This window comes from Chelmon rostratus, chromosome 3 (assembly GCF_017976325.1).
Source record: "Chelmon rostratus isolate fCheRos1 chromosome 3, fCheRos1.pri, whole genome shotgun sequence".
NCBI lineage: Eukaryota > Metazoa > Chordata > Actinopteri > Chaetodontiformes > Chaetodontidae > Chelmon > Chelmon rostratus.
Genome location: NC_055660.1, coordinates 8764358 through 8882936, shown reverse-complemented (window position 1 = coordinate 8882936; position 118579 = coordinate 8764358). Strand labels below are relative to the sequence as shown.

Below are 118579 nucleotides of genomic sequence, written 5' to 3'. Positions count from 1 at the left end.
GAACAAATGGTTTATCTTTTTTATTAATATTATTTCTGTACAGGTTAATCAAAGTGCACTATTAAATGTATTAAAATAAAAATAAAAAGCTGTGTCTTGAGAGTTATGTAATAGTGAGCATACAGGGAGACTTTTCGGGCCTGAAATTTGTGGCTTTTGCTCTTTAAATCCGTCATAATCTCCCCAGTCACTTGTTTACACTACAGTTTATTTCACCTCCTCAGATCCAGAATCACCTCACCGCCGCCTCTCTGCCGTGCCTTTATTCCACACCAATAAATCCAGGATTGGGCAAGAGAGGCGTGAGCTCCGCGCAGAGGGGCATCAACTGGCTTGGTAGATGGTGATCTCACTCGCTGTCTTGTTTCTTACGCAACAGTTTCATAAAGAAAACAATGGGGTCCGTTGTAGCACAGCTGGCCTGGTCTAGACCCGGCAGACTCGACAAGGAGGGGGCAGTCACGCGGCAAAGAAAGGGGGGTCCGAGGGTCAGAGTGGGGTCTAATGTACTCCTTTGTGTTTTTAATCACTTGACAAAAAAGTCTGCAGGAGGGAAAACATCTCTCCTTGTGCATGCGCTGTACATGTTCACGTTTCGCTCTTATGCAAACACTGGAATTATTATGATCTATAAACTGTATTTACATAGCTCGAGGACAGGTACTTTCCACCCCTGTACCCTGTGACAAGTGTTGACTTGACTGCGAAAGCCCACCGCCAAGACAATGCATACTTATTTCCCGGTGGACCGTGAACACTTCATGTCCTCTCCTCTTGACTGCAACGCAGGAACTAGAGATTAGCCAGAGACTCACACACGTAACCGCAGATGGAATCATGTTCTGGCCTTTGAATCTGTCATGTACGTGCAACAGATTTCTCTTCCCTGTTTGTTTCAATCGTATAAACCTCTACAGGCAAATTCTGTGTCTGCCTCTCAGCTTCTTTTCATTTCTTCTCTCCTCTGTGTGTTTGTGTGTGTGGACGTGAATTACTCCCAGCTGTGAGGACATAAATCTGTTTACACAGTCACATTTTGGGACTCAGCTTCTTCATGGGGACAAAACGCAAATCCACATAACATGAAGTTAAGATCAGGTTTGGGTTAAGGTTAGGGTTTGGCAAGCAGTGGTTCTGGTTAGAGTAAGTCTCCAGGAAATTAATGTAAGGCTATATAATGTCCCCAGAAGTGGTGGAAACACAACTGTGTGTGTGTGTGTGTGTGTGTGTGTGTGTGTGTGTGTGTGTGTGTGTTGGTGCACTCTAAATGCTGCCATGCTTTTGTGTGTACATGTGTGAGTATTTTTGCTGGGAACCCAAACACCTCTGGGAGATTAAGCAGGGCCAGATAAGGCTGACCGAGAGCCGTTCCTGCAGTCGTTCCTGCACGGCTGTTTGAGAATCCGGCGCAGATGGTTTCCCACATTGATAAATGACCACAAACGTGCGAGTGCATGCAAACTTATTGCTGGATCCATATGGGTGAGGAGTTTGAGTTCTTCTTCCATATTTTATTTCCATATGTGGGGGGTCCCCCATTCTGTTTCCTCCTGTACCAGAGAATATCAGCACCACTTATCTGTTTTTTTGTTTGTTTTTAATGAATAATGGAAAGGAGGCAGGAAGACTTAAAGATGATTACAGGTTTCAACCAACTGCAAGGCCAGAGGATGATAAACTCATGACATCATGCAGACAGTCCCATTTTTCTAAAATGACTTGCACATGTTCACTGATCCTCACTGCACATTTGAAAAGCCTGGCGTTGCATGAAACAGCTGACACCACCAGGCCTGACCTGCTTCTTGCACGTCGTTTTATTTCTTGCCTCATACCACGTAGGTGAAGCACAGTCTGTCCTGGCATCTGCATCGACAAGAGCCCTAAGTCGTCATGTTTGGTCACAAATCCCACAGGATGCGCACACACTCCGGGCCACGTATCTCTGTGTGGACTGGAATGCTCTGATGGATTACTTGTGGTATTGCTGTGGCAACAGAAATGGTATGACATCCTGATAACGCCATGTTTTAAGAGTCAACATAGAAGAGAACAACAGTGTAGTCACACAGCTGACCTCACGTCTTTCCTCATCGTATCTTGATATTCCAGAAATTACAAAGAGTGGAAGTTTTGAGGCCGGGAAAAACATATCTGTCTGTCCAAGAAATTTGATTGATGTATCCTCATGTACGAACGGAATGTGTCTGCTAAATACACCTCCACACACTCTTTCTCTCTCTCTCTCTCTCTCTCTCACACACACACACTCACACACAGTCTAGTTGTTTTAATGACCTAATCACTGGTGTGCCAGATGAGGCAAATCCAAATCCCACAGACATGAAGTGGCAGCGTGTGAATATGTTTGAATGCACACATCAGTCAGTATGAACCATTTCAACCAGGTAACCTTCTCTGCAAAGGAGCTCAAGATGTTGATCTGCGTTCCTTCAACTATTGTATTGTTTAACCTGTCGGCACACAAGAAACTAAAGGTGTGGAGCAGATCCAGCTGGTGCCTTTATGCAATGTGCCAGACTAAACACAAGAGGTCACTGAAGTGGACTGTAAGTCACAACTTATGTCTGTTTTACAGTTCAACACTGCCCTCTAGTGGATGTTTGAAATAAGACTAGCAAGCTCACCCACAGCACAGACTTCTCCGCACTCCCCTGGTGTGAGCGCTCCCTTAAACACAGAAAATCAATATGAGGCGCTAAAGCACCAAAAACATATCTATCTGAAGTCTGCATGTTATTTTATTTTATTTTTTTTATTATTATTGGTTTACTTCCTCGATTGCTCCCCTCTCAGCCCAGTGGGAGCCTAAAGCAGCTCCTTCAGCAACACACTGCTGCATCCAGTTTCCCATCACAACATCACAAACCTACTGTTTGCACTACTGTTACTTAGGCTAACGTACTTTCACATCCATTACATCTTGTGCAATATAGCATTTTTTTTTTTTACTGTGTTGCATATTGTTTTACTGTGCAACAGCACAAACGCAGTATAACACTGAATTATAAGAACATACACGTGACACAAACACAGGAAACATGTTGACATTTTATCCCACATCTGGGTATCCTCTCACAGAAGATTGTTTATTTTTCGTTTTGTTTCTCCTCTTTCATTAAATGTAAATTCTTCAGCACGGCTTTAAACGCATTTTGCAAATTGTTACAATTTCCAATAGTAGTTCTCCATTGGAGTAATGTACCAATTTAACCACTAGAGGGCAGCGTCCCTCCGCAGTATATCATATATCATAGCTGCTGCTACAATATGCAGCGTCTTTCCAAGGTCCTACAAACCATCATAGCAAGACACGCATGATTAAATTAGCATCAACAGCGGCACCAACACTGATCATTCTTCACTGTGACTTCAGAGGACAGGTTTATGTACAGTCTGCATGGCTGAAGGTCACAAAGCAAACAGACTCTACCCCTACAGGGTCAAACATGCTTGAAGGCTAAGCCATTTGACATATCTGATCAAGGTTTGCTGAAGAAGTTTTAATGCTGGATAAAATTATTCTGTTGTTTTTGTTGTTTCACCATTTGATTTGTTTTTCTGCTCTTGGATATTTGGTTTACCAGGATGTCATGACAGCACTGCTTTGATTTTGCTGCAGTTAGATAACACTTTTCATGCTTTTCCTCCCGCTGATGATTATCTCAAACTTCTCAGCAGGTCATGTGTTTCCTTCAGACCAAAGCTGTTTTTGTGACGAGAGCAGGCTGTATCCTGTTGTATACTGCCATTATTACTGTTCACATATAAAACTTGACATTTTACAATCCTGATTCCAAAAAAGTTGGGACGCTGCATAAAACATAAACACAAAGCCAGAATTTGCTTATCTCTTTTGACATATTCTCAGTAAAATACAGTACAAAGACGACATATTCACCATTTTACCTCATTAACTTTTGTAAATATCTGCTTATTCTGAATTTGATGCAGCAACACGTTTCAAACAAGTCGGGACAGGAGCAACAAAAGACTGGGAAAGTTGTGGAACGCTCCAAAAACACCTGTTTGGAACATTCCACAGGTAAACAGGTTGATTGGCAACAGGTGATAGTATCATGATTGGGTATGAAAGGAGCATCCTGGAAAGGCTCAGTCGTTCACAAGCCAGGCTGGAGCGAGGTTCACAACTTGAACACATGATTGTATAAAGGATATTCCTGCATGGGCTGGGGAACACTTTGTAAAACTGCTGTCAGTAAACACAGTTCGTTTGCAAATGACTGCATTCTGTTTTCATTCACCTTTTACACAGCGTCCCACATCTTTAGGAATGGGGTTGTACTAACTTTAGCTTCTGTGCTGTGGAAAAACAGTGCAGATGCGGCCCAGATTACACAAGATGACAGGTGATGATGGGGGGGGAGTGCAACTTGCTGTGACAGCAGGTCGGCAGTTAGCCTCTCTTGTGTCTATATTATTGCGTCCAAGGACCAATAATCAATGATTGTTGACCTTTACATCATGCATATTTTTACATAGTCAGTGAAGATATATAGAATAGGATACAACTTTGTTTTTTATCCGAAGATGAAAGGTGAAATGGCTTTCAGTGCCAGTGGCCTGTGGCTTTGGGAAATACACTTTAGTTTCTGTGTGTACTGCAGGGTTTGGGACCAAATTCTAGATTTAATAGTTTCATGCACTGCGCTTTTATTTGACAAATATTTAGCAAGTACCATTGACTCTAGGTCAGTGAGTATTACATTGCATTGATTTTCTTTTCTGTGCAAAATGTGCTTCCACAAACAAGAGGCACACATATTTTATGAGGGCAGCAAAGAAAAATATGAAGGTTACTGACAGACATGTGATATAAAGTGGCAATAAAATGGGTTAGACTCAGCTAGGAAGGATAAAGTAAATTACATAAAATTGAAACTAAAGGTGTTACAAAATCTTGTTACACAACCAGTTGGGGGGGGCTCTGGGTAAGTTTTCTGACAGCTTTCAGACACTGCAACTTTCTGATAACTACATGAACAAGGAGTGTTTTAGCTAGAATGTATTGTTTCGTGTCACAGTCGCAGCCTGCGGGTGTTCGGAGTGGGTCGGGTTCAGACGGGAGCGCTGTGATCTGGCACAGTCTCTGAACTTCACTGCGTCTCTTCCGTAGTTATGAAACTTTCGAGCGCACGTTTTGTAACCCAGGCGTCCTGACCAATCACGGCACGAGTTCGCCGCTCACGTGATGCCGTTTTTTATGTAACGAACGAGCTGTCTGTGAAAGTCCGTCGACTCCGCTGCTCAGGACCGCGGCAGCTGTAGGAATGCATAGGCACGATAACACGAGAAGGCCTGCATCGACGTAACATTTTCTTTTCTTTAGTTTTGACGCTGCGATGTCGCTCCAGCAGCAAGTGGAGGACGCGACGGAGGAGAAAGGCGGCTTCTTCATCGGCGCCGACTCGGACGCCTCAGAAGAAGAGGAGGGCCACCATGAACTTATACTACACAAAGCTAACGCTCTGGCATCGGAAAACTGCCTCAGAGAAGCCATTGACTGGTTTTCAGTGGCGATGCGTTATGGCCCCGTGCGACCCGAACAATTAAGCACTTTCGTGGACTGTATCCTCCGCAACTTCAAGAGGAAAGCGGCTGGGCCAGACGCACTCCCGGGCGAGAGTCGGGACGCCGGGGACAGTTCTTTGGACGATATGTTTGACTGTCCCAACTGTCATGACTTTTTAGGCGAACCTGTTACCATAGCTTGTGGACATTCGTATTGTAAAAGGTGTTTACAACGACGGCTGCTCTCCAAATGCAAGCTGTGCAGCGAAACCGTAACGGGCGAGGAGAAAGCGAATGTGATTATGTGCGGACTCTTAGACAAGTGGTTCCCGGACGAGCTGAAAAAGTCAAAAACACTATGTGAAGTGGACGAGCTGTGTAGAAGTAAACGTTACAAAGAGGCTGTGTCGCTAGCAACCGAAGTCATTCATCGTGGTAAGTGTTGTTAAGTTCACCTTACATCCATGTTTTCATGAGGGGATGCATGGCAGTGCGCATGCCCAGCGGAGATGACAAGAACATCATGTGTTCTTGAGACGTTATTTAATTAGCAAAGATTTGGTACTTTAATGTGATACTGTACTCGTTTTTGCTTGTCAGAGGATCCACAGGGGCTTAGTGGAGTGAGCTCTACTGACCAACATTTTGAAAACCGTTACAATCACCCTCATGTGTTTTGCTGCTTCCGCCCTCCTCCCATTGGCTGTAAGGTAACCATGTGCGTTCTGCTTACGAAATTCCATAAGCTGAGCATGCGCACTCGGTTGAAGTTGCATAAGGCAGGTCATGACACATATTGGGGTAGGTTTTGTAACTTATAAAGGGGGGAGGGCATTTATATTTTGTAATTGTTATGGGTGTTGCGAGCCACGGTTTCTTAGCTGTTTTAAATGGGACATGAAAGGGCTGTTCTTGGGTCAGTTCAGGAGGCAAGGCTAGTGGTGCAGACTAGACACTCAGACAGTGGGTTAGATTTGATAACAGATCCTAAAGTTATGCAATGTAGGGAGATGGCAGATGATTGGCAGTTAACATGCCTGTGTTCATGGAGGTTTGTGGTTGCAGGTGCAATTCTTAGTAATGGTTGTTTAAGTTGCATAAGTGAAGGGAATGAGAAGTTTTACTTTCACCAGTAACAGAAGTGGTCTGACGTGCCCTTGAGCAAGGAAAGAAATGCCCAACTGTACTTTTGGAGAAAACCTTAAGTTGGAAATTGTCTGCATGTTGACTGTGCAGCTCCTGGATAAAGAAATTAGTTAAGTGTTAGGGTTTTCATGGCCTGCCTTCCAGTGGAACTAGTAAGCAAAAGTACAAACTTAAATGACATGATGCATTGTGGGTATGACACTGAAATAGTCTAAACAACCTCTAAATCCCAAGTAACCTCAAACCATGCACTGGAAAAACCATGGTGACTCTCCTTTGATTTGGTTATTTTAGGCTATTGTAGTTTGGGGGTAATAAGCCTCTAATGACATTTTCATGTATTTATTTATTGTCATGATGTGGTTATTGGGAGTTTAGATTAGCAGCAGTTTGGATTCACGTCTGACCTCCCACACCCTGACTTGTGGCTTGTGGTCTGGAGGTCTGACAGTCTGGCTGGAAAAGAACCTGTTTGTGGGAGCTTACAGAGATGTCCATGGAATTTGGGTCAAATGATATAACACATGTAACCTTGCCGTGTTCCTGCTGCCCTCTGCTATTCAAACTTTATCAACAAGATATCTAGTGCCAGAACTAACCTAAACTGCTGCATTAGAAGAACCTGACTAATCCTTACACCAGTGGAATGCCTCGCCACAGAGTTAACAGTTAAACTGGAATTACGTGTCTCAACATTCATATCGTATGATTTTGTTTTCTTTTTCTACTTGTACATTCACTGAATGACAGGGCAACGTAAGACTGTAAAGATATAACGTCTCTTTGCAAAATGTGGATGCACAACCTGATGTGTCCCTACATTGTGTAACTCAGGTCGACCACAAATTCAATGAAACAAATCCCACTAGTAACCAGTTGGTTACAGTGCATGCTACATAAATGCATGCACATAAGTACTTTGGTTCTGGCTGGAGACCTTTGTTGCATGTCATGCCACTCTCTCTCCTCTTCTTTCCTATATGCTTCTTCACTGTAGACTTTCCATTAAAGGTGAAAATTGCAAAAATAACCTGAATAGAGAAAAAGGCAGTAATCCATGAGATTTAAGGTTTAATCGAGGATGACTGGTGGGGCATCTTCTGACAAAACTGTCACTTGACGTGGGGTCATATGGCACTTATTTAGTAATGTAGACAGACCCCCTTGCTTGTGACAGTGCTGGCCCTCAGTACTGCAGACAAGCTGAAAGGAAGGACTCAAACTTCCAAATATTCAGATGGTATCACGTCAAGACAAACCTACCTGTGGTCCTGTTCACATTAGCATCTGCCAAACATCAGTAAAATGAACTGAATCTCATGTGTCTCAATGAGAGGCAATGAATTGCTTGGATTGGTAGCGTGCCATGTGCTGAAAAATTGCGACTCAGTGAAGAAAATTAAATTGAACTTTTGACGGACTGCAGGTAAACGTAATCCACTAATAGAATCAATTTGCTGGTAATTTCTGCAGGATAGAGGCTTCAAAAGCATGAGACTTGCCCACAGTTGAGTAATGAAATTAATGCCAAATGCCTGATTTTTAACACAACCCAAATCTACCGCAATGAAATGGGCAGGTTTACACTTGATTATTAGCCCAATATATTCAGTCATTCAGAAATATTAAATCCACTAATCACATGCAGTTATGTCAGGCTTATGCAACTTTTTCTTTTGCATTGTTAGCAGAGAATTCAGCGACACAGTTAATACGTAATTTGTGTTTGCCATGCGTTGTGTAACGTATGACCTGCAGAATTTTAAAGCTTTCTGTCGAGGTAACTGCTACCTACCCCTGCATGTAGGAAAGGCTCCAAGTTTGCCCATTGTATTATCAACTATTAGTCAGTATGATAATGATAGTGTTACTTGTGCTGTGCTTCATGACATTAAGTTAACCCAAAATGTATTGATACCTGTTTAAATTTAAATGCTGTGCTTTCCAATAGTGAAGGAAAAGCTTTCAAAGATAAAACATTCCTTACAGTGAGTAAAGAATTTTCTCCCCCCTCTCCATCTCCTGCAGATCCAGGGACAACAGCGGCGGCGCGACTGTCTCGAGCGGAGGCCTACATGGCTCTCAAACAGTATCGTCTGGCTCTGGAGGACACAGAATTTTGTCCCGGGTCCAGTTCTTCCGCTGAAGTAGGTCACTGACACTGCAGTAATTTGTCATGCCATGCTACAGAACTTAAAGTTTGCATTAAAACTCTCTTCAATTTAGGCGTGTGGTCACCATTAGCATGACTTCTGATAAAAGGATAATCACTGTCACATGTGATCACACTAACTTCAATGCCAGGCATTCTGTTGGTGGTGTAAGGATGGTGGTATTGCCAGCTCTCACACCTGCCTTTACTTACTAGAGTCTGTGTGTGAGCATGTGTTCAATCTGGTATATCGGTCAACCGGCCATTACTAAGAAGAGGTGTATTTTAAGACTGCCAAAACCACAGACAGGGAACACCTCATTTGTTGTGTAATTGGATTATTACAGACACCAGATATACATAATATTTTTTATTCTTTCATTTGCTTTGTTATAGAGTGAAATTGTATTAGAATTAAGTTTTGGATGCATGTCTCGACAGCGGAATTGACTGAATCACAGCCACCCGAGTACTTTCTCTGTGGTGACCCTGTTTGTGTGTTTACAAGGCGTGTTTTTAGTGACCTGCTTTTTTAAGTATTGTATAAAGGCCTTTTCTGAGGTTAAATAAGTTACAAAAGACTATCATGACTGAAGAACGTTTTCTAGACCACAACTGAGAATGCAATGATTAAGGTCAAAGCCGTTATAAATATTACATCAGTAACAGGAGACTAAATGTCTGGGTTGAAGCTGAGGATATTTTCTGTTTGTGGTACAAAGAACACCATGCAAGCCCTTGTATAATTGGTCATAATACGTCGACTTATTCAATAGCATAGAAATACTGCATTTAGAAAGAGCGGCATCTCTCGCCTGTGTTTAAGAAGTTGATTATGTGTTCCATCTGTCTGTCTTGAAACAGTTCAGCATGATTTTGAATCCAGTGGTTTCTTAAGGTGCATGCATACATACATGAATGCTGTTGCAGAAGTGTGAATTCTGTCTTTCTGTCCTTCCTTCTCTGCTCTTTCAGGCTGTGTTTAGGAAAGCTATGGTGCTGCATGAGATGGGCCAAGTGGACGAGTCTCTCCAAGTATTCCTCCACTGCCTGTCTGTGGACGAAGACTTCCCCTGTGCTAAAAGACAAGTGGAAAAGGTGAGAGAACTTTGGAGAAAGAAGTTGTGATTTGTCTGCTGGCAGTGTGGGAAGAGAAAAAGTTTTCATCCTGAAGTCTGGCAGTGAGCTGCGTTCAGGTCAGTCATTGCTTATGCAAGTAGGGCTGGAGGAGCTAGCTAACTTGTACCATTGCTTCAAGGAATCTAGGTACACGAGTGTGTCCACTCCTTGACTCGAGAACACTGTGATCTTTCTGGCATTAAGCCATTTGTTCTGTTTTTGTAGTAAGCATCTGCTATTTACTGCATTGAGTTAATGGAACCTGCCTGTTTTCATGGCATGGATCTAAAAAACCCACCTAAACCTTACAGCTCAATAAACATTTTAACTGGAAACAAGGAGAAGCTGGTTTTATGGGTATCCTGATGACAGTACCCCCTGTATTGCTGTGTTTTTAATAGAGTTCACATTGTGCATTGTCTTCTATGTGGAGCACATGTGCTCTGAATGTGCAGACAGGGATAACTTCCAATGGTCATGTTATTCTGTTCATCTGTATGGATCTTAGTCAGTCGATACATATTTTTGGCATATTGTTTCACAGACAAAGGATCTGACAATGATATATAATCACATATTGTGATAACATACAGTTGAGAGTTAATAGGAAAACGAACATAATATAGAAATAGATCAAAATGTATACTGCCACTTTGTCAGCCATGACGGTTCTCCACTCTCTCTGTTAGGATAATCTGCTATGGAATTGCATAAGTTGTTAGTGGGTCAAGTCTTGTGACTCTGTAATGTCATTAGTACCACTACATAGACAGAACATAGAGTTGTAGTTACATAAGTGACACACAGTTAACTCACGTATGCAGTACTATATGCATTTTCAGAAAAACATAAAGGTTTATTGCCATTCTGTGATTAAACTTATTTCTATAGTTAATGCTGCTGAAGTTTTGTGTAATCATCTCTGAGTCATCATTGTATAAGGACGCATACGTCATCACATTACTCATCTTTAGTTTTCCCTTGGTATAAAGCATGTGAAATGATTGCAGCTGGTGAAGGTTGTTCGTTGTATTGACATCAAGACTGAATTCCTTCTCTCTGCTTTTAAAAGCGGCACGGCTCAGGCTCGACATCAATCTGCCACATTGTGGTAGACAGACTACGTGCATCAATTGATTGTCAAATCAAGTTTGTGTAAACCGTAATCACACTTAGAGTCTCAAAGGCCTTCCCAGTACCCTTATGAATGCAATTGAAAATGACAGCCTTCGTCCTTGTGGTAGTGCTAACTATACGTATGTTTAAAATGATCTGTAGAGCAGAGCCCAAAGTTCAGGCCCACAAGCTTGAACCTAACTGTGAATGTTTGATGGCTCTTTGATGGCTGCTGGGTCATATGCAGTTCAAAATGAGGTCATGCTAAAAGCTATTCTAGACAAGGCAGCTCTCTGAACAAAGTTTGCTTTCTCTTTTCGCCTCACATCGACCATGGACATTATCACGGCCAAGTTTTTTTGGATTTACACTATTGTGTAGTTAAATCTTTTGTCAATAACCCCTTTGTGCAGAGAGGACAAAAAGTCTATATTTCCCTCACGCACTGTGTAAAAATGTATTGTGTAAATCCAATTTTAGAGCACAATAAGGATTTTTTTCTCTGATGTCAAAACTTGTAAAAACCTATGTACAAAAAAAGTGCACTCAATGAATGAACAACTCATCTTCATGAAATCAGCGACTCAGATGTTTTTCTCATCTTGTGTTAGTCAAAATTTACTTTATGCCATGTACTACTTACGCCAACATCTGGTGCTTATATTATATTAGAATATTATAGGACACCAGCAACAAGACCAGACTTGACCCTCTTAATTATTTATGTAAAAAATGACAAATATGGACCCCATGATCAATGCTTGCATCAATTGACAGCCCTCATATTCATCTTACACGTGTAGATATCTGATTTCTCAGTCATAACTGTGTTAATTGCCTTTGGTGGTATTGACTTCAAATGATAATCCAAGTGGTTTTTGCAGATCCTGTGTGATATGCTGTCCCCGGCCGATGAGAACGTCAAGGTCGGCCTGAGGGAAACGACACAGAACGCGTCGCCTCACTTGCGCAGTAAAACCCTTGTGGCTGATGCACAAGCTCAACCACAGAGCCCGGTCCAAAGACAGCACCAGACCCGCGCCGCCTCGGCACACCACCATCTGGACAACCAGGAGGTACTAGCACACAGAATAATGATATCATCTAGTGCATAAGTGGATACACTGTTACCACATATGTTGAAAGAACCATCATCGTCTTCTCACCCCGCTGCCGTCTGTCATGATTCAGAAACGCTGGGAAAGCCTGGAGCGGCCCAGTCTGAGCCGAGCCCATTCGCTACGAATGCATGGCTCTAGTTGCGGTGAGGAGGGGCTGAAGAGAGTTTGCTCTGCTCCTCAGCTGGGGGACCAGGAGAAGGGGAGCCTGCTGAAGAGGAAATTGTCAGTGTCAGACACAGAACCATGTGTTGTTGACAGCGGAAGTAGCAAGTATAAAAAACAAGGTCAGCACCCAATCCAACCATTTTATTGCTTTCTGTTCCTCCACATTAAATCTCGTTTGCTTCTGTTGCATAAAATTGAGCTTAATTGGAGAATTCAATACAGACTTTTTACCAGAATAATATGCTGCTGTCTTCCTCTGTGTATGTCCTACCCTATCATTAATCCAAATTATTAGTAAGCACATTTTATGTCAACATACATAATGACCCACTTAGACTATATTTATGTCAGAGATGTTTAGAAGATTAATTGCTGAATGCTTTCTTCCATCTGGTTGACTTCAGGTGTGGCGAAAAGCTCCAAACAACAGGCTGCCAAAGAAAAAACCAGCAGACATATTCCCGAGGACCTGCTGGACCACAATGACTTCGAGTGCTCTCTCTGTCTGAGGTAAGGTCGCACACAAGTGGGCCACACGCACGTATTTACCATGAAGTTCACACGTCGGCTCATATTGTACACCTTTAAATGAGCAAACACTCAGAATAAAATTTACACCTCTATCAATACAGGTTGTTCTATGAGCCTGTGACTACACCATGTGGCCACACCTTCTGTAAAAACTGTGTGGAACGCTGCCTGGACCATACGCCCCAGTGTCCCCTCTGTAAAGAGAGCCTGAAAGAGGTAAGCAACCAGCTTGACATGTACTGAATCATCTTACTTGGCTAGCATCACGCAAATGGAAACGTGTTCCTTGCTTCCTGTTTCAATCATTCAACTCATATCCTGCTCTCTCCAGTATCTAGCACGCAGGAAGTACATGGTGACGACCGTCTTGGACACCCTGATCAAACAGCATCTCCGTGAAGAGCATGCAGAAAGAACGAAAACTCATTTGGAGGAGACCAGAGAGCTTTCCGAGTATGTATTTCTGCGTCTGGCCTGGTTGACTCAAATGTCGATCAGATGTTTCTGTATGCAGAGGGTTCAAAGAGGCTCAAGGAGTCTAATTTTTTTCTCTCCTTCTGTGCAGTCTGACGAAGAATGTGCCTATCTTTGTGTGTACCATGGCTTACCCCACCGTGCCTTGCCCCCTGCATGTCTTCGAGCCACGTTACCGCCTCATGATTCGCCGCTGCATGGACACAGGCACGCGCCAGTTTGGGATGTGCATTAATGATCCCCAGACAGGGTAAGCACGCAGCCACCAACACGTCAGTGAAATCCACGCTGATCTCAGAGGGATCACTGGATGTAGTACTGGCAAAGCTCAGTTGTATAAAAATAACCCATTCTGACCATCCCTGCAGGTTTGTAGATTATGGCTGCATGCTGACCATCAGGAGTGTCCACTTCCTCCCTGACGGACGATCAGTCGTGGACACCGTCGGTGGAAAACGCTTCCGGGTCCTGTCCCGAGGAATGAAGGATGGTTACAGTACTGCTGACATTGAGCATTTGGAGGACACCAGGGTAAGAGCCACAGTGACCGACATTTGACAGTGTTTTGTGTTTTTTTAATTATACTCAACCAAAATCTGATGTTTAAAATGTGAGGCCACCTTTCAAATCTACAGGCGTTGATTTTCATCTAAGTAGATCTGCATTGTTTTTTATGTTTTTTTAACATCTGCCAATTCTTTTCCAAGCAATGTATTTTTAAGTTTTAACAAAGACTTCTTTATTTACTCTTTTCTATTAGGTGGAGGACAGAGATGAGCTAGCGAGACTACAAGAGCTGCATGATGCCGTTTACGAGCAGGCCCGCGTCTGGTTCCAGAACCTTAAGATCCGCTTCCACAACCAGATCCTGCAGCACTTCGGACCAATGCCAGAACGAGAAGCTGACATCCAGGTAAACACCCAGCACGATTTAGTGATGTGCCAATTCCTGCCCATACGGGTTTATGTAACTATATGGACAACAGACTTTTGAGGAGCATGATCTTTAATCACACATCAGATATCTGACATTGCTGTACAGCAACTGTGCACTGATTTGCACTGATCTTTGAAATGTAGTTTGCCTTGAGTTTTTCCCTTTATTTCACATTACACACAAAAATATACAATTTGCTGATGTATTGGAGGGTTAAAATGAATGACTGGCTTTGACCTTGTTTGTAATACTGCATACAGTTACCAATGTGCAAGACTACAATGCAGAGCTTACAATTAGTGAACTGGAAAACGATACCCCGGCTCAATCAAACTTCTCTTGCGGGTCCCCAGAGTAGGAGCTAATATGAAAAACAGCATTTATGGTATCAGTAATTTAGAAGTGGTGTTATTTTTATATTGTTTGTCTAGCAGATCAGTTTGAAAATATATTCTACAGCAGTGAGTTGGCAGGGTCTGTTGAGAAAAAGAAGTCATTTGTTTAACTGCCTACATCCAGTACATGTGGTCGTCTCAACATCATCATCATCATCATTATTATTATTATTATTGTCAGACCCTGTATCAGCTGAGCTCTGCAAAAGCAGTCATTTTCTTCCACTTACTGCAGGGTCTGTAAAGCTGCAAGACACTCCAAATTGTTAGTCTAAAATTGGATCATCTCATGACACACTTGCCTTTTGGGGAAACCTGCATTACCATGGATCCACCTGCCTGAGAGGCCTTAATACCGGAACACAGTTGTTGTGTGTGCTCAGCTTTGGCTCCGGCTTGTAGCCCGCAGCGCTGACAGGGATTTAAAGCTCTGCTCTTAGGACAACCACAGGGCGGGGTCTATTGACAATATAGGCTAAAGAGCTTTATGGGTACTTCATGCCTAATCCTACCTGCCCTGTTGCGTCAGAAGAGTGTCATGAAGAGAATCCCCAACTCTACCACGTGCACACACACTGACAGCAAAGCACTGACCGTGATTTTTGATGCTGTTATCTAATTTCTGACACAGTAATTCTTGGGTTAATGTAATCTAAAAGGTAAAATGTAGTACAGAAAGAGTAAACCTCATTCACGTCAGACGTCACGACGTGTAAGGCACATTTTGGCTCAGGCTGGCTCAGGCTCTTTAACTCAAAGAAACCAGGATTTATCTCAGCTTATTAACTCGATGACGCAGACATGCATTCCTCCGGCAGGCTACCTTAAAAGTTTATTTATGTTTTAACTCACTACAATGCAAGTGGAGATGCTTGAGTAAGGAGCACATAGCTGAAGGCTTAGACTCTGAAGCAGAAATGTTGGTTAAATCTGTGATTCTAGTTTTTGTCCACTGGTTAGGTTGAGTGATTGAACAGTGAATGGATTTCATAACAGCTCTGACAAATCATTTCAAACAGGGCAGATAGGATAACAGTGAGGCTTTTGTCTGGTAAATGAATTTTATGAACAAGAATGTAGCAGCACAGAACTCTGAATGAGAGCTATGTAGGTATTGATCGTTGCCTGGGTCTTGTTTTCTTTCACTTGACTTTGATGCCCAGTCTCAGCTGTCTGATATTAGATACACATGATAGGAAAGATCAGGAGGTTTGGAGAATGTGGAAAAACTGATTCTCAAAACCAGAATTTTTCAAACAAACATTTCCCGTTCAGAAACCTTCTAGACGACGAACCGGCCCTCAGACGTCCTTAATGTGGCTCAAATAATCACTGAAATGATATTAGGGGTCTTGAGTATTATTTTTGGTTGTGAAAGCAAATGACTTATACTATTCCTCCTCTCTCCTAGGCTACTCCTAATGGTCCAGCGTGCTGCTGGTGGCTCCTGGCTGTTCTGCCAATCGACCCACGCTACCAGCTGTCTGTCCTCTCCATGACCAGCCTCAAAGAACGCCTGGTGAAGATCCAGCACATCCTCACATATCTGCAGAGCATCCCTAACAACTAGAGCTTCCTCTTATCCTCACCACAAACATTCAAGCAACCTTGAATCAACATCTCGACAATTTTTTTTTCTGTTCCCATCCAAATCCCTCAACTGTACATTTTGCAGTTCTTTGCATTAAGCCTACACAAGACCAGAGCAAAGCTGAAACATCCTTGAACTGTGGAACACTGAAACCGGAGATGTGGCCAAACCACCTCAGGGACTCTTCCAACGACGCACATCTGTGTGTGTCTATCAAAAATGATTAAAAGTATAACAAATGTCACAGCAACTGTTCTCATCGGCTCTCGTTCTTAATGCAGTTCATTTTCGTAGGAACTTCCCCGAATGAGCGTTTCTAAGATTTATGTTAATATGGAGGAGGGTGAGGTGTGTCTGGCAAAATAAATCCTAAATGCTGAAAGTCCAAAAAGTGATCGCAAGACGTGGTTTGGAGGAACCACTGACAAGAGATTTGTGCAAAACCAAGTGCAACTAGAGGCTGGTGTATGTGTACCAGACACTGACAGAAGTATCATCTCTTCTGAGCATCGCATTTTCTTTTTCTCTCTCCCCCACATTCTTACCATGAACAACTTCCGTCGCTGCCTCTATGTTGTGGCAAAGGACCTACCTGTTGAAAGAATGAGACGATCTGTGTTTCTTCCCATCGTTTTCCACTCTGAGTTTCTTCCAAATTATCACGCAGAGATGGGCCATTTTATCTCTCTTAACAGTGGGCCAGATGGCCTGAAATCTCATCTTGATTCTATGCTTTTCAAACGCTTTTTCCTCCTGTCACAGTTAAACTTAAGTTGTATGCGCTCTTCCAACGTCTTTGTTTGTCATGGACCTTTGGAGATCCTGCTGGAGTGAGGAAGAAGTAGTTCTTGTATTAGTTGTCTCTCCTCTAAACCAAAAGATTCAGCTACCCAGTGAATTAACTTAAAACTGAATTAATTTATAAGAAAGAGTTTGTAAAATGTGTACATTCTGAACGTGTGTGTGTGTGTATGAGAAATTCTAAGGGGGTCTTGCAGTATTCTGACAAATCAAGACAAGACAAAAAACGCATGTTTACAGCCAATGGGTTAGCATTATTCTTCATTCAAAGCTGCTCTGTGTCTGCTTGGAGGAGAGAGGACTGTACTGCAGTGCTTCAGTCGGGACTGCATTTGCCTTACACCATTTTGCATTGTGATTTGAATAACACGATGTGTTGGTTTGGTTACCATTCCTTTTTGCCATTCTACGAAGTATGTTTTCATTGTGTTCTTTCCCCATCTCAGTTAGTGTATAATGTGTATAAAAAAAAAGAAAACTCAAGTCAAGGCTGTCATATGTAAACCATCTGTAAAAAGGCTTTTTGGACAGATCTTGCTTTTTGCTCAGATGTTTTAAGTTATCAATTTGAATAATAAATGCACTTCTTTTTTCAACTGAAGTGTCCACTATTTTACCAGTTAATGGAAGATTTTGAGCAATCTGTGGCAGCATCCTGGGGCTTTTACCTCACAGCAGGGACCTCACTTAAAAGCCCCATGAGCATTGGCTCCAAATCAGATAACCAAGTATTTCTTGACAGTGTTGAATATTCATGAGTAATTAAAGCAATCGCCTCACAGTTGTATGCCTCTGCTAACCAGTCAAGCTGCAGTTAACATCCATGTCTGCCCAGACTCGTATGTTTTGTGAGGTCACACAGGATTGTATGGGTGTAATTTTATCAGATTTGGTTGACAGTTACCAAACATACCACAAACAGACAGTCTGATTGGTGATTTATGTGTAAAATAAATGTATATTTACTGCAGTTCACCATGAACCAGAAGTTAAAATGCAAGGGTCTGAGAAATCAGTGGGCAAAGAGAATCAATCTTGCCTCGTTATGGAGCCCTGAGGAGTCAAAACACTTCTCAACCACAAGGGGGCGACAGTGCAGCATTATTGTTACATCTAGTTTAGTGTTTCATAACTCACCCTTTACCCTCTGCACTTACTCAACTTTTATTAGGAAAATATAAACAGATCTCTTTGTCTCTATTATGTTTTTACAATCTGGCATTTCGAATACGTAATGATGCAGAAAAAGCAGGAAGAAGAAGACGCGTTCACAAGTTGGTGTACAGTTCCTGAATCCAGTGTTGTCCGCTCCGTCTTCTTCCATCAGAGGTCATCTTGCAGAAAGCATCATAACAAACTCTGCAGAGCGAGACAGAGACAGCAGCAGATCCAGCGATAAGGACTTATGACACTCTAATATCATAAATGGAAGGCATGGGATACAGCCACATCATTATCAGCCCACATGAAACTGCACTGGAAAGTAACACAGCTCACGGTGTGATATAATGACAAAATGTTTCCATTATCACCAAGTTAATGAAAAATTGAGGCGTTTCTGAGGTGAAATGTCAAAGAAAAAAAGGAGAGTGGATACAGGATCATTATAGTTAAAAATTTAAACATGACAGTTTTATTTTTTCCTGTTGTTGAGTGAGATAGAGTACAGGGCTGGTCTTCTGGACAGGTATTAGCCCCTGTCTTAGATTTAAAAAGGTTAACTGCTCCAATATGTCGACTGCCAGTTACCAGGCTCTGTTCATCTCTCCTCATAATTGGTAATCACTTTGATTACCACTTGTTTTCAGCTCAGTGTATCCATTATTGTAGATTCACTTGTCAATCAACGCAGCTATTGACATGTGCTGTCAATGAAACCTGGCACAAGATGGCTTGAGGCAGGTTTCGCTAAATCCATCAATCACATCCCATTGACTTCCTCAAGTGCTTTGCTCTGAAAGACGTCTCATTGTAGATGAGAATCTATTGATTGACTGAGTACTAAAGCTTAATTCCAGATTAACCCACTAACATTGTCTCTTGGGGTACTCCTCTAACCATTTTCTATTGTAAACCGAGTGGAACAGCAGCTCAATCCTAGCACCTGAGTTTGACGTGCCACCTGGATGTTCAGAATGATCTTCTCGCTTCTGCCACAGATGCTTGTTTTCTGCCCACGTGGTTAAGATGGACAGATCTAGCGCGGCCACGGGGGCTAATTGATGATAATGAGGAGCACCTGCTTATTGATCCCCTCCGAGACTGACACGACTATTCATATGTTCCCAATAATTGTAATTGATTGGATTGCTGAGAAAAGACAAACAGGATCACACCTCTAAGCCCTTTGTCAGCTGCAGCCTATGAGCTCACTAGCATGCATGTCGTGTTGATGGCACCTGCACATGTGCACATGGATGTGTGTGTTTGTGCATGTGCATTTCATTGTGTGCCTCTGTATTGTTTATTTTCTTTCACGGAAACACATGGTAATGACATTTCTGCAGTGTCCTTGAGCCGTCCAACAGCGTATGTTCTTTGTGAAACATGTGACAGCTGTCCAGGCATGTCTATTGATTGGCTTAATGCACTACTGATTAGATTGGATTGGCCCCTCCAGCCAACCCACCTTGACTTAACCATCCTTCTTTTCCCACCTCACCCTTTTCCCACCTCATGTCTTACACATTTCCCCCTTCTGTCCCCTTCATCCTCAGCCCATTCCAACCGAATTCAATGACCCGTCTGCTTTGTCCTCTCTAGTTCGCTCTTCCCTCCTGTACATCAGCGGACCCCGACCTTTTTAAGTCTGATCAGCTCAAGTAGCCCCTTCATTGAGGCCACGTCTGTCATGGTCCAGTGGTTCTGAAGAAAGGATAATAAACTGCAAAATGCTAGCTGTTGCAACTGGATTAGCAGAAAGATGTTACATTTTTTTAACCTAATTGCTGTTAGCTAACTAGTTCACCAGTTTCTGTGTTACTTTTAGCTTAGAGCTAACTACTTCAGCTGTTTATTACATTTAGTTGACCATTTCAACTATCTTTTCATTACTTTTAGCCAATTCAACTGTTTTCCCATTACTTTTACCTTATTATTTCAACTACTTCAAACTAGCTATTTAACTATAGGCCCACATAATTTTTAGCCAACTATTTGAACTGTTTAGCTTCCAGTTTCAACTTTATCCATTACCTTTAGCTAACAGCTAGCTATGTAACTGGACAATACTATTAGTGATAAGCTTTATCAATACTTCTAGATTACCAATTCAACTCTTTATCCAATACTTTTAGCTAACTATGCACTATTTCAACTTTTTTACTGGCACCTTTAGCTGACTGTTTCAACTGTTTATCCTTACTTTTAGCTAACAATTATCTATTTCAACTGTTTTTCTTTTACCTTTGGCTAACTATTGCAACTGTTTTCCCATTACTTTTAGTTATCTATTAACTATTTCAACTGTTTTCCTGTTACCTTTAGCAGACTATTTTAACTGTTTGTCTATTACTTTTAGCCTTTTCAATTGTTTTCCCATTACCTTTGGCCAACGATGAATTATTTCAACTGTTTTCCTGTTACCTTTAGCTGATTAGTTAACTGTTTTCCAATGCTTTTAGTTAGCTACTTAACTATAAATTACTTTTAACTCGTTAAACTCTTTAACAATACATTTACCTTACTATTTCAACTGTTTATACAGTAACTTTTTCAATAGTTGATCCATTAGCTAACTATTTCAACTGCTCCACAACATGAATTATTTCATCCTTGACTTTGAGTTAACTATCTCAACTTCTCTGCTTGCTCGCTAATTCACACAGTGCAACTGACTCAGGATGAGCTGCTTGCTGGTTATTTGGAATTTAATAAAGATCAACATCACACTCATTTGTAATCCTATTTAGCTGTTAACTTTCCTCCACCAAATATGTAGATTTATTTTAATCAAATCAGATTTAATTCATTTAGTTGAATTTGGTGGGGAATTAGTTGGTCTTTCCATGCATCACCATACTGGTGAAGGCTACAGGTGCCTGTGGTTGGGACACGCTACTGTATGCCACCCACCTTCCTGTCTAATTGTTTAATCTGTGCATTTTATTAATTGCTTTAATGCCCTCTCACGGCAGTGAGTCCCCACCCGCTCACCGTCAAAGTCGATGTTGCCGTCTTTGTTGAGGTCAATGTCGGCGAGGATCTCTTCCAGCTCTCCTTTCTTCAGCTTCTCCCCCAGGAGGGTCTTCATGCCCTCCTTCAGCTCATCAAGCGTGATCTTTCCATCGCCGTCGCAGTCAAACTTCGCCGTGTACGGTCAGTGGAGATAAAGGAGGCGGGCACGTGAACGTGCAGTGAGTGAGGAGAGACAAATAAGGAGATCACAGGTGAAGAGGATAAGATCATTTAAACGTGATTACATTTACAGTATTCGTTCCAACATGGTTGCATGAGGTCCCTGGAAGTCTGAAAACAGCTTGCGTCTACAGATGGGGCAATGCTGACTCATGAGGTGTGAAGTGAAGTGAGAAAGACTTCTGAAGTGACTATGAGCTGTATGAGCTGAAAATTTATTCGTGTTTGTTCAGACTTTGCTGCAAAGTTGCAGAAGTTTCTGTTCAGAAGCAGCAGAGTTGCGAGCTAATTCATTATTCTTGACAAATGGATTGAAATGTCAGCGCATGTGAATTTCTTGCTGTGACGGCATCAGGACTTTGACGATGACTCACTAGCGATGAAGAAACTCCAGATCGCAGCAATGGAGGATGCGACTTCAATATGTCTGACTTTTCATCAGAGCAGCATACACTTTTAAAACCTTTCATGCAGGGGAATGATGCTTTTGGTGGCTTGCCTCCTGGCTTTGATAAAATCTTGATCTGTAAAGTGGCCACACTGGTTCAGGAAGAGATTGTTTGAGATAGAAATGTTGGTACACAGCTCGCTGTAACACCAGAGCAGATCAGCATCAGTCAAGGGTGGGTTATTTAACTGACGCTGCTGTGACAGCTGAATTCCTCCCATGCTTTTCATAGGAGCCAAAAGTAGTCAAACTAAATGCATGAGGCTAAATTTTAAATATCGATACATTAATCCCAGTAGCATACGGTGCACTCCAATATGTTGTCAGCTATAATCATGAAGAGCGCATTATCAGCGCATCTGTTTTGCAGTGACCGTTAAAAACCATCACGCTGTGATGTACTAAATGGATGAACCCAGGTGTGTGAAGCTGTGCTTGTAAATAACTTGATCAGCTCATTTGTTTTGCTTGGTCAGGCTACGTCACACCAGGGCTTGGCTTTGGTGGGCGATCAATGCAGCACTTGTGCAGCTGACTCTGTATTGACATCGAAGAGAGCGATGCAATAGATATTTCCTCCAAACCAATGAGGCACCACAAAATGTCAAATAAAATAGGCATGTCTAATGAGCACAAATCAACAAGTGAGACAATATACAGCAGAAAACGTGGCTCTTTGGACGGCGGGGACTGGGCTTCACTAAAACATCATCAATATGAATATTTTCCCTTTGCCATAAACATTTCTTCTGCATTCAGAGCCAGCTCCCTTTCTTCCCCTGGACTTGTTTACAAGTAAGAGTCATGCACTCTCGGCTCTCTCTGGGGAAAGGTCCTGTTGCACACTTCAAACTACTGTCATAGCACCAGGCCCCTTTCACTCGCTTGAAGTCAGACTTTTTTCAGAGTTTCTAGCCGGGGGACTTACTTACCTGTTTGAAGGCACAGCGGAGCTCCTTCAACCCGACCATATGAGCCGTCTCAGCCAGCATCCTCGGCCCCATTAGCTCACAGAAATCGTCAAAGTCTACATGGCCGCCCCCTGCAGAAAGACAGAAGGACACACACATCAGGTAGATGCAGACACACGCATGTACAGGTTGACTAGTACCAAGCAATAACCTCCATGCCTACCTGGAGTGTCCATGCTTGACATGTGGATTCATGCATTAAGCACAAGGATGTCAGAGGATAGTGGAACATACATTAGGTCTATAGTGGAAGAAGTATTCAAATCTTACACTAAAACCTGTATTCATCATTTTTGGGGGGGTTCAACAAGCTTTGCAAAGTCATTTTGGTAAACATGCTTCTTTTTTTGCCCATGCAGGAGACACAAGACAACAGAAGCATTAATTTGGAGTGTTTCTGGTAGCACGATCTGATATCGCCATGTTGGTGTTGTTCCTACATCATAATTATGTTGCTCCAGGACCATCATTGCACTGACCGATCACACTGCTGTGATGTCAAAACTTTGCGACTTGGGCGAAAGAGACTGGAAAAATACGCACATGGGAGAAGTTAGCCTTTCTAACACGAGGCTAACATTGTGAAAACGTCTTTTTTAACCCAAACCGTGATCTTTTAACTGTTAACTAAGTCTTAATAGAACAAGTCGACAATATAAGATTAAGTTCCACGAACCCCACAATACCAACGCGGTGATGTCAGATAAACTGTTTCATACAACAAATATTCACTGTCCTTTTAGCTCTGTTTTTGGTCTCCACAGATTACAGAGAGAAATATCTGTATCTTTAGCTGCTTAATGACGCTCTGTGTCCATCAGCTAATTGCAAACTTTGTCTCTTTTCAGAACAGACTGAACAGGTCAGGTTAGTTGGGTTTTCAAGTAAACCAAGCCAGTGAAGTTGCAAGTCATAAAAACCAAACATAGTTGAAAGATGTTAAGTTTCTGCGGGTTCATCACTGAGTTATCCCTTTGACATTGGGCTACATGTAGTAATACAAGTTTATAGGAAAATATTGATTGGAAAATTTTGGGTTAAAGTAGCAATACCACAACTCAGCCACAAAGCTTTTAATTAAGCATTAACTTGTGAGCAGCAAACTACTGTAGTAGTACCACTAAATACTTTTAGGTTCATGTATGAGGGCATCAACATACACCAAAAGGAATACTCCTTGGGTGGTTGAAGAGTCTGGAAATCCTCTAACGACATCAATTCAAGGTCAGAACAGGGGGGCTTCGCCCAGCAATTTAAATGTGACAATCCAACAGTCATGCCCACGTCACACAGTGATTGGCCGTGTGTGAGGAGCTGAGAAAGTAAAGGGTTTGAGTATAGCCTTGCATTAAGAAGGTAACATAACCTTTGCACACTGTCTGCACTAATTTTATATATAAAAAAATAATGTTCATTTTTTGTTCATTCATTTTTTCAGGAATTCTTCAAGTAGGTAGTGCATGGTCTGAGCTGCTGACAATAACTTATCTTTAACATGTAAACGCACTGCCAGTGAGGTAGCTATTGCTGCAAATAAACGGAGTGGAAAAAATCTGCAATATTTTCCTCTAAATTGTAGCACCTAATGGAAATATTCAAAGTATAAACATCAGTACAAGCACTGAACCTCAGTATTGTACTTAAATACAGTACTTAAGCAAAGGTAGTAGTATTGCACCTGGTCTTAATCCCAAGAGGTCTGTGAAAAGTTTATGAATGCCCTCATGCATGGAGACAGTCAGCTATGTGCTCATTATGCTTCTTCCAAACATCTTAGAAGCAGCTTTGTTTTGTTCGATCCCCATGGTAATTATCAAAGCAGAAGGACACAATGGGAAGGCTCATGTTATTAGTTGAACAAAAGACCGGCTTATTTGATAGTGTAGACCAATAAGCCTGGCCTGTTTTCATTATCTGAGCCTTGGTCGATGTAAAGACTACTTCAATAAAGCCATGTGGTCATTTAGTGGTTCAGAAAATCTAATCAGTGCACAGAGCATCAGGACTGTTGAGGATGAAAACCAAAGTACGGGAAAAACTCTGCCTGCGTGGAAAGCACTTTTAATGGTGCTGAATCATGAAACTCTTGAACTGTCACGTACTGATTACAACAGCAGCTGAAGGGTCCTGAAATAAAAGACCATTAATCTATGATTTTTGAGTTAGCAAAAGATTTTCATACTTGCCTCAAGGTGCAGTATATTTTTTGGCTGACTGGCTTTACCCTTGTGGAGCAGCAGTCTGTGGGGGTTTCCTGACACCGCCTTGAAGAATTTCTGTGCCTTAACTGGGTCAGTCTGTAATCATGGAGTAGAAAAATTCTCCCAAAAGTCTTAGGAGATTATTATTATTTTTTTAATTGATAATGCAACGCTAGTTATATAAAAAAGAGTGAATTTCATGGTATTAATGGCTCTATAGGGATTACGCTACAGAGATTAAGTGTCTGAAGCTCATTCTACCTTATGGGTCAAATTAAGGCGTCACTGAACACATGAATAATTCATATTATACAGTATGAAACATAAAGTATGAAATGTTGTATCTCTTACCACATCCCTGATGTTCTGAATTGTTCTCTTATAGTTTGGCTTTGAGGTGGTGTTTTTCTGCACAGTTTGAAGCTTCACACATTGTTTATCTGCCTGTTCCGGCTTCACACTGAACTTCTCGTGCGTAAATTTTATACTTCAGACGCCATTTTTATGCCATGACATTGCACCAAGTGGTAAAGTCGCAAAGAAATGTGAATCATTTCAAAACTATTTCCCCTATAATTCAGCATGATGTGTTTTTTAGGGCTCAGCACTTAACCTTAAACAATTTTTTACAATGGTGCACATCAGTTGGGGACATTTAGAAGATGTTTATGCAAGGCTAATGCAGCAATGGCTCTCTCGATCCTGGTGCTCACGATCCTAGCTGTTGTTGTATTCTAACCATCTAATCAGGAAATTATTTACACCTGGGAGCCCAGGTGAGTCTAATTAAGCTGCTGGTTGCACAGAAGCAACCTGCACTCCAGTCCCAGAGGATCAGAGCTGAGAAACATCACTGCACTGTGTCCAATGTGATGTTTTGTGGCCAAACATTTACACTGTGGATTGTGGAAGTCCAATATTTTTCCCATTACTAGTGTTATTGTTCTGGGGCTCAACACGATGTTAAGTGTGTGTTAACTGAGCCTGAGTTTAGCTTATTTCTTAAAGCAGGCATTATATAATACACAATAAATATAAAAGCCCTTGTTATCAACAACAGTGTACATTACACACCTGGTTAAAGGGTTGGTTCGGCCACATACAAGATATACAAATTAAAGAATAGAATCATTGATCTCTAATGGTGTCTTGCCAGGTTTGGTTTCATTCGCCTACATTTTGAGTTATCTGTGTCTTTTTGCCTCCACACCAATACAATAGAGGTGATTTATTTTGTTTTTGTGGTGCATACAGCATAAAACAATGACAAGATGTTCAGCAGCAGCGCCCAAAAACAATGTCCTCAATACTCTGGATTATCCACAGAGCATTTTGCCAAAAGTTAACAGAAAGACTATTCCATAAGCAGAAAACTGTCTGCAAAGATAGATTATCATTAGGAAAATGTAAAACAATGTTTGGTGACATGATGGTTTCAAAAGTAAAAAGTCCATCTCCATCACATTTAGTCATCTCGTTACAGGAAAACTAAATAATTATATGTATTTTGAATGTGTTGTAAATCATTTTTATTACTGAAAGGAAGAAAGGGTGTTTGGGGAAATATCAGAAACACTCCTTTTTCTCTTTGTGGGCTGGAAGGGCGTCAGTGTCTGATTGACAGCAGCTGGCAAGCTGAGCTCTGGGTCTGAACACCAGCAGGGTAACTAAACAAAAGTTGCCCAGTAGCCTTCAAGTCACGGCCAGAGAATTCTTTTTAAAGAAGCGGTTTTGAAAATTAAGGACTAAACCAACATCTAAATGGACCAAAGAGGCATTTGCAGGTAGGTTCACATTTTGTTCAATGTGCTGCAGCTGAGCAGCTCTTTAGGTAACGAGCCTGCAAACTGGCATTAGCAGAGCACTTCTCCCGGTGAATGAAACAAGCTAAAGTGCAGGATGTTGCTGCTTTGAGTGGCTGCACAGAAACAAGCTCTCATCCACACAGACAGATATGATATTCTGATTTGTTGTTGTAAGAACTGTAGTTGAACTGAGAAAAGTTGCGACTTAATGCATAAGAATTCAAATTTTAATTTGTTAGGAAGTCAGTGTGCTGTTTCTACTTTGAAAGGAAATATCACGTTGCTCAAATGGCACACACAAACATCCAAAAATGCTTCTGCATAATGCATGTGTCTCAGCCCTGTGTGTCCATTCAAAGTTTATGTAAAATCTTGGCATACGCTCATAGGTTTGTTCAGATTTACTGGCCTTGCTCTGACACTAAGTAGGCGTTACATGGACCGGTTCTCCAGGCTGATGCCATGAATCAATGCGATGATGATTCACCTTAAACTTTGAATACTTACCACACACAGATTCATACCTGATCATTCAGAGAAAACAGCGAACACATCATCGTTAAGAGGAGAGAGAGGAGAGTTCAATCTCAGCTAAACATACATTCTTCATGCAGACTCACTCTCACACACCTGCGCACCTGCCGTGTGAGATGTGAGCCATTAATCAGTCTGCTAAAACGTCATGAATGTCCCCAACTTCAAAGACAAACACCAGTTCCTCGCGGGCTCATGGGGAAGAACGTGCACGTACCGTATACGAGCCCACGTGTTCGTGCGGCGCAGGCAGGTGCATTACTCACACACTCACGCCTGCTCACTTCGAAAAGACCCATCAATCATGCACACATGCTTTAACCACTGAGGAAGAAATGAGAGCCGCACACACACACACACACATAACCAGACAGATGAATACACACATTTCATCTTGATTTGCTGGATGATCTCGATGAGCTCCATCTCTGTAGGCATGTAGCCCATGGTCCTCATGCAGTCTGCGATGTCTTTGTAATGGATGAAGCCATCTGCATCGTAGTCAAATTCCTTAAAGGCCTCCTGCAGCTCTGACAGACAGACAGACAAATTACAGCGCTGGCAACAAACCGTAAAGTAGGGTAGAATATTTTTTCCCAAGAGTCAAACACACACACACAGAGTGCACAGACACTAATAGTTACACTTCGAACAAAGTTGTAACTTATCTGTAAGTTGTTCACTTCAGCAGACAGAACTACAGCTAGCTCTTAAGAGCAGCAGCTTATGTTATTTTAATTGATTTTGTGGCTCTGAGTCACTGAAAAACATGTCCAGGCGGTCTGAGCCTTCAGGCATTTCCATGAATCATGAAGACGAGCAAGTGAAACAGGAGAACATATCAATGCAACTGATGAAGCTGTGCAATTGGCGTGCAATTTATCATGTGTTTGCATCTTAATTGCACCAACAGCATCTTACCATCCAACTCCTCTGGCATCAGCTCTCTCTCCTGTGAAGCAGAGAAGGGAAAAAAAACAACAAACAAACAGTAGAAATAATTACAAGACAGCATCGCAGAACGGGATGTAAAATCAGGGTTGCTTTAAAACAGCAAAGTCTCCTGAGAAATACCCCAGTGATAATCTGTTTTTGACTACCAAATTAGAATAACATGCATATCATGTCAACAGTGCTGCATGCTGACAGCGAACTCTAATGGGATTTCACCCAGCGACATGTCTTTCTAATTTGCAAAATGACACAATAGCGCACACTCACTGCATGCACGCACGCGCACATGCACGCACGTACACTCTGCATCTGTAGCATCCTGAGGGAGACGCAGCATAAGCTCAGTCCGTGTGCATACAAATACACACCCACGCACGAGCATGTGTCAGTGAGCTGCACAGTGTCGTGAAGAAACAAAGATACACGTGAAGACGGACACGGATACACACACACACGTACACTCTTGCCTACACAGACACAAGACATATGATTTGCATATAGCCTTGTGTGTGAAACATTCAGTATTCTCTGCCTTGTTTTGACATTTGCTCGGGGTGATCTCTCCCTCTCTTTCTCCCTCTTTCTCTTGCCTTTTCATGTGCTTTCAGAAAAGTTGAGCCACAGCAAGAAGAAAACCTCCACATACATAGACAGTCATTAGAAATAATGGATCTCACTGAAATGTATGTGTGCGGTATGTTAATATATTCCAATGGTTGCAGACAATTTTGATAAAAGCACATTATAATTTGGCCATCAGTTGCAAAACCGTACAAATGTGTGCCCTCAGGCAAGAAATACACTTGAAATCTTCAGTTTGCTGGCCATAAATGTGCTCATGTTGGAGCAAAAAACACCACATTCATCAATCCTTGAAACAATGTTCTAATTAGCATATTTGAAAACGTGTATGGACTCGAATCTACATATGTAAAGCCAAAGACCACAAAATGAAATTAATCATCCTTAAAAACCAATGAGACATTGTGTCTTTTGCCAGATGCCTTTTTTAAAAACCATGTTTGTGCCAGCATCATCTTGACTCTAGGGCTTGCCAACAATGTGCATCTCAACACAGAAACTTCAGCACGTCCACAGGGGAAGCAGGAAACATGCAAACGCAGTCATCTTCGTATACAACAGCTGAGGCTGACATATGGAGATACTGCTTAGCACAAAGACGACACAAGCCCGAGGATGCCTATAAGTTCAAAGACACAAGACTGACACACCATCTTACAAAAGCTCTCATTATTGTGAGCGCAAAAGCGCGCAGATTTGCTGTGGGCTTGTTTTTCCTCACTTTCATGCAGCAAGGAAAAATACTGAGGCTCAATAGAATTCAAAAACTGAGATAAAGTAGAGGTGGAAGAAACAAATTGTATCTGTCCATGTAGAGAACTGGTATTTTCCTCTGATATTTCTTTTACGTCAGACTGTTATTCCACTGTATTTCAGAGGGAAATGTTGCCCTTTTTACCTCATCACATCTGATTGCTTCAGCTACAACTTTTCTGAAGTTTTATGTGGAAAACTTAGAATAAAGCCCCCAAAATACGTTGCATTGCTCGCATATCATTTGGAGGAACAGTGAATGTTAAGATACTTTGAATGCATCAGCTTCACGTTCTAAAGAATAAGTGTTTTACCTTTGATCCCTAAGTCTATTTAATGCTAATGCTCAGCGTCTATGCTTTTACATCTTTATGTAGGACCTTTGCTTTTAATCAGGTGTGTGCATTTCTGTTTTTTTTATTTCTACTTTTATTAAGGGAAAGGATTTTTCAACCTTCAGTTGATCTTTTTACTGCTGGAGAAGAGAGAGATAAAAAGGCAAAATCAGAGCAGCAGTGGAACTCAAATGCAAAGAGAAGTGTAATATTTTTGTCCTAATACATGTTGGCACTCAGGGCGGCTAATACATAAATCATACAAGGTCATCCTGCTCAAGTGCACAATAGCTTCAGGAAAAGGAGAGGCTCCCATGGTTTATTTGGAAGCTGCTCCGCATGGCAGCCGTTCAAATGATTATTCACTGTATAATATTGCCAACAGAGTTGAAACATAACTGCAATGCCAGGACGCAACTGCATCAAGAGTTATCTCTCTATACGTGTACTCTGCCTCAGATACTAAAACACTTATGATTTATATAAACCTCTTGCGTTTTAATATGGTTTTTGATGCTGCAGCATAAAAACAAACAAACAAACACACAAACAAACAAACAAAAAACTGTTGCCCAGAGTCCAGAATCGCTGTTTACCCTGCACAGGATCCTCCAGCCTACAAGGGCATATTTAGATAGCAAGGTCAACACATTAATTGGATTTTTTTTCATCCAGAAAGGATTAGACAGCATGCCCCAGACTCTCAATTCATCCATCAGAATGAGCCCATTAACAGTTAATTTCATTCTGTCTGCCTTCAAATGGCCCATTGAGCAGCCTACTGATTTGTAAGCATGGACGCATATGAGAGGTATGTGGATACGTCAGACAAACACATAAGGTCCTCACAAAGACAAGACACTCACAAATACAGCTACAGTATGCACATATATTGCTCATTGTTGAGCACAGTCCATTTTGCTGCACTTGTCTTCCGCTGTGGCTCTGACATGTAAATGCATCAATTGTTTTTCTTTAGCTATTTGTCTCTGCTGGCCCCTTCTTCAGTTGGATCTAATGAGGGCTGACAGTGAACCTTGCTAAGGGGGTTATTAATACTTGTGTTGAGGCAGGGATTAGGACTGCTGCTGGATGGATGGTCTCCCAGCCTCAGTGTCAGAGCAGCGACCAAAAGAGTGTGTCCTCTATCCTGTGCAGACCTCTCTACCTGGCTACTAGTAAATTCAACCCGGGGACTGTCACAGTAAAACAAGGCAGATCAGTCATGGCAGGTGAGGTAGTAACTCAGGGACGGATGTGGAAGTGGAGTCCACGGCAGCCCAAGGTCACTGTGAAGCGGTTTTCAATACCCGTGAAATGCTTTAAAACACTGAAAGGGGCCCGTTAGTTATTTAGAAATGTTGTTATGAAACATCATTAAAGCGTTCAGGCACTCAGCTCCCCTTGGCGGAGATTTCTCTGTTATCTTTTACAGCAAATCCCTTTCCTGTGATGAAGGCATTTAAGGAAAAGCCTTTGGCTCTGCTTTGTAACAAGGTCCAACCAGGGTCCTATTTGGTTCCACAATTAAAGGATCTTTTATCAGTTTCAGCAGATAAAATAATAACAACAATACTACTACTGCTACTACTAGTAGTACTAATAATACCTAATACCTACATATTAGGAACCACAACATAATAAAAGAGGAATAAAAGTGACTGAACAAAAGACCCGATATGATTAATGAGCCTCTATAGTGACTATTAAAAGTAATTTTGTTGAGTGGGGCACAAATAAAGTTACATGCAAAACACATTTTTTAAAATATATTATTTTTCATGGAATAAGGGCGAAAAGCAATGATTTGTACATATATTCAACATGATTAAACATACAGAATATATTACAGTCCTAATCATCCAACTGCACCCCAAAACTGAATTGACTGATTTGACTGGCCATAATGGACAACAATGTGAAATTACTTTCATTAACAACTAATTTGAAACAGCACATATGTTTTGAAGGAAATGTAACACAGACCATTATTCAGCTTTTTTACGATCATGTTTCAGTGCTTGCAACACTTGGTTAAGGTTAGAATCTTGGTTTAATACAGATAAATTGTACATATTTTAATGGTACATAAATGTAGTGCTTCATTTACTCAGGAAACTTTTCCTCTGAACATAATCCAGCCAGTGATTTCACTTCAGCGTAACTGGGGAACATTTTATCACTGTATAAATGTAATTTCTAAGAGACAGTCTTGTAATGGTTCATAGTGATCAGAGAGAGCACTGAAGTTTACCCCCATGCATGCCCATCATTAATCAGCTGTTTGTAACGTCCACTCATGTTCAAGCAGGTGCACAGCATGATAGATATCCTGAATTTCCTCAGCTGGGGATTAGTAAAGTCTATTTTATCTTATCTTATCTTATATGACCTGACATGCCATCTCCCTCCAGCACCCGAGCCTCCTCCTTATATTTTAGGTATTCTTCATTAAAGATTTAATGTTTCAATTTTAGCAGAACATAGAACAAGTCCTTGCAATTACTTTCCGTTTCCCACCAATTATTTCAGTGGGTATTTGCCATTTGGGGTTCCGTCCTTGACAGAACAGAGTTTTCATCCTCATTATCATCCTGGATCTGATGCACGTCCATTTTCTCCATGCAAAAGACACAACCATGCAGCCAAAGTCCTCCTCTCTTAAAAATACCCCCTTCTCTAGTTTCTTTGAAGACTAGAAGACCGATCCTCTTGATTCCTGGGCTGAACATATCGTACGCCCTCAAACAAATCATTATATCTTACACTGCTAAACACACAGTGTAAACGACTTCCTCTATATAAATCAAGTAATGCTTTTAACTGAAATGGTTAAGGTGCCATTGAGCTGGAACATTTGTTGGCTCATTTCCACCTGAGAGTTGCCAAAATATTCAGTGATGCCCTACAGCAGTCTGGGATCAGGTACCAGGCGTGAACAGTGACAAAGTTTAACTGGGACCAATCAGGGCCCAGCGTCCAGGCAGTATATCGAAGTAGAATTATTGGAGCAATTTTTTTATTTTATTTTATTTTATTTTTTTTTTTGGGGGGGGGGGTAACACAATCCTGTTCAGATGGTTTCACGTTTGAATGAATAGAGGCGGGTAACCATATTGACTTTCCACAGTCATTCCACCGATTCTACATCAGCAACAATGGTTTGCAAACAGGGTGTTCATCTCGAGACAGTCATCGCTCAATGCAAGCAGCTACAACCGGCGTTTGCATTTTCAATCGATGGTCACCACTTACAATCAGCTGAACAAATGGATCGATTTTGCAACTGCATTCTGTGGAACTTTAAAGTCAATGTTGTGTTATTTCTCTCAGCGAGGGCTCAGGCTATAAACCTCCGCTTTATCCACCTTTCTTTGCCACTTCGCTTCCAAGCACCTCTCTAACGTCCTTGTGGCTGACGGAGATCCACATGTACACAATTAAGTAAATTATTACGTATAAATACAAACAAAACCTATGATTTAGTCATAACGTTGTGAAATTTAATTCCAGCAGTTTTTGTTGTGGCTGTTTCTATTACTGGCTTTTGTCTGAATGAATGGACGCCAGGCACAAAGCTGGCTTGGCCCTGCTCGGCTCGGTCGTGGTCCTGCCAGCTGGGTTTGTTGTATTCTGGGTTTTTGTCGTTCTTTGCACTGTGTTTGCCTCCTGTTTCCCCTCCACACTTTCTCCACACGCCTGCCCTTCACCTGCCCTGTTCCCAGTGTTTTCCCCAGCCAATCAGCACCTTTCCTGTTCCCCTGTTTCATTCACCTCATTCCTCCCTCCCCACTTCTCCGCCCATCTCTCCACCTGCAACTCATCCCCTCATCAGTTTTCTTTGCTTTGTAGTCCAGTTTTCAGTTCACTTTTGGGCGAGTCTTCTGCTCTGTTTGCCTGCTCCTCTGTCTCAGTTTTTGATCAACAGACAAAGTTGCTGTGATTAAAAGTGACGTTACAAAATACAATAGCTATCGTGGTTGTGGGTGAAAGAAATCACTGCTGACTGGTGGTAGGAGAAGTCCTTCATGTTACAGTCAGACAAGAGTCATAATAACTACAGCTACTTGTGGGCTTTGTCACTTGCAGGGACACTTTGAACCTGTCTCTGGGATGTTTTTGATGCATAAGGTGGCATTCGAGTCGCATTTTAATAACCTTAATTGGCTTATATAAGGAGAAGTCAAGCTTGGGACTGTTAATTAGTCTGATATGGCTGAGTTGTTCTGCTTTAGCAAATGCTAGCCATCACAATTTGGATATACACGTTAATGTTAGGTGCTAATGTGATTTCCATGGAGTCTCAGCTCATGCGTATGTTGTTACTGACGTTAGGCCACTGGAATGGTACTGATATTACCACTTTGCAGATGATTACAACACAAGATAATCTCCTCGGCCAAATTTAATGTTAACATTTTCCCCTAACGGTTCCATTTTCTTTATGCTAAGCTAACATTAGCAGGGCTGATACTGTCATAACCACAACATAATTAAATAATTTGCTTTTGGATTTGTTTTGGAACATGACACTTATTCGCTCTCTTTCTCTCTCACCCTCTACTAAATTATAACATTGTTTGCAGTTGTTGTGCATATTGTGTCTTTGCTTGTTTCGTCTTTATTGTTGAGTGGATGCAAAGCAAGTTCATACAGTTTTGGACCATTTTGCTCTCTTGACTGTTTTTTGCCAAGTGCCCTGAACTGACGTCTCCCATCACTTGTTTTTGCAGCAGTAATTGTAGGGTGACTTTTCCCCTGCATCCTCATTCTGTAAGGGGTTTGCATCTTTGTCACCTTCTTTTTCCCACTTCTGATGAGTCTGGATGCCTGCGCTTCAACATACGTCAGTTTGTGACACTTGCAAGAACGACCGATGCAGTCTCTCAGGAGCAGGCGGATGAGTCAGGAAGTGATGCTGAGAGCTTTGGGTGTTGACGTGTATTGATCCCACAAGCAGTTTAGGCCTGTGACATCATCATCTTAATTGGCGCATCAGCTGGCACACCTGCTATTCATTTGATGCTGTTCCCTGACACCAGCTCCGGATGATGGTTTTTTTTTGAGAACAGGAAGCTTGAAATGACAACTATGTATTTTTGGGGCAACCTAGAAACCAACAAGTGTGTCAAGGCTGTGGCAGCATGCATGTGAGTATGAGTGGCGCTGTGCGGCACTGACCTGTCCAAAGAGCTTATTGAGGTAGGCGATGTAGGCAGCAGCCACCGCCGAGCTGTTGCTGAGGCTCCTTTTACCGTGCCGGCGACCGTCCTCCTCACCGGAGCCCTTCCCCTGGGCCGAGGGCGACTTTGAGCTGTGAAGTGTGCATTTGTGTGCCAAGTGTTGAGAGCTGTCATCATCAAAGCCAGCCAACTATACTCCCCTCCCCCTCCCAACTTACTTAAATAAACACACTTTTGGGTGATTACTCCATCTAGCCTCCCTTGAAATAATTGCGAGAGGAATGATTGGAAATCAATGTTGATGAGAAACAGACAATGGTAATAACCAGAATTTCTTGGAGAGGCTGAGCTGAAGGGCCTTGCTTTTGAATTTCCTCGTAGCTGGCGTTCTGCCGGCTGCTGCACCCCTCCCTCCTCGTGGAGACATGCTAGGAGACAAAGAAGCCTTAATAAATTCGAAATGCACTTAACATCTCAGAATTAATAACAATACTTTTTGTTTTAATGTAGGAATAAACAACAACAACACTGAACTTTGTGGCTTGTCACAAAGATGGACCCTCCTGTTGAGGAAGTTACAGTGGATCCAGACTGCTGATAGACGTCAGCAGTAATGGGAGACAATTGTTTGAATTTTTGGTTTCACGGACTGTATTACCCAGAAACTCTGGGCAAAATGTAAAAATCTTTCCAAAGCACTCGTCACTGCATAAAAAGTACATGTGGGGATGCAGCATCTCACCAAGTGCAGGTTCAAAACTCACAACCTCACCTCTTCGTGTAGTTTTTAATTCAATTTTAATGTGACTGGTTATTTATCCATCAGTTTTAGTTAGATCCCACTGACCTGGCAGCAGAGGATGGTCTGCTTTCTGGTCCTCCCTTTGCACTTTTCAGAGACATCCTGCGTGGAAGAAAAAGATGAATGTGGAAAAGGATGAGAGCGTGGGGAAAATACAAGAAATATCCTCAAAAAACAGTGAAGTTCCAAAAAGGCTATATGTCCATTTTGAACTAAAAACATATGAAGGCTGACTTAATAACACATAAAGTTAGCATACAGTAGCAAATGTGTTAGCAAACATTTTCACATTTCCCATTAGACAACAAGCATCATTAGCATTCATCTGCTGTCGTGTTTCTAGCAACCGGTCCTGTATTCACTCTCATTTTAGCTAAGGTTTATGCTTGAAATATGTGGCTCAAAGCATTTTAGAACACAATCACCCATTCACACCGATGACACAGCCGCAGGGGCAATTTAAGGTATACGTGGAGATACGAGCAAAGTGCCGTCTGATTGGTGGACGTCCTGCTCCAGCTCCTGAGCCACAGCCACCCTCTTGTCTCAGGGATCATGTAGCCCTCTGAATACTGAAGTATTTGTCTCTATATTCCTGTGTGTGTGTCAGGGTGTGGTAGAGATTGGGTGCTTGGAGTGTGTGCATCTGTTTGTGTGTCTGTGTGTGTATAAGGGAGTCTTGCATATTGTATAGGCCTATTTGTATTCATGTCTCTTTTTATGACTGTTGGTGTACTTCTGCACCTTGACCACATGAATTTACTTTGTTTATCTGCCATTCGGTGCTGGGCAGGTCGTGTGCTGTGGGTTTATCTGAGCTTTTTCACTAAAAGCAGCTGCCTGCTGCGGTGGGAGCTGAGAGCGATGAATCAAACCCGTAAATGCGTGGGCTGTGAAACCAAAACAATTAACTTAAAGATGCTAAAACACTCCGTAGAGCTGAGGGGAACAGCAAAATCTGGTGATGATCAATATGAGTGACCCCTTTCACAAAACACATTTTTGCAGTTTGTAGAGAACACGAGACATGGACACATCTTGAGGGAGAGGGAGGACGAATCACTCCAACACATCATTGAATTTGGACATGAGGACACACACCCAAACAATAAAAACACAGCAGAAATGAATGGATCAAAGGAGCAGAGAAGAATGATGGCATGAAAAAGTGCAAAGATGTGAGTGTGACATGAAGGAAGATGGAGAGGAGAAGAATGATGAGGGAGTGACAATACCACGTGTTGGACTTGCAGAGGAGAAGATTAAGCAGATTAATGTTCTGTCATGGACCTCTGTCGTTCTGGCTATCAACGCCTGATGATGAACAGCCGCACTTGGCTCTGGTGCACTATAAACATAACGCCTCACTCCGCCATCTCACATGCCACGAAGATGGTGCGAAGACAGATACCCGAGATCTGCTCCAGCGGTTGCTACTGAGAGCCGCGTGGACCACGAGGATCGTAATGAGAAGAGACATGAAGACCAGCCAGTCCTCTAAATTACACTCGACCGTTTAATGTGCCTCCGCCAAACGAGCCGCATTCCCAACTCCCGCTGGGTTGAACAAAACGTGCCACGACTGAGGAGTGATTGCCTGTTTGTCACACGTTCACACAATCAGTGTCCATGTGATACATGCTGATTGCAACACGCTTGGAGCATGTTAAGCTGGACGGGCGGAGAAGGGAGGGATTTTCATTTTATTACATGATTACGATCGGGGAATTGCTTGAAAATGATTTTTAGTATCTGTATATCTGTATGATACTACATTTGTACTTTATGCCTACAGTACAGCAATGGTTTATTTATGGCGATACACTCTCAGCAGATGATATTTTCTGCTTTGCATTAAAGTTCAGAATGTTTACAAAATCTTCATGGACACACAAACTCTCTCTCTCTCTCACACACACGGTCATACACACAGTCTGGTTTCCATCATCTTTGGGGACATCACATAGACTCACATTCATTTCCTCGAGACTTACCCTAACCATAACTGTAACCACTACTCGGCTAAACCTAATCCCTACCCTAACCTTAACCCAAGTCTTCATCCTAAAATTGAATGATTTACATTATGGGGATGTGCATTTTGTCCCCATTAGGAAGGCAAGTCCGGACAATGTGACTGTGTAAACAGATTTATGTCCCCACAATATCCACATCCTAGGCCCACATCCTTGTTTCCATCACTTTGAGGACAATACATACATTTACATTCATTTCCTGGAGACCACAACCACAACTTGCCAAATGTTAAACCGAACCTTAACCCAAGTCTCCACCCTAAAAGTACAGGATTTACATTGTGGGGCCCAGCATTTTGGTCCCCACAATGTCATCGGACCCCAAATTGTCAGTGGGGTCCAGGTTTTGGGGCCCCATAAATGTATTAAAACAAGCCCACACACATACAGTTGTGTTTTCATCACATTACATTCTCTCACTCGAACCATGATCATCATTTGCCTAACCCTTACCTTAACCTAAACTTAACACAAGTCTTCACCCCAAAAACTTAATGTTATGTTATGGGGACTTATGGGGTTGTGAGCTGTGTCCGCATAAGGAAGGCGAGTCTCCACAATGTGAGTAATACACACACACACACACACACACACACACACACACACACACAAACAGAGTCAAATAAGATAAGATAAGATAAGATAGGATAAGATACACTTTATTAATGCCCAGCAGGGGAAATTCGGTTGTTACAAGCAGCAGGTAATGGCAGTTGGGGAAAAAAATAGCAATAGAAATAGAGAAATACAAGATACAAAATAAAAGCGGACTATATATATATATATATATATGTACAATTATACAAAGTGTAATGTCAGTGTAAAAAATATAAATCTAAAAAATATATAATGCTGCAAAGAACTGTAAGAAAAATTGCCATAAAAATATCCATCCATCGATCCATTCTCTTCTGCTTATCCGGGGCCGGGTCGCGGGGGCAGCAGTCTAAGCAGGGAGGCCCAGACTTCCCTCTCCCCAGACACTTCCTCCAGCTCTTCCGGGGGGACCCCGAGGCGTTCCCAGGCCAGCCGAGTGACATAGTCCCTCCAGCGTGTCCTGGGTCTTCCCCGGGGCCTCTTCCCGGTGGGGCATGCCCGGAACACCCTCCCAGGAAGGCGTCCAGGAGGCATCCGTTGAAGATGCCCGAGCCACCTCAGCTGGCTCCTCTCGACGTGGAGGAGCAGCGGCTCTACTCTGAGCTCCTCCCGAGTGACAGAGCTCCTCACCCTATCTCTAAGGGAGCGCCCCGCCACCCTGCGGAGGAAACTCATTTCAGCCGCTTGTATCCGAGATCTCGTTCTTTCGGTCATGACCCAAAGTTCATGACCATAGGTGAGGGTAGGAACGTAGATTGACCGGTAAATCGAGAGCTTTGCCTTTCGGCTCAGCTCCTTCTTCACCACGACGGACCGGTAGAACGACCGCATTACTGCTGCCGCCGCACCGATCCGCCTGTCAATCTCACGCTCCATCCTTCCCTCACTCGTGAACAAGACCCCAAGATACTTGAACTCCTCCACTTGAGGCAGGAGCTCTCTTCCAACCCAGAGGGGACAAGCCACCCTTTTCCGGTCGAGAACCATGGCCTCGGACTTGGAGGTGCTGATTCTCATCCCAGCCGCTTCACACTCGGCTGCAAACTGCCCCAACACATGCTGGAGGTCCTGGTTCGAAGAAGCCAACAGGACAACATCATCCGCAAAAAGCAGAGATGAGATCCTGTGGTCCCCAAACCAGATTCCCTCCGGCCCTTGGCTGCACCTAGAAATTCTATCCATAAAAATAATGAACAGAACCGGTGACAAAGGGCAGCCCTGCCGGAGTCCAACATGCACTGGGAACAAGTCTGACTTACTGCCGGCAATGCGAACCAAGCTCCTGCTCCGGTCATACAGAGACCGGACGGCCCGTAGCAAAGGGCCCCGGACTCCATACTCCCGAAGCACCTCCCACAGAATGCCACGAGGGACACGGTCGAATGCCTTCTCCAAGTCCACAAAACACATGTGGACTGGTTGGGCAAACTCCCATGAACCCTCGAGCACCCTGCGGAGGGTGTAGAGCTGGTCCAGTGTTCCACGGCCAGGACGAAAACCGCATTGTTCCTCCTGAATCCGAGGTTCGACTATCGGCTGAATTCTCCTCTCCAGTACCCTGGAATAGACTTTACCAGGGAGGCTGAGGAGTGTGATTCCCCCTGTAGTTGGAGCACACCCTCCGGTCCCCCTTTTTGAATAGAGGGACCACCACCCCGGTCTGCCAGTCCAGAAGCACTGTCCCCAACTGCCACGCGATGTTGCAAAGGCGTGTCAACCAAGACAGCCCGACAACATCCAGAGACTTGAGGTACTCAGGGCGGATCTCATCCACCCCCGGGGCCTTGCCACCGAGGAGCTTCCGAACTACCTCGGTGACCTCAGCCTGAGTGATGGATGAGCCAGCCTCTGGGTCCCCAGCCCCTGCTTCCTCTACGGAAGGCGTGGCAATGGGATTGAGGAGATCCTCAAAGTACTCTTTCCACCGCCCGACAATATCCCCAGTCGAGGTCAACAGCTCCCCACCTCCACTGTAAACAGTGTTGGCAGGGTACTGCTTCCCCCTTCTGAGGTGCCGGACGGTTTGCCAGAATATCTTTGTGGCCGACCGATAATCCTCCTCCATGGCCTCCCCGAACTTTTCCCATACCCGAGTTTTTGCTTCAACAACTGCCCGTGCCGCAGCACGCTTGGCCTGCCGGTACCTGTCAGCTGCCTCAGGAGTCCCACAAACCAACCAGGCTCGATAGGACTCCTTCTTCAGCTTGACGGCATCCCTTACTTCTGGTGTCCACCACCGGGTTCGGGGATTGCCGCCACGGCAGGCACCAGAGACCTTACGGCCACAGCTCAGAACAGCTGCGTCATCAATGGAGGTGGAGAACATGGTCCATTCGGACTCAATGTCTCCAACCTCCCTCGGGATTTGGTCAAAGCTCTCCCGGAGGTGCGAGTTGAAAACTCCTCTGACAGAGGGTGCCGCCAGACGTTCCCAACAGACCCTCACTACCCGTTTGGGCCTGCCAAGTCTGTCCAGCTTTCTCCTCTGCCAGCGGATCCAGCTCAACACCAGGTGGTGATCAGTTGACAGCTCAGCCCCTCTCTTCACCCGAGTGTCCAAGACATACGGCCGAAGGTCAGATGACACGACCACAAAGTCGATCATTGACCTTCGGCCTAGAGTGTCCTGGTGCCATGTGCACTGATGGACACTCTTATGCTTGAACATGGTGTTCGTTATGGACAAACTGTGACTAGCACAGAAGTCCAATAACAGAACACCGCTCGGGTTCAGATCGGGGAGGCCGTTCCTCCCAATCACTCCCCTCCAGGTTACACTGTCGCTGCCCACGTGAGCGTTGAAGTCCCCCAGTAGAACGACAGAGTCCCCAGTCGGAGCACTTTCCAGCACCCCTCCCACAGACTCCAAGAAGGGTGGGTACTCTACACTGTTGTTCGGCCCGTAGGCCGAAACAACAGTGAGGCACCTGTCCCCAACCCGAAGTCGTAGGGCAGCAACCCTCTCATTCACCGGGGAAAACTCCAACACATGGCGGCTAAGGTGGGGAGCTATAAGCAAGCCCACACCGGCCCGCCGCCTCTCACCGCGGGCAACTCCAGAGTAGAAGAGAGTCCAGCCTCTCTCAAGGAGTTGGGTTCCAGAACCCAGGCTGTGCGTGGAGGTGAGCCCGACTATCTCTAGCCGGTACCGCTCAACCTCCCGCACTAGCTCGGGCTCCTTCCCCCCCAGCGAGGTGACATTCCATGTCCCCATTGCCAGATTCTGAGTCCAGGGATTGGGCCGCCAGGGCCCCCGCCCACGACTGCTACCCAATTCCCACCGCATCGGCCCCTTCTGATCCCTCCTGCGGGTGATGGGCCTACTGGAGGGCGGGCCCACGTCGCTCCTTCGGGCTTTGCCCGGCCGGGCCCCGTGAGCAAAGGCCCGGCCACCAGGCGCTCGCCTGCGAGCCCCAACCCCAGGCCTGGCTCCAGGGTGGGGCCCCGGTAACGCCAATCCGGGCGACGTAATGGTCCTTGATTTATTTGTTTTCATAGGGGCTATGGAACCGCTCTTCGTCTGACCCATCACCTAGGACCTGTTTGCCTTGGGAGACCCTACCAGGGGCAATAAGCCCCAGACAACATAGCTCCTAGGATCATCTGAGTACTCAAACCCCTCCACCACAATAAGGTGGCGGTTCAAGAATATATATAAGAAAATATACTGCCAAGAATTCTGCTGAATTTCACAGACTATATGCAGATTGCACATGGAATGGATAAAGTGACTACAGCATTAATGATATTGCACAGAAATAAATATGTATATGTTATAGTAGAAACTATTATCTATTGATATGTACAGTGCTCAATGAGAGTGGAAAAGAGCAGTGTTTCAAGGTATTCCAGGTATGATAGATCATACATCACTGCAAAAAACAGTCAGCGTGTGGAAAACAGTGCAAAGGTAAGCAACGCTGGAGTTGAACACTTTGACAGCTGTTGGAATGAAGGACCTGCGGTTCACGTTCCCATCACTTTTGGGGACATTACTTAGTCTAACCCTAACCTTAACTTTAACTTTAACCTGAAACTAACTCTAACCTTACTGTAACCTTAACCAAAGTCTTCACCCTAAAATTTAATGAATTATGTTATGGGGACATTTTGTCCCCATAAGGAAGGTGAGTCCCCACAATGTGACTGCATAAACAGATATAAGTCCCCACAACATGAGTAATACATGTCCACACACAGACCTGTTTCTTACACTCCCCCGAACATTCACATTGCACATACAAGAGGAAGCAAGATATCTGGATTTTCTAAAGTGTTGGTCTCACATTGTTTGCCTGAAGAATTGCTTTCATCTTCAGTGAGCACAAACTCCCATCAGGGTAAACAAACACACCCACACGCACACACATGCACCTTTCACTACACAAGCCACTGAGCAGCGCTGCTTGTGTGTCTGCAGCTCTCCTCCCTAAGTGGCCAATTGCTGTCAATCACCGAGCCGACACAAGCAATTTTAGATCCTAATCACGCTAATTGAAGTAATGAAATGGAGGGCCAGGTGGACTGGGCTAAAACAAACACAGCTAACACAGCTGATGATGAAGAGCGTGCTGTACCGGAGAGCTGCAATGTAGTGGTAGGACCTGAATGGGCCTGGCTGGAGCATTAGGGGTTAAGCACTGAATGGATATTCTAAATATATTTCACAAGAGCCACTGGAGTGACGGACACTGAGATTCTTTGTATGTGCCATTCAAACAAGACCCACATTCAATGCTAACGGACACAAAACAGACAGAAAATAGAAAGCACTCAGAGACGCCATTATGCTACCAAGGCTGCACGATCCTTTAAATCTGTTATTTTCAGAAGATAAAATGTTTTCTGAGTCTGGATCTTCACAACACACACACGATAGACGTCATGATGTTTGGATGAGACCAAAATCCTGTTTTGAAGCATTAGGGCTTTGTTCAAGGATGAATTGTGCAAAATTTCAAGTGGGTCGCACTCATCAACACTGTTGACCTGTCATACTGATCAAGTTTCCATAGCGTCATATATAGTTTAAATATTTGCACATTTTCCTGCATCACTCAGAGTTTATATGTGGAAGTTTGGTTGCAACGGCACTTTTTAATAGGGTGATACTACAAAAAATAAATTCTAGTGTCAACAAAATGCTTTCTTTTTTCATTTCTTTCCAAAATGACACATATAAGTATTTTCTGATCTGACAAAACTGTCATCAGGACTACAGTCTACAACTGTGCTCCTGTGCTGTTCTGCCACCTTTGCGGTTGAGATTTGCTACGGTTTGGCAATAATTATCACAGCCACCAGAAGTCCTCGTCAGGAAAACAGGAACATTATTATTATCATTATTACTGACATTTTGAAGACAGCTGCAACTAGCTACAAAAGCTGTTTTCCTTGTAAGAACAAATGCATGGCCGGAGGATATTCGTAGGAGGAGAATAAAAAAGCATTATAGATCATTAAAGAGTGTCCACCGTATACCAAGATGGCGGCGGGTTAAGACACAGCAGCTCGTAGCCGCCTGCTGCCAAGGAGATGGAGGAGGCACTGTAAACACAAAAGGGGCAAGAGAGACGGCTTGCGTGCTAGGCTACAAGCTAACCCTCATAGACCGGCTCTCCCCAGTCTCTTCCTCACTAACGCCCGGTCTCTCGCCAACAAAATCGACGAGGTCCGTCTAAGGATAGTCTCTCGCCGGATGGACAGCTGTGTTGCCGTTGTCACAGAGACCTGACTGGACGACAACATCCCAGACGCAGCAGTGGAGATAGCGGATCGCTCTCTGTTCGGACAGACGGACAGGTCTGCAGCTCCAGGTAAGAGCAGAGGCGTAGGCTTTGCGCTGTATGTACACAATGCCTGGTGTAGAGCCACACACACCGTCAGCACATTCTGCTCTCCTGATTTGGAATACCTGGCGGTGAATTGCCGACCGTTCAAGATGGTTAGAGAACTCTCGGCCATTGTTATTGTGGCCGCTTACATCCCACCGTGGGCTAATGCTAAATTAGCATTAGAGGAGCTGTACTGCCTAATCTGTGGGCAGATCAACGACAACCCGGAGGCGGCTGTGATTGTGGCGGGGGACTTTAATCACGTTGAACTGAAGGCGGTGTTTCCCAAATTTCTAAAGTACATAAACTTTCCTACCATGGACATTTTTGGTTTACTGCAACATCCCTGTTGCTTACAAGGCTGCAGCAGCTCCACACCTGGGCATGTCAGACCACATCTCAGTGGAACTTATTCCTGCCTACAAGCCTTTGGCCTGCAGAACAAAGCCAACCACAAGGACAGTACAGATATGGACTGAGGAGGCCTCCTCTGCACTTCAGGACTGCTTTGAGTATACAGACTGGACTGTGTTCAGTGAAGAGGCAGACCTGGAGGAGTATACATCATCTGTCGTGAAGTTTGTGGACGACACTACAGTAGTGGGTCTCATCTCAGATAACAACAAGACCCACTACGGAGAGGAGATACGCCAGCTCACCCAGTGGTGTTCAGCCAACCACCTGGTGCTGAAACTGAAATGGGCTGGACTCTCCTCTCGGTTGCTCGTAAACTTTTACAGGGCCACAATTGAAAGTATTCACAGTGTGGTATGGCAGCTGCACAGCACAGGAGAGGAAACAACTGGCACGGGTGGTTAAAACTGCAAAGGGCATCGTGGGCTGCCCCCCTTCCTGAGGAGAGCAAGATCCATCGCCACGGACCCCAGCCGTCTGGGCCACAAACTGTTTGTACCGCTTCTATCAGGAAAGCGGTACAGGAACATCCGCACCACCATCAACAGACTGAGGAACAGCTTCTTCCCCAGGGCTGTCAGAGCTATTACCCCCCAGCAGCCCCCCACTGGAGTGAGAGACTGTGAGGACTACGAGCCACTGCACACTGTCCATGCTCAATGACAATAAAGGCAATGTTGAATCTTTGAATATAATGACCTATAATCTGTAATGCAATAGCAGTTGCACTGTTTTTACATTGACAGACTTGCGATGAACAGTTGAAAGACAAAATCGATCAAAATCGATGCAGGAGAACCAGAGAGAGTCATTTTTATTCCATGCGTTCATCTTTCCTGTCAATATCTGGTGCCTACTTTGCCCACAATGCAATTTGGGTGTGTAGTCCACTTACAATAATAGCAATTCTAGTAGTGGCTAATGTCGCCTAAGGCAGCTAGCCTGAAGCATAAATGAGTAGCAGGCTGCAGAGGTTTGGTACACTCTATTTCTATTACTATTGTAACTCCACTCAGCCCCAACTGCCGCTGACTCAAGTGACATCCCTTATTTTCACATATGCAGTTGTACTCTCCGAGACCTGTAAACAGAGTTTGATGTGTAAAATTGGTGGATTCCCATCAAAACCTTTTTCTGTTTTTCCGTATATCTTTTCGCAGAAAATTGTCAAAATGGAAAAACTAATTCCTTGGCACATGGCCTAAATTTACACTGAAAGTCACTGAAATCTGTTGAATGGCTTTTTGAGACATTCTTCCAATTAACAGACAAGCAAAATGAAAAAATAAATGAACCTCCCTGTCAGCCATAAAAAACCAACGACAACATGCAAAGCCACAGACAGAAACACACACACAGCTCCACCCGGCCTGGCTGCGAGTTCAGGTAATGCTTCACCCATCTTTGCACTCCCCCTCTGTTTTCTCTTTGTTTTCGTATTATCTTTCCACTCGCCTTCTGTCCAGTCAGAAGACAATCAATCCCAGAGGGCCAAACCAGCCTGTGTCTGATCCATAAACAACCGATAGTAATGCAGTCTGGTCTGGCACTCCATCTTATCTTCACCTATCTTAACACCTCTCCACCACTTCCTCCACCTCACACACACACACACACACCCCTCCTCCACCACCACCACCCCCCCAGCACTGATTTCATGTCACGGCTCTGAAATGAGACTGTCGCCTTCGGTATTGGTGCAGATAGGAGGGAACAGAGGGCGAGAATGAGATATTTTTCTCATTCACAGACATCTTTTCCTGTCTCTTCATTTGGGAAAATCTCCTTATTACTGCCTTGTATAAATCTTGTCTAATTACAGCCTCTTCCTCCTTGCCTAGCCTGATAATCTCACATCGGAGCTGGATAGATAAGTCTGTTGATGTGACTGTAGCGAGCAACAGGGGCACAAATATTGAACCAAAACACACAGAAACAGTGGGCTGGCCATCTGTCGGCTTGTACAGCAAAACATAGTGAGTTCCAGATAATAAAATATTATCAAGAAGAGACGAGACGTCTGTCAGTCTCGAGAGTGAGTGGCTATCTCAATGATCTGCACGAGGCCCGCCTACTACAACTGAAGCATAGCTGATTCCAGTTGTTTTGAATTCTTGAACACTGCAGACATGTCACTACAAATCATCACAGCAGCAAAATACACTTTTACACAAGCTTACCTTCTTCAGACACCAAAAGAAAGGAAAGAAATAGAAGATTTGATTCTATGTTTGTGCTATTTCATCTGCTTCTCCTCCTTGTTTGTGTTGGCTGATGATGATGCTGCCAATGATGAGTATCTCTATTGTATGAAGCCTTAGCTAACCTGAGGATTATATAATGAAGGGTGATTATCCAGCTAAATATGTCAGGATTAGAGATGTAGCTGTCTGCCTCTGTCCTCAAGAACAAAAAGGGCAATGATATTATCTTACTGCAGATATGTTGTGGAGGCAAATGAGCCATTCTATGAGTCCGGATGAATTTATATTTCATTTCAGTCTATTTTGGTTCGGCTTTAGATTCAAGATGCATAATCATTATACCTTTTTAACCCTGACTGACACAATCTGCGGGTCTATCATTATCATTACATTTCAAATTCTAGGCTATATTATTACAATACGTTTAAAAAAATGTGAGCAACTAAATGTCCATAAAAACAAAAAACACTTTAATTTGATGAGCAGGGGAAAAATATGGAGTGAAAGTTGAATAATATGACTTATGTGGGGAAAATGTACAAACAAGAGTTTTGCTGATGCTTTTGTGCTGTATGTTATTTCACTAAAATTCAACTTGCATCATTTTTTATTTAGTTGCTTCCCCTGTCATCGTTAATGATTGATAAAAAAAAAAAATTGGGGATGGGGGCCTGAACTGTTTTCAGCCTCTGGAGGGGGGCATGCCAGAAAAAGTACAGTCATACTGTAGGTGAGTCAGTTCCTAGACTTTCTGTTGCTGGAGGAATGCCAAGTGAGGACACGGCTAACAAACAGAGGGAAGATCTCAAAAATAAAGTCGATATAATATATTTTTTAAAAAAAGGTGTGAGCCTGTGCACCTAACAGACTTTTCCACTAAGTTAGGAAAGATCTCATGTAGAGTTTGGTGGATGCAGAAGTAACCTAGAAAACCTAATGTACTGCTGCAGCTTTTAAGCCATGGCGTCTTTGGAGGTTCATTGGACCATCAGGCCAAAGTCCTCATGTCATGTAATTGAAGAGTCAGAGCAAGCCGATGACGAATATATACAGTACTGTATATGAGGCAGTAAGCGTTAAAAAAGGGCCCACAGAAGGGTGGGAATTTAAAGTTCAAGAAGTTAATTAACTAACAGCTGAAGTTAAGCCTGAAGTGACAAACACACATCCTGATGCGTGGGATGTGAAATGTCGCCAGTATAATGACAGCGGATTCACTCTTTTAGGTTTAAGCTAAAGTTGCTTGGTAAAGCTGGCAAGTAGGTGTGTGTGTGTGTGTACTGTACATAAACACATAACACTTTGTTCTGTCCATCCTTTCATCACAGAGCGTTTATGTCCCTGATTGACTGCTGATTGTTCGTTAAGTCAGGCAAAGCACGTAGAGGGATTTCATGTCCCAAGGGCCATTTTCTATTCAGCGCCACATTGTTCATTGACTGACAACTTGTCCCTAACATGCACGTATCTTCAGTGCGTGCACGTTAGGGGCGTGGTGTAACTGTCCATACAAACTCTGCTGTTTTTCTCCTTGGCATTTTGCTTTGCTCTGCAGTGGTCAGCGTCTGAACTTTGTCTCACTTCACTGGACACAACCCGCTGCATGACCTACGACTCTTGCAAATGTCACACCTCGCTTTCCGATGCGCAAAAATGCAAAATCTGTGAAATCTTCTCTGCCTTGTCATTTCGGAGAAAAGTTATGCTGTGACTTCACAGATGCACGAGTCATGGCGTCTACTGAAGCAGGTAGACGATAGTCCAGTAAGTAGAGCAAAAAACTTTCTTGTGCTCATGAGAAAACGAAAACTGCAGGTAAGGCATAATCTAATTTTTATGCTTTCTCCCACTGCTTCTGTTTCTCTCACTTTGTCTTCCTCCCTCTTTTTGCCTCCCTCCTTGCCCAGCGAGGCAGGGCTGCGGTGGGAATCTGTTGAGGAACCTATTCCCCTGTGCGATCAGACCCTCGCCACGCTCAAATATGCTTAGTGCATCCATCCAAAGCCCTTATTTAGCGCTTTGCTTTTTTCGAAGAAGTGGAAACTTATTTCACCCTTTACCTTCACAGAAAAAGACAACCGAGTGCAATAATGTTGTCGAATTTCATGCACCAGTCAGCTCCCAATGGAGTGCAGACCTCTGAATTGTTTACTTAAGTGGAAATCAACTTTTGTATTTGGCTTGGCCTGGATTGGCTGCAGGCAGTGGTGCAGTTTTGAGCATCATGTAGCCAAATCTTGGAAATGCTGATTATAAGGTCACCTGCTCAGCAAATGCATCAATATAAGGGGCAGTTTTTTCAACTCTGACACAGAGAAATTATATTAATTTAATACTGCTTTGCTTTTGATGGAAGCGCACCTGTACAAAGTGTAGGACTTTGACACTTAAGGCTGAAGTCCTTGGCGTACTTAGCTTTAAGCCGCAAACACACCATGATTATACTTACCTGTAAATAAAGCTAACATAAACTAAACATAAAAATGTAATCACGCTTTAGTCTGTACAAGCAGTTATTATAGAGAAAGTGTTGATTCTGACATGAAAATATCCTCAATATTGGATGACCCTGATTATAAGACGTCAAGGTCAAACATGAAGTACTTCCATTAAAGCGGAAGGTAAATCCCACATTTTGTGTAGCTTGTCTATGACTCACATAAGCACCAGTTCTCCTGTCAGGCTCTTGGAGGCAGTCACATAGATTTTCTCAGACAGACACTGTCTTCTTTGTCTTTTTGAGCTCCTCATCATCTGTGACACCGGCAGTTCTTTGCAGCCGGGCAGAGGATTCGGTCCACGGTGTGTTTCTGCAGCTGACGTTGGGAGATGCTTTCAACTCAGCTTCACTCCTCATGAATTTATTTCCTCCATGGCAGTAAAACACGTTGCACGAGCCGTGAGAAGCTCCTGCAGGCTCAACCCGGGCTAACGAGACACTTTTGGGGCTGACTAACTCTAACAGACACACCACAAACTGACTTGAGGACACTCAGCCTGGCAACTGTAGAGCCACAGCCAAGCCAAAATGCAGCCGTTTGTGCAGGACGACACTCTGTATTCAACAAGATGCCCTCAAAAGTAAGATGACCCCACTTTTTACACACAGAACTTTCAGAAAAAAATCTCAACTTATTTGGAATAATATGGTGTTTTAACAACGTTGTCTGAGCAATGTGTTCACCACATTTGTGTCTGATTAGAAGCCAATTAATCTATGACCTGTGCCCATACCACGCTCACATTGAATATTTTGGTTAATTTTTCCTGGTTATGAATTCAGTTTCCACAGTTTTTAACGATATTTGAGCCCCGTGCATGTTTCAGAGAAGAAAATAAAAGGAAACTCATTAAAAATAATTGGGCTCTGTGCTTAGGAACACATGCATGTGCTGTTTGTATGTGAGCAAGAGTCAGAAGATGAGGGTCTGTTGGAGGGGTCTCATGGTTAGTGATGTGTTCACTTATTGGTGACTGATAATGTCATATCAGGGACTAATTGCACTGTTGCCTCATTAAGCATGGCATGGCGTCCTGCCACGGGGCACTGGCTGCACACCTCGCTACAACCACTGCTATTTCAATACGCCCCCGTTTCCCTCCATCACATCCCACTCCGCCGCGCATTCTCCTGCCATGTGCTGCATTTACGGCCCCTTTTATGGTGCGACTGTGGGGGCCATTTTTCTCCTAATTCTGAAATGACTTAGGGATCTGCAGGTTGAGTTCGTGGATTTCATTTCCTGCTGTGGAAATTGCTCTGACATCCTCGTACAATCCACCTCTTTATTCATCAGACCTGTCAGTTCCTCCCTGTTTGTATGGCATTTTTATTTCATGTCTCTTCCTGCTCTTATCTCTCTATCTTATCTCTTTTTTTTGCATATTCTCTCCATCTGTTTGTCTATTTTCTGCTCTTCTCTCTTTTATTTCATCTCTTTCTCTCTCTGTCTTATTCTCTGCAGTAACCTTCAGACTCCTAATCTGGAGCAGTTGGCCCGTCTCTCCCCTTCCCTCTCCATCCATTCACCCCACCATTTCGCACATGCCCACTGCCCTGCCTCTAGGCCACACTTCCCTCCACCCCTCTCCGCTCCGTCTCCACCTCTCCCCCTCTTTTATTTATGGGAATATGCTGATGGGGCAAACCCAGGTAAAGATAGAACATTCAGAGATACACAGGGTTGAGAAGCAGAAATTGAAATAGAAAACGAGGTGAGAAAGCGAAAGAGCGAAAGTGCACACACAATTAATCAAGGAGCTGTCGTTTATCCTAAAAAGCAAAGCCATTCATCAAAAGGAGCAGAGGAAAAATAAAGGAAAGGCGGGTAGAGGAGGGAGAAAAAATGTATCACAGTATGCATGCAGGATATAATTAGGTCAAGTGGCACATAATGTTGCTGTGCTTTGCTTCAGAGCAGGCTGGCTGGCGATCAGCGTCAGCGGGTGAGTGATTCAACCTAAAACAAGAAATAAGACAACCTCAAACCTCAGGAGTAAGCTGACTCGCTACGCTTCAAATCCAATTGCTTGTTTCTAGCCAAACCACGGAGTAAGTTGCTATGCGCAAACATGGAAGTGAGATCAAAACAACATCGCCTAAATGTTAAAGGCACGGGTGCATTTTCTCCAGGAGCACACACGAATGGAAACATGGCAAGAGGGAGAAGTATGAAATAAGCAAAGAATTTTACCCGAGGGAATATCGTGCTGTCAGTCTGTCATTTGATTTGATCGGGGTCATTCTTTGTTTTGGCTGGGCCTGTCACAAAACGTTAGAAAAATGAAAACTTGTTCAGTGACATTGTGTATGAATTTAGATTAAAAAAAAAAACCCAAAACACACACATCTGTTCTTTTCGTGTGCGCCCCTGCTTGTCAGACTTAAGGACGAGTCACAATAGGGTTAATGAGATCTGTCTGTGTTAGAACAGCCCTCGAGAGAGAGAGAGAGAGAGAGAGAGAGGAGAGGAAGACTGATAAAATGAGGGAGAGGTGAAAGTGGAAAGTGATGCCGGTGGTAGATGATAGCAGCGCTGGGAGGAGTTGTGCGAGAAAGACAGAGGGAGACGCCTCTTGTGTGAGGCCAGAAGCCATGCGGGGCTGAAGTTGGGGACACGGCGCGTGGTGAGAAGAATAATGCACCTTGACAGAACAGCACTCTCTGCCAACACGACCAATGATTCCCCCCGAAGCAGAGTGATGTGGAGCGCGAGCAGCACCTGTGACACCAACTGCCACCCCGGGGGAACATCAACAACTAGCCACCTGTTAAAAAATGCACTCGCCAACATCACACTGCCTAATAAATAAATGCAGTTTCCTGTGATTGACGTCACTTTGAGAGTGCGATGACCGCCTCTTAACGATCTTAATGTCATTCGAACAATTAGTCAGATACTCAAGGAAAAGTAGCGAGGAATGCTCCCGTGGCTGCTGCTCGTCTAGATGCATATGTTTTACTTAAAGGGACTATATGTAACTTTGGAAAATAGGACACACATTCTTCCTCCCGTAAATGACATCACAATCATCATCATGATAATCTTAATTTACTACATTCAGGACTTTTGTTGCGACAATCTTACTTGTTCTGGTCTTAGCATTAGCTTATGATGTGGCTAATGTTATCTTCAGTGCATGGACATTTAGGGAATGTCCAACTCCACTTTTGCTAGTTAAATAGTCAATATGAACATGAATTAAACCAATCAGAGTGTCACCTCCAATTCCCTTTAAAAGAAAGGTGTGCTTGCTATTGCTATTTAAATGTTGGAGAAGTGAATGGTTTTCTGCTAAGGATCTGCTCATGTGCAAAGTGCGAGTGTGTGAGCAGATCATCTACGGGAGCAGCAGGACTTAAGACATAAGGATCTTACTAGCCGTATAATGCGCCCTTTAAATAGCAGGAAAATACTGTGCCATTGACTTAAAACCAGGTTTTTGTTGGCCGGTGGCGCAATCACTTCCTGCTGTCTCAAGATAGCAATGCACCAACAATACTCCTGACTACACCTTATATTAAGACCAACTACGGATGCAAGTGCATTTGCTACGTGGTGCTGGGCATGAAAATGACAGCTACAACAGCCAGGAACTAGCAACGACACTTGGGCTGCCCAGTGTGCCACTTGCAGCGGGTGTAAGATAAGGTCTCATATCTCTTGTCTACCTGTGCTACGGTGACGCTGTAGTTTAGCCTGTCACAGATAAATATTTCATTGGTTTTATCACAGGACGCAAACACTGACTGCCATTGCTAGGAGACATGCTGAGTGGGGCTCGTCATACTGTGTTTTCCATCAATACAAGATGTTTTTCGCCTTTTTCAACAAGCACACATGGCGTTGCTCATATATTGTTTGTGTTTTAAGTTTGTCCTTTTACGATATTGAAAATTCGGGAAGACCCGTCTTATAAGTTTGTATTCAAGTAGAAGCTAGTTAGCCTGGCTTGTTAGTGTTAGCACTGATTCCCACACTACCAATTGGGGCAGCCTAGCTTGTCCGTGTTAGCACTGATTCTTACACTATTCGTCCATGTCATTTCAACAACTTATAACACCTGATGAACTTAGTCTTAAGTTCAGGTCCATGTTTCTTTCCAAATGTATCGCAAATTTTAACAAAACTTCCAGAAAGCCTGCAAAAAACAAACAAACAAAAAAAAAACAAGCTAATTTACATGTTTCCATTCACTACTGTTGCATCAGAATTTGGTTGAGATAAACAGTTGGTGGCATTGATTTTCCTGTCAGCAGAAATTAAAACATTGCAGAGGAAGAAAGGGCAGCAAGGTGATGTAATTTAAAGAGTGCCAGGTTAATTTCAATCTGTGGAAAACATGGTGGAAATATGGTATTTATGTTTGAGACAGCTCTGGCTCTGCTGTGTTCGGATGGTGTCTGGCTAGCATTAGCTATCTTTCTTTCCTTTCCTGTTGTGGTGATGGCAAGAGACACATTTTTTTGTTTTTGATAAATATAATTTGGACCAAACAAGCACACAAGCCAAAACAAACATGCTCATGCTGCAGGCTATATACTGATTTCTTGTCCAGAATGAATTTTCATTTCAGCTGGACTTTTAGCATACGGGCTCCTGCAGCACACATTCTGCACTGCTTTATGTGAGAGAAATAACTCAGGGATTCAAGATATGTCTGCACATAACTTTCAAGGACAAGTGTAGGATAGGACCAGCAGTTCCTTTGATCTTTATCGGGAGATTTATGCAATTTCCCATCTTGTCCAGTGCCAAATGTTGAAAAATTCATCATGCAGTAGTGCTACAGTATGTAAATAGAGGTTTACTTAATCTCAGAGCTAATGGCTGGCTGAGAGGCTGGGAGGCTGTAGTTGTACACTTAATGGAAAACCTGCGCTGCTTTGTGCTGTGGTAATGGGAGGAGATTATCTTGCCATGCAGAAGGACGGGATGAATGCTCCTCCACAAATTGGTGTTCCCTTCTCCCTCTTTCCCACCAATCTCTCTCACTCTCTCATTCTGGATGTTTATTATTTATATTATGCTCATGAGCGCTGTGAATGCTTTAATCATGCTGACATGGAGGCTGAGGGATGTATGGCCCCTGGATGGATCTTTGTTCTGGTCACAGAGTTTATTTTTCGTTTACACTTTCTGTTATCTGCTGCCGAAGTGGGTTTTATGATTTTTTCTTGCAAATAATGCAGGCTTACTAAATAATATTTATCTGTCTCCATCAGTCTCGCTTTATCATCAGACTTCACTCTTCTGGTTTGAATCTCACATCCTTTTCTGTCTCTGGATGCTGCTGACTATTATTTACTCTTGTCAGCTCATGGGCAATGCCACTGTGTTAAATATCCATCTGACAGGCTACCTAATGTTTACCCCTGAGAAAGATCAATACCACAGCACCATTGTCCAGACTTCATTCTTCAAGCGCAATTGATTGCGTTTCTTCCTCAGAACTGTCCTGGACACGGTAAACCAGACAAATCCATGTGGTTTGGTGTCACTGTGGATGGAAAACGGTGTCAATTAAACCTGCGCCTGTGGAATGTACTTATTACTTCACTCACCATGTTGTCAATGTGCGGTTATGATGTTATCTCCTTTCCTTTCATAACACTGTGTGTGTGTGTGTGTGTGTGTGTCAGTCATTTGAAGTCACTTCTGAGTCACTAGTGAGTGTCTTTCCAACCTCACTGAGAAATAAATCGCTAAGGGGTTTTGGATGGAGGAAGGCGGAGACTGTACCAGCTAGAATTCATGTGTAAATGGGAATCACTCTGTGTTTGCACACTGGGCTCTCCGTTTGCATCGGTTTTCCCATGTGCTGTGCTTAATTTTACAGACCGTTTTTGCTCAACTGCCCATGTTCAGTAAGTAATTAAAAAGGGTAGGTTTGACCAAATAACCAAAAAACAAACAAAAAAAATACACAGTTGTACTGTACTGTATGCATTTTTTGGTGTAATCTAGGATTGTTTCTTTGGTAGAAAGCAGTTCCAATGAAAACTGTTTAAAGCGAGGTCTGTGTGTTATCCAGTAATCCAGACACTGTTTCTGGGTAGACCATGGCCACTGTAGACACAGGGCCGTAGAAATACACCAAAAGTCACAATTATTTGGATTTTTCATATTTTTTTATTGAGGTAGCTGTTATTTAATTTTTTTTTCTCAAGAAAACTTCTCTACGAAATATATAAATCTACTACCAGCCTGTGGCTAAAATAAGTCTCAGAACTTTGCCTCTATTTTCCAAATTGTTTTTTTCCCAGTTTATTTCCTAACAAAAAGGTCCAAATTCTGTTTGAAAGCCTCCACCGCACTGCCGAGTCTAAAAGTACTTGCGTCTAAACAATACCCACCTTATCTGCAGAATGTAAACTCCTCCAACCCTGACAGGCTACCACTAAAGGTGACTGAGAATTTTATGTTATTTTTATTTCAGCAAACGCACAAGAAATCTGAAATTCTGTTCAGGTCACCCATGACCTAAACTTGTTGAGACTGCAGTAAGAGCCCTCTTGGTGTACCACAGAGTGTTCCTTGGGTGGCCAGCCACATGGAGAGCGTGTGAGAGTTTCGACGGTCAGCAGGTCAGCTGTGAGAGCTCTGCAGCTGTCTGATAGCTGCTGCTGCTGCTGTGGGCGGAGTAAACTCTCACCTATCCACATTTGTTGTTTACCAAAGGGATGAGCAGCTCTGCAGAAACCAACACCACAAGGACCATGAGAGGGCTCATCTTCTGCCAAAAACAGAGGTACTAGTGCTTCAGCAGCACTTCTGCATTCATTTCCAGCCACTTAAAGCATGTAGCCCATGTCTAAAGCACCTATTTATAGTTTAGAGTTCGGCATCGGTAGACTGAGCATTCATTTATCTCATTCAACTCATTTAGCCCTCATGTTCTTTTTGCAAATTAATGAATATACAGTGTAATGGTCTGTTAGCACAATATTGATGAGGTGACTCTGTTAGTAATGAGATGCTCAAAGTAAATCAAAGTGTTTACAACTGGATGAGCACATGCATCCACATGTATTTACCTCGAATCTTCCTCCAGATGACCATTATATTCAATTGACCAGGGTTGTTGTTGTTCATCTGCTGCTTCTCAGCCGTGGAAAATTACATAGTAATCAGTCAGTGCTCTGATGGTTTTTTCAACCAGGAACACGTCATTGAAATGTGCTCCAATCGCAGCAGCTCTCCTCTTGTACTTGACAAAGGGGAAGTGCCTTTTAGCTCACTTTCTCCATGAGTCTTTTCATTTATTATGTCCATTTCTAATCCTTTGAAGTTTTTTTCAGCTTTCTTCCCCACATTTTCCGTCTCCCTTTCCACACCTGAGTGTGTTTTACAGCCTTGTTCCCTCATTGTCTGAGATCCCGCAGATGCCACTTTTACTCATGTGTAATAATCAGGCAGATTTTTCTTTCCCCTGACCTTATTAAATCCCATATGTAGGAAAGTATTTACCTGGTAACCCTCCCCTTTCCCTTTGCTGACAAACTACAACATTGCTATTACATCAAATAAGGAGGTATTTCATGTGTTATACAGTATTCATGGACAATGGCTACCTGTATATCCATTTTTTTGCCAAGAAGACAAAGAACTCTGTTATGAACTATGTTATCCTAAATAGTGATGTTACTTATCTTTCAGATCAATTAGACCCTTGTGGGTTTACCTTCCTATTAAAACTCTTGTGAACAAACTGTTACAAAACTTAATCAGCTGAAATCCAAACTTATTTGGGAGGGTCGTGCTGTGTAAAAATTAGTACCGACACCCATCACTGATATACAAAACAGTCAAATTCATTGTGTTTAGCCACATAGCGTCCGCACAAACAGAACATAAGGGATAAGCACTCTATATTTGTCTTTTAAACTCTCACCAACGTGCATCCATTCCTTATCCTTCTGCTCCATTCACTCTTGTGGTCCAGCAGTAAGTTACTACAGTGTCGCCCTACACAGGTCCACCGTTATTGATGTTTTGTTGTCTGTGGCTTATTTCATTTCAGCCGATGCTATGAGGGCTGCCACAGTTGGATGCATACTGACAAAAGCGCACACCGACACACATACTCTTGGCTGATATTGGCGAGAGTCATAGCCGACGCAAAGTAATCTGGCAGCGTGATTGTATGGCTGGCAGAGTATTTTGTTCAGCTCAGTCAACACGTTGAATTTAATTTCCTTTCTCTGTCCTTCGGCTCGTGGATTTTTTTCCCCCTCATCTCAAGGCAATATTTCCTCTTGTGTGCGTCTGATGTTTTCAAACCCATTTTCTTCTCCATCCACTGTACCCATCTGCCTCTCTGTGTGTTTGTTTTCGCTGGTGTCTGCTTGTGTTTGTCTGCGTGCCTGTGCGACGTCGGTTTGTCTCGTCATGTGTCTCTCTGTCTTGCTCTGCTTGTCTGTGACTTTCTCTATCTTTGCACCCCCTCCCATACACACCTCACCCACCACCAACACCAGGAAGACACACACACACGCACCCACGCACGCACACACACACACACACGTCTGTCTTTCCCTGGGTTTCCTTAAATCTCCCCAATGCTGAAGAAATGAGTGACAGCACTATATGCACAGTCTGCAAAGGACTGACAGGGATTTTAACCAGATACGTCACAACTCCAGGGGAAGAGAAAGAGGGAGGGACGGAGGAGAGGAGAGCAAACAGAGACAGGGAGGGAAAGAGAGAGAGAGAGAGAGTACAGAGGGATATATTGACTCAAAGCTGGTCTGCATGCTCCTCAGTGTGTGAGAAACAGGACGTGAGAGCAGGCAAGATGGAGTGCTGGCAGAGATGAAGACTGTCCCTGGGTACGTATTTGTGGCTATATTTGTGCATGTGTGTGTGTGTGTGTGCACATGTGCTTGCATGTGCGTCTCTCTGCACTGTATGCAAGACGGGTGAGAGCGATCCACTTTGTGAGCAACATGCTGCAAGTGATCATTCGTATGTGGGTACCGAAGCGGCGAATTTGGTGTTGTTATATAAGAACAGTGTGAATGACTGAATGAGTGTACATTGAAGATGGGACCAGGCAATTTGGGGTCTTTATCGGGTCTTAACTCACGTGTGTGTGTGTGTGTGAGAGAGAGAGAGACAGAGAGAGAGAAAGAGAGAGAGAGAGAGAGTCTGTTTAAGTGCTGTAACTTAGTACAGTGGGGAAGGAGGGATGTGCTCTCGGAAATGCAAGTTTACAACAGAGTTAAGTCTGGTTCTGTTGGGGTATAAATGGCGTACATGTATGACAAATGTATGTCCGTGTGTGTTAGATGAGAGTGTCAATATGTTTCATGATGCATACGAGGTGAGTTATAGCTGTACTGATGAAAACAAAGTCAAACAAAATCTTCACAATTTTCACCTGCAGAGAGGAATCTCCTCAGTGTCTGTTTTGTTCTATTTCGGATTTTTTGTGTCTCCTCAGCTGAGACACACATAGTGTAAAGTCAGAGTCGTGTCCATTAGCTACATGTATTCTGTAGATGGCAACTCGCAGGAGGAAATGCAAGATCAGTTAAACAAAAACTTCAACTCTGAAGGCAAATCAAACTGGTTTGGCAGCGTGTGTCAGTTATGAAACAGGGGTGGAAGGTAAGCAGAGCTGAAACAGTTCATTAGCTGAACGACAGAAAACTCATCTGCAACAATTTAGATGAGCGACTGATCGTTTAGGTCTTTTTTCAAGCAAAATGCCAATCATCCTCTGCTTCCAGCCTCTCAAATGTGAGGAACTGGCTGCATTTCCCTGTCTTATAATTAGAAATGGAATGTCTTTGGGGCTTTTAGTCAGACAAAAAGAGCATTTTAAAGACGTCGGCTTGGGCTCTGGAAACTTGAGCCAGGCATCCTTCACGATATTCTGACGTTTTCTAGCCGTCAGAACAATTTTTAAAAAGGATAGATCAACCGATTATGAAAAAAATGATCATTAGTTGTAGCACCAGTGTCAGCACCTTGACTTGTGAGTTATCGGAGCAACACACGACAAAGAACAGCGCTCCAAACAGGCTGCTTTCACATAACAGCAGAAACTAAAAGATTTGAATTATTTAATCCGGGGGGGAAAGAATAGACTTGAAAATCATGATGTCATGATAAAACATAATGCAAAATGCAAGGACACAGAGCAAAGGTCACAAGCTGACACTAAACAGCAGCAACATGATGGACATATGCAACCTAGAGGTGATGACAAAGTGACGTTCACACTCAAATGCACAGTATCAGCGTTCACAGTGGTGATTCACTTGTGTCGTACAGCGAAGGCACTTGTTCATGAAATGGATCTGCAGTTGCACCTACTGGCTGCATGTTTTAGTTCATCATCTACTTCTTTTTGTCTTTCACAGTTTAAAGATTTTAATCTGGGACAGCACCGGCTAACAAAGGAAACTTCGCCACGTCGCGGCTTGAAGTTCTACCCTGTGATCACCGGAATCAAACTAGCTCTTGAAATAATAACGACACGGTGGCACTGTGGGAGTGCAGACAAGAAAACATGTCTCGAGTCTCTCTTAATCATTTTGAGGAAAATAGGAAATGATAGCATTTGGCTTGGAGTTTACGAACAGTTATTACGCTTCATTTAGTGACAAATACGCTAAGGACTGAGGAAGGCTTCAAATAGTATTATGTAAATATTGCCCAGGGGACTTGCAGATGAGAGAGAGGAGTGAAAGAGGGAGATAAGGGAGGGATTAGAGTGAAGTGCAGATACACGAGTGACATCACTTGTTCATACTTCACACCACTACATTTGAATATTAATTCGAGCTCTGACTTGGTGCGCTGACACAATGTGTGAGTCACACTTGAAGTGCCAAAGGTTCTGGCAAGTTCTATTTTGGCTGTTGAGAAGTCAGGTTTGCACCAGCTGACGAGGAACAGCTGAACAGGCGCGTATTCCGGTTTCCTCCAGGATGTTTCAGATGTGCTGTGAATTTCAACATACTGCCAACGTTGACTTGCCGTGAATAGAAGTGACCCCCGCTGCTGCTGCAGCTGTACAAGCTCGCAGAAATGGGAAAGTTTGAAGCTCAGGCGAGACGGAGGACATGACTGTTGTTTTGTCTTTCTCTTCTAGTTCTCAGCCTCTTGTTCCTCCCCTCTGCTATGATCCCAGCTGTCGCCGTCCTTCCTCAATCATTTCTTTTTCTCTCCGTCTCACTCCCTCATTGTCGTCCCGCAGTCCAGTTCGACAGTCCACATGAGCGTCTCCAAACCCCCGCCGCCCCCCTCCACCTCCCACCTGGCCATCCCCCCTTCCTCCACCTCCACCCCTTCCTCGTCCGCCTCCTCCCCCGCGGTGACGCCCCACTCCACCTCTCTGCCCCCTCCCTCGCCGGTCAAGATCTCTATGCAGGAGCACTTTGCCATCAATGTGTGCCCGGGCCCCATCCTCCCCATCCCACAGATCTCAGACTTCTTCCCACGTTTCCACGACTACCCCTGCACGCCTCCGCCTCCAAGGGAGAAGAAGATCCTAAAAGAGGAGACTTTCAACGGGGACATGGGTGGGGGATACAAGGATGGGGAGAGGAGGGAGAGCAACGATGGAGACAGGGAGGAGGCGCTGGACTCTGATGACGATGACAGTGAGTTCTGAGGAGGGTGAAAAAAGTTTTGTGGTGGAAAAGTGTGTGTGTGCTTGTTTATTCAAATTACAAGGCTATACTGCAGAAAAACAACACTTCCAATTCCAAAACTTTGCAGAGGAGAGTCATCTATTTTATTTATTTTTTTACTCAAAATGAGTTTCTTTTTCCTCAGAAACACAACATATGCTTGTGGAGTCAAACATTTCTCCAACAGTGTTTGTCACTCTCACTTTGTGTGTGACACAGAGCTGCCGATGATTTATTAGACAGTGTTGCAACGGCAGGACTCAGCCGGCAAGTTTCGGCTCATTCCCAAACAGTAATCAAACAAGACAGATCAATTCATATTAGGCAGCGCCGTGTTTTTAAGAGGCCATCTGCTTCAAATATGACTCAGAGCTTTTGAGTGTGTGTGTGTGTGTGTGTGTGTGTGTGTGTGTGTGTCTGTCCCTTTACTAGCGGTAATTGCCTTGGTTTGTGTTGCTTTCAGCCTACCTGGGAACGCTGGAGTTCAGCCTGCTCTTTGATCAGGAGAACAACTGTCTTCATTGTACAATTCACAAGGCAAAGGTACGCACAATTTTTAACATGTTCTTCATATAAACAGATCTCTGTCTATCCGTCTGTGTGTGTGTGTGTGTGTGTGTGTGTGTGTGTGGCTGCTTGCATAATCTCCTTTGAAAGCCGAATGAAACAGTTCTCCTGTAATGCTTTTATATTTGCACAAGACAAGTTAGATTGCTTTCTCGCAACCTTTTCAAAGTAACGTGTTGGCCACACACCCTCAGCAGCTTGTCAATTCAAGACAAAATCATGCGGCCATCGTACAAGGACACATTACATATTGTGTAATGCTAATTATGTAAATCTCGCTGAACGGTTCCCGTGAGGACAACACAAAGGAGTCTAGGAGGGTAGAAAATAATGGTATGGAAGAAACACCCAGAGGCGCTCCTGCAATGTAACTACAGTAGAAGAGGTCTGTCATATTCACTGTCTTTTTTTGACCCTGTCAGTTGTGTGAAGTGTTTGAGGGCATGATGACGTCACCTTTGACACTACGGTATGTGTGTGTGTGTCTGTGTGCGTCTGCTTGCGCCCACAGGGACTGAAAGCCATGGACTCCAATGGGCTGGCCGATCCATACGTCAAGCTTCATCTTCTCCCCGGGGCTAGCAAGGTCACAGTTCCAACCTCACCTCAGTGGCAATTAACGTAACATGCTAACACACTGGCCGTCCCCACACACTGACACGCCCCCAGGAAAGTCCCACATCACACAGAAAACGCAGGCAAAAGAAGATAATTTATTGAAAAGACTGAAAAATAGCAAACAATTCATACATTATTCAACTAAAGATAAGAAAAATAATTATGTACTTATTGTGAATAATACCCTCCCTTGTTGATTCTTGTTTATCAGGGCAAAACGCTCTTGCAAAAAATGTAAAAACATGGCAGTGGGCTAATTTAGTGTGCCGTTTTGAGCCGCTGAGCAGGGCACATTTTGGTTGGTCACTACTTAATGTGGCTCGTCCAATGCTCTGCTTTATCGAGCACAAACACGTCGGGGTCTGCTGCACAGTCGGCTCAAGCAGCAGGGAAGATAAGGCTCGCCACATCAGCAACCCCCAGCTCCGGCAGAATGCAACCTGTTGTCGGCCATTTTGGCTCAAGGTTGACACGAAATGAGGTTATGATAAGCGCAGGGAGCACGCCGAGCCAAGATAGGTTGAATGAGGCAAGTGTCTGAGGTCTAAGGTGCTAACAATAACAACGTCTGGGTTTTTTTTTGTCCTCCAGCCTTCCTCTGTCTGTCTTCTCTCCCATTGTTATCACTCTCCTTTCCCCACTTTCCACCCCTATCTCTGTCTCTATCTCACTATCTGGCTGTGACCCTCTTTGACCTTGAAATACCAACAGTGTGCGGAGAGAAGGGAGACAACTGAGAGGGAGGAAAGGGGGGAGAGAGAGAGAGAGAAGGAGAGAGAGTGGAGAAAGAGAGGGAGGGGGAGACAGATGAGGGGAGGACAGCAGCAGGTGGTTGTCATGGAAACAGGGTGGATTGTTACACGGCTCACGTCAACAGGCGAGTGTTGATGGGGGGAGAGGGGTGGTAGAGGTGGTGGTGGTGGTGGTGGTGGAGGGGGGATGGTGGTGCAGAGAAAGCGTCAATGAGTAGGTAAGTACCCATGAACTGCCGTTTGTTAAAAGCCCACCAAACGAGGGACACGTCACTCGAAAAGTGGGAACGTGCACGTGTTGAAGTGAGGATGACGGAAACACGCGCTCACACACCTACTCCTGACAGCATTCAATGAGTAATCCAGAACACAAAAGGTTTCAGTGTCTGCAAAGAACTGAGTTTTCGTAATGCTGAGAGCAGAGGCACACGACGAGGTCCCACTCATCTGCCCCCTTTCTCAGTCTCATGTCCTCCAGCACACACTCTGTAGCCAGTACACAGTCAAGCACGCTGCCTTGTCAAACACACACTGTAGCGCATGCGGCGCATGACCTTGCATATGGGCAGACACATGCTAAGGCTTTAGTCACAGTCACACAGAGATGCTCCCTTCACCCGTCCCTCCTTCTCTACGACTCCGTCTCTCATTCTCACACACAAACATGCATGGACACATTAGTTGCTGGTGCCTCTGTCATGGCCATTGGTATTTTCATCTGTCCAGCCCGAACAGAGGTGCATGGAAAATGTGCTCACAGCCAGACCCCTTACCCACAGCTCTGGGCAGTAGGGATTGAGAGAGAGGGACTGTGAAATATGTAAAAAGATCTGTGCAGACAGACTGAGAAAACTGAGGGAGAGTGTGATGGACAGATGAGAGCTAGAGATAAAACATTTAGAAACAGATGCAAAAGCACCAGTGTAGAGGGAAAATGGAGGCAGGCAGTAACAGAGGGCAGGAAGAGGAATCTAGTGTTTGTAGATGTAGCATGTGTTCGGGTATGTGTTTACAAAATCAGCCCAATTCCGTCAAAAGGGAGTGATGATCATTTGAGAAGTAGTAGTGCTATTGAGTGATGCTGGCACACATACAGCAGTGAAACGCCACTGTGAGTCGTGACTCTGCCTGTGCATGGCTCCTTCTGCACATTAATGAATCAAACAAACGACATGAATCGAAAAACACTTGTTCCCTTCATGGAGCAAGCTCTGGAGGGCTGACTCTTGTAGATAAGCCAAAAGTTCCCAGCAGAAAATGAGGAATAAAAAGGGGACAGTGAAGGGAAGAAAGAGAGGAAGAGGGGAGGCGGCACAGGCAGAACAATAGGATGACAAAAACAGACCAAGAGAAAGACGAATGAAGGGAGGGTTCAGCATCTGGCCCTCAGGCGTTAGCAAGAAGCTGGCTGTGGCAGAAAGGAAGAGGAAAAGACAGATAGAGATGAGGTGGTTATCTGCGAAGCTTCAGACACGAGCAGGAGTATTGAAGAGAATAGCCTACACGCTTGCCTTGCCAGTTAGACATTCAGTGAGTGTCTATCTATCTATCTATCTATCTATCTATCTATCTATCTATCTATCTATCTATCTATCTATCTATCTATCTATCCATCCATCCATCCATCCATCCATCCATCCATCCATCTGGATAGATGGATAGACTGTTGGAAAATTGTCAACAAATCCCACAAAAAGAGCAAAATCAACCATGTGTTTGATCTCTGAATACTTTCAGACGTCTCCAGACCAATCTGTGGCATTCAGCCCTGAGCCAAATTATTTCTGCTGAAGATATAAATCTTTAAAAATAGGTCAAAAAGACGTACTTTCCTTTAAAAGATAAATAAGTCCCTAAAATGTGGGCACTGTAGTTTTAATCAAATGTTTCCCAAACAGGAGTAAATATTGCATTTGTTTGGGACTATTTTCAGTGGTGGATATGTTCGTATTTGGTGGTCTAATGGGTAATTATGGTGTCAGGACAGTCCATATGGGATTTCCTTGAAATAAACTACAGGTGCATGTCACCCAGCAGCGTTGCTCATTGATGTATTTTTAAAAAGGCAGTTAACAGATGTTACACATTAAACTCAGTTTAGTCATCATGAGCAGCTGTGTAATGCCGTCTATGGCTCTGAATGCTGCTCCCTAAAACCTAAAAAATAACTCGGATGATGTTTACGCGGGCTTCGGGCTTACATTTGAGCCTGCGTTACAGCATGGTGCAGTATGTAAGATGCAGGCATTTACTAGGCAAAGGGGTGTCTACCAAAAAACAGCATTGAGTTGCATAATGGGAAATGTGAGATCAAGTATTTTTAAAGCTTGACCCATAGTAGGGTCTAAATGTTGAAAGTCAAAAGTCATCTCCAGGAGCAAAGGAGGGAGTGAGTCCTAGCCACCAGGCCCCGACACGCACCATCCACATGTATCCCAACACACAGCCTAGCCACACTGACCTTTGGTACCAGCAACAGATGCCCTGAACAACACCAATGCAACTTGGCTGGACACGGCTCTACTCGGAGGAATGACCTCATACCACCTCAAGGAGGCACTTGTACTGTCACTGGGAATTTTATCTCCTCCTGCATGGTAAAAGCCAGGGCTCACCAGTTATCTGGTGCATAAATTGGTTATGCTTAATGCTAAGTGAATTCAGACTAGACCCATATGGATTCAGTGTTTGCCGACTCTGCTGCCAATGCAAACTTTATGGACACCATACTCACAACTCAGCTGAGCGTTGGTGGGGAGCCCCTAACCAAACTCATGGAAGCAAGCACCCTCGGTGGACACCTGTTCTTCTTAGTGAGTCACAGGACTGTCCCCATCCACCCGGCATGCTGGCTAAACGCCACGAAACACCTAACAGATGCAACTTCCAGTCATTCCAGGCTTTCCATGGCTCATCACATAATCCACACTTTGAGTCATCCTGTGAAGTTATTCTGGAATCTACCTCGTCTGCTTCTTCCAGTGATTCCTCTGCATCTGTGTATCCAGAACTCTTGTTAGTTCCTTGTGAAGCCAGAGTAAATTACTTGCTGCAGGACATGCTGAGCAAGTTCGTTTTTGTATATTTGGATGACAAGATGAAGCAGGAACTCATGCAATGTGTGCAGTGTGTAGACTGCAAGAGAACCAGCAGTGAGTTCAAGGTGTGAGTTGCATTTCGCCAGGATGCCTTACTTGTGGTTTATTGTTACTGCAGACAGCATATAAATGGCGGCGCCAAGGTCAAGACAGTCATGCAGTGTCCCTTCCTCCCACATGCAGTTGCAATGCTTACTGGGGTTCGGGTATTTCTGCTGGTGGTTCATCTGGAACTAAAGTTTTGTGGCAACCCCCTTCAAAGCCTTGAGTTCCCAGATTACTTCCATTGTGTGGTTCCAGTCTGCTGTGGAGGCCCTCATGGAGCTAATGCCTCATTTCACCACAGCTCCCATCCTCATCCTTCTGGATCCCTCATACTAGTTTGCGTTGTCCAGAGTTGGTCCCAGCAAACCCTGCAACATTGGCCATCCTGAGCTGTCAACTCTGGAAGAATGCGGACATTGGTTGAAGGGGTGGAGCAGCCACTTGTGGTGTGCACTGACCACTACAACCTGTAATACATCCACACAGCTAAGCATCTGTGTCCCTGCCAGATCACCAGATCACCTGGGCTCTGCTGTTCAAATGAATATCACACTTTCCTCCAACCGAGACTCCTTGAATTTGAAGCCAGATGCTCTGTCCCACCAGTTCCAGTCCGAGGATATTTCTGTATAGCATTCTATTGAGAGATTAAACGCAAGCCACACCAATCATACACTGACCATCCTGTCCTGCTAATTGCCTTTTTGTCCCAGGTCACAAGTTTTCCCGCTCCTCTGGTCTGCCTGTGATCCTGGGGTTGGACGCAGACTCCTACATCAACATTTCTGGTGGTCCATGTAACAGGGCACATGGGAGTTTACTGAAACCTACCCAGGCTACTTAGCACAAAAACTTCCACCAGGCTCCAGCCAGTCTCCTCCAACTGCTGCCTGTTCCTCATCGTCTCTTGTCCCTTGTCTCCATGGTCTTTGTCATCAGTCTTCCTCTCTCTGATGTTACCAGTTATTCTTATGGCAGACACAAAGTCTGCCATAGCATTTAACTTGAGTGAAAAATTGGTGCAAATCGCAGGACTGAGTGTTGTTTGGGAAGGACCAGGCAAAGTGGAGGGACAGAGTAATAAAAACCTGGAGCCACACCGGATTCTGACTTGATCCGGAACTGTTTACCAGCAGGGGGAAAGGGCAGAGTTTTTTTTTTTTTGAGAGTAAAAAGTGGATTTCTCAACGTGTCTGCAGCAACAGACTGACTGTAATTAGTCGCATTGTCCATATTAACTACTAGTGGGACAGGAAATGCCTCTATTTGTTTGCAGCCTTAGAGCCTGCAAGGGAATAACAGAAAGAACCGGAGTCTCTGGTCAGTGCCAATTTCAGTCAGAGGCTGAACTCACTACAAACGCGCAGACATACACACACCCTTGCCTGCCTGCTGTTGCTCGCTAGCTTACGGCTATCTACAGCCAAAGAGCTAGCCGAACTTTCTACAGCACACTTTTTGCCTGCATGGTCTCCCCAGAGAAGAGTTTTGCAGTCGCATAAATGCCACTGTCAACCTTCCCCTGGGTTCCACTTGCAGTCCAATAGGCAGATGGAGCATTTGAACCAGGAGATGGAAACAGCTCTGTGGCGCATCTCCTCCCATAACCCTGCTCGCTGGGCCAAACATCTGCTGATGCCAGAGTACACACACGCAACCCTTCCCAGCTCTGCCACTAGCCTATCTCCATTCCAGTGCACCCACAGTACTTACCTCTGAGGGTGGAGTTCAGGAAATTGGCTCCTAGATTTGTGGGTTCTGCAAAGTGAGAGTACTGGAGTAAGCAACCTCCTAGCTCATTGTTGACTATTCTTCACTCTAAAGCACCTCCTGCAGTTCTGTCTTTGATGGAGGGATCTTGACTACCTAGTATTTGGAAGTCCTGACAAGCGCCCCTGGGTTCTGGCCCAGGGCATTTCGGACAAGGCCTTGATTGAAGAGTTTCTCTGCAGTTACTCGGACCAGCCTGTAGGGACATCTAGAGTTGTCCCTCGAGAGGGGGTACACTCACAGTTTTAACCAATTCCATCTTTTTTCCTCTGCCATGTCTTAAGTCTCCTGCTGATTCAGATATTCCCCACCAGATTGTCTATTGTGCTTTTGTTTTAAATATTGTCTCTGCAAGCCTAAGGTTTGCCTGTTATGACCCCCCTGCTTGACACCTGGCTGCAAGCCCAAATCTACTGGATAAATTTGCCTCTTCTGAATTTGACCTTGAGTAAACTTGATTTTTTTTTGTTTTACAGGCCTGGTCTTATAGTAGTGCTTCTTGGTTCAAACCTGGAAGGATTATACTTGCTAGTTTGATCAATTTATTGTTGTTTTTTTGTCTTTTAGTCACGTACTCACAGTACGTAAACATTTTCCACCACTGATGACCACTCTTGCAGCTCATATCAGCCATTAGTTCTGCCTTTGGCTCTACAAGGTCTTATTTTCCTATATTTTATATGAATGTATCTAGAACTTCATCATTTGAGCCAGACACTTGGCTTTGCAAGAATTGTGTGCAGTAATGTGTGTATCAAGGGAGTTAGTAAAAATGTATTTTATTGAGATGCAATTTCTAGAAGGATTTTATAAACATTAAAATACATATAATGTGATATTACATAAAGAACATAAAGATGATGAACACATCCAAAAGACAACTGTGGGAAAGAGACTGCAAGTGGCTGCAAACTTTATTTATGGATGGTGATGCTATTAAGGGCTCATGGGCATTTCCTCTCCTGGAAAGCTTTTAATTTTTCATGCTGACTGTGTTGTGCAGTTTAATTGGCTGCTGTGTTGTGTTTGTGACACAGTGCTTGTTTTGGAGGTCTGGCTGGTGCTAATGCACTGTCTTATCATGTTGGGGAGGAGACAGACGGACAGGTGAAGCGAGGGAAGCCTCGCGTCCTCTCACTCTCCTCTACAAAGTAGGCAGCAGATGTCTGCTATTTCCTGAGGGACAGAGATAAATGATGTTTCCCCACACTTTTTCTCTCTCTCCTACTTTCTTGATCTTTTGGTGTCACTCATTTTGCATCCTTTTCATGATCTTTTGTTCTCTCCCTCTTATTCTGATCTGACGAGTTTGCTCCCTCGCCCTTAAAATATTCCTCTTTTCTTCTTTTGATCATTCCCTCTCTGTGAATTTCTTTTCATATTTTTTCTCTATTTTTTTCTTTATCTCCTCAGGCAAACAAGCTACGCACAAAAACCCTGAAGAATACACTGAACCCAGTATGGAACGAAACGCTGGTGTATCATGGCATCACAGCAGCCGACATGACCACCAAAACGCTCAGGTAGGTGCTCAGCTCTGAATTTGACTGCGGCCAGCAATTAGCACTATTCTACAGACAGCCAAATGACCAGTTTATTATACGGAGGATGAGGATCCATGCGTCCAATCCTCCAGTGAACTGGCAACAGCCGTCTATGCTTCCCAGTGGGCTTTTCCAGGTAATTCATTATTGCAGCCAGGCGACGCCAGCCAACTGTTCCACTTGCTGTTGCTGCGGTAACTGCTCAGGTGCTGGCTGTGTGGAAAGGCTCCGCCCCCTCCTTCCCACAGTGCTCTCCATATGGATTGATTGAGGTCAAGCGTAGCCATCTTGGCCCAAAAACTCTGACGCACTCGTGTCATCCTGTATGTGTAAGTTGATTCAGAGACAGAGTTTCGCGTGTGTTTTGTTTGTGAACGTGTGTGCTGCACACAATCAGTGTCAGTTTGCTCAGCGGATTCATAATAGGGTTGGATGGCATTGTTTATCCTGAGGAAACACGAGCACAGACGTGCTCAGACGCTCGTGCACACACACGCGTACCCTTTGAAGTGCGTATACACACACACATGAATCTCATCTGCGCCGCACACACAAATACAGACAGTCAGGTGTGTGTTTATCCTCTTGTGTGTATGTCAAGGGCAATCACTGGCAGGAAAGAACATGCATGGCCTCACACACATACACACGCGTAAAAACACACGTCCTTGAGCTTTTACAAACACACAGTTGAAAATAACATTTACTCGCCCTCTCCAAACACCCCCACGTGTACACACAAACAGCAGCTTGAGGAGAGACCCTTCAAACTAGAGGAAACCCACCTGACCTCTGTTCAAGGACACAGCCCACAGACACAAGCCAGCATGGGGGCTTTGGGAAGCCAAAACGAGGGGGAGGAGTGTGACCAGTGTCAAGCAAGAGCTGAAGAGAGAGAGAAAGAGGGAGGTGACTGCCAAGATCAACAAAGAGAGCAGGAGGAAAAGCGTGAATGATGTCAAGTGACAGATAAGGCAGTGTGGAAGAGGAAACTAGGGAGGCCAAGACTGAGGAAGATAACAGGACAGAGGGATGGAGAGAATCCAAGGGACAGTTGAAAGAGAGAGACTGGCTCACAGAGGGAGTAGTGAAATGGATAAAGTGATGAATGAGGAAATTCTCTTAGCTGAGAAAAAAGGCTGAGTGATCGGGAGGAGTTTACTCAAAGGGGAGCCAAAAAACAAAAGAATGAGGACACTGAGAATAAGACAGCAAACAAACGGGAGTGAATGAAACACTGCCTGACAGCGAGGAAAGGGGGGAAAGCGGGCGACAGACAGACGGAGATAGAGAGAGGAAGAAAATCTGCTCAAACTCTCTCTCTGGATGCGTTCAGGCGCCAGCGCCATACCTCAGCCAATAGATAGGCTTTGTTCTCATTACTCCACAGAAAGCAGCGAACAGTCAGAGAATGGAGAAACAGAGCGGGATCCCCGGAGAGATGTTTACTCACTTGGTTGTGCCCTGCTGCATCCTGCTCCGCCGGCCCCAGCAGGGCGCAGAGGAGGGGGATGCTGCACTCTTTGATTCCCGTGCTCTATGCACTGCTGAGCATGAGGACTCTGTCCAGACTCAGCCTCTCTGTAGACCTGCCTGAAGGCCTGGACAGTGCAAAGTTTATAGTCAAGCTGGGCCATACTGCAGCCAGAGCAAACCCATTCTAGTTGAGATGGATGTGTTATCAAGTGAGAACAAGGATTACTTCTAATCAGCCTTTTGAATCCTTTTTTAAGCACAAATTAAAGTTGCAATCCTTTAGATTTCACTCCTGGTTGATATTTTTTATCCTCGTAATGAGGCTTAATACTACAGCAAACACTTTTTCAGCAGCTACTTTGTCAGAAATACAACAGAAGAGCAACTGGCGTGTCTATTCATAGCGCAGCCTAACAAACAGGGTTTTAATAAAGAAGTCAGTCAAAGTAAATTACAACCGCTATCTGATTTCATGCTGCACATGGTAAGAGTAGTTCCCCAGAGCAGCACGCAGTAAAGTTGCTGTTACATTGCTGAGTTAAAGGTCTTTAGCATGTCGCCTGCAGCCCTTCATCCAACAGCTAACTGTGGCTGCGCTGTATTGTTCCATCACTTCCTTGCAAAAATTAAAAAATATTAATTTACGAAAAAAATGCAGAAAATGTGTTGTTTTGTAGTAGTGTAGTTTTGTTGAGAGACTGTGATCAGACAGATCGGTTTTGCACTAGTAATAACAATACAGCTCTGACATGATGTGGAGAGTGAACAGTAACCAGCTGTTATCACTTGAGAATCCCTCATGCTTAGGCCGGCAATTTAGTGCAGGAATGATGGACTCCACTACCAATAAAAACTACTATAATTACTCAGTGTTACAAAGGAGTAACAAAGGAGTTGAGGATGATCTGTGCTCCATTATGCGAGAGAGGATTTAACTCAAGTAAGCAAAGTCAAGTACTGAATGTAAATGCAATGACTGGCTACTGCAGAAAACTGCGAACCATAAATGATATCAAAAATGGGGTTAGATGTCGTCTTTAACTGAAAATCTTTTTTCCCATTGTTTGGTATTTAAGCCCATATCAGAGCGAGAGAGAGATAAAAGCTGGAGCGCAGCCAAAAACTTTTGAATAATTAAAAATTTCTTTTGTGTCAAGTCCATTCCACTCTGCACTCTTTGTACTGGAGGATAAATGCTGTAAAAAGAGTACTGCAGTGTGTAAAGTGGAGGGACAGGACTGGTTTTGTGCATTTCTTTATTTATTTCGGCCATTCATTCACTCATTTGCAGTTACAATGATTATATAAAGCCATTATGCCGACGCAAAATGCACTTAAATTGAGAGGGACAGCTAAATAGAAAGTGGTTATGAAATGGCTTGGAGAAAAAAAAATCTCTCAAAGTTGCAACCACATTATTTTTTTTAATATTCTGTATTCAACCACACATATTCCTCAGTGTGCAGACTTTATCTCTCCGGGCCACTGGAGGTCCTTTCTGAATGAACCAGCTGAGTAAACTAATAACTAATGTCCTCAATCAAGAGTTCACGGTTGGCCTCATACGGGCTTATCCTTTAACTGGTGCAGCACGACTGCCTGAGGTGCTCAGATCTTGAGTGAAAAATCAACTGAACTGGAATACGCTGCAAAAATCTCCATCTTGACAAATTATTTCGTCTGTTAACGAGTCTTAAAATCATAATTGAATCGTTTGAAAGCTTTTAGCCATCTCCAGTGAAAGTCTGCTGGTTTCAAGGTTGATTTTGTAAGCTATCACTAATTTCTAGAAAATACCTGAAACATGGGAAACTGCACTGGGAACAAGTAGATATATCAGTCTCCTTTGATGGCTGAATACGAGACAGATTGAGTTGCTCTGAAGATTGTTTTATTGCAGTGAGGCCGACGTGATTTTTTAGATTATGTCCAAATTTCTCTATCACTAGCTGCAGTCTGTCTCTGCCTTTGGGCAAATTTCAAATGGTTTACAGAGCTGTGACAATGATAATGTGGCACCTCTATCCTTCCCCTGATTTAAATGGCATAACACTGTTTGGTGCATTCTAATGCATTAATAACATGAGGGGAACTGCACATTTATGACCGGGGAGAGTCTCATCTTGTGGAGGTGTTGTGATGAGAGGTGGGTGTCAAGCGATCCAGTGTGTGTGTGTGTTTGTGTACGTGTGTGTTTGTTAAAGGACTACCAACATGATGTCAGTGCCAGGTCTGGTCTGTCTCTCAATTCCTTTCCTCTATCTCTCTGCCCCTCTGTCAGGCTTCATAATAGACTCGCACTGTCCTCGGATGTGGGGAGATAGGGACAAATGTGGGACTTGATTTGGTATTGGATAGAGAACTAGTGGGTGCCTCAGGTCAGATGTATGCTCGGGTATTGATGTGGTCCGGGTGAAAAAAATCTTTGATTAGGTGTTAGATGTCAGGGTGAAAATGATATTTTGGGGTGGGGTTGTTTGATTTTTTTTTTCTGTGCTTGCAGCATGGCTCTGTGGATGGCAATGCTGGTTGGTTTACTATATTTCCAGACTGAAATATCTCAACAACTGTTGGATGAATTGCTATGAAATTTTGTACAGACTTTCATGGTCACTAGATGATGAATCCTAATGACTTTCGTGATCTTTCCGTGATTTGCCATGATCCCCTTGAGATGATCATCTAGTTCTGTCATCTGGTCAAATTTTCATGTGTCTTTCACAAGCGGAAACGTCCAGGGCTAAAAAATGAATGCGGTAGTTCCAAAAATTGCCCCCCGAATGGCCACTAGAGGCTTCAAAAGTGAGTCTATCCCTTTAGGTCTCCATGTCAAAATGCCCAACAGAAATAAACATGTATACAGCCTTGTACAAAAAACTGTTCTGCTCTCTATAGCTTATTTCTCCATTCATGACAAAACTCTTTACAAAACTCTGGCTGCTTTGATTGACAGCTTGCTGCTTGATTTCATCAACCAGGCTTCATTTGGATCAGCCAGGTGTTTGGTCAGTCCGACACAGAGCCACTGTCACTGTCACTAACATTTAGGAACATGAAGCAATGCCCAAATGTAGAAAACAGAGTTAAGCCCTTAATCACACAAATCCTCATAAAATGGAAATGAATGCAATATGGTGTTTTTTTTTTTCGAGTTTAAAATACCAAGGAGCTGTATATTACATGGCAATGATCCTTTTAAGAAACCTTAAAAATACCACAGCTAGGTCATTATTGTCATCAAAGTCAGCTTTTTTGTTGAAACTTGTGTTTGAGACCATTAAATAGAGAGAGAGTTTCACAAGTACAGGGACCAAGCAGGAGGGCTAGCACCCTGGTTATCTGATGTAATTCAAGAGGTGGATTTTGTCAGTGAATAAACACAAAATTTGGCATCTCGGGTTGAACAGATTCCACGACATCTGTTTGGTTTTCAGAGGAATTCTAAAGCCGGAAAATTGTGGGAGTGGGTGCGAGGAAACGGATGGAGCATTTGCACAAAAGAAGCCAAAATCCAGGGAGGAACTGGTGTCACATTTCACGGCAACCCTCGTCTCATCACAGACGCCCTACATGTATGACAGAGCAAAGGCACATAAATCATCTGACAGCCGCGGTCATGAGTCAGAGTTATTCTGAAGCTTCTGCTCGAGATACTCGTCAGTTATAACTAAAAGGCTGGAAGCAGCATGTCAGACGTCCAGATGTCAGAGGGACAGGAAGAGAGCAGGAGGAAGGGGGAGGTGTGTGTGTTTGTGTGTGTGTAGAGAGCATGAGAGGGAAAGGTTGTGACTAGAGAGTGAAGAGCGAGGAAGAAATCAAGAGCAGCATCGGCCCATCTGGGAATATTTGAGCACAGAGGGAATATTGTAGCAGGCTGTAAAGACTGTATCGTAGGTGATGGAATATTCACCCTCCATCAAACATCACCGTCAGTTTCAGTAAGTGCACCCTTTGGAAAAATTTGTTTCACATCACTGTAGCAATACCGTGCAAATCTGAAGCGCAACCAAAGAAAGAGACACAAAATAGAGAAGAGAGTTCAGATTGACTAATCTAGGTTGTAGATGGAAGTAAACAAGTTGTCTTTACTGTGCTGACATCCTGCTCACATTGTATGTACAGTACGCAAACTATTCAACTTCTCAACATGACCAAGAAATCCTGTAGAACTTGTTACATGCTGAAAATGTCACCAAAAGGCCAATAAAGGTTATAACATTTAAAAAAAAAACAAAAAAACAACACAACTTTTCTACATAAGGTAGTCCAGTCTTGGACGGCTGATGTAGATCTTTTCACAGCAAATCACCAAAACCACAAACTTGGCTCTGCTGTGCGAATTTCAACAAAAAACTGTTTGTGTTATTTCTTCCCAAAGTCTGTGTCATAACCAATTTCAAATCACACTGAACAAAATCCTACTGGCTGTGGTGATCCACTGACTTCTACACCACAGCCATCAGGAGGTTAGTCAATGTCGACAACAGTTGAACGGATTGCAGTGAAGTTTGGTGCAGATGTCCATGGAGCTCTGAGGGTGAATCTTAACCAATTTGTTCATCCCCTGACTTTTCATTTCGGTCTAGCATCAGGTCCAAACTTAACTTAACAGAAACCACGCCGATAAGATGCAGATTTATAATGATTTAATGCGTATTATGGATAGAGGAGAGCATGGGTGATGAAGGATAAAATGTTAAGATGAGGGTCAAGGGATGAAGGGATGAGGGTCAAGGGATGAGGGAAGGATGAAGAGAAGGAGGGATGAAGGTAGAAGGATGACGGAGTAGGGGAGGAAGGGTGAGGGATAAGAGGATGAAGAGGGAAATCTGGGTTGTGGATGAAGGGATGGAGTGCAATGATGGACCAGTACAAGCTGCCGGCCTGGAGACAGGATGGAGCTGGGGGAGTTGAGGCTCAGAGTGGGGGAACCGCCTCCTCCTGTATTCTAACAAGAGACAAGGGAGAGAGGAAAAGAGAAAAGGGTGAAGGGGGTGAGGGGTGCTAAGATCAAGTCGCAGGAGAAATGAATGAATCCTCCAATCTTAAATACTTGTTCTTGTGTTCGGGCTGTGGTCTTTGTTCCCAAACTTAGTTCTAAAACTTCATTTTGTCCCATACTTTGGTTTAGGACTAAATACCTGCTAAACCAGTGACGTTCCCATCAGCCTCAGCTGTATTATGTGTTCCGTCCTAATTAGCAGATGTTAGCATGCTAACATGCAAAACTAACATGGTGAACGTGACAAGCATTATGCCTGCTAAATGCTAACAAACTGATGCTGATCATGCATTTAGCTGAAAGGGCTGCTATGCTCAAGCACAGCCTCACAGAGCCACTGTGAATCTCCAAACTCAGAAAAGCACCTTGAAAGCACAAAAGTCAAAAGGTATGTATGAAGCACACAATGTACACAAATGAACTGACAGCAGTTTTAGTGGTTGATAGTGCTTTTAGATATAATCACTGTCCTTTCAATTCAGGGCAATGCAGACAGAAAATTGATTACCTGCTTTCAACTTTAAATCTCTGTCCTCTAACATGCTGCTATTACAACAAATTAGTGTCTGATGGAGAATCAGCCAAGAGGGATATTCGTTGAAATCCTTTGGAAAGCCTCTCTCTCTACAGCAGCCACACAACTCATCATCATTCACGAGGCTGCTCATGTGAAACCACCAAGAACTCGTCTTGTGTTGCAGACGCAGGAGCTGATTGATTGTTCAGATTCACTTTGGATATATTTGGCATATTTGGTCTTTGCTAGCATCGCAATAATGACTGGAGCAGAGCAGCAGCAGGGTTCACACGTAACTTTCCTCTGACTCACCCGCTTCTCTCCCCCATCTGTGCATCTTTACGCGCTGTCCACGGATGAAGGCTGTGCGTGTGCGACATGGACCGACTCGGACGAAATGAATTCATCGGAGAGGTGAGAGTGGCTCTGAAGAAACTGAAAGAGGGCGAGAGCAAACGTTACAATATGGGCCTGGAGAGAATTGCACAGGTATGTATGTTATGTGTGTGTGTGTGTTGTTGTGTGTGAGACCCTGTACAGGCTGTTCACATAAATATGAAATGGGTTTCTGGGAACATATATATCAAGATGTGTCCTTTTTCCATTGTGCATGTTTGCCTGGGGGCTATCAGACATCAATTTCAAATGCTGCATTATAAACAGTAATAGATATTCACCTGGAGGCTCTCTAGGATATAATCATGATGTCTATCTCTCACTCACTCTCTCTCTTTCTCATTTCAGAATAAAGAAACTAACAATCAAACAGTGGAGCAGGGGGCAGTGGTGGGAGAGGAGGAGGTAAAACCATCATCAGCTTTATCGGCACCAATCTTATTATTTCCATTTTTAACCAAAAACATGGCTCACCCATTTCCTATTACTCTCCGATATCTAATACATTTCCTTATCTTTTCAGCAATTGTAATCTATCCTGCATTTTCGCCGTCTCTCAAGAAAAAGAACGTTTAATTAATTTCATTCATAATTTTAATGTTTTTAACCAGTATATGTGTCCGAGGCATGAAGCAGCACTACTCACATGACTCCTCATAGCAACATGTTGTTCTTGCAGGGCTGCTGGTCCAGCATTTTCTCTCCTCTGGTGGTCTTTATCAAATTTCTGTTCATGATTTTAGAGACAGAGGCTAACAGCTTTTAGTCTCTGATTAGACTGATTAGACTTATGGTTCAGTCTGGAGATTAAAAGGAGAAGGGAGCAGTATCATTTTGCAAGGCTCTGATAAGACCTTTAATTACAAGCTTTAATTTGAACACTCCTTTTGCCAATACAAACACACCTACATATGATACATATCGGAAATGTTGTAACAAAACACAGCTAATCTACCGTGTTGCATTATTTCAGTTACGTTCACAATTTTCTTGTTCGTTTGAGTGGAAAAGTGCTGTGGAGAAACTTTGCTGACCCCGGTCGAGGATTCCCCACTGTGTTTTCACTGAGGAGGGAAATGTCAGGCTGAAAACAGGTGCTGCGTCTGACACTGTTGTTTTCCGTGTCCCCAGCGTGGCCGCATCCTGGTGTCACTGTGCTATAACACAGAGAAGAGCTGCCTGCTGGTTGGGATCATACGCTGCGCCCATCTGGCAGCCATGGACTCCAACGGCTACTCTGACCCCTTCGTCAAAATGTAAGTCAAGTCGGAAATTCATGAACAAGCCTGGTATGCTACAAATTATGCAGCTGCCCTGCATCAGCAATTCACATTCAACAGCGATGTCCTGCCATTGCAGGAAGTTGCTTGATGTCGTTCATAGTACAGTGAATAGTCAGGGTATAGGTGGGTTAAACAATGGCTATAAAATAAAAACTGTAATTTTTACATTAATCATTTCAAACGCTTGTCTCTGAGTATGACCAAAAGTTAACACAGACAGTAGCTTCCTTGTGAGACCTTGTGAAATGAACGGTTGGCAAGTGCAAAGTAAGCATGACCAGTAGAGTCACAGTAGCCACATGAGAGTCGTCATTGTTGATTTTCTTTATATTTTACCACATGAGTCAGGTGTGACTCTTTGCATTCAATATGTGTGAATTTACCTTTTGGTCTTAATATTAGCCCCTTGTTCTGCTGACTCACCCTTTTTACACAGATGTCGATTCGGCTCTATTACCACCTCCGCTGAGGTAAATGTGGAACAACAATGCCACCCCGTTCCATATTGGTGTTGATAATGAAAGCTTTGTCAGCTGTTGCATAAAGCCATGAGGCGCTTATATAATTCCAGCTTTATTTTGGAAATTATTCAGCGTATTCTGGGTTGTGGTATACAGCAAAATAATATGTGTAATGCAGAGATTGTAGAGCTAGACTCCACTTCCAGCAGTTAGCTAGATACATCCTGAAGAAGGTTCCTGAACCCTCAGAAACTACATTCCTCTTAGCGTAGCGAGCTTTGCATGTCCACTCACTGCATTAGAACAGCATGCTGTACTTGTTTGGCCAATCAGTATCAACTGAATGACCATACTCAATACAGACTATATTGTTGTGAATCCCAAACCCTGTTCATTGTCACTGAGTCAAGACGCAACAGAGGCACAATTCTACACCACATACAATTTAAGTGCAGGATGCACTATTCTAATTATCATTGTATAGTGTGAGCAGCCCATCCATTTCCTTTGTGCATTGCATCATGGGACAATATTGTACATGTACAACAGCACAATCAAAATCAAGCTTTTTTTGTCTCCATACTGATTTTTTGTCACTTGTCCACTGTGAATTCACCATGTACTCAAAATCTGCCTAGAATTGGTGTGTTGTTATGGACACAGCTAAGGTCAGAGGGCTCCAAGACTGCTCACAGAACCCCGAGTTACAGCGTGTAACCTTTTATATTTCACACATGCTGCGCCCTTTGACCATCTTGACAGGACTGAGGGGGCGAAGCCAGATGCCCTGCTCTGACACCATCATGGCACAACACCCACAAACACGCCAGTGTTGGCGAACAAATGTAAAGCCACTTCCATATCAAACTGAATAAGTTTCGATTTATGACTGTTGGTGAGACAAAACAAGCAATTTGAATGGAAATTTGTGCCAATTAAAACAATTCTTTGCTGTGACCCTGTACTTGTTTTGCGAATCATACTGTCCTTTCATCAGTAAGACTGAGCACTTCTCTCCAGTGCAGGTCTTTTCAAAGTGTGAAGCATACAGCCGAGGAGAGGCAAACTGTCCGACACTGCACACCTGAGCCAGTCTGCCTGCAAGGCATGGGTGGTGACAGAAAAAAACCCACACAGCTCAATCTCTGATGCCTGGTGTACTTAAATACCAGTAGTGCAAGGAGTGAGAGAGCTCCCACACAGGACAACCAATCCTGTAACCAATGCCACCTCCAGTCGTGGGAGGCTTCGAGGTACATTAGAAGGAGCATCAGGTTGCTGAAATTACCTCTAAAGGAAGTTGGAAAGCAGCTTTTAGTTTCCTCAGTTTCCTTGTGAGACCAGCTTTACATCTAGAACTGGCTGGCCTTAATGCACAGGGAATGGAGAAAAATTTGATTTGTTTACCATGACGTGACAAAGCCAAAAAAAACTCGAAGGAGGAAGCAGTGTTACTGTGTTGTAGAGCCACAAAGTCTGCAGCAGGTGGGACAAAAAAAACGTCTGACTAAAACATAAGAGACCGCTGTTCATTTCCTGTTTCCTATTGACAGTCAACGTTGGTTTCTTAAAACCATGACCATGATCATTAACCATGTGGTTGTTATTGGAACCATGATGAAAAGAAGGCCATTTTAACCCAAACCATGATGTTTCCCTAACCTTAACTAAGTAGTTAAGGTGGCTCAGGAGGTAGAGGTTGTCGATCCCCTGTTCCTCCTGTTCACATGTTGAACAAGACCCTGAGCTCCACATTGCTCTTGATAGCATGGTATTGTGCTGCCACTGGTGCGTGAGCGTGTGAAAGGATGAATGAGGAGCAAATTGTAAAGCAATTTGCATAAAAGTGCCTTATAAATGCAGACAGTAACCCTCTAAACCTGAGTTGTTTTTGTGCATACACACACACACACAAAAAAAAAGCTTTAACCATAGAGGCATCAAACAGAAAACATGTGTCGCTCTGGAGAGGCAAATGACGTGTTTTGCAGGTTATTCAGAGGAAGCTGGGAAGAAGAGCTTGTTTTTTTTTTTTCAATACTAGGAAGTTTTGTCTGAATGAGAGGGGCAGCTACAATTACTGCATTTTATCTGACGGTGTTTTCAGTTGGTTGGGTAAGTGGGAACTATTCGCCCACAGTTTGGGGGATTTGAGGGTCTTCTGTACTGCAGAGAGATGAGAGAAACAAAAAAATAACAGAGAGGAAGCTCCCATCTTGTCAAAAAGAAAACTCTTTCTCTCGCCGAGACACACACACGTGGATATTTTTCTTCTTTCTCCCCAAGGTATTGATTTGTTCCTTTACTTGAAATGTGGCGCGTTGCGCTTTATCGGCCTGTTTTGATGCACAGTGTTTTTGACTCCACCAGAAAAGTACATATGCACCTGTGCTGTCTTGCTCTTCCTCTTCTTTCTGTCAGCTCCTTTTTCCTCACCTACTATGTTGCATTTCATTCCCTTTTATTGTGTCCTCCTCGTGTTGTTCTTTCCCCTGGCTGTTTCTTTTTGTACAGGCTCGTTGACATGATTTTTGTTTTAAGACACTGCTCTGATTCTTATTTCTGGCACTTAAATTGTTTGGATTGTTCATTTGTCTTCCTGCCAGAGTCTCTTTTTGTTCTCTTTTGTACCAGGATCGATCACAAACGCTTTACCTCAGCTCAGTGGTTGATCTGCAGAGTGTACGCTCCTCTTCTTATGCATCCTTTTGTGATTTCCAACATAATTAACGCTGTGAAGCTTTAGTGACATTGACTTTGAACTCTCTGGCAAATAAAACTGTATTTAAGAAGTCCTTCATCCCAAGTGCCACCAATAATCTGAACTCTACAGAGTGACTCATGAGATTAAGCCACAGAGCTTGTCTGTGTTTCTGTCTTTTGGTGAAGTCAAAGACAAATTTCCACCCTGGTAGACAATAAAGATATATTCTATTCTACTCTGAATCAGAGAAGAAAGATGGAGGTGAATGTATTGCTGGCAGAGGTAAATTACGTCTCTAGAGTATACTGGGCAATTAAGTCGACACAGGGGTAAGGAATTAATTTGCTTAGCTAGCTTTCTGACTTACTTCACTGTCAGAGCGGTGATGTCCTGCAGCTGCAACACTATAGCAATCCTCTTGAGGAATCTGTAACTAAAGCTGATCTTGATGCCGGTCTCTCTTTATTCATGCTGCGTGTGCATGTGTGTGCATCCGTGCATTTGCCTAGAGGGCTTTTCCAATTGGTCGTTTCTCTCTGTGACTCTCAATCAGCCTTTAGAAGCCATTCAAGTGACACAAGGTCAGAATTATCTCAGAGCTAATTTGTCTTCCATTTAAAAGGACAAATTAGCATTTAAAGACTAAATGAGTTTACATCCTTCAGAAGGACCCACATTCCTCTCCCCTGCTCCTCACATGGAATATTTAAAAAATAAATTATTCCATCAGAGAAAAGACATGTGAGGGCAGAAAAGGTGCAAAACACGTCAGATTTCCATGCTGACCAAGCATACTGCCATACTTTACAGTTTTGTTCTCTCTTTTTCACTCTGAACACTCGTCTGAAGTGTAAATCACGACTCCCTCTTTGCAGCAGGCATATATTTAGCTCCTCTCTCCAATTGTCACTCATTTTTTTTATCACTCTTTTTGCTGTTTTCGCATCTGTGTCATAACTTTAGTTTCTGTTTTTAACATCGGCTCCCCCTCCCTCATCTCGCCCTGTCACTTCTGTGTTTTTGTTGTTTCTCTCTACTGTTTCTTTCATTCACGGGGACGCTCTTCCATTTGTCTCTCCATAACCTAAACTCGCTGTCAGGATGGTTTTAGGCACCAAATCCTCATAACCCTGGTAGTTAGAGAGCTGTCAATTTGTCATGTGACTGAGTCATGAGAGTTCAATTACATAAAAGGCAATGACAGACAAGAGATGAAAAAATGTCATTCGGTACTCACCGAACCTGATGTATAATTTTTAATATTTCAGCTTGTCCTCTGTCCTGTTACAGGGCCTGATTTGATTTGATTTGCACATAAAAGGCATCAAAGAAAATGCAGTGACTTCAATTTAAACCCCAATTCATGCAAGTGTATCGTGGTCAACAGGGTCCATATGACAAACTAGGATGCATGCTAATGCGATGACTGGCAGTGGGTTTTTGTGGGTTTTTTATGCTTGATCACATATGATCGCCATGAACAAGTGCTTTTAAACATTTTCCTATTGATCTGCAGCGATATAACTTTTAATGATCCCTGTGTTGTGGACTTTGATGAAATTAACGGGGTCACACTTCATTCTCCGAGTACACGGCGTGTGAGAAACTTGCAATGGAATGCGTATAAAGTAATTGAATCACCTGCCTAATGCTAGATAAAGCCAGTTGTTACAATTAGAAGGAACTACAACAAAACTCTACTGGAGTCAAGAGAAGGAAGTGGGGGAAAAGAGGAGGCGTCAGACTGCAGCTAAGCAAACAGCAGCTCACCTGTATTCATCTGCCCTCCCTTGTTAAAGATAATGCCCAGTCCTTGCAGAATAAACTAAATGAACTAGAGAGATATTTGCATAATGGGATCCATGACATGATGCACTTCACCCATGCATGGCACTTTAAGCTTTTGTGTGAGTGGGAGAGTAGAAGCACTTCGACCTTTTTAGGAGTTTTTATACTTGGATACTATTTTTACACTTAGACACCAAGAAAGAAACCTTGAACCCTCAAACTTTTATGTGAATTTCAGCATCTGTCTATGTCCACAGAGGATCTTGTGGACCCCTGTGCATTGCATTCTTTATAGTAGCTGCGTTTGTCCCCTGCCTGTGTGCCCGTCCGCAGCTGAAGTGTGAATAAACCAGACATGGACGACAAAATCCACAGTGCTCGACCTGCAGTCCGAGTGAACCAAATCAAGCTGGTATCCTCCAAAGTTACAGATGTTTTAGCATGAAATTCAGAAAGGAAACTCTGCTGCAATGCAGGAAATCGTACCAAAGTTAAACAGAAATGTTATATTGGAAGATTGAAAGAGACCTGCTTGATCTTATAAACTGAGAGTGCTACAGCCCCGAGGACATGAGTTGTCCTTTTTGTCCATATTGCTCCACATGAGAAAAACAAAAATAGTTTTATCGAACAGTATTTAAACATCATCATCGTCATCATTGTAGAGAACAACGGCTGTCAATCCCTGTTCACCTTATCAGTCAGCGGAGGTTTGTGATAAGTGGCTAAATTAGTAAATGGGTACAGCACAGAAATGTATGATTAGTTAGTTTACTGTATTTTGCAGGGAACAACCTACTTTTTATAGAAACAGCAAACAAAAACTGAAGGGATAATCCTTCCTATCTCTGTGGACCAGCCTTCCATGGTATGAATTATTCTTCACATTGAATTTTCAACGGTAATTTGAGCATAGTTTGGTTGCTGCTGTACGGAATATTTTTTATTTATGCTATCATTATTGTGAATGTTGCTGTCAAATGATGTTTTGTTATTTGGGAAATTGGAAGCCCCCATCTGAACTGCTTTGGAGCCGTATGTAAAATGTGATTTGGCACAGCTCAGACTGAGATGTCCCCCAGGCTTTCACCTCACCCTCTCGCATGCTGCTGGTCAAACAGAGGCTTTGTTTGGCTGCCTCTCTCAATTGATTCCTTTCTTTCTTCCTGTTTCCTTTCTTCCGAAGGCAGTCAGAGTATAAGCACTGGGTATTTTTGGGGATAAATGCTAATGAGCTCATGTAGAAAATGACCTTTTAAAATACAATAAACACCGAACAGAGGCTGTGACTAGTGACACAAAGTTGTTTGCTAACGTCATCAACTGAATGGTTTTAACTGGAAAAGCGTCATACACAGTAGGTTTATCACGAGTATGGACCAAAGAAGAACTTATCTACTGTATTTGCCCGTCCAGAGGGCATTTTACCAGAGCAACTGTTCTGAATAATCTCTAAAGCGAAGCTTTCCCACAGATTTAGTTTGTGTTTTATTGACCCAAATAGTCCTTTACCAGTGACACAGAGGTTAGCTGTAAGCTAGCTAGCACCGACTGAAGCTGAAATGTTTTCAGCTCCTCGTGCAGACGTGTTTCCTCGAGCCACCGTGGGTGAGTTTGTGTCTTTCCATTGTAAAGAAACTGTTTGACAAAAGAACAATGGTTTGTAGAAGCAGTTTGCAGTTATGAGGGACAATTACTTAACTTATTGTCCCTTTAGCGACTGAGCTAAGCTAACGAGTTAGGAGAGCTTTATTCCCTTTTCATTAACTTTTTTCTAGCAAATGTCACCTTGTGGTGTGGCTGCTGCATAGCAATATTCAGAGCCTTTTCACAGAACTTTTTAAGCCAAGACTTTTGAATGTGATCTCAACCGCTTTCTCGAATTCAGCGGTTCTCAGCCCGGGAAAACTGAGGCGTCACCAAATACTGTTAAAGTTTTGCTTTCCTTCACGTTTAAACAATCTAAGACAATAAATCTCTCACTGGTTGAAAAGTTGACATTTCATCTATTCATGTATTTACAGTAAATTTTAACTATTTATGGTAAGTAGCCTGGAACATTTGTAGCTCATTAGAAACATGTGTTTACACCTTTGAGTGGACTGAAGTCGCAGCTGTCTCTGATAACTACAACTTTAGCCCAGTCATTTCATATCATGAAAAATAACATTTTCAGCACTGACAACATGCAATGGCTCAAGTTTTTATGCCACCACCTTGCTTTCTGTCAGTTCCTCCTCCTCCGCCTCCTGTTCCTTCCCCTCCTCCATCCCTCCATCCTTCATTCACTCTGATTCCGACTCTGCAGTGACAACCTCAAGCCCATCTCATGCATCAGCTGTCAGGCCAGGATTCGTCACTGGCGGGGGCTGGAAGAGTGAGATATCTCGCCGCCTGAACATCTTGACTTGGAATTTATGCTGATGATGACTCCCATTGCCCTCTAGCGATCCGTCTGTTGCCTCTTTGCTGGAGCGTATAGTCCTCCAACATTGGCGTGATTATGATCTTGCTGTGGTCTACTGTCTCTCTCTCTCATCCTCTTTCTGTTTCACTCTCCCCCTGTCCCTGCCTTTGTTCAAAGCTGACTTCTGGGTCACAATTATCTCTGAAACAGATTTTGCAAACTTTCAGTCTCCCTTTGTTTCCGCCATTCAGCAAACTTTATTGTCAGGGCAAAAGATTAAAAGTAGAATGAAGAGATTAATTACTTTGATCTCAGAAATGATGGCCTCGTTTGAAAGTAAAATGCATTTGAGGATCTCTATTGTACCATACACATATTTACAGTTACTTCATTCATCCTGCATTGCTCATCGCTCCCATTTCTCAGAGGAATATGGGTGACAAGTTGAACCACAGTTGAACCAAAGTTTAACCTTTCTTACTGAAAGTTAGATGAGAAGATTGATACCACTCTCATATCTGAATCACTGGAAAAAGAGGGAAACAGCTAGCCTCGGACTGTACAAGGATAATAAAATCCTCCAACCAACACCTCTGAATCTCCGTATTTGTTAATCCCTACAAAACTAAAAGGCTGGCTGTTTCTCCATGTTTCCAGTCTTAATGCTAAGCTAACTGGCCCTAGACTTTGTTTAGTTTTTAACAGATTTTGATTATCGATCTTTTCTCCTAATGACCGAAAGTAAATAAGCATATGTCTGTGAAGATTCTCGTTCATCCAGATCACATACTTCTAAGTGCTTTGAAAGGCAACTAGACTTTTCTGGACATTTTGCCCCTCATCCAAGAGGCTTCCACCCCTTCCAGTGCAGTCCTGAGATCCCTCCACAGGCAGCTTAACACCCATTCAGACCATGACTCATGTGACCCTAACGACTCACATGATGGCCAGGTGGGTCAACCACTCACATAACACCCATTCACACCATTACTTGTGACCCAAATTTGGGACTTGCTCCAGTCAGTAAGATCTGAAGAGGCCTCTTGGATTAGAGGCGAAATCTGCTCTAGAACCACAAGCAAGTCCCGACTGCCTTTAAGCACTTAGAAAAAAATGAACATACTTTTCCTAAAATGTCAATGTGTGTCAATGTGTTGTCCTGAGTTTGGAACAACCTGAAGAGCATGCAACGTCCTGATAAATTCACATCCTCTTTAGTGTTTGCTCTCTTTTTTCTCTCTTTCTCAGCATCTTGCAGCCAGACATGGGGAAAAAGTCCAAATACAAGACCTCAGTGAAGAAAAAGACTCTAAACCCTGAATTCAATGAGGTACAACATGTCTCCTGCTTTACAAGTCATCACAATACACCTGGCAACTTCTTTGATTTCTTTACTGAGCTCAGAATTATGTTGTGTAATGTATCTGACATTTGAATGAGCTTGGCAATTAAGCATACCTTTTTGAAATGACTTCAAATCTGACATTTCCCTCTCTGCATCAATCTGCATGCTTGTACTGAAAATATACTAAATTACGCATTCGGTTCCTTTCAACTCTCGTGTTTATGAATCATTGATATAAATATGCTCTTGTGTGCACCACCTGCACAGGAGTTTTCATATGAAGTACCCCTGGACCAGCTGGCAAAGAAAACCCTGGAGATCTCTGTGTGGGACTACGACTTGGGAATGAGCAACGACTTCATAGGTAGGCTGAGAGAAAGTGAGATGTGGAGGGGAGGAGTGGAGACGAAAGCAGCAGCGGCAAAGAGAGATGACTGTACGAGTGTGTTTGAATGAAAGTGGTGCAATTGCAGAAAACATAAAAACCAGGCCGAGCGTGGGTGGAGAAGGGAGTAAAAAAAAAATTGTGGAGACATGAGGGGTAATTATGAGGCTTGAGGAGAACGATTGAGCGAGCAAAGGAGAGTTTGAGTGGAAAAGGAAATGGAGAGGCTTTAGAAATCAAAAAGGAAGACGTTTGCTCTGGATCCCCGTCCTTCGTGGACTTGGCACATCAGATCGCTGCTCCTTCATCAGGCTGCTAAACAGCTTTGGCGTGGCCTGATGTGTATATCACGGCAATGGAGCACATGAGAGCTTAGGAAGTGATGGGGAAGTAGTGAGGAGGCACAGTGAAAATGGATTACCACCCTGTGAGCTTGAAGGCCTACAGATCAAAGCATTTTCCTCTGTCTAATGTGTGCGTGTGTGTGCGCACGTGTGTGTGAGGCAGTGGGTGGGTGGGATGCACTCTGTGTTTAGATAAGCCCAGTGAGTTATTAGCCCTGCTGTGAGAAAAGGCCATCGGTCTAATGTACAGCCCCAGATAACAGCCATTCCTCTGACCATTATCATTACAGGTTTAGCTACAGCAGCCTGCCAGTTATGTTAATGGGCGCTGGGAGAAATATGACACCGAGACAAAGAAGAATGGAGGAAACGAGTTGATAAAGAGGCTGGGCGAACACAATCCCGGTGCACTATTTTAAGAGTGGGAGCAGTAACAAGTGGGCTAATGGGCTTAGCAGAAGATATAGAGGGTGTCACATGATAAAAGGTGAGATTTCGAGGATTCGTGGAGGAGAAAATTTGACAGCAAGAGAAAAAATGTGAGGGCAAAAGTACACAAGTAAACACCTGCAATATATCAAGTCGAAAGATCGATACACAAGGAGTGATGAGAAATTTAATCGTTGCCGTGAAGCAAATCCAAACCACTGACTTTGAGCTGTGAAAGTTGGGTGTTGAGTCGTACATTTACAACGTATACGTCACTACGCATAAAAGCTGTAAAACTTTACAGGAAACATAATACAGCTACCAAAGAGACACTATAGATACCAAAACTGTCTTCTGGCGCAAGTCAAGGCTCAAGTAGCGGTGAGCCGATGTGATACTCAAGACCAGTGGTGCCAGCACTAATAAGCAGATCACGTATTGCTCTGATTGATCAGTATTAAATACAGTCTCTTCAACAATGATGAAGTGACAGGGATTCAGTTAGAAATTATGTACATGCATTCAATCACATTGAGCCATTCACTCAGTTTTTGTGTCATAGAAATCCCCGGCCTCATGCTGCCTTCCATCAAAATGTTTCCATCTAGTTTGGATTGGTACTCAGAAGAAGAAGAAGCTGAATCGGATTTAGTATCAGACGAGGAAAAGCTTGATCCGTGCATTGTTGCTCTCAAGTCAAGTTTGAGTTTTTATAGTCTTTACAGTTGCAGAAATGGTCAAAAAATGTGCAGGACAGGTTTTCAGACGCTGTTTGATGGTCTGCCAATCACTTTGTTTAAACAGATTGATGCCTTCAGGTCTACAGCTCTGCCAGATACTTGATGCAGTACACGTACTTGAGTATCTGCTGGTTGGGTTGAATGAGACAGATGTTCAGCACAGGAAAATGTTGTGAGGGGTAAAAATAAGCAGACAGAGAACGGGGTTAAACCTGCGTGAGTGCTGGTGCACACCTGCTCACCGGCCCGCGTGTCAGCCTCGCCCTCGTCTGTGTCATCTCCTCCGGCTCTGGCTCCTCATCCTTCTTCTCCGTCTGTCCCCCTACGCATGTCAGGATGGCTGACCATTTGTCACGAGTAACCCGTAGGCCCAGGAACACTCCATCGATCGTTAGGGGGGCGTTGTGCGTGATTATCCTATCGAGGCTCCGTCAGCGGGTTCTGACCTGCTCTCCGAGTCGTGTGTGTCTATGGGAAAGTTAAAGAGGATGCAGGGTAGGAAATGCTTAAAGGCTGCTCCTCTCCTCCCAGAAGCATCAACAGTCGAGCCTTGTTCGCTCGCGGCTGTCATTTTCCAAGGCGCTGTTAGAAGGCAGCATTGCCAAAATACCATGTATAAAACTCAACGCTCCATTAACCGTGCAATCACAGCCAAGGGAATGGCTTTGTAATAACCTCGGTGTGACAACTGCCTGCATCTCTCTGTCTTACAGTCTGCCTCTCCACCAACGCCCCCATCACCTCAGCTCACTTCCACCTGAGTCATTTCCTGCTTCTCTGCATATTTACCCCCCCACCTCCTCTTTCAATAAATCTTTTGTTATCTAAATCTCTTTTTCTTGTAATTCCCCAGCTGCCTGTCGATTTCTCTTCCTCTCTGCCTGGAGGAATATGTCTTGAATGTCTGTTTGCTTCCTACTCTGCTCCTGTGTCTGCCTGCCAGTCACATAATAAGAATCTGTACTGTCATAAATGTTGATGTACATTATAGCCGAAGCTCAATTACATATTAATTAATAATATTAATTAAATTAATTCGATTTTAACAAGAAAACAAAATGTCTGTCAGTCTATCCCCTTTTTACTTTCTGATGTCACTAGTGGCGAAAGGTAACTCATTAGATTTACTCAAATACTGCACTTCAGTACAATTTTGAGGTAGTTTTACTTCATTACATACATTTTATGCCACTTTGTACGTCTACTCGACGACATTTCTGAGAGAAATATTGTACTTTATACTCCACCATGTTTATCTGACAGCTGAAGTTACTAATTACTACAAGATTTTGCTGAAATACACGAGGTTAAATAAAATGTAGAATAAAATCACCTTTATATGTATGCACTGTACATATCCTTTTTGAGTCCGAAAAAGGCCAAATTATTCACTGGTTTAACAAAAAAAAGCAAAGACTACAGATAAAGAGCAAAGTCGTCCAAAAAAGAAGAAAACTTGCCTCAGAACTTGTTTTGCTGTTCTTTCCTCTCCCATTAATCATCTCACGACCCCATAGATTTATCTAGTGACCCACTGGAGAGGCCTGACCCTTATGTTGGGAACCTCTTGGCTAAACTACTGAGCTGTGTATAAAGATGTTTAATCGAGCTCCCCCTCGACCAGCTACGACAGTAAAATGGTAAATGTGCATTGATGTGTTATTGTTAGCAATTAAATTATGTGATATATGATAATATAAGAGTCACAGGGGCCACTTTTCTGTAGGAGTTTTACTACTAATGGAGCATTTTTACATTGTTGCTGTATAAGTACTTTTACAACAGTGTGCACCCTCCACCACTAGTCTTTCTTTCTTTCATTCCTCCCAGTTTCTGTCTCCTGTCGTGACCCACCAACAATGTCCCATCACCTCCTGATTCTTCTTCTCTGCCTCTGCCTCTCTGTTTGCAGGTGGAGTGGAGCTGGGCATCAATGCAAGCGGACAGAGACTCAAACACTGGTTCGACTGTCTCAAAAACAAAGGGAAGAAAGTGGAGTACTGGCATACGCTCACCCAGCAAGGAGCCCCGAGCAGTGACAAACCGGACTAGATTACACAAGACATTGATACACACACACACACACACACACACACATTTGTCTCACTGAAAGATAACTGATAACAGAGACCAAACAAAGCCGTAACAGGAGCAAAGGATAAAACATGCAATAATAATAATGTTGAAAATGAAATCCGTCATATAACACCGATAATTACAGCACCAAGTATTAGTATATGATATTCATACTAATATTAGTGATGGTAATAATGTGTATCTGAATACATTTTTAAAAATGTATTTTTTTCTAAAGGTGAACCAAATTGTGACGATGTCCTCATTAAAGTGTTGCCGTAACAAAACAATACTCACAAAATTGTGCTTTAGACCTTACTGTATTGTGGAAGTCGCTCATACTCTATCATTCAAATTTACACCTAATGAGATTTGAGATTAATGTACTCAAAATTCATTCAGTGAAATGGGCCAAACGTGTGCGCGCCCCAGTGACTCATAATGTGGTATATAGTGACACGAGAGGAGATGTTGTAAGAGGGTGATTCTGTTCTGAGGAGACTCTATTTTAGTGATTGTTGATCTGATGCAAAACAACACACCGTATTATAAAGCACAAAATGATCCATTTGGTGGATTTGTACCTTTACCGTTTCAGTGTTCTTACCGTATGTCTTTCATTGTCTTTCAGTGACAGTGGCTTTCTATACACCTTCATATCAGACATTGACATGTCAGTGTATGTGTGTGTGTGTGTGTGTGTGTGTGTGTGCGTGCATGAGGGCTATGAGAATATGAGTGCCTACATTTTCTGTCTGTGCAGTGTGCGTCTGTCTGCATTCGCGCCATTGCCCCATTCAAGACGTTTCCATCCAATTTCAGAAGCACAGAGGTGTGAAGGAATAATGATAAAGGACAAGAAAGACACATACAAGAGAGAGAAATCCTCTGCCACCACCGCGAGCCTCAGTGGTGTGAGTGTTCCTGGCTGGAGGACACTGACAAGCTGTCAATCATGTGTGCCAGACCTTTGCCATCTGCCTCTCTCGTTGCCAGACAGCCACAGAGCAACTTTAAGAACACATCTTGATGCATACCCTTCCGACAGTTCTTTTGGACTTTCCTGATGAAAGGCTGTAGTCGTGTTTGCGACGGGCAGGGCGGATATTGCTTTTGGAGGTCCCGTTTGTGCTTTCACATCGCTGCAGCATCATGAACTACATTTCAACAGGATCCAAGCAGGTTTACCTCAGCGGCTCCAATTCTGCACCAACAGACTTCACAGATGATGCATTTGATGATGCAACATTTCTTTTCCCTGCAGGGCAATATCACAGCACTTATATATTTATTTGATAATTCCGGCATTTGATCGGTCCTGTTATCTGATTTATGGGAACAGGGCTGGCCAGAGCTTTAAAATCTGCCTTTATCCACTTCTGTACACCCTCAGCCACAGAGATGATCTAAAAAAAATATGTAAGAAATTGGGCTGAAATAAAACCATCAAAGGGAGTCACTGCTGTGATCAATGTTGCATTCATCCCGTGACCTATTAAATATCAGGTCTATGGTGGCATACATTTCATTTTTATGGACAGAAGGCAAGACTGCTGGGACGACTGTGTCTATGTCTGTGGCACAGAATTGCCTGCTGAAATAAACTGTGCAGTTTTAGAAGAAATGCACACATGAACACATAGTCTACTTACATTACAGGAGATTTACCCTAATAATAACCATGACAACAACTTGCCTAACCCTAACCTTGACCTCAATCTTAACCTAAGCCTAACCTTTACCCAAGTCTTTGACCTAAAATTAATGATTTACATTATGGGGATTTTCATTTTATCCCCATTAGGAAGACAAGTCCCCACAATGAGACTGTGCAAACAGAATTATGTCCCCACAACATGAGCAAAACATGTCGTCACACACACACAATTAACCTCAGGAGGTAAAATGGGATTACACACTGCATGGAAACACATTTGGCAGCAGGAGACAGTGGATAATCACAGGCCAGGATCCAAGACACTGGAAAACTACGCTAAATAGAACACTTAACCTACATGTGTGTTATGTGTCTCTGCGCACATCTCTGCATATTGATGGTGTTTATGGCCTAGACTATCACTGAATTATCTAAATGCCTGCCAGGATATCAAATGTACTCCCCCGGGTTCATCTATCACTATTGCTCTGGCCATACACCGGTTCACAAAAGCACACCCACAGTCGGTCAGTGGCCTCCGGGAGTTTTCTAACTGTTGAATCGATCCGGCTGCTCATATTCTTGGTGTCCTTCAACAACCTTGTGTCTCATCGTTGACTGCAAAAAAATGGATCCTTCGGTGGTGAATTAGGTTTCAAATAAAAAGGGCTTAGGCATTATCAAAGCTGGGAACTAAACTATGTGTTACAGCACAAAGCTTAAACACATTTTCAGTCAGACCGTAAATGACTTTCACAAGAGGGTTGGGCAAGGATGGTGGGTTTTATTCTGTACTTTTTCTATGCACATCAAAACACCCAGCACGTCAGCAGTGAGATAATCAAACCAAAACAACAATATTATCATGTTATCCAGGCATCAAAGATGCATTTCTGGTAATACTCAGTACTTTGATTGGGGATGGGCTGGGTGACAGTGATCTAATATAGTTCACATTTCTGGCTGGATGGTGGTTTATTCCTGTCTCTGGATCTGTTGGTTTTGTTTACAGTCACCAAATTTTCTGACTCTTGTCTATTGACCCCGCTTTGCTTATGTAATCATTTTATCTGCAATACAGCTGCATGTTTAGCAATCACTGTCAGCTTGATTAATAGAATGCAAGCTTAGCTGATCATTCTGAATGCTGATGTGTTTACAGTCTATGCCATCCATTCAGTCTCTTACCATCAGTGTGTATTTGTTGGTTTGTGAATACAATGATTCAGGGTATTTTTTTGCTCAGACGCTGTGCTTTTATCAAGCAAGCTGTTAATTAAAAAAAAAACAAACCTTTACTGTCACAGAGACTCTCGTCTTCCTTAAATTGATATCAGTGGCAATGATGGAGGGCAGGGGCGAACGAAACAGGAATTCACTACTGCAGTCCCTGTGCATTCACGGTCAATGTCAATCACACAGTTTGGCTGCCATCCTGTGGTGGGTTTGTGTAACTACTTCGCAAAATAAAATGAAGTTGTTTGAGTGGTTGCGTGTCTTCTCTTGAATGATCATGAGACAGGCAGCATGTGTGTTGTGTTAATATGTTTATTCAGCATATCTTTGAAAACAAACCACATACAGGCCTGTATGTTTCTGTGAGGTTGCTGCAAAAACTGATCATGATTCTTTATTGTGTTGCTGAGTTTTCAGAAAAAGCATAGTGAGATGTGATGTTTCACTTCCATCGGAAAGCTTTCTTTACCATATCTTTGTATCTTTCCTGCCCATTTGCCTCTGCTACATCTCTACTCTCTCATTTCTGCATCTATATGCCCCCCAACTTTCTCTCACGGGTCAGTCACTCTGCCGATGAAGAGTGGCACATTGGCCTGGTCACTCCACAGCAGCATAATGAAAGGCCGCAGGGCGGAGAAGGAGGGGAAGGAGCGAGAGAATGAAATAGTGGTGACGGCTCCAGCCTCGACTCCTTGTTCGGTCAGCGCGAGGAAGGCTCTGTGCCTGGCATCGTCCAGAACCAGCCTCTCTTTGGTGTAGAGGCCACACAGGTCGGCGCCCTCGAAGAGTGATGACAGTCCTGGTTGAGGGAGAAAGGGAGAGAAAAGTGAGGAAAGTGGATGGTAGGGAAAAATGGGCAGATATATTTCACAAATGGGACTTATTGGCTGTATACTGGCTTGTAGATAGGGTAATACACAAGCTGAAAGCATGGGTGGCATCATTTTGAGGCATGAGGAAGTTGAGTCTGACAGACGGACAGAAAAGAACATGAAAGATGAACAAACCTAATTTCTTGATAAGTATGTTCATGTCTGGCTGGACATCCAGCTTGATTTGGGGCAGCGTGACCTCGATACTCTGAGGAGGAGTTGTTTTCATTTGTTCTATCATTTCACGCACAGCTGTGTCCGTCATCTTCTCCTCCACCTGCTGCAGGTCAGCCACTGTGTTGGAGCGAGGCAGCAGGATGTAAAGACTGCTGTCGCCCGTGAGAGCAAACCTGGCCACCTGTTGAAACACATAAATACGTAAGAAATACAGCAGGGGTTTTCAAAGTCTAACACAGTGGGCTGTCCTCAGACCAAGTTTTGGAACTACAGTTCCTATAGTTCTTTAGGAAATGTAAACTGGAAGTACAATGTTGCCATGGTGTCGGTTTGCTAGCTCGCTGTGGGCTGCAACAACAACCCCACATTTCCTATATTTGTTTATATCTTGGCAAATTGACAGCATTGAAAGTACACCGAATTAGCTATTAGCAGTTACTGTTTGCAGTGTACCCATGGATGTCCACACAGCTGTCACTGGCTAACTTAAATACTCAAGAAAACTTAAAAACGTTATAATTCTCAGGCAAGATCTGGAGCTATAAAGAGCGTTTTTTTTCTGTGATTACCGGGCAAATTTATGGACGTTTATTAGCGATGGACAGCATCCTCAGAAACCGTAGGTCACACTGAATATAAAAATGTGTGTTTCATGTCTGTGTAGTCAGATTAAACTAACTTCTGAAATTTTGGTCTGATTTTTCTCTTCCTCTACACCCTTTTTCAACTCTCCTCAGCTCAGCTCCTCAGTGTGATATAGTACATAAAAGTTTGGGTTAAAATGGGTGGTGGCTGTTACCTGTGCCTTTAGCTCAACAACGTAGGCCATAGCTGCCAAGTATTTGTGGTGATAGAGGACTGGCACCTTTACCATATCACCATCTAGTTTTGTGAAAAGTCCTTTCTTGGGCTTCTGGTCAAACTTGACCTTCCACTGGCCTGATGCACACACACACACACACACACACACACACACAAAGGTTATTAGTTTCCACCTTTTCACATTTACACACACTTGTGCACACACGTTTCACTGACCACTAAAGGAGACAGCGTTGAGCAGCATCAACTGCGTGCTGGGTGATACAGAGTCCACCAAATTTTGGATTTTATTATTGGTCTTGTTTGCCACCCAGCTGTTGATCATCTGTGTGCTTTCCTCGCTGGTCTCCAGCAGCCTGATGGGCTCGGCTTCGTAGAACTGGATGGACTGGTTAGTGAAGGACTCACTCAGATCCATTTCTGAGGAAGGGAACAGAGAAACCACGATAAGCTACAGGGACACAGATCCTTTTTGCAATTTATGCACTCAGACTTTCTGCATCTGTATGACTGGATTTCTTTGATTTTGTGAGCTTCACACAGTGATTAATACGTGGGTTATAGAAGATCTGAGAAGCCATCTGCAAGGAGCTGGACAGCTTCTCTCTGAGCTTCATCATCTGGAAGTGGACACAGTGGAAGTCATGAGGCACACAGACGGCCCTCTCAATGGCTCGGCGGGTGTCACTCCTCGCACCTAAAGGTAACAGGATGAAGAAAAGGCTTAATGTAGAAATACTGTAATTGAGAGTGATACAGAAAGCTGCGAGGCATGTCTGACATTTAATTTAAGTATACCTGTGAATATTTAAGTATAGGAAGGCTCCTGTGACATTTCAGAGATTGTTTTTTATGTAACTTCCAAGTCATGTAAAAGTTTATCTTGTCTACATGTGCACAGGCAACAAACGGATTACCCTGCGTGTTGTACTAAATAATCTTAAAGGATATGGTTGGCGTTAGTCTTTATTTTTCTTACTTCCAACAAATCTCATGAAAAGACCAAAACCAGCAATGCATCAGTTTGTCGCTCAGTACTTCCTAACTTCCCCTGCCCGTCTGTGGTGCCCAGCAAGAGTTTTTAGCAAACGTTTGTCAAACAGGAGAAAATTGTGCTTTTGTTGTGGAACTATTTTCAACAATTGATGTAATGTCCTAGCAAATATTTCTGGCAGCAAGATGGCATAAGCTCAAAGTAAAGACAGTGCCAACATTTATCATAATGAGGAAACATGTCACATCACAGCTGTGTGGCTTGTTGATGAGTTTTTTTTTTTTTTTAGCAACAATGGAGATCTGTGCCACAGAGGAATAAAATACATCAGATTTTTGACCCGCAAGCAACACTTTATCTCATTTTGGTCTTTTTATGCAATATGTTGACATGACCAGACTTTAAAGATATGTAAGAATAATCAGTAATCATTAAATTGATTTTGGTAATGAGGCACTTGCTTCATACCTAACAACAAATGGGACAGTACCCCGCTGATACTGATAGGAGAGAAGAGCAAATTGCTCGAGGCCTGTGATTGCCTGAGGTAAGAATACAGCTTCATGGAAAACTCAGCGATGGATTCCTGTAGCATGGGCTCTCCCGTGCGACTGTTCTCGTCCTGGCAGGGCTCCCATGCTGTGGTGATGCCACATGAGTAAGGAGCAAGGGTCGGACGAACTGAAAGAAAGTTGAACACGCGGTTAAAAACGTATGTAAATGTTGTGCCCACTTTTTATAGCAATGCCTCAGCATGGTTTGGAAATGAGATCTTTATTTTGTTTACTGGTAACTTTGGCCTGCAAAACTGCTTAAATTACTTTTAAAAAGCAAATTTGGAGCTTGTTGGTTTGCCAGTTACTGTAATAAATAATGGTTCCAAATTGCACAGACTGTACATCAGTAAAATATGGAAAAGATTGCCAAACCTGCCTTCAACAACTATGTCTACAGTGCTCAGCTTCTGCCTGTTAGCAGATTCACAGGTGTAAGTCCCAGCGTCCTCCATGACAATTTGTCTGAGTATGATCGTCTGATCATGGTCAAGTGGGTAAAGCTGTTCCACTTTCTCACTGTCGCCTGTTGAATCGTCTCCAGTATTCAGCCGCATCCTCCTACCAACACCTGTCTCTTTGAACCAAAGTGCATTGGCCTCGACTTGGCTGGAAAGTGGGAAATAGCACGGGAGGTGAATGTTGGAGCCTTCGGTTACCTTAAAGATATAGCGAACTGATGCTGTAGAGAGAGACACGAACACTTCAGATTCAATGTGTCTGTAAGAGTTTTGTCAAGTCTTATGTACATATTTTAAATCTACCCGAATTCATATGCTCCCCTGAATTAAACAAAATTGGAAAAAATGCATGAAAGTATGAAAGAAGAGAATCGATGTTCCTCACCATCAACTGTTATCTGGTAAGTCCTTATCATCTCCATATCGGTGTCCTTTACCAAACACATATACTCGCCCTCGTGGGCAGCAGTTACAGGGGAGATGGTGAGATACAAGCCATCCTTTTTAACTTTAGTCGAGTCAGGAGACTGAGCAGTTATATCTTTACCTGAGTGCAAACAAAAGATCAAGCTGAAAAAATGCTTAACTGCGTACTTTTGCAAGGCAGTCAGAACAGTAGTTAGGGAAATATAATGAGACCGTTGAATTTCCAAGTGATGGCCGCTTCAGTGAACTCAGTCTGAATTGAGTGACAGGGCAGCTCCACAGTGGACCCAAGTATGACACTGAGATTTGTGCATGATGAAAGCTGCACAGAAACACAGCGTTAAACAAGCTGCCATATTCAAGAGTCAACTATCACTTTTGTCAGCTAGTTAATGGTTGTGAAAGATGATGTTAAACAATCCATTCTACAATTTTCAGGCAGGTTTACCTCAAAAATGAGCAGCAGCAAGAGGCAAAGCATGGCCTGTAGTCTCATCTAAAGCAGAGCAAAGGGAGTAAAATGAGATTAGCAAGCTGATGAAGTTTTGCAAGCGAGGGTTTCAAAATGAATATGGCACCAAGCCGGAAAAAAGATCAATATGTGGCGCAATCTGGGAAACATAGTGATGTCCCCCACTATTAAAACATTTCAAACTGTGAGCGTTTATAACTCCGGCTTCCATTAAGTAGACAGTTGTCAGAGATTAATCTAATGAAATACGATGTAAGATATAGTAGTTTATCACAGCAATACATGATACGCTGTGAATAATGCTGCATCAGTTCAGCGATGAAGTCAGAAAAACATTAAATAACTCACATCTCTCCAATTTGCAAATGTCTCCAAATTCAGTCACCAGCTTGTTTGCTTTTTGCCAGTAATGTTTCTGCCACATCCGACCACTGTTCACTCCATCCACCACCTCTGACTGTCTGCTGCCCTGAACTGCAGCCCACAATGACTAACCTGTGATTGTTGGTTTAGAGATGTTTGTTTGCTTAATGTAGGCCTTCTGACTTACTGGAAATCACATGATATCACATGTTGGCAACAGACACCCAGTGGGATGAATTATATATTCCTGTTTTCATTTTGCCTTCATTGCCTTTGTTTTTGCAGTGCAAATGTCTAATGTTTTAGTGCTTTTAATATCAGTGCTAAAGCACATCATCATTAAATCTTGACAAGTGGAACATGAGTATTGGGGGGAGGGTAAGCAATTTCACTTTGGCTAATTTCTAATTTCCTGAATAATATTTTTTTTGCCTGAAGTGTTTTACATAATTTGAATTTGCCAAAGGTGGCTTGGGGTTCCACACACAGACAAGGACGCCGTGGAGGCCAAACACAAGCAGAGTTTGTGCTAAATTGCAGCTTAATTGGCAGAAAAAACAGTGTTTCCATGTTAGTGGACATCAACCATGTCATCATTAATGTATAAATTAAAGGATGACTTCTGTATTATTTTACAGTGGTTTTACCTTTTAAGACTCCTTAAATCAAGCAAAATCAAGTTGAATGGGACACTTGTTGGTAAAGTGGAACACTGCTTTAACATTAAAACTTAAAATGTAGGTGAGCAAAGAGTGCAAAAATATTATTTTTTATTTTATTTTTTATTTTAAAAATATTATTTATTCAGACATAGCTCAACATTTGAGCTTTTAATAAAGTGAATTAAAAGCTCAAATGTTGTTTGATTAAAAACAAAAAGGTCGTAAATGACTTCAAGATTAATCTGTCTGGCCTCAATAACACATCTTTGGACTGAGGATTTAGGCGTGTTGCCCTTTTCCCATTTATTCTTGAACTCTTCCAGCTCCTGTTAAAAGTCATTCATCTTTAGATTATTATCTTTCTTGCCTCTACTCTGCATTCATTGTATTTTTTTATTTAATTTCTCTTCTTTACCACTCTCTCCTTTCCAGCACAAATGCCATTCCATAGGAAGAATTTGGACAACCACTGCAAATTCACTCGCTGTCCCACTCAACTTGAGATCTCTTGTCCCCTCTTTCAACACTGTCAGGAAGACGTCATGAGGATGTGAGTAAGTAGACATTTCACTAATTAAGAATCAGTTGTTGTGATTGGTTAAATGGAAAATTTTGCATGAGCTGCTGAATTTTTACATTCATTCTTCATTATAAGTAGCCCCTCTTCGGCTTTTGACCCTTAGTACATTTTCTGCTAATATTCCTGTAGTTTTATCAAAGTTTTAAAATAACAATTTTCCGGTGTTATATTATTAGAAATAGCATGTTTGAAGGGTACCGACAACTGTACAAGTATTTCATCTTATCCACGGGTCAAATATAACCAAATATGTTTTTGTTTATGTTTATGCTTTTGTTCTTTTCATGCTGCTTTATACTTGTATTACACTACAATCTGGAGGTAAATATTGTACTTTTTTTAACCCACTACATTTATCTGACAGCTTTAGTTACTAGTTACATTACATAGCAAGATGTTTGCATAGAAAACATATAAAGACCTTATAAAATATGTTTTTATGTAGATTAAACTACTTTGCCTACCTAGTATACAAGTAGAGCTACAACTATTAGTGGATTCATTGATTAGCCATTAGTCAAAAAAATCACAGCTACAGCAACTATTTGAAATTTTTAATCAATCAAATTGATTAATTGAGAAACTAATAAGGATATTAATCCATAAGGAAAGAAATTAGTTGCACTACTGTAGATAAAAAATAAGCTCCACCATAACTTACAAGAGTTAAATGTTGTAATAATAATGTTGATATACAGGGGCCATTTTTCGGCACTGAATACTTCTAGCCTATACTTTTAACGTTTAAGGTACATTTCCTTGATTATACTTAAGTAATATTTTCGATGTGAGGACTTTTTCTTGTAATGGAGTAGTTTTACAGTGTGGTACTTGCATTTAGGGAAAGGATCATTCTTTAATTTCTCCGCCCCTGGTCTTATTTAAATTAGTGCGCTTTCACACATGCAGTTCAATTCTTTCAGACCAAAGACGAGTCGATAGCGAGTCGATCGACAAACCCGCATTCGATTAAGTGGGCTGACTCCCGAAGAGATCTTTGGGCGTAATCAGTCGTGTGCAATCGAGTGCCGGGTGTTAAAAAAAAAAAAAAGTACGGGGCTAAAAAGTATCAGAAAAGCTTTCTTTGCACTCGTAAACAAAATAAAGTTTGGTAGGCAGACTTTCTACAGAATTGCCACACATTGTACAAGTATGTGACCCTTCTCTGAACAACGTGAAGTCGAGTTCGGCCTCCCTGGAGAAGAGATTTACTTAAGACAGTAAGTTTTTATCCTGGTCATCTGATCGACTAGCGGAAAGAGCACAAACAATGGCAGAGACCAACAACACAGCCAGTTAGCTGCTGGCTTGTTTGACTTCACTCTGCCGCCGTTCGCTTAAATATGTTGGCCAAGTCAAGGCACAGTTGCTGCTATTTTTTGTCTTTCTTGCGATGTAGCTTTCTAGGTTTTACTCAAACCGGTATAGTTTGTTACATAACGCCGTGATAAGTAGCTCCTGACTATTTGTGCGTAAAAGCAGCATGTGTGTGCGTACTTAAGATGCTTAAAGAGAAATACCCAGAGTGAAAGGGGAAAGTATTACATAAAGTTAAATTTTTAGCTCCATAACTGGTGCACAATTGGCCTGCCATACATATATAATCATTGTAGACAATTGATGTTACCACTAGATATATGATAAAATGTGTTGCATAGCTGTGAATACGTGTACACTGATTTTTACTCTGAAACCACAGTGAGCATCAAGCCACAGGACCTCAGGGTGTAAGAGGCGATCACCATGGCAACGCAGTTTAGTATCGATGATGCCTTTGTATTGGAGGGAGACGATGAGGGAGCTGTGTCCGACGGAGAGCCAGAAGGATGGAAGAGCAGAGACAAGGACAGAGAAGGAGCGGAGATGACATTTGGTCCTCTAACTTTCTCCAAACCTCAGACTCATCCCTCGCCTGCTGCTGCTGCTGGCTCACTTGAACACAGCAACCTGAAGTATCAGGTACATATACATCTACTGTGTGTGCAAATATAGTAAGTTGTTTACTTGAAGCTGTAACTCTTCTATCATCTTGCTCTTCTTAAGAATCTGGAAAATGAAGACGCCTTGGGCAGCAACGGCAATTCCTCTTTCAATAACTTCTTCAAAATCAGGTGGGTCCCGCATGATTTGTTGATGTGATGCTGCTTCTCCGCCTTTATCTGCACGTTGTTTGAATGCGAGTCTGTTTCTGCTCTCTCCACAGCGACCCTGCGACTCTGTCTTACTGCAGCTCCCAGTGGTCCTTCAGCACCTTGAGTTCTGTCACACAGCTTTCTGCACACTGCTGCGGGTACGTTCAAAGTCAAACACACGCACACTCACATGCTCGCACAGAAACTACAACAACAACAAACGCAGTTACTTAAAAAAAAGAAATGTGTCGCTCAGGTGGGTGTCCCATCCGCTGGTGAAGAAAAACAAAAGAGTTGTTCTTGCTTCATTCCTTCTCCTCATCACTGGAGTTGGTAAGTCTGGCAGTTGTTTATTACTCATTGAATATAAAATATCCAACCACAGTTTCTTGCTCTGATATGTTCTTACCTCAAAGAGAAATGCATTTATTTTTACTTCTGTCTTAGGCTCTCAAATGTACAATAGATGGTTCAGGACCCAAAATAGTGTACCGTAATTTTGGGTAAAGTAGATAAGATGACATTGAAATGACTAAAATGCAAACTGAATATTTAAACAGCTTTTCACTTATTTTTTCACTTTAACACATTGCTAGTTTTGCAGGTTTACACCAGATAGTTTGTTTAGTGTTGTGTCACTCAGTGACATGCTTGGGCATTGAACTTTGTCCCGTTGTTGATCCTATAACAGCTTTTTGCCAGAATTACCTAAGTTAATAGAAAAAGTAGTTTTAAAATACTTAATATACTGTGTTGTCTCCCCACTTCACTGATGTACTTTTGTATTGTTTCTTTTTAGCTCTTATTTTCACAGGTGTTGTAATACAGCTGAATCCAAATGCAGGTAAGGACAAGAAACCGCACTGGTAAAATTTCTGATTTCTGTGTCCAGAAATGACACTATGTGCCCAGATTGTTATTATCAGCAACAATACAAACATTATTAATAAGCTCATAGTGCTAAATCTGTGCAGTGGATGTTTCAAAAGAAAATTATTGCTTAAATCATCACAAAAGTAAGGAAAAACACTGTGGATTGTTGAATGAGCTGAAACAGAAGCTGAAAAACAGGCAAACATGTCATGTAACAAATTACCAACAAATCGATATTTTACCATAAAATATGAACTCACAAGCACAAAACACATGAATAAACTGGAAAAGAAACTACCAATTACAACACAAACAAAAAAAGCATGGAGGCTCTGTGCAACCGTGTCTATATATTGTCCCTGTGATGCCATCACATGGACACTCTGCTGGGTTGATGGTGGAGAAGTAGCACTCTGTCAAGGCCAAAGTCCTTTTCAGTTTATACAGCAGTGTTTCTCAACCCAGCGATTAAGGCCTATCAGTCCTGCTTGCCTTCTAGCTATAGTTTTACAGCTGTTGTAAAGGAATAGAGCTGGGAAAACAAACACGTGTGGGACAGTTGGGTCAAAAATGTATGGGTTATAGAAGAGGACCTTTATTTTTGATTATCCAAAAGATGGAAAATTTTGAAAATGAAATGGTCTCATTCTAAAATAAAAAATAAAATAGAAAGAGAGAAATAAAGAAAAGGAATGGTTTGATATTTTTTAAAATACTCTCATGTGTGTTTGTGTACACTTATGTGGTTTATAGGACGCAGTAACTTCCTGGAGTCTGCTCTTGCTCTCTGGCAATGTCACAGCGACAAACTCCGGGAAGTTTCTCCGTCTGGTCCAAAAGTATTCCCGCACATGACTCCCCTGTAAAACAATAAATAATAAAAAAAATAATCGCATTAACACTCAGATCTTGTAGTGATTAAGCAAACAAGATATAACATGTTTATTTAGTGAGCTTTAGATGTATTTTATTACCTTTGGATTGAGCTGTATGATAGCTGTTTCCTCCTGTTTCCAGTTTTTGTGCTAAGATATGCTGACAGTCTCCTGGCTGTAACTTCATAGTTATCATAAAGACATTTAAGTGGTATTGATCATCTCATTTAACTGCCAGCACAAACACAAATAAGCAAATTTTCTGAAATGTTGAACTGTGCCTTAAATGTGTGGTTACATTCATTAGTGTTGGTGACTGTTTGCTTTTGTGTCTTTACAGGTGTTTCAAGTGCTATCTTCTTTGTACCTGGATTTCTTCTCTTCATCCCTGGAGGTAAACTGATCATCTGGTTCCTTGAACTTTTGTTGACTTGACCCCAGGCTTGTACCAGAAAATGCTGTGTTCTGTTGACATTAACAATGTAATTCCCTGTATTTCCTCCAGTGTACCATGTGATATACATCTGCTGTGCTGTCCGTGGGAGAAGAGGCTTCAAATTGTTCTACCTACCTTATTTTGAAAAATGACATTTTGTGAGACACTATGATTTCACTACATTTTTTGTTTGTTGTTTTAAAATGATTTGTATTCTGTCACTTGTAACAGAAAATGTATTGTCACATGGTTGTTTTTTCTTGTCATTGTAATGACCACTACTAATTCAACCACTCAGTGCCTTGACTGTGTTTCCACTACATGAACTGAAATTGCTGTATGTGTACACGAAAAAGAAGGAGCTTGGTCTTGCCTGTGTTTTCAATGTCGTGTGAATAATGACTGTGAAATTACAATAAAACTTTTGTATGTCTTAATTTGACACATTTGACACCATTTTCCTATCAGGGAAAATGTGAGAGCTGTTCAAAATATGCCCTGAGACTAAAGACAGTGGTCTATAATCTGTCTTGGGGTCAAACCTGCAGCTGAGCCTGTTAGGCAGCTCAAGTAAGGAATGATCTCTGGTGAGGTTTGTTTTTAAGAAGTGAAAAGTTAAACCAAGGTAAAGTTAAGAAACAGTAAATCACAGGATGACATCTGGTCTGCAGATTTAGGTTTACAATAAAAAAAAAACATACATATAGCACACTTACATACAGCGTGTAATATCTTATATTGCTTGTGATATGGTACTGTGGTGTGGTGTGGTGGTGTGATCCACAGTGGTGAAAGAATTATGCAGACACATGAGCAAAAGTACCAATACAAGCCCCACACACAAAGTTTGATTCATTATGTAAAATCTCATGAATTGGTATGCAAAATATATGCAAAATATGAATATTTTATATTTTGTCTCTTTTATTGTGGTAATGAAACCATAATAATGACACTTCCGCAGTCTACGTATAGAGGGCGCTCAGAGGCCTCACGAAACGACAGGCTTCGGCAGACATCGTCATTTGTCGTGAAAAAGACTCGATCAAGGATGGAGGAAGAGGCACGCAAGCTTCTCGAAGAAGGAATACGAAAGAAATTGGTCAGTCCTGGTAAAGGAGAGCTATCGACCTTTCCCAATGGAACCAAGGTAAGACTTCCGTGTCCGCTGTTGGACGAGTTGAGTCCTGTCTTCTGAATTCGTTTAGGAAATGCGACGAAAAGTGTTAGCTAATGCTATCACCAGCTATATCTTTGCTAACACATGATACTCTGACAGATTAATGTTACACCAAACGCATTGCGCCTGGATACGGACACCACTGGCAAGCTTTTGAGATTTGCTGCCTTTGAGATGATACAACTTTAGGTTTGATAAGAGCTGTGTTTTAGCTGGGTTAAGTTTTTCCTCTATGTTTTTTTTATATCTGATGGGAAGACAGTGGGCGGAACAGAATGGCACGTGTTTATGAATGCTGATTGGTCGACATTTCGTGTCAATCAATTTTCCATTGCTGTGATTGGTTAGAGGATGATAGAGTGTAAATGCTCTCCAGGCCTGTCAGATGTGCTCTTTTGTTCAGTCGTGAACAACTAATCGGCTCCATCGATCCCGTGTCCTTGAAATGCTGATATTTTATTAGTTACTTTAACCGGATGTTCTGTTGAGCAGTGTTTAATGTTGTAAGTGCTCATCTCTGTTTTACTAGGTGGTCTTCCACTACCGCACCAGCCTGTGTGATGGCACAGTGTTGGATGACTCCAGGACCATGGGGGGCCGTAGCAAACCCATGGAACTCATCTTGGGCAAGAAGTTTAAACTTGCTGTGTGGGAGACAGTGATCATCACCATGAGACAAGGCGAAATATCAGAATTTACTTGTGACGCTAAGGTTAGTGAACTGGCCATTTGGGATGCAATAGGATAGCAGTCTTGTTCTGTATATGTATTCACCATCTCTGTTCACCCCTCAGCACACAGCACTGTACCCGCTAGTGTCCCAGTCCCTAAGAAACATCAGTGCTGGCAAGGACCCCCTGGAAGGCCAGAGGCACTGCTGCGGCATAGCCCAGATCCACTCGCACCACTCTTTAGGGCACAAGGACCTGGATGAGCTTCAGGCCAAGCCACAGCCTCTTGTCTTCACCATTGAGCTGCTGGAGGTGAGCTGACAGGGGAGGTGGTATGGTGGTATTTTACTTGGTTGCATTCAGAGAATGGAGTGTTGTTTGTTTTCTATTCTAGCGTAAACACAACACCAGAGTTTTGGTACCAATACCTTTTCGTTTCTTCAAAACCATTTTTTCTTTAACATTGCAAAAGCAAAAGGAGCTGCACAAGAAGAAGAATAAAATGGTTAAAACCTACATGAAATCTAGATCTAAATCATGAAGTATCAATAGAAGTTATGTACTGTAGATACTTAATAAGTTAACAAGAATGCATATCTCACCCAAACATTTAATGCAGGCTTTCAGTACTTGACAGTTGTCGATACTTAGATACACAAGGTTGAAAAAAATTTAAACACCTTTCACTATAATGAGTCCAATATGACAACACAACTATGGTCTCAAGTTTTGTAGTTTGAGCAAAAACTGAAGTTAATAAGCCTCCCACTAAGATGGGATTCATTGCAGAGATATTAGGATGAATTGCATGAGATTGTAGTGGTGTACCTAATAATCATTTACAGTTGCTGTGTGCTGCTATGAACAACTACAGTTTTACCCTCCTACAGTGCAAGTCCCAGCTTCAATCTCTTTCTCCTCTAGGTTCTGCGTCCAGGATCATTCCAGCTTGATGTGTGGGCTATGACTGATAACGAGAAACTCGAGCTTGTGCCTCAGATCCACGAGGAGGGCAACATGCTGTTCAAACAAGGCCAAATTAAGGAAGCCACAGAGAAGTACTACAATGGCATTGCCTGCCTCAAAAATCTACAGATGAAGGTGAGGGCACAGTTGAATACAAGGGAATAAACATCAGGTCCAGTTTTTTAGTATTCATTTTCTATAGTGTAAACACTTGAATTTGCATTCTCTAACTCCTCTCTGTGACTTTTGTCACGCCTCTTAGGAGCATCCTGGAGATGAAGCATGGATAAAGCTGGACCATATGATCACACCACTGCTCCTCAACTACTGCCAGTGCAAGCTGCTCCAGGGCCAGTACTATGAAGTCATCGAACACTGCACATCTGTGCTCTTCAAATATGAGGGTGAGGCTTTGTTTCTGGTGCTGTGCAAGAACCAGCAAAGATGGAAGATTTCTGTTGCTTCTAAAGATTGTTATTGTTTGTGATTTTAAAGAGGGAGCCGACTATTTGTTACCCCAAATAGTCGGCTGGATGGAAAGGAAATTAATTGCCATAATCGATTAATAATTTCAGTCATTCAGTCAAACATTTGATGGTTCCAGCCTCTTGTATGTAAGGATGTGCTGCTTGTCTTTGTCACTTATGATAGTAAATGAGGATTGTCTGGGTTTTGGACTGTTGGTTGGACAAAAGAAGCGATGTGGAGATGTCACTTTGGGCTCTGGGAAAGTGTGATTAGCATCACATTTTTTTGACATTTTATAGATTAAACAATCATCCAATAACTGTGAAAATATTTGTCAGATTAGTAGATAATGAAAATAATTTTTGTAACACTACTTTGGGATTGGTGTAGATTTCAAAAATACTGTAAAATTGTGTTTGGGATGAGCTCAAAAAAAGCTGACATGTGAAAGAACATCGCTGCTTCACTTGACTGCTCCCTCCACCAAAACACCAACAACAAATCCGCAAAACACCAAATGAAAGAAACAGTTAGCTACTAGCTACTATTTCAGGTGTAATTTGGGATTTTAGTCCATATTTTTGGTCTGATTGCTGTGATGACATTACCAGATCTGAAACTCTGGCATACTGTATCTGTATTTGAAAAACTAGTGTTTTGAAACAGATGATTAATTTACAACTCTAAATTTATACCCCTGTGGTTTGTTGATGCAGTATTATATAGCTATTGGTGTCACTGTCTTTGTACTGTTTTTAATTGTGTACGTGACAACAAAAAAAAATGTAAATTGGGTTGTAAGTTCTTCATAACTGTGTCCTTGATCTTGTTGACAATTTGCATTTATGTGATTGTGACAAGCTTTTATTCATTCTCTTTGTCCCCTCCCTAACAGACAATTTGAAGGCCTTTTACAAGCGGGCTAAGGCCCATGCTGCAGTGTGGAATGAGAAAGAAGCACGGGCAGACTTCGCTAAGGTGTTGGAGCTGGACCCCTCTCTGGAACAGTCTGTTGCCAAGGAGCTGAGGATCATGGAGGAGAGGATCCGCACCAAAGAAAAGGAGGAAAAGGGTCGCTACAAAGGCCTTTTCAGCACACCACCTGCCACTGCCACTACAGTCAGTCTGCTTTGAGTGTTTTTTTTTCAGCTAACTCCTATATGACCCCCAGTTCGAATGAAGCTTATTTGTTATAACGTAGTGTACTAGACATGTATCTACTCTTCCCCCTCACAGGGCTGAATCTCTCAATGGACTGGAACAAAAGCAGGATGCCTGTGAATTTCAAGATGGAGGAGAAACGGTAGACGCTGCTGGTGTTTCAGTTTTATCCATGCACTCAAGCCAAACTCTCTGCCACTCTGCCCTCCATGGCACACGCAGAAACATTTTCACACAGTCAGGTCAAACACAAACACAAGTCACCCAAGGTGCAATTTTCATTCCAGCCTTTTTCTTCTAAACCCCATCTCTGTTGACATTGTGAGCTTGGTTTAATAAACATCCCAAATCCCACAGAAACCTTAGATTTGTTTTGGCTTAGCAGCACCATTAATTCATAGTATTGTGGTCTTCAACATAAGGGAACTCCTAAATTCCATTTTCTTGGCCTGTTACGGTTTCAAAAGACAGTCTTGGTAAATAACTTGCTCGCAGTCATGGGCTACATTCAGAAAACTACCCTTAGCAACTTTTTTTAATTTAATGATGGATTTATCTGCTGTTTGAGGAAAGTCATTGTGCAGCAATTCATATAGCAAACACCGATTTGCCACAGTATTAGAAACAAATATCTTACACGTTTTATGTTATATTGCTTTTCTGTGAAATATGCAGAGCTGTTGGATAATCTGAAAATTACTCTCAATTGTAGCCCGACAAGGAGTGCTTGTAATGGATTCCAGACAGAATCTCAAGTCCCAGGATTTTTCTTTTTCAAAGTTTTGTTTTTGCACAAGGTACATCGTGTACTCACATGCCTTGCACCACCAGAATCCTTTCTCTACCTTGGTCACAGGGGAAGCACTGGAATAAGCAGGAGACCATTATCTCCTTGTAGATGCAACTTGGAAACTGTGCAGTCAATCTGTGACAATCATTATATATAACACGCCTGGACTTGTGTTATCTCTGCTTTTTCCTATATACTTATTTCATATAGTAAGACATACTACCATTATGTTGTTTTTGTCAAGATGTACTCGGCAAAATCCTCAGTATCTTCTTCACTTGTTTAGAAAGAGCTCCTCGTTACTTTTCATGTGAGGCAGCGGATCGGTAGCCACATCTGTCTGAAGTGAGATGTTATTGAGGTTGCAATTACATAACTGAAAATAAATGTTTACCCCCAGCTTTTTTTTCATTTTTGAAATATTCTTGACATGCAGAGAAATGATATGAAGAAAAAAGACACATCAGTATCCTCTTGTGTTAGTCCATTTAGAGTAACAACCTCAGCATTTACCTGAGTAAAATATCTTCACAATATCAAGTTAATTAAAAAAAATGTCCACATAACGTACACCTTTAATAGCTCTCATATGTTGTGGCCTTCACCGGTCGATGGATTCTAGTTAGTGAGCTCAATGCTCTGCAACAATCATAATAAGAGGACTTTGTGCTATGAGTCTCTCTGTCAAACTGCTATTTCAGATGGTCAATTATCATTTAAGGTTGTTAAAAGAACATATAGAAAAGTGTCTACCCACTAATTCCTTAGCAACCTATTAATCATGTCTCACAAATGAAACAGCCATGTAAAGTGTTCTTTTCTGTTATTTAATTAAGATATACATACTGAACTGCAAAAATTTGGTTTACAAAATTTCCATTCTAACAAATTGACTTGAGATGTACAGAGTTCTTAGGATTGAGAAACATCTAATGTGTGTTTACACTACAAAATATGATATAAACGAAGCAATGGTGAATGGAAATGGGGTCTAGTCAAGACACTCAGATTAACAAAAAATATTGAGTGGTTGCGGAGTGATGTTCAGAATAGAAACTTCAGCACAGTTGCAGTTGGTACACTGATTTCATCACTTAAAAAAAGAAAAAAAACTTCTTGGTCAATTGTCGTTGTTGAACAAATAATACTTTCAACACCCCCCATCCATTTTAATAAGGTATTTACCCAGAGCTCTATTTAAAAATGTGTTGAAATTCCCCACACTCTTATTTCAAAATAGGTACAAAACTGCATTTTGCATACACCCCACACGTCACAGAGGGTTTGCAATGAACAAAATAGGTGTGGTGGAAAGCAGGGAACAGTGGAGACAAGATGGACATAGCGCACCTATAAAAAGCCAGCGAGGAAAGCGCAACATGTGGGAGGATAAAAAAAATGGCTGTAAAACAGACGATCTTAATGACAGGCTCCTACAGGAAGAAGAGTGAGGGGGCGTAGGGATCTTTCCAAAAGGTTATGTGCGGGCGCTTCTCTCCGTCTCTGCAAGACACTCCCTGACCAGTGCACGGGCATGGATTATACCTGAACAAGACAAACACATTGTGCAAGGAGGTATTAAATCAGCAGTTTGACATTAATGAGGTAAACTGTAAAAATTAATTGGTAGCAATTTCAGCATTCTGTCCAAGTTAACATCAGCTACAAAAATTGAATGTGTCCAATAACAGCCATTGTTGTTGACTAATTATAGGGCTGCAGCTCACGTACAAGGCAGAATTGTGTTTCCCAGCCTGTCTGCCTGTTAAATTCGCACCACAGTCATGGCAGCTACTTTCTAATGCATGTAATTCTGTTTCAGTCACGCCAGTCCATTTTTAAACAGCTTCATTAATATTACACATTTAACATTTAAGACAAAACCTAATACTTTTGTCTTAGTTTATATATATAATTTTTCTTCTTCTAATTTTATTTAATCCATATTCCGAAAACTGCTGAACTGGTGATATTAAACAAATTTTAGGTGACAAAATACAGAAACTACAATTAAGCAAAGTTAATGGGCCAAACAAAATGTCATAAACAAATATTTATTCTTTTTGTTTGCCAAAAAGTCATTCACAGACAAAGAAAAGTTTGAGTTCCTTCATAGTGACTTTACTTATGTATGGGATCAGGTAGACTGGAAGTTTTAGTACCTAAAAGTAAAATCATTCAGTCTACACGGAACAAATCCTGCGTCAGACTTGCCTTCGCCACAGAGCAATGGAGAAGGTTTGCTTTATTGGATTAGTTGACGACCAAGGTCATCACTCTTCCTGGGTGCTTTCATTTCCAAATTAAAAGCACAAAATAAACAGCAAGAACATCCACCCACAAAAACCATGATGTTTACTGAAAACAGGTATGTGTTTTTGCTAAGTAAAATATACCTCTCTTTAGCCTCTCCATGGCACTCTTGCTCCCGGCGTACGTAGGCCTGATCTCACGGCTCATCTCCTCAATGACAGACAGCAGCTCACTGTAGGTGGATCCTTGAGACACTTTGACTGGCTGTGTTTGTGAACATGTAATGTGTGGGGGAGAAAAACAAAAAACATCCTTCAAGACATTTCCATTTCCAGTCACAGCTAGAAATGCACATCACATGTAAAGACCAAGAACAGTGATTCTAGATTCTTGCACAGGGCCCGGTTGTCTTCATTTTCTAGCAGAACTGCAACACCACCACTCAAATAGCGGAGTATCTAATTTAACAAATGTTAAATTAGTTACTCCGCCACCAGGTGTTCCCACCTACTTATCTCTCATGGAAGTAATGAAGTCTATTCCTCCTTTTCACAAAATGTGGAAAAAGTCCTTTTATTAAAGATTTAAATGCACTTCACTCATGCAACGAGTCAGCCCTTGGCTATCAACACTCCCATATAGATCACATGGCTGCAGCTGCCTCATAATAACAGCCTTCCAGCACTGTCAATATTTACCGTACTCCATGAATAATCTTTGTCTGCAGATACTTTAATTTTCTGAAGACATTCGAAGGCTGATTCACAGACGCAGACACTCTTTTCTCTTGATGTACGTATGTCTGTAAGACATTCTACACAACTGTGGATTGCTCCTTCATTTTTTGTCTTTTGTTGGGTGCAAAGGTACAAAACTCTTATAAACCTAAAATTGCGCTAATGCAAGTAAAGGAAACACCAAAGCACAAAATAACAGTTTGCAATTCATGATCAGTTTTCAAGGTTCTGCTGGGGGTGTCTTTGGCTCACCCTGGGCTGGAGCATTTGTTTGCACCATTTGTACAGGTATGCAAGTTTGTGCTAAATGATTCATTCATTTGCCTTGCAGGTATCACACTGCTTCAGCCCTACTAAGGATTTTTATGCAAAGTGGCTGACAGCTATGCTGTCAAGTACAAGCTCTACCCTTTGACCTGTACAGACTCATGTAAAAAACATAATTAAGAGTAGTTATATTTGTATATACCTGAACAAAGCCCATGGAGGGTGGGCCAAAGTCACTGAAAGCCGGCCTGAAGTTGGATGACGAGGGCAGAGATGGAGAAGGCACAGAAGAGCCTGGAAAGAAGTGGAGAAGAGATGTAAAATACTAGAGCTGAGAGGAGAAAGCTGCTCATTTTATTCAATCACTTCAATTCAAAAGTTTTAGAAAAAGTCACTATTAAGGCCCTGATACACATGAGCCGATGCAAATGCCATTATTATTTTTTTTTTTTTTTTACACTAAAGACATCTCAGGGCGCTTTATCACTTCTATAATGTGGCCACATAATTAAACTGGCTGACGAATAGTGAAACCAAAGATACTCTCCACATTTAACTAGTATCACAGCATGGTGATAACGTATTGTTGCTATGGTTAAATGCAGTCTAATATTGGCTAGTCTACCATTGATTTATAATGGTAATTAGACTTTTGACCTGAATTAGTTTCTATGACCATGGTGTAAAGCATTTTGTATCCATAATGGCACCTGGCCAATTATAGCATGCCCAACATTAAAGTTGTGTTGTGTTAGAACCTGGAGGTGTGTGGTTGGAGCCAGATGGCGCAGGAGCAATGGGCTTGTAACTCATGGCGATTTCAGCTGGCAGCTCCCCGTACGACGCGCCACTTCCTTCGGTCCCGTCAACCCGGTGCTTATACAGCTTTACTGGTGGTGATGAGCTCCTAAGAGCTGATGCAAAGAAAATAAGCTCACATACAGAGACACAAATAAAAGGAGATGGTATCAAATTTATATTCATCCTCAGACTGACAAAGGGCCCTAAAGTTTGCGGTTATCAAGGCAGTGAATAATCATGTCAGGTCTGAGATATAATGCAAGTAACACTGGTTCAAACATTTTGTGTTGTTTACCACTTTGCAGGATATAGAACCCTGATTTAGAAAAAGCTGGGATGCTGTATAAAACATAAATATAATAGAATGTGATAATTTCCTCATACCTTTTGACATGTACTCAACTGAAATCAGTAAAAAGACAATATATTTAATATTCTAGCTCAGCTTCATTGATTTCAATAAATATATGCTTAATCTGAATTTGCTGGCAGCTACACGTTTCACAGAAGTTGGGACAGGAGCAACAAAAGGCTGGAAAAGTTGTGGAACGCTCCAAAAACACCTGTTTGGAACATTCCACAGGTAAACAGGTTGATTGGTAACAGGTGATAGTATCATGATTGGGTATGAAACGAGCATCCTGGAAAGGCTCAGTCGTTCACAAGCAAGGATGGAGCGAGGTCCACCTCTTTGAAACACATGATTGTATAAAGGATTTTACTACATGGGCTCAGGTACTTTGTAAAACTGCTGTCTGTAAGCAAATAATTGCATTCTTTTCCATTTAAATTTATACATCATCCCAACATTTTTGATGGGGGTTGTATACAGCAATCTTAAAAAGAGAAGGCTCAATAGCGAATAGCAATGGTCAAACCTTGATATTTCTCAGTTTCTAACTTTTTATGGGAAAGCACTCCAAACATTTTGTCAACACCAAGGCAAACATGTACAGACTTTACCTTGATTATAGGTATGTCTACATTATAGAAGACCGTTGACCTGTCACTATTTAAAGTCCCAGCTTTTGTTTGAAATTCAGGTTTATCTCAAACCCAGGATGCTACAGTTCATGTTTGCTGGAAGCCTGTCTTGTCATGCAACACCAGCTGCAAGTGGTTCATCATAATTACAATTAATGATAGCAATTAGTGACATGAAGTTTTTAATGACTTCCAAGCAATTAGCTTTTGTAAGTTGCACCAAATAAAAGGTACATTGCATGTAGCTAAATCTCCCTTTAACAGCTAAAATGTAAAAAAAATCACCAACTAATCTGTTAGCACTTTAAATGACTGCTCCTTTTCTTCAAAACTTTCTGGGACCAAAACACATCTCTGAATGTTTGTTACCACACTGAATCCTCTTGGTGTGCTAACAATTCCTAGTGACAGGATTAAAGCATTTAGCTACCCTGCACCAGATAGCAACGTACACCGTCGGCTATGTTGTGATTATTTCAGTTTTTAAATCAAATGTCCTTTCAAATTGTTACCATCATTTAAACGCAGGTGATTGTTCTACCTGTTGTATTTAACATCGTTTATGCATTATGTGAAGCACTTTCAAAAGTCGTTTATTGAGGGAAATGTAGCTTACTGTACGAATGAACGTCCCTTGCCTAAATAAAATCCTTCCATCTTTCAACATCATTCAAATGTGGTACGTTAACGTTACATATTATATCTGATGACTAGTTACACGTGCATTTTATTTGATCAGTTTTCTGTCGCCGGGTTTGCAAAAACCTTTCAGAGCGCGGATGTCTTAATGTGATCGGTCAACGGCAAAAGAACCAGAGTCAGAGGTGCCTAATGAAACAAAAGCTGACGTTAGCTGAAGAGGAAGGTGCCAAGCTAACTACTACTTGGTAATGTTAGCTACATTAGCTAGCTTTCACCGGTTAGCATAACAACATAAGTAGAACGCGATGAAAAACAGTCGCGATACAGCGTTTATATTTTACATATTGACAGTGAACGACGGAGTCGGTTATCTGCGCCTGGGACCATTGTGAAGACCACAAACGACCCGAACGACTGCTATTTTTTACCTTTTGTAAGCAGACTTAAAATCCTCTGTGGGAAGCGAGACCAGGCTCTTCCTCTGTGCGCGAGTCTGCGCAGAGGAGAAGCGTAGTGTAGTACTGTTTTTTTTTTTTTTTTACTTTTCGAGCCATACGATTGGATGATGAGTATCCTATGACGTCTGTGCCAAATGTGTTCAGCATTTCTTCAGCACCAAACATTAAAAATGAAATTAATTTTATAGGCGAATATAAAAACAAGAACGCGTGACTTGTGACTCACTAAACGTAAATGTCATTCATAAGTCAAATATTTCCAGATCTCTCCCATCTACTGAACTGATGGTACTGGATTTGAAAATTACGCTGAATCTATTTAACTTGTCAGAAATGAGAAATGTGTGCATACAATTAGTGTGCTTCAGGAGTTATTCAAAAGGATGAATGTAAATGCCCTCTGCACCTTATTTTTGGCTTTTTTCCACAATGTTTTTGTTTATCTGCTTTGTTTATTCCAATATATTGTACTATTATACTATTTTATTCATAGTTTACTATATCATGTTTATTAGTCATCCTTTCTTCTTTTTCTGTTTTTAAAACTTTATATTTATCCTTGTTTGTCTTTCTTACTGTGCAACTATTGTACATTTTGGGTTTTTTTTGTAATTTATTTATTACAACAATGATGGAAGAGATGTTTGGTTTTAATTTTCATGTCACAAGTATGACATGGTATATTTTTAATTGCTTTTACGAATATTTTTATTGCATGTTGGTTTATTTTATTTTATTGTAGTTATCTTAATTTTATTCTTTCTAATCTCATCTGTTTCTAGCATGGGGTTGCATTGAAAATTTCATTGACATGCGCAATGACAATAAAGACTCTTGAATCTTGATGCATGTTCTCAGTTGAGTTTGAAAGAAAGAGAAAAAATACACAATGTAACATTCAAATCTCTATATGATTTAATTATATTGTCTGTTTTTTTCCCGTTATTGTTACAAAATGTTGATGATACAGTTGTTATTTCAGAACATTTTGTGGAAAGTTCCCCTTTCTCTTTTTTCTGTCACATAAATAAAGTTTATTCGAACGGACAAAAAAGTTTAAAGGGAGCTTCCCAAAAATGTTTAACGATATAAAGGGAAAACAGAGTAATTCAGCAATTCAGTGTTTTTGGAGCAGCCAAGATATCCTGACGTTTATCCCCTGATTTACTGTAGGTAGCTTAAAAACGCTCATATTTCATCAAGCTCTCCATCCTTGGTTCTTGTCCACATCTTTACGCTCCACACCCTCATTTTGTTTTGCTCACTTTTAGTTAAAAATTTGAAGTCTCAAGCCAAAGATGACATGAAACACCCGATGACATCATCAGGGTTTATTTCTCAGACTTGACAAAGCTCGTCCAGAACCAAAGAAGACTGTTTTCACAAGCTGAGCTGTACCCCCCATAATGAGTAAACTGATTTTCATGTTTAAAATTGGTCGACTCCCCCTTTAAGATAATTTAATACATATATATGACTATAGCTGGGACTCATTAGCTGGACAACACAACTGGACCACAGCATGAAGCCTTACATTAGTCCAAGTTCAATAAAAACTGATAACAATGCTACAATAGAAACTGAATATTTTCATGTTTTCTCTCATGGTTTATCTAGGCATCCTCAAAAAAGTCAATTTACCATATATTAATGTCCATAAATATCAATATTAATATTTCAGAAATCTACATGTTTCCATCTATATTCATATTTATTTTATTTATTCATATATCGGCATGTTCATAATTTAATTCGCTATTAAAAGCACCATTCATCTGTAAAATCGATTGTGATGGGCTTGATCTTCACTGAAGAAGACCCTGCTGATTATTCAGATTGTTATTGGCTTCGCTGCCACAGTCAGAATAGCTTTATAGAAGTTGTAACTGGCAAACACAGAAGACAAGCCGAAGTTGAGCACATTGGCAGTGAATCTGAAAGGAGAAACCACATCTTTCTGTCGATTATTATCATGGTTTGGACTAAATATTTTTACTGCAGTGGACCGTCGGGACCTTCATTGATGTTGCCAGACAGTTTTTTGGCGGAGTTTCATCATCAGTGGATCACTCAGACACGTAATTGGTGAGTTGCCTCAATGTTGCGTCAATTTTACAAACAACTCTGATGTTGGCCTTTATTGTGCCTCCTGCTGTGTTTGTAACTTATATATGTATCTACATGAATCTTAGCTTTCTAACGGTGCATAATATGAGTATAAACGTGAATGTAGCGATAGTGTTAGACTGGAAGAACAATAAACAACAAGCAATTCTCCTAGGCCCTGCCAGCGGGCCGTAGCAAGGTAAGGGTACGGTAAGGGGTTCTAGCTTCAAAGTTAAAGCAAGCAGGCTAACTTAAATGGATTTGTTGATATCTGTGTTTCACTGAATATGCCCATAAGAGGACTTACGTCATTAAAACTGAGTGGCAAAAGTGTTGCATTGCATTTGTCAATTGTGTGACTTGATGGCAGCAAAACTTAATGCGAATGCTATAGCTGACTGCACATGAGAACAGATTCGTTGTTTTGTCTGTGTGTGTGCGTGTGTGTGTGTGTGTGTGTGGCTCATGGCTGCTAGCCTAATAAGCGGTTGCGTGTG

At 42.5% G+C, this 118579-nt stretch overlaps 7 protein-coding genes across 9 annotated transcripts; 4 read left to right on the top strand and 3 right to left on the bottom strand.

Annotated features, from left to right (window-relative positions):
- Positions 1–5248: 5248 nt before the first annotated feature.
- lonrf1l (LON peptidase N-terminal domain and ring finger 1, like) lies at positions 5249–17697 on the top strand. Its single transcript, XM_041933164.1, has 12 exons — positions 5249–5988; positions 8728–8846; positions 9827–9949; positions 11971–12162; positions 12278–12491; positions 12777–12882; positions 13005–13119; positions 13235–13356; positions 13469–13627; positions 13746–13908; positions 14138–14290; positions 16121–17697. Exons 1-12 carry the CDS (start codon positions 5385–5387, stop codon positions 16277–16279), a joined length of 2229 nt encoding a protein of 742 aa, XP_041789098.1. The 5' UTR covers positions 5249–5384; the 3' UTR covers positions 16280–17697.
- A 524-nt stretch (positions 17698–18221) lies between these two features.
- cabp4 (calcium binding protein 4) lies at positions 18222–47186 on the bottom strand. The gene is made up of 9 exons (XM_041933165.1): positions 47087–47186; positions 36071–36127; positions 35550–35651; positions 35222–35354; positions 28338–28368; positions 27803–27946; positions 22838–22947; positions 21257–21404; positions 18222–18460 (listed from the first exon to the last, which is right to left on the bottom strand). Exons 2-9 carry the CDS (start codon positions 36124–36126, stop codon positions 18432–18434), a joined length of 753 nt encoding a protein of 250 aa, XP_041789099.1. The 5' UTR covers position 36127; positions 47087–47186; the 3' UTR covers positions 18222–18431.
- Positions 47187–58308: 11122 nt separating this feature from the next.
- Positions 58309–91722, top strand: doc2d (double C2-like domains, delta). Its single transcript, XM_041933963.1, has 11 exons — positions 58309–58442; positions 60821–61226; positions 61720–61799; positions 62335–62409; positions 69520–69629; positions 77008–77134; positions 77390–77446; positions 78173–78297; positions 86933–87014; positions 87297–87393; positions 90840–91722. The coding sequence occupies exons 2-11, from the start codon at positions 60839–60841 to the stop codon at positions 90977–90979; spliced, it is 1281 nt and encodes a 426-aa protein (XP_041789897.1). The 5' UTR covers positions 58309–58442; positions 60821–60838; the 3' UTR covers positions 90980–91722.
- A 2579-nt stretch (positions 91723–94301) lies between these two features.
- Positions 94302–99135, bottom strand: serping1 (serpin peptidase inhibitor, clade G (C1 inhibitor), member 1). The gene is made up of 11 exons (XM_041934035.1): positions 99026–99135; positions 98654–98701; positions 98419–98527; positions 98165–98326; positions 97698–98000; positions 97233–97445; positions 96324–96467; positions 95987–96190; positions 95748–95887; positions 94907–95129; positions 94302–94698 (listed from the first exon to the last, which is right to left on the bottom strand). Exons 2-11 carry the CDS (start codon positions 98699–98701, stop codon positions 94451–94453), a joined length of 1794 nt encoding a protein of 597 aa, XP_041789969.1. The 5' UTR covers positions 99026–99135; the 3' UTR covers positions 94302–94450.
- Positions 99136–101329: 2194 nt separating this feature from the next.
- tmem134 (transmembrane protein 134) lies at positions 101330–105035 on the top strand. Its single transcript, XM_041934011.1, has 8 exons — positions 101330–101502; positions 101982–102241; positions 102326–102393; positions 102486–102572; positions 102671–102747; positions 103214–103258; positions 104503–104556; positions 104668–105035. The coding sequence occupies exons 2-8, from the start codon at positions 102026–102028 to the stop codon at positions 104748–104750; spliced, it is 630 nt and encodes a 209-aa protein (XP_041789945.1). The 5' UTR covers positions 101330–101502; positions 101982–102025; the 3' UTR covers positions 104751–105035.
- A 600-nt stretch (positions 105036–105635) lies between these two features.
- On the top strand, positions 105636–110233 carry LOC121604158 (aryl hydrocarbon receptor interacting protein). Its single transcript, XM_041933593.1, has 7 exons — positions 105636–105748; positions 106308–106490; positions 106573–106761; positions 107374–107550; positions 107678–107819; positions 108779–109002; positions 109120–110233. Exons 1-7 carry the CDS (start codon positions 105650–105652, stop codon positions 109123–109125), a joined length of 1020 nt encoding a protein of 339 aa, XP_041789527.1. The 5' UTR covers positions 105636–105649; the 3' UTR covers positions 109126–110233.
- A 414-nt stretch (positions 110234–110647) lies between these two features.
- cdk2ap2 (cyclin-dependent kinase 2 associated protein 2) lies at positions 110648–116010 on the bottom strand. 3 transcript variants are annotated; one of them, XM_041933596.1, is made up of 5 exons: positions 115947–116010; positions 113850–114024; positions 113294–113385; positions 112231–112351; positions 110648–111379 (listed from the first exon to the last, which is right to left on the bottom strand). In XM_041933596.1, the coding sequence occupies exons 2-5, from the start codon at positions 113902–113904 to the stop codon at positions 111312–111314; spliced, it is 336 nt and encodes a 111-aa protein (XP_041789530.1). In that variant the 5' UTR covers positions 113905–114024; positions 115947–116010; the 3' UTR covers positions 110648–111311. The 3 variants fall into 3 exon arrangements, with proteins under 3 accessions (XP_041789530.1, XP_041789528.1, XP_041789531.1); XM_041933594.1 differs by having other exon boundaries at positions 113850–114005; positions 115947–116002; XM_041933597.1 differs by having other exon boundaries at positions 113850–114029; positions 115947–115976.
- Positions 116011–118579: the final 2569 nt, after the last annotated feature.

Coding starts and splice junctions, on each gene's coding strand:
- lonrf1l (XM_041933164.1), top strand. CDS start 5,385: ATGTCGCTCCAGCAGCAAGTGGAGGACGCGACGGAGGAGAAAGGCGGC. Junction 12,492..12,776: donor TAGCAAGTATAAAAAACAAG/GTCAGCACCCAA, acceptor GGTTGACTTCAG/GTGTGGCGAAAAGCTCCAAA. Junction 13,120..13,234: donor GTAAAGAGAGCCTGAAAGAG/GTAAGCAACCAG, acceptor TGCTCTCTCCAG/TATCTAGCACGCAGGAAGTA.
- cabp4 (XM_041933165.1), bottom strand. CDS start 36,126: ATGTCTCTGAAAAGTGCAAAGGGAGGACCAGAAAGCAGACCATCCTCT. Junction 28,369..35,221: donor TCAATAAGCTCTTTGGACAG/GTCAGTGCCGCA, acceptor TCTGCTTCACAG/GAGAGAGAGCTGATGCCAGA. Junction 21,405..22,837: donor TCCGCTGTGCCTTCAAACAG/GTAAGTAAGTCC, acceptor TACACGGCGAAG/TTTGACTGCGACGGCGATGG.
- doc2d (XM_041933963.1), top strand. CDS start 60,839: ATGAGCGTCTCCAAACCCCCGCCGCCCCCCTCCACCTCCCACCTGGCC. Junction 61,800..62,334: donor GTACAATTCACAAGGCAAAG/GTACGCACAATT, acceptor TTGCGCCCACAG/GGACTGAAAGCCATGGACTC. Junction 77,135..77,389: donor GCCTGGAGAGAATTGCACAG/GTATGTATGTTA, acceptor TTCTCATTTCAG/AATAAAGAAACTAACAATCA.
- cdk2ap2 (XM_041933596.1), bottom strand. CDS start 113,904: ATGAGTTACAAGCCCATTGCTCCTGCGCCATCTGGCTCCAACCACACA. Junction 113,386..113,849: donor CTCCAACCACACACCTCCAG/GTTCTAACACAA, acceptor ACTTCTTTCCAG/GCTCTTCTGTGCCTTCTCCA. Junction 111,380..112,230: donor CATGGAGAGGCTAAAGAGAG/GTATATTTTACT, acceptor TGTCTTGTTCAG/GTATAATCCATGCCCGTGCA.
- LOC121604158 (XM_041933593.1), top strand. CDS start 105,650: ATGGAGGAAGAGGCACGCAAGCTTCTCGAAGAAGGAATACGAAAGAAA. Junction 106,491..106,572: donor AATTTACTTGTGACGCTAAG/GTTAGTGAACTG, acceptor TTCACCCCTCAG/CACACAGCACTGTACCCGCT. Junction 107,551..107,677: donor TCAAAAATCTACAGATGAAG/GTGAGGGCACAG, acceptor CACGCCTCTTAG/GAGCATCCTGGAGATGAAGC.
- tmem134 (XM_041934011.1), top strand. CDS start 102,026: ATGGCAACGCAGTTTAGTATCGATGATGCCTTTGTATTGGAGGGAGAC. Junction 102,394..102,485: donor AATAACTTCTTCAAAATCAG/GTGGGTCCCGCA, acceptor CTCTCTCCACAG/CGACCCTGCGACTCTGTCTT. Junction 102,748..103,213: donor TCTCCTCATCACTGGAGTTG/GTAAGTCTGGCA, acceptor GTTTCTTTTTAG/CTCTTATTTTCACAGGTGTT.
- serping1 (XM_041934035.1), bottom strand. CDS start 98,701: ATGAGACTACAGGCCATGCTTTGCCTCTTGCTGCTGCTCATTTTTGAG. Junction 98,528..98,653: donor TGCTGCTGCTCATTTTTGAG/GTAAACCTGCCT, acceptor GTTTCTGTGCAG/CTTTCATCATGCACAAATCT. Junction 98,001..98,164: donor TTACCAGATAACAGTTGATG/GTGAGGAACATC, acceptor CTCTCTCTACAG/CATCAGTTCGCTATATCTTT.